Below are 144179 nucleotides of genomic sequence, written 5' to 3'. Positions count from 1 at the left end.
ACACCATGATAAAACAATTTGAACCCACCTCCAATACACCTAGCCTTGCTCCCCTTTCATCTGGTCTCTTGCACACACAATATACCAACCTTCATTCAGTCCATCATATCAGCTAGCTCTCTCCCTATACCAGTCATACTGCCAACATTAAAAGTTCCGACCCTTACTATCACAGTCCTAGCCTTTACCTGCCTTCGGGCATGCCTTCCCCCTCTTCTCCTCCATTGTCAGCAGTAGTCCAATTTCTGCCAGCACCCTGTTGGCCAACAATACTGGTGGTGGTTGTTGTCAACCCGGGCCTCGACCGATCTGGTATGTATATCTGTACTGTTGTCCACATGTATGATTTGGCACAATTTTATGCTGGATGCCCTTCCTGACACAACCCTCCCCATTTATCCGGGCTTGGGACCGGCACAAAGAAATGCACTGGCTTGTGCATCCCCAGTGGCTGGATAATGGAGACCAAAGCCCATCTCTTGCAGATTTTATTTGTTTAAGAGTCTTGCTGCAGATGGACTTGGTGTCCCTTAAAAATAACTATAAGCTTTCCTTCCATGGCACTCTGTTGCACTTAATCCTTATCTGTCTGGTTTAAGAATGCAAACATATCTGCCTTGTTGATGCACACTTCATGCCAGGTGTATGCAGCAAATGATGTGCACTTTCAATGGTAATAGGATGGGAAGGGCTAGGATTAGTCCCTTATTTAAATATTCCACATAACAGCTGACAATTCACCCCTCTCTAGTTCCTCAGGTAACCCAGATTGTAGGGCGTTACATCTCCTATACCGATGTTCCATCTCCTGTATGGATGCTGCATCTCCTCTACCGATGTTTCATCTTCTCTACCATTATCTCATCTCCTTTATCAATGTTACATCGCCTTTACCAAACCTCTGATAGCTCCATTTTGCCCTATAGCTTGATGGTCTCGTTATCTATCTAAAGTAGTAACACCTCGTCTTCTTTATTCCAAGGAGGCTGGGTGACAACTGATCTCGGAGATGCAGTGAATTTTTTGGTGCAGTATTCAGCAGCATTCCAAATCCAATTGCATTCTTGATTTTCATTTCTGATCCACTGTTCCAGTTTGTCCTTGTATGGTGCCACTTTGTGCTTTTTCATTTGCTCAGTTGTAGGACCAATGAGAAAGACAGGCGCTCGTCTAACTCAAAACGAAGCCAGTAGACTAATAGCAGAGTGCACTGGAAGGCCACAGTCATTTTAAAAGCTAGTGCCATGTAAATCGGATGATTAACAAGACAAATAACTGACTGTGGCTTATTATTTCTACTGCATTTTTTATTAGAAGAACTGCAGTTGCTATACAGCCAGCAGACAGTTTGACTGCCATTCCATTTCATTTCTGAGGCAGAAATAACAGAACACAGAGTGCATCTGGGCAATGTGACTAGTTTGGTCACAACATTTACACTCTGTAGTATGGGATATGTGTACCTTACAAAAATTTCCAAATACTTACAAGAATGTTCCCAGTACTCAGTTGAAACATGGTTTAAGTAACAAGCACCTAACTCAATGTTTCTGATTTTCTTGTTCATAGACAGCCACTAGAGATCTAAGTATGTGAGCTCAAAGGCTATTGCAGTTACCCTTTCCTGGTAGAGCTGCTCTTAAGTTTTGAACAAAGAGTTGATGGGGTTTTTGCAGTCTCACTTCTGAAATACTTACTTACCACATTGTCCTGTCTATTTCTGAGTGAAAACTTCAAAATCATGAATAGTAAATGCCATTACAGTAACACTGGTGTGGCAATTTAGTTTTGTGTGTGTGCATGTCTGTCTGCATCTTTTTAAAACACTTAATAGGATTTTCTTTCTTAATTTTATCTTTTAGACCCCAAATGGAGGCAAAGCCGAAGGAGGTGGAGTTTCAATATTTATCAAAGACATACACACCTCCAGGCTGGTCAAACGGTATGATGCACAGGAGACACTCCAAGTGCAGTTAACTGTTGACAAAACACCTATTCAAATCATAGCTAGCTACAGACCCCTAACCATGACTCAAGACGCTCACTCCACCTATCTGGACTTACTTGAATTCATCAAGATTCAACAATCTACCTTGATCCTGGGTGACTTTAACTACCCATCTATAGAGTGGAAGACTTATTCTAGCCCAAACATGAACACCTAGAAATTCCATGACCTTGTCAGTGCCAATGCATTGGATTAGCTTGTCGACACCCCTACGAGAGGTGAAAAAATCCTGGACCTAGTATTAACCAACATGAGTAGCCACTGTAGCACCCTTACAGTGTCAAAGAAGACTAAGAGGAAAAGTAGAAAAAGAGATTAGTAATGGAGAAGTCAAAAAATAGAAATGGATGTTATGGAACAACTGCAAAGAGAAGGATCCAGTGTAGTAAATCAAATACAGAAAGCACCACAACAGTGGAATAGGAAGCAATTGCTCAGGTGCCATATCAAAATATTATGGAGCCTTACACAGGAAACCAGAATAAATGCTCATTTGAATCTGTACAGTAAGGAAAGGAACAGGAAACTGTGGAAACTGATGCAGTCAATGCTGAGGAGTGATAGGCCAGCGAGTTCCCATACGACAGAATAACAGATGACACAGGATGAAAATGAACAGAATGTGCCACAGGAAGATGCTATAGAACTTTCTATAGAATGCCCGCAGGAAATGGAAAACAAGGGATGTGCCCTCAGTATGGAAGAAAAAGTGTTAAGAGAAGAGTTGCTTGATTTAATAGACAAAGACAGATATATCAAGATCAATGCGAGAAATAGACTGCAGAAGGTTAATAAAACCCAAAAGTAAGAAGCTTGATCAAACAAATGAAAACAGTAATTAAGACTGTCCATAGAGATCCATGAGATATACCAGAATTAAACAGAATATATTAATGTGCAGCAAAATTAATAACTGATAGAATTCTACCACAGGAACATAGGGTAGCGAAGGAAAAGAAGGGCTAAAAGTGAATACCATCATGGAAATATCGAATAGAGATAACTATAAAGCAGCTAAGACAAGAAGTGTCATTGTTAGAAGATTATAGAAGAGGGAATAGATCAACAAAAATACTAAGAAAGATAGATGTGATAAAAGCAATGTGCAGTATTAGAAGAGGTCAGGATCTATTATGCACTATTGGAGAAAAACTAAAAATTTCAAAACAGGTGGAAAGACTTAGAAGATACGAAAATAAATATAAGGGAAAAGCACAAAATAAGCAATTTATTGATGGCCCAAAAAGGTTTTGTAGAGCATTAGGAAATAAGGTAAAAGGAACTGAAAGACCGCCAAAAAAAAGGAAGTAGATACATTTTGGAGAAGTATCTATGAAGATCCTGTGGAACATAACAAAGATGCTAAATGGATAGAAGAAGTAAAATAAAGAATAAGAAGTTTAATGGTACAGGATATGAAATGGGAAGAAATAACAGCCAGAGAGATTGAAACAAAGTTGAGAAAAGCTTCTAATTGGAAAACCTCAGGACCCGATGCAGTACCTAACTTTTGGCTTAAAGTATTAACTTCTTTGCACAAGCATTTAGCCATGTGTAAGAACTATTTATATGCACACCCTGAACACACACCACACTGGTTAACAACAGGAAAAACAATACTCTTACTTAAAAGTGAACCTGCAAGCTATCCTAAAAACTATAGACCAATAACTTGTCTTCCAATGATGTATAAACTATACATGGGAACTGATACCAACAGTGTTTATAGTCATTTAGAAGAAAATTCAATTATGGCAGTAGAACAAAAGGGCAATAAAGGAAGGACATATGGAACAAAGGATCATTTGTTTTTACATAAAGTTATAGTGGAGAACTGTAAGAAGGAGAAGAATCTAAGTATGGCATGGATTGACTACAAAAAAGCATTTGATAGTATCCCACATTCATGGATAAAAGAGTACTTAAAACTGTATAAGATACACTCTACACAGATTGACTACATTACAGTGACCATGAAACAGTGGCAGACCACTTTGCAATTAAGCCATGATAAAGGACAGATTATTATCCCAGGGATAAAAATTCAAAGGGGGATATTCCAGGGTGACTCTTTGTCACCATTGTTATTCTGCACTGCCATTAATCCATTAAGCTGTTTACTTAACAGCTTAGGCCATGGGTACAATTTGACTCCTAGAAAACAACAAAGTCTAATGACTTCTCATCTTCTCTTTGTCGATGATTTAAAATTGTATAGCTCAACAGATGAGGAACTGAAAGCACAGCTGCAGGTTATCAAAACTTTTTAGATGATATTGGAATGTCATTTGGTCTTGATAAGTGTGGAAAAGCAACCTTTAAAAAAGGAAAGCTGCAGCACCAGAAAAACATCAATTTGGGACAAGAATGTGATATAAAAGAACTTGAGCAAGAGGGAGTGTATAAATACTTGGTAATTGATGAAGGATCAGCAATAAAATATGAATAAATGTGAATAAAACTTAGTAAGGAGTACTTTAGAAGACTTAAATTAATCCTGAAAACAGCATTGATATCTAGGAACAAGATCCATCCTATAAATCAGTTTGCTCTTCCTGTCCTAACTTATATTTTGGAGTGATTGACTGGCCCCAAAAAGTGTTGGATAGACTGGATATTAAAACATGAAGGATGCTTCATGCTTACCAAATATACCAAGATTGTATATTCCCCATTCCAAAGGAGGGATGGTCCTCCTTGAAATTGATTACATGTACAGATCTGCAATTGTGGGACTCCACACACATTTACTGACCTTACAAGATCCAAATGTAGTGAAAGTTTTGAAACATGAGGAGAATAAATCTAAAATGACATATCTGCTTAATTTAATAGAAGCTTATCGAAGTCAAGCAGGAATGGAAATCAAACCAGAAGTGGATAAAAAGCAGGCAACTACTGAATGTGTTAAAAAACATGAGTAGGTGTTAAAAAACATGAGTAGGTGAAGGACCTGATGAGAAGGCAAGAAATGTGGAAAAAGTATAGAAAGCTTCTGGAAGATCCTGATGTTGATCAAGAACAAAAGCAGGAATGGTTAATGAGAGGCAAATTCAAACCAAGAAATGAAAGGTTAATATTGGCAGCCTAAGATAGTGGCCTACGTACATGTTGGTTTGCAAAGTCCATTTAACATGTGGCAGAAACAAACATATGTAGGTTTTGTAAAACTAAATTGGAAACAGTCACATACCTTCTTGTTGGTTGCGATGCACTAATGGCAGAGGGACTGTATACTGAAAAACATAATAATGTGGCCAGACAGTTACACTGGAGATTGTGCAAACATTATGGTATCAAAGTGGCTGAAAAACACTGGAAACATGAGCCACAAAGAATCATAGAAAATTATGAAGTTTATATCACATTGGATTACCCAATACCAACAGTTCAAAAGATAGATGCTAGAAAACCAGATATAGTGGTCCAAGAAAAGAAGACAAAAGTAGTATTAATGATTGAAGTCACCACACCAAGTGACTACAGTGTCTTGCGTGTACAGAGACACAAAGTTATAAAATACCTGGATCTGCAGGCAGAAATAAGAGCCATGTGGAAGAAAGATACTCAGAAAGTTCCAATAGTAGTAGAGCAACGGGTCTTATAATAAACAATTTACAATCATATTTAGATATGTTACCAATTCATGTAACACCATATGAATTATAGAAGGGGTCATTACTGGGCACATTGTGGGTGCTGCAAAGAGCACATTTGTCTGACATCAAAGAGTGAAACAATACTAATTTCATGAACTTTAATCGTACTTTGACTTAGGAATGGGGCTCATTCCTGTCATTGTATTAGAAACCCAAAAGACTTGGAGAAATTAAAAATGGCAGATGTCATCTCCTTGGTAGGGTCTGACCATAAAGCAATCACCTTCGAAGTCACAATTTCTCCTGCCCCCCCCCCCCCTTGTCAGAGTCAAACAATAAAAGTTTTCCAAAGCTGACTACAATCTTTTGAGAGTAGATATTAGCGCCTTCTCAGCCACTGTCCCTTCAGTAGGAACTAGCACTAATGTCAAAGCCTACACCAAAAAACTATATTAGCACTTACATAGCTGTATGGACTCAGCAATACCTGGCAGGACCAGATAATCTTCCTCAAGGAAGAGTAAACCTGTCTGGTGGACAGCAGCAATAAACAAACTCTATAATAAAAGGAAAAAAATTGCTGTCCAGGACCAAGAAGGAACAGATGGCAAGTTGGAAGCAATCTCTGCTTTGTCTGAACAAGCAAATAAGGACACTGATGAAATTCTCTAAGGCTAACTTTGAGTCCAAATTAGCCACATCCTCTAAGGACAATCACAAGGCCTTCTTCACATACGTCTGCAATCTGAAAGGTAACACTCAAATCTGCTCTGAACTGGTGGTCAGTAACACCACATACACAAACTCTGTAGATATAGCCAACCTGCAGGCATTGAGGTTCAGTGAAAACTTCACCCCCCTGTGCTACCTATCAGTAAACCAGGATGTCCCCAGCACCTGCTCCCCTTCTGTCATCACGAGGGAGCAGGTGTTTATTGCCCTCTCAAAGGAAAAAAGTACAGTGTTCATGGAACCTGACAACATCTGTGGCTGTATCCTACATGAACTCAGGCATGAGCTGTCAGCTCCATTAGGCACCCTATTCAACCAAAGCCTGAGCGTTGGCTTCATCCCACCCGAATGGAGGAAAGCCACTGTGATCCCTCTACACAAAGGTAGAGCATACACTGACCCAGGCAATTATAGGCCCATCAGCCAAACTAGCTTGATCTGCAAGGCCATGGAACACATTATCATGGACCTGATAAAAAAGGACATTGTCAATATCCAAACGCTTGACCCCACACAGGTTTTGTCAAAAGGAGATCATGCCTGTTAAACTTGGTTGACTTCTTCGAAGCAGTCATGGATAATGGAAAGATGGCGCACACCACCTACTTTGACCTAGCCAAAGCCTTCAACACTATTCCCCACTCAGGCATAATAGATATTATACAATGCCTACCCTAAAAACGTGCACGCTGATTGGCTAGCCCAACCAGCGTGCCGTGTAAATCCTCAATATACTAGCGGAAAAGGTCCGTCGCCCGGACTTTTCCGTTAGTAGCTACTAATCTCGCTATGTTAAAGAGTTTAACATAGCGACACAGATAAAAAAGCAGCGGAGATCTCCGTTGCTTTTTAAAGCTCTCGCTATGTTAAACTCCTTTAACATAGCGACACAATAAAGCAACGGAGATCTTGCGATCTCCGTTGCTTTAAACTTGTCTCGCTATGTTAAATGAGTTTAACATAGCGAGACACTTTAAAATAAGCAACGGAGATCTCCGTTGCTTATTTTAAAGCTGTCTCGCTATGTTAAACCCATTTAACATAGCGGGTAATAAACGGAGAACTTGCGTTCTCCGTTGCTTTACCACAGTTCTGATGTACTGCGTAGGCATGCGCGGTACATCAGAACTGTGAGGCACACCAGACAGGTGCGGAAGGGCAGCAAAGAGGCATTATACAGTGCCATTATTTAAGAAAAGTAATCATTTCTTTTCTTAAATAATGGCATTGTATAATAGCAATAACCCACTTCTGGGTGTGGGTAATGCTGGATTTACCCGGTTGTCTTTGTTTGGTCCCTCGGGCTTCACCCTCGGGACCAAACCACGCCAACCGTGGGTAAATCCAGCATTACCCACACCCAGGCGTGGGTTATTGCTATAATCTCTCCCAGCTAAGCATCAACCCGTATGTTACAAGACGGGTAGCTAACTAGCTCACTGATAGAACCCACTCAAGCAAAATCGGGGAAGCCACCTCTAGTAGTATAGTCATAATGAGCGGTGTACCCCAAGGATCAGTCTTGTGTCCTCTACTGTTTGGGATATACTTTTCTGAGGTACAAGCTGAAACCAGTGGTCTGTGGCTGATCAAGTTTGTAGATGACTGTAAGCTGGGTACTGTCTTAAATTCCCCTAGTGATGTGAACATCCTCCAAGAGAGCCTTACCCAAACTAATGACTTATGCCGGAAGCATGGTCTCAAACTGAATGCCAAGAAATGCATCATTATTGCCTTTGGGGAAAATGGAGTCCTCAGTAATTATCACATTAATAACAATATACTAAGCATTCAATCAGTTGTGAGGGACTTGAACACCCAGGTTGATAGAAACCTGACTTTTGACCACCATGTTGTATCCATTGTATGGAAGGGTTTCTACATGGCCCAACTCATAAGTAAGGGTATTTCATTCAGGAACAAGGAGGTCATAACATCCCTATACTCCTTCCTTATCAGACCTGTTATTGAGTAAAATGCCCCCTTTGGCATGTGTCTTGCCAAGCACATGCAGCAGCTAAAGAGACCACAGAGGTTCCTGACCAGGAAAATCCAGGGTCTCAAACACCTGTCCTATACTGATAGGCTAAAAGCCCTGTCCCTCTACTCAGTCTCATATGGACTGCTCAGAGATTACCTGTGTCTGGCATGCAAGGACATCTGAGATCCAGCCTTGATGGAGTTGCTGTATATCCATAAGTCAAACTTCACTCATGCAACCTGCATGCAAGGCCTCAACCTGGTCTGCGACATTAATAGAACTTGTCGGCTGGATAGATTTCTGTCCCAAAGACTCCCTCATCTATGGAATAGACTCCATTTCCATGTAAAGCATAGTACTTCTCTAGTCCTCTTTATAAAGAACCTGGATGACTGGATGGGAAACAGAAAATACACCCCTGGGATCCCACCTGTGTCCCTGCTGGACAGAGAAAACAGGTGCTACCTTCATGGGAACTTGGGCAAAATTCTTGGCTAGACTTATAAGGGCATCCAGGCCAATAGCCTAGTATCAGCCTATGAACCTGTGAACCTATTTAAGACAGGAACAGCAATCTTTGTCAAATAAGATATTTAAAACACAACAAGCTAGTTCAAGGCATTTACCAAAAACACTTAGGAAGCACACATAAATCAGAGAAAGAAAATGTATAGGCTGGTGCCTAAAAAGGGTGTTTACTCATCATACCATCATCCATCCCCAGGAACATGAATTTATGATCTAAGGCATCAAATGGCAACTGATCAAGCACAGCATGTTGATCAGCAGCCAATGAAAAACCAAAATCAAAAAATAAATAAAAACAAATACAATAAAAGAACAAATCAAGCCACCCATTAACCCCCGCACCCTGCCAATTATTTATACTACTACAGTGGGATAAGGGAGGTCTTCCAGTCACCGCAGTACCATGATTTTGCTCAAAACAACTGCAAGCACATATGATCACCTGATTTTTGATAAGCTGTGTTGGCGTTTTTCCGGGTTTGACAAGTTACTATTCAACAACTTGTCGGGAACCTGAATTTACACATATATTACATTTCTGTGCCTTGAGTTTGGACCATCTGCTGTTATGATTTTGAAAGTTGAACGGTTGAGAGGTATGCATGGAGCCCATGACTGTATTACAGAGTCGTGAACATTTTTGTTTAGCATCTTTCTGATATAAGCAGTGTACCAAACAATGTTTAGTTAAGCATCTATATCCACTGTTACATTCTAGTTTTATGCTAGAACATAAACAGGAGTCACTACAGATCTGCACTAAACTTTGCACTGTTAAACTATTTTTTGTGTATATGGCAGCACAGAGTGTATTACAGCTTTTAAAGCTGTTACAAAAGAATGATGTATGCTACAGCTTCCAAAGCTGTAAAACACTTTGTACTCCTACTTTATCTTTTCTCCCTTTTTATTTCTCTTTATCTATTAGCACATCAATGAAGCTATTACAGCCCATCCTACAAATAATTGTTTAGTGTCTATTAATTGCATTTTTTTCAAAACTGTAATGCAATTATTATTCCTATAGTTTTTTCTGTCTCTCTAACTTCTAGCTCACGGAGCAGGTAAAGCTATATGTGATTGAAATGGATGTCAAAATTCATCTGTCAAACTTTGCTTCACTCCTCCATTGAGGTGAATTTGTTGACATCAATTTGTCAGACATATAGTAGCTTGTCTGTGATTAATGATCTTGTCCTAATCCTCTGCCAAAATCATCTAAAACTAGTACAAAGCATGCAGCCTACACGTCAGTTGTAAAGGACACAGGACCTGCTATTAATGCTGATCTTGAATCATACCTGATGTTGTTGTATGAATGCCACTAGCCTGCATTCTTATATGGTGTGACATATTCATACAACAGGATCTGATACCCATGTATCCCCATCATGTAGAAGGAATTCTTTAGTAACCTAAAGGGATTCCAGGTGTCATACCTGTCTGCTTCCTGGAACAGTTCTTGTATCCATGTTTATTATGAAATTATTGCTTGCTTGAAACATTTTCCACATTAGTAGTAGAACTTTTATTCTGATTTGCCTGCTTTTAATGGATCCCATCTTACCTGTACATTCATTGTGCTTTACTACAGCTGCAGATGACTGTATCCCAGGCCACTCAGTGTTCGCTATGTTCGGTGGTCCCACTCACAAGAGGTAGTGCCATGGCCTTTAAAAGATGTTAGATAACGGGCAAAATGTACATCATCACCGCATTAAAGAAAGAATGTTCTTCTGCAGGGTGTTAATGTACAGATATCACCCATCATGTTTAGCTGCCAAGAAGCATGGATTGAAAAAAGCAAATGGCACTTAACTTGTTAAACGCAGCTTTGCTGTTTAGTGAGCATAAAATTAAGAAAAAAGTAAACAGAAAAAAAGAGAGTGTGTGTGTGTGTGTGTGTGTGTGTGTGTGTGTGTGTGTGTGTGTGTGTGTGTCTCTTTGTGTGTGTGTCTGTGTGTGTGAGAGAGCTAAAGACAGAGTCTCCATTTGAGTGTGCCTTTGTGTGTCTGTGTATATGAGAGAAAGTAAGATACAGAGTCATGAGAAAGAAAAGCAAAGGGAGCGAATGCTTAAGAGAGAGAGAGAGAGAGAGAGCAAGGGACTGAGTAAATACCTGACTGCTTCTCTGAATTTATACAATAGGTTGTTATCGAATGGTTATATTAAACAGAAGTTGAATAACCGGGTATAATTCTGAGTTAGTGCAAACTTTATAATACAGTACAGAAAAGTAATAGTACATACCAATAGAACTGTCAGTCTAATCACATCAGGAAAACAAATAGACCCTTGCGTTTATTTTCAGATGGTCAAGTACCTCAACACTAAATGTACTGGAAGCTCAGACAGTGAGATACTCAATATCTATAATAGGGAACCCTCTAGGGTTTAACTTTACAATGTGTGGCTTTTATGTGCAATTACCTACACATACTGAAACTACCATTTAGTTCAGCTCCTACTGAGTGGTATTAACTGTTCAACCATTTGGCAAGCAATATCATTTAACCAGTCAGTGGACCCATATTATGCTACTGCCATGTTTTTTACAGATGCAGAAAATGACTGCTTTATTTCAGCTGCAGAGCTGAGATAAAAAACCCTTCTGTGTTTTAATTCCTGCTTCTGCCTTTTTCTATCAGTGATTGAATCATGTATTTTGCTGATTTGTTTGCTTTTTTTTGGAAAGTTATATGTACTTTGAATTTTATTTTTATTACAGTGTAGGAATTATACTAAGCTAATTATGTTCTTCTGTGTGTTTTTAACCATTTAGAAGTGTTTTATGAACATTGGTGATAGGGTTGCCATCTTTTGAAATGGCCAAAGTGGGACATTTTCAGGACACACATCAGATTTTACAGGCTGACACATACCCACAGTCAGTACAAAGGATAGAACTTTACTTTTCTGCCTAAATAAAAGCTTATTATTGTAGCAGTTTAGTTGCTTATTCTGTTTCTTGTAACATTTGGGTATTTTACATACAGAAATAACTATTTTATGCAATTATTACATGAAATATGGGATATAATTATGTCCTACAATCTCTGGACATTTGCCATTTGTAATATTTTTGGTCAGGACACAACTGCCCAAACAGGGACTGTCCCTCACAAAGTGGGACAGGTGGTAACCCTAATTGGTGAATGTTTAATTTAGTTTCAGTACTAAGGCAGTTTTAGCACAGTTCTTCTCATTGTCTCATGTTGCCAGAATCATGAGTAAATCGAGTCTGTTATTTATGTTGATTAAAAGCTTTTTTTTTTTAATTTAGACAGGAAAACTTACTGTTTTTACAGTTGTTTTCTCTGGGTCGATGTTTACTTGAGATAATCAAGTAGATTTACATCATTTTAACTTTTTTTTTGTTTAAATCACAGTTTTAGCACCATTTTGTGAAAACATTTTTAACAGGACTTTTTTCTTAAGTTTATATTGATTTCCATGTCTAACATTATTTTATGCTGCTTCTAAGTATTTGGGGGTAAAAATAGACTTCATTTGTTAATTTTGGCGTTCTTTGTCCATGTATTTTGTGCTTTGTGCCAGGCCACTGAAATTGCTGTTTGTTTTTTCAGTGCAGTATTCAGTTTACTATCCTTGTGAACACTGGCTTCAGAATGCTATTTAGAGGAATAATAGTGAGTTTTGTCCATTTCGTGCTGGACTGACCATTCAACCAGCATTTGGTATTGATCTGGCTGCTTTCTGTCTCCTGTCTTGATGGACTCAGAGACAGTGCCCCCCACAACACCATCAACTACCCATTTTGCACCTGAAAAACACAAACTTAATAAAAAATGTATACCTCAGCCTATGGCTTTTGACTTCAGCCTTGGGAAGGCTATGATCATTTGGAGAATGAGGCTCCTGGTGTGCAGACTTTTCCTCTATTGATCCCCATGTTGGAGGTTGCTTTTAAGAAATCTTATAATTCTTCTCTGCTCATTGAGGTTCTGCCTAAAAAGTGTTTATGAAATTCAGGGTATGCTCAGCCATGTCTGAGCTTTAAGCTCTCCTGTGAGCAGACCCTGCTCCAGTGTCCCCAGTGACTTATTCTAATAACAGAGCTTTGTCTTCTTCATATCCTGGCCCTTTAGACAAACTAAGTAAATATCTAGAATCTTAAAGAAAGAAGCTGAATTAGTTCAGCAGAGTACCTTTTAAATTGTTTAACTACCAGTTAAGTTTGCGTTGAGATGCATGCATAGTTTAGTCAACTTAGCTAGAAAATTACCTGCTAAAAGTAACATTTCCAGTGTTTCTAAGGTGTTTTAAAGATGTTTTAAACATGCTTTAAAGGGTGCTTTTGAGGGGGCTGATTCTACTGCTAGAAATGCAGCATCACCAGTGATGATAAGGAGGTGTGCTTGGTTGCAAAGCTAGAATTTTTCTGATGAGTTAAAAACTGAGATTTTGAGTGTTTACATAAGTCAGATTGTGTGTTTAGTACAGCACCTAATCAGATACTTAAACACTGGAAAGGGAGAGGAAAACATGCAACGGGTGTGAAAATATCTTGCATTCCCCAATTTTCCTCCATTAAGCAGGAAAAATTTCAGTGGAATTCTAAACAGGAATCCCAGAAGAACAAAAAGAAAGGCAATAAAAGGAACTAGCAGGATAAGAACCCTGTCAGGCTTAACAAGAGGAGCTCTTTTCCCCAAAAAGGGTAGTCTTCATTATAGCTTACAAATATGCTGAGGTGCAGCACTTGTCTTTCATAAGTTCCCCCTCCAGGTTCGATATCTCCAAATTAAGCTCTCATCAAGACAGCCCGGCCATCAGTGGTTTTCAGTAAGTGGGTGCTCAGCATTGTTGTCAGAGGCTACAGATGGCAGTGGAAAGAGCATCTGCCTCCATTCAAAGCCCCCCCTCCCATCTAGTGGATCAGTCGTTGTTATTCTGTCCTATTTTCCAGCAAATACTGCACTCAGGGGTCATAAGATCAGTCCCTCCTTTGGAAAGAATGAGAGGGTTTCACTCCAGAATTTCCTGGTCCCAAAAAAATTGCTGTCATAAAGACCAGTGTTTGTCCTTTTTTTTCTGAATACATTTGTCAGGGTCCCCAGGTTCAATGTGCTGACCCTACAGAGAGTTCTTCCCCTGTTGCCTGAACACTATCATATTCCCATTGCTTAACACTGCAGGAGATTTCTGAGATTTCTTGTGTCTGGTTTGCACTCTGTTTTCTGTATTACCCTTTGAGCTATCTACTACAACTGGAGTGTTTACCAAATGCCTTGCCCTGGTAGACGCCCACAGTTGGTCCCTGGGTATTCACATTTTTCCTTACTTGGATGACTTGCTGATCTGTGCAGAGTCTGTGCCTGGGTGATTGGATTCTCTACAGAAGGTCTTGACCTTACTCTCCCAGGTCGGGTCCAAGTTGGTCCTCCGGAAGTCATGTCTTCAGAAAGACTTGTCTTTCTGGAGTGTTTAATTAACTCACCTAAAGAGAATGCCGTTCTTCCAGAAGACAAGATCCTGTCTTACCAGATGGTGTTTCTGGAATTATCCAAGAGGAATGTCACCTCGACAACAAAAATAATAAAAAGTCTTAGACCGATGGTGCCCGTGATCATTGTGATACTACTGGCCTGGCCTCACATAAGAAAACATTAATGGTATGCCAGAAATTGTTGATCACAGCACTTTCATTCCTTGTAATCCCAGTTGCCAGTACTATCTTTCATTGGACAAGAGTTACACTGTGAGATGAGAACAGTTCAGTATAACTCCAGGAATTTATTTTTCTTCTCCAATGCTAGTACAATCTGTCCAGACAGATAGCTTGGGGAACTGTGTCAAGGGGGATGCAATTGCAAGTCATTTGGGGGCCCAAGGATGCATGGAAGCACAATAATATCATGGAGATGTTGGCATTGATTCATGCCTTGAAAGTCTTCCACCATCTTCAGACTCTGGGTACTCTCCTGTTGGTTACAGGCAATACAACAGTGAGGTAATATCTCAACAAACAAGGGGGTAAAAGGTCACACCATGTGTGTCAGCTAGCAATGAAGGGATAGGAGCTAGTTGTACAGAATTATATAACTCCTCAGGTGTCATGCGTCCCATCAAAGTAGACCATTGTGGCAGACACACTAAGCAGATCCTGGGTAGACCTACACTAGTGACAGCTCAAGTCAGTGGTATTGCAGGATCTTGTCCACCCTTTACATTGATTCACAGTGTACTTCTGAAGGTTCAGACAGAAATGCTAAAGGACATTTTGGTAACCCTCCCACTGACCCAGGGAATCTTGGTTCTCCCTTTTAATGGTATTGGCCAATGGCAATTTCTATAGAATTCTTTACATTCTGAATTTGCTTATATAGTCTCAAGGGTGATTAGTACATCCCAGTTTGGAGAAACTTTACCTGACAGCCTGGATGATTCAATCTTGACTTTGTTCAAGCACTGGTTTCATGAGGATGTGCAGCAGGTGTTATATGAGGCCAGAAAACCTGCTACTAGAAAATCTTATAGTTACAAATGGATGCGGTTTTTGAAGTGCTGCCTAAATGGAAACAGCGAGTCCAGTGAGGTTAATATCCCTCTGTTCTTATAATACTTGTGTGAGCTACTTCCGGAAGGCTTATCATATGCATCCATTAAGGTGCAGTTAGTGGCTATCTCTGCTTGTCTACCTATGGATCCCTCTCTCTTTTCTTGCCTTTTGATAAAAAAAGTTCTTAAAAGGAATTTTGCATATGAAACCCCTTGCAAGTAAAATTCTCCTTTGTGAGATTTCAGCTATGTTCTTGAAAAACTGACCTTACCTCCTTTTGATGAGTGGCTGAAGCTAATCCCAAATTCTTAGCATGAAAAACTGTTTTTCTTATTGCTCTGACATATGCAATGTGAGTTTCTGAGCTGCAAGCACTCGTGGTGGGAGAAACGTACCTAATTTTCCACAATAATACGATTGTGTTATGCACTAATCATTCTTTCATGCCAAAATTGGTCTCAGAGTTCACTCTCAATCAATCTATTAATCTCCCTGTGTTTTTTCCAGAACCTAAGAACAAGAGGGAGATGATACTTCATACCTTGGATGTACATTGGTAGCTCAGGTACTACCTGGACAGAACAAAACCCTTTAGGAAGGCCAAAAGGCTTTTTCTTTCCTTAAAAGGAGTAAAGAAAGGGGAACCTGTTTCTAGGCAAATAATTGAACATTGGTTGCTTTCTGGTATTGTTTCTTTTTGTTACACCCACCCTGACAAGGCAAATTGAGGCACGGTCAAGGTACATTTCACCAGGGCGTTTTCTACTATAGTGTCGTATTGTAAAGGACTAGACTCTAGAAGTATTCTAGAGGCAGCAACTTGGCCCTCTTTCCATACCTCTATGAAATAATATAACTTGAATGCCTTTTCTAAATCCAGAGCAGGCTTCACAGGGACTGTTCTCCAGGGGCTGCTGTACCCCAATCCTTCCTCCTCCCAGGTTGGGTAAACTTTGGGAATCTACTCACTTGCCAGGAAGGCAATGTGTTTGTTGAACATAGTAAAATTGCATAAGTCCTGCTTATCTGTAACAGTAGATGCTAATAGAACACATTGCCTTATTGGCTGTACTCCCCAACCATCCCCTTTTTGTTGGATGTATATGGTTTATTATCAGATTTTTGTTCAGCAGCCATTTTGGTGTGTGAGTGTGTGTGTGTGTGTGTGTGTGTGTGTGTGTGTGTGTGTGTGTGTGTGTGTGTGTGTGTGTGCATGTGTGTGCGTGCATGCGTGCGTGCGTGCGTGCGTGTGCGTGTGTGTGTGTGTGTGTGTGTGTGTGTGTGTGTGTGTGTGTGTGTGTGTGTGTGTGTGTGTCTGTGTGTGTGTCTTTCAGATTGGAACAGTAAGTGTTCACAAAACTTTTGTTTTAATCTATTATTCCTGCCGGACCCTAGAAGATTGAATGGGTCTTATCAATGAGTTTGAGGATCAGTCCTGGACCTGCCACGCGATTGGTCCATCACACCCTCAGACAGACAATGGGAGGAATACTGAGCTTTGACAGATTGCCAGAGGGACAGTAGCAGGGCTGTATTACCCATATGCCAGTAAGGCAGTGCGTTCTATGAACATCTACAGTTACAGATAACTGAGACTCATGCAACTATACTTACTTCTTGAACTCTTTCTATTAAGTTATCAATAATACGTCATGCACATATTTGGATAGCCAATACCTAATCAGTATTTGTAAACTGAAACTAAGTCTGAGCATTTGGCATGCATTCATGTCGGTGCCCACATGCATTTTTTAATAAGGAACAACATAATTAATGAAAGTATATATTTATTTATTTATTTATTTATTACTTACTTATTCCTGTTTGATGACAAGGTAAGTGTATGTGCAAGTGAGGCTTTTTAGCTATAACAGCAGAACGTTAGGGCTTACAGAAGGATGATATCCAAAGTTAATATACATGCAGATAGACACATGCAAAATGAAATGCATCTGATAGAAAGTATATCAATAATAATATTTCCACTGAGTTCAGCGATCATGGATACAATGAAGCTAGAATTTTATAACCTTGCTACTTGTATTGTTATTACATCATTTTGATTATCCCTTAAATGGTAGTTTTGTTCCTTGATGGAGAGGTTTGCTTTTAGATAGTGCAATGTCCTCATGTAATGCCTTCTAAGTAGTAGGGTGCTGAGGAGAAGGCTAGCCCTACTGTGAACAGGCAGACATTAATAATTCATTAGAAGAAGCTAGTAGTGGGCTTGTACATCAGATAGAAGAATATTTTATTATCATTTATTTTCTGTACTTGTATATTATATACAGAATGCAAGAAAATGATGGGAAGGCCATACTCAGGTTAATGGACTAATACTTCCCTGGCTTGGGCTTGGCAAGCAGTTCATAAGTTCATAGGGTTATAGGTCATTACTAAGCAATTGATCAGGTAGATTTTTTTAGGCTCTAAAATGCAGTTCCAACTACTTGTTACTCATTTCCACAAGGGCTTGTGGGGAAGGACTAAGATGTATTTATACATCCCCATCCATTCTTATAGGTTCCTCTGAAAGTGTATGAGGAAAATGCTTTGGTCAATATAAAAGGGAAGTCTTTTACAGAGGACAGGAATTTTGAGTGAAGAATATATCACAATATCAGGTTCAATTTATGTCACTTTGAATGTTAAGTTCTTCAGTACAGTTGTTCATGATGTTGCCAGCTTTGCAAACATTTAAGGAGGTCATGCAGGAAGTGGTCTTTTGAGGCTTTGCTGGTTAGGCAAAGGTCACTGCTGAGAAATATGTATGTGGCAGAGAAAGAATCTACATAGGTAATGGATCTTAAGCCTTTGAATTCCTTTGTGAGGAAATACTGGTATATTTCAAGCTGGATTGCATGTCTGGACAGATATATGACACAGGGATCATTGTATTCAACTGTGGGTCCAACAAGAAAGGAGGAGAGGCATATGATAATATCCCTTGACCAAAAGAAAATACCCTTATTAATCAGATGCACTAAATAGGCCTTGCTAACAATTGTGGCTATGTGGTATTCAAACAAGAATTCATTCTCAACAAATATGCCCATGTCTCTGACAACTGAGTCTGTTCTGATATGGGTATCATTAATGGGGTAGTAGCAAGCATGTTCCAGTTTGCCAAATGATATGATATTACACTTTCTGGCATTTAGTTTGAGACTAGTGTTGCAGCAAAATTTGTTTGTGCATGTTTAGTCATGTTTGCAGGATTTGAGAGGCCCAAGGATAGTTGATGACACCTTCAAGTTTAAACTCACTGGCAAACTTAGTCAGCCAAATCACATTGACATCAAGTAAGTATGAAACAAATGCAATCCCATTACCAAACCCTGGGTAACATTGCTGCAAAGCAGCCTTTGCAATAAGAGCATGCGCCAATCTAGGTTAGATTCTGCATGTGACTTAGTTTGCCATCTAGTGGGTAATGTAAGGGGTTACCTTAACTTGTTAAGTGTATGTAATGTTGTCTGTGTTAGGAAAGGTGTCAAAAGTTGCGTATACTTTTCTACACTCATTCAAAAAGAATAAAACCAAGATAAGCAGAAAGTATCTTCCATTCTCAAAACTGAAACTGATTTGGGTCAAGGGACTTCAGGGTGCCAAGGTCTATATTTATGAGTACTATAATAATGCAATACATTATGTTATAAATACTTTTTTGACACTTTTGTGTCTGTAGTTGGTTGATGGTATCAATGATGGACCTGACTCCCTACTGAACTCTCTTGACTCATATCACAGTGAGTCAAGATGTCAGATAAAAGACTAAAAGACTGGAGAAGAATTGGAGTGAACATTACTCTTCTAATTTTAAACATCTTTTTCATACAAGAAAGGCAAACCTCTAACACCCCCAAATGTATATATGCCAACTCTAAGATTGCCATATCTCAGAGAAAAGGTAATAATCCAAGAAATGGCAATATCAGGCTTAAAATATAAAAGTCTGGATGTTTCACCATTTGGTCTCCACATCTCTGGACTCTACAATGTGGGTCCATCATTTTAAATGGTTACCAGTGGTACCTCCCTTGTGTACTGGAATTATCGCTGCAGTTAACCAAGCCTTAGGCCCAAAGCCAGATTAGAGGATATGGTTAAATAAATTGTACAGTGAGTCAGCAAGACAGTGCTATATACTGACAAGGAAGCAACCCAGCACATTACTGTGCCCCAGGGATATAGTACTTTATACTTCAAAGACAGCTTTTACAACTTCATCAGAGGTAATGTTTGGGGGAAATGACAAATGGTGAAGAGTCTGAGTTTGAACTACATTTGTCTGCTAACAAATCAGCAATATCTTCATGGTCGGAGTAGGAGAAGCCATTATTTTTTTAACTAAGAGCCGTTCTGGTGTTGTTTCTAACCCTGATATAGGCAAGTAAGGCTTTGCAATTGTCTTTAACAGAGGAGGCAATATTGATTTCATAAGTTTCCTTGGAGGATATGAATAGTTTTAAGCTCTTTGTTTAACTTTTTCAGATTTATTCTGAAATGCAAGATTTTCATTTAATTACAAAGGCAGTTTTTTTCTAATGTAATAATTCTATTTCTGCTAGAGTTTCACAAAAGATGCTTATTCCTAAACATGAGGCTGTAATTGCTGGATTAAGACCAATCTCTTAGTGCAGGTACTAAGGTGAGGATAGAACCTTCGTGGATGCAGGAGTGTTTCTGTTTGGATCTTCAAGGAGAATGGGCCTTTTGAAACTCCACAGGACTTCATATACTTGGAGTAAATGTATCTTAAATAAATTTCTGAAGGTGGAAGGATATGTGAGTGCTTTTGTTTGGGATGTAGTAGGGAAAATCACTGCTTAATAGTCAGGTGAAACTAAGGATTGTGTAATTATTGGGTCAGAGCATAAAAGTATTATTATTATTATTATTGTAAAGATCATGTCCAAAGTATGTAACCTTCTTGTAGGTAAGAACAAAATAGAGTCTAGTGAGTTTGCATTAAGGAAATTTAGGAATTGTAGAGAATATTTATTTGTAGTAGTAAAAGTGTTGCATTTAATAGATGGATAGTTAAAATCCCAAATGTAACAGTTTTTATTGAAGAGTAAGGGACTCCAGCATGTTTAGATATATATCATGGGATGTGGAAAACATAAAGGGGTTCAGCAGTTTGCCAGTCAATGCTAAGATGTTGTAGTTATTGTTACTAGGATACAAAGGAGTTTGTGGTCATTATCTAAATGCATGAGTCTGCATACAAAGTATCCAAGGAGATACATGGACAAAGCTCCACTGAATCTAGATGACTGCAATTAGGAGTACAGAGAAAAGCAAGAGAGGTCTGGAATATACTGGAGAAAATTGACAAAGGAAACAATGTATTGAGAGCAAATAATTAGAGAGGGAAAGGTAATAGAATGTGAAGAAGCCAAGAATTTATATGGATTTCAGGCTAGAGATTGCCTTCCCTATCAAGGATTGATATCAGAGCATAGGCAAAGACAACAAAATAAGGGAATTCTAAGCAGAAGACAAGCACTGATAGAGTTTTTAGTAGAACCTAGAATAGAAGCTGCAGTTAAAGCAGGGATCATTAGTAGGACATATAAAATATTGCATGATAAGTATAGGAATCAATCAGAGGAGGATGTGAAGAGAGATTGGATAAGCAGCTCAGCAAGAAACAATGTGAGGATATATTTATGGTTCTCAAATATGCAACAGATCATAACATTTGGGATCTTTGTTTGGAAGTGTTTGCATAGATATTTTTATACCCCAAAAATACTTCAAAGAATTTTTCCTTAGGTAGACTGCAAATGCTAGATGTGTGATGGGGAGAAAGAAATAACGGGACATATTTTCTTTGGATTGTAATGAGTTGGCAGACTTTAAAAATTCCCTGCAGACAACTCTGCCATAAAAACTAGGTGAGTAGATTAGTGTAACTAAGGAAATGATTTACTGATCTGTGATACAGCATCACATTTGCATAGACATAGTAACTTCTTGCTGAGTTTAATTATGGTGGTAGCTAACAAAGCAACTACTAGAAAATGTAAATCAAAGTCTAAACCAAGTGCAGTAGAAGAAGTGAATATAGAAACAGAGGTAAAAGAACTGGAAGCGGGATAGTTAGAAAAGGGTGAGAGCAGATTACATAGAAAAAAGGAGAATCATGGCAACGATACCTGCAGAAAAGTGTTTGGTGGAGGAATGAGGATTAAGGAAAGGCAGGAACTGAATGAGTGATGTAATGTTTGACTGATACTGCATAGATTAGAAGTGATGTAGAATCTTCCAACTGATACTGTAGAGAATAGAAGTGATGTAGAATCTTCCAAATGATACTGTATAGATTAGAAGTGATGCAGAATCTTCCAACTGATACTGTAGAGAACAGAAGTGATGTAGAATCTTCCAAATGACACTGTATAGATTAGAAGTGATGCAGAATCTTCCAACTGATACTGTACAGATTAGACGTGATATAGAATCTTCCAACTGATAAGCATAGATTAAAAGTGATGTAGAATCTTCCATCTGATACTGTATAGATTAGAAGTGATGTAGAATCTTCCAAGTGATACTGTATAGATTAGAAGTGATGTAGAATATTCCAACTGATACTGCATTCATTAGAAGTGATGTAGAAGCTTCCAACTGATACTGTAGAGAATAGAAGTGATGTAGAATCTTCCAAATGATACTGTATAGATTAGAAGTGATGTAGAATCTTCCAACTGATACTGTAGAGAATAGAAGTGATGTAGAATCTTCCAAATGATACTGTATAGATTAGAAGTGATGCAGAATCTTCCAACTGATACTGTACAGATTAGACGTGATATAGAATCTTCCAACTGGTAAGCATAGATTAGAAGTGATGTAGAATCTTCCATCTGATACTGTATAGATTAGAAGTGATGTAGAATCTTCCAACTGATACTGTATAGATTAGAAGTGATGTAGAATATTCCAACTGATATTGCATTCATTAGAAGTGATGTAGAATCTTCCAACTGATACTGTATAGAATAGAAGTGATGTAGAATCTTCCAACTGATACTGTATAGCTTAGAAGTGATGTAGAATATTCCAACTGATGCTGCATAGATTAGAAGTGATGTAGAATCTTCCAACTGATACTGTATAGAATAGAAGTGATGTAAAATCTTCCAACTGATACGATATAGATTAGAAGTGATGCAGAATCTTCCAACTCCAACTGATACTGTATAGATTAGAAGTGATGTAGAATCTTCCAACTGATACTGCATAGATTAGAAGTAATGTAGAATCTTCCAACTGATACTGTATATACTAGAAGGGATGTAGAATCTTACAACTGATACTGCATAGATTAGAAGTGATGCAGAATCTTCCAACTGATACTGTATAGATTAGACGTGATGTAGAATCTTCCAACTCATACTGTATAGATTAGAAGTGATGTAGAATCTTCCAACTCATACTGCGTAGATTAGAAGTGATGTAGAATCTTCCAACTGATACTGCATAGATTAGAAGTGATGTAGAATCTTCCAACTGATACTGCATAGATTAGAAGTGATGTAGAATCTTCCAACTGATACTGCATAGATTAGAAGTGATGTAGAATATTCCAACTGATACTGTGTAGATTAGAAGTGATGTAGAACTTCCAACTGATACTGCATAGGTTAGAAGTGATGTAGAATCTTCCAACTGATACTGCATAGATTAGAAGTAATGTAGAATCTTCCAACTGATACTGCATAGGTCAGAAGTGATGTAGAATCTTTCAACTGATACTGTGTAGATTAGAAGTGATGTAGAATCTTCCAACTGATACTGCATAAATTAGAAGTAATGTAGAATCTTCCAACTGATACTGTATATATTAGAAGGGATGTAGAATCTTCCAACTGATACTGCATAGATTAGAAGTGATGCAGAATCTTCCAACAGATACTGTATAGATTGGAAGTGATGTAGAATCTTCCAACTCATACTGTATAGATTAGAAGTGATGTAGAATCTTCCAACTGATACTGCGTAGATTAGAAGTGATGTAGAATCTTCCAACTGATACTGCATAGATTAGAAGTGATGTAGAATATTCCAACTGATGCTGCATAGATTAGAAGTGATGTAGAATCTTCCAACTGATACTGTATAGAATAGAAGTGATGTAAAATCTTCCAACTGATGCAATATAGATTAGAAGTTATGTAGAATCTTCCAACTCATACTGTATAGATTAGAAGTGATGTAGAATCTTCCAACTGATACTGCGTAGATTAGAAGTGATGTAGAATCTTCCAACTGATACTGCATAGATTAGAAGTGATGTAGAATCTTCCAACTGATACTGCATAGATTAGAAGTGATGTAGAATCTTCCAACTGATACTGCATAGATTAGAAGTGATGTAGAATATTCCAACTGATACTGTGTAGATTAGAAGTGATGTAGAACTTCCAACTGATACTGCATAGGATAGAAGTGATGTAGAATCTTCCAACTGATACTGCATAGATTAGAAGTAATGTAGAATCTTCCAACTGATACTGCATAGGTCAGAAGTGATGTAGAATCTTTCAACTGATACTGTGTAGATTAGAAGTGATGTAGAATCTTCCAACTGATACTGCATAAATTAGAAGTAATGTAGAATCTTCCAACTGATACTGTATATATTAGAAGGGATGTAGAATCTTCCAACTGATACTGCATAGATTAGAAGTGACGCAGAATCTTCCAACTGATACTGTATAGATTAGAAGTGATGTAGAATCTTCCAACTCATACTGTATAGATTAGAAGTGATGTAGAATCTTCCAACTGATACTGCATAGATTAGAAGTAATGTAGAATCTTCCAACTGATACTGCATAGATTAGAAGTGATGTAGAATATTCCAACTGATGCTGCATAGATTAGAAGTGATGTAGAATCTTCCAACTGATACTGTATAGAATAGAAGTGATGTAAAATCTTCCAACTGATGCAATATAGATTAGAAGTGATGTAGAATCTTCCAACTCTAACTGATACTGTATAGATTAGAAGTGATGTAGAATCTTCCAACTGATTCTGCATAGATTAGAAGTAATGTAGAATCTTCCAACTGATACTGTATATATTAGAAGGGATGTCGAATCTTACAACTGATACTGCATAGATTAGAAGTGATGCAGAATCTTCCAACTGATACTGTATAGATTAGAAGTGATGTAGAATATTCCAACTCATACTGTATAGATTAGAAGTGATGTAGAATCTTCCAACTGATACTGCGTAGATTAGAAGTGATGTAGAATCTTCCAACTGATACTGCATAGATTAGAAGTGATGTAGAATATTCCAACTGATGCTGCATAGATTAGAAGTGATGTAGAATCTTCCAACTGATACTGTATAGAATAGAAGTGATGTAAAATCTTCCAACTGATGCAATATAGATTAGAAGTTATGTAGAATCTTCCAACTCATACTGTATAGATTAGAAGTGATGTAGAATCTTCCAACTGATACTGCGTAGATTAGAAGTGATGTAGAATCTTCCAACTGATACTGCATAGATTAGAAGTGATGTAGAATCTTCCAACTGATACTGCATAGATTAGAAGTGATGTAGAATCTTCCAACTGATACTGCATAGATTAGAAGTGATGTAGAATATTCCAACTGATACTGTGTAGATTAGAAGTGATGTAGAACTTCCAACTGATACTGCATAGGTTAGAAGTGATGTAGAATCTTCCAACTGATACTGCATAGATTAGAAGTAATGTAGAATCTTCCAACTGATACTGCATAGGTCAGAAGTGATGTAGAATCTTTCAACTGATACTGTGTAGATTAGAAGTGATGTAGAATCTTCCAACTGATACTGCATAAATTAGAAGTAATGTAGAATCTTCCAACTGATACTGTATATATTAGAAGGGATGTAGAATCTTCCAACTGATACTGCATAGATTAGAAGTGACGCAGAATCTTCCAACTGATACTGTATAGATTAGAAGTGATGTAGAATCTTCCAACTCATACTGTATAGATTAGAAGTGATGTAGAATCTTCCAACTGATACTGCGTAGATTAGAAGTAATGTAGAATCTTCCAACTGATACTGCATAGATTAGAAGTGATGTAGAATATTCCAACTGATGCTGCATAGATTAGAAGTGATGTAGAATCTTCCAACTGATACTGTATAGAATAGAAGTGATGTAAAATCTTCCAACTGATGCAATATAGATTAGAAGTGATGTAGAATCTTCCAACTCTAACTGATACTGTATAGATTAGAAGTGATGTAGAATCTTCCAACTGATTCTGCATAGATTAGAAGTAATGTAGAATCTTCCAACTGATACTGTATATATTAGAAGGGATGTCGAATCTTACAACTGATACTGCATAGATTAGAAGTGATGCAGAATCTTCCAACTGATACTGTATAGATTAGAAGTGATGTAGAATATTCCAACTCATACTGTATAGATTAGAAGTGATGTAGAATCTTCCAACTGATACTGCGTAGATTAGAAGTGATGTAGAATCTTCCAACTGATACTGCATAGATTAGAAGTGATGTAGAATCTTCCAACTGATACTGCATAGATTAGAAGTGATGTAGAATCTTCCAACTGATACTGCATAGATTAGAAGTGATGTAGAATATTCCAACTGATACTGTGTAGATTAGAAGTGATGTAGAACTTCCAACTGATACTGCATAGGTTAGAAGTGATGTAGAATCTTCCAACTGATACTGCATAGATTAGAAGTGATGTAGAATCTTCCAACTGATACTGCAAAGGTCAGAAGTGATGTAGAATCTTTCAACTGATACTGTGTAGATTAGAAGTGATGTAGAATCTTCCAACTGATACTGCATAAATTAGAAGTAATGTAGAATCTTCCAACTGATACTGTATATATTAGAAGGGATGTAGAATCTTCCAACTGATACTGCATAGATTAGAAGTGACACAGAATCTTCCAACTGATACTGTATAGATTAGAAGTGATGTAGAATCTTCCAACTCATACTGTATAGATTAGAAGTGATGTAGAATCTTCCAACTGATACTGCGTAGATTAGAAGTGATGTAGAATCTTCCAACTGATACTGCATAGATTAGAAGTGATGTAGAATCTTCCAACTGATACTGCATAGATTAGAAGTGATGTAGAATCTTCCAACTGATACTGCATAGATTAGAAGTAATGTAGAATATTCCAACTGATACTGTATATATTAGAAGTGATGTAGAATCTTCCAACTGATACTGCATAGGTTAGAAGTGATGTAGAATCTTCCAACTGATACTGCATAGATTAGAAGTGATGTAGAATCTTCCAACTGATACTGCATAGATTAGAAGTGATGTAGAATATTCCAACTGATACTGTATAGATTAGAAGTGATGTAGAATCTTCCAACTGATACTGCATAGGTTAGAAGTGATGTAGAATCTTTCAACTGATACTGCATAGATTAGAAGTAATGTAGAATCTTCCAAATGATATTGCATAGATTAGAAGTGATGTAGAATCTTCCAACTGATACTGCATAGATTAGAAGTGATGAAGAATCTCCCAGCTGATACTGTATAGATTAGAAGTGATGTAGAGTGTTCCAACTGATACTGTATAGATTAGAAGTGATTTAGAATCTTCCAACTGATACTGCATAGGTTAGAAGTGATGCAGAATCTTCCAACTGATACTGTGTAGATTAGAAGTGATGTAGAATCTTCCAAATGATATTGCATAGATTAGAAGTGATGTAGAATCTTCCAACTGATACTGCATAGATTAGAAGTGATGTAGAATCTTCCAACTGATACTGCATAGATTAGAAGCGATGTAGAATCTTCCAGCTGATACTGTATAGATTAGAAGTGATGTAGAATCTTCCAACTGATACTGTATAGATTAGAAGTGATTTAGAATCTTCCAACTGATACTGCATAGATTAGAAGTGATGTAGAATCTTCCAACTTATACTGTATAGAGTAGACGTGATGTAGAATCTTCCAACTGATACTGCATAGATTAGAAGTGATGTAGAATCATCCAACTGATACTGCATAGATTAGAAGTGATGTAGAATCTTCCAACTGATACTGTATAGATTTTGAAGTGATACAGAATCTTCCAACTGATACTGTATAGATTAGAAGTGATGTAGAATCTTCCAACTGATACTGTATAGATTAGAAGGGATGTAGAATCTTCCAACTGATACTGCATAGATTAGAAGTGATGCAGAATCTTCCAACTGATACTGTATAGATTAGAAGTGATGTAGAATCTTCAAACTCATACTTTATAGATTAGAAGTGATGTAGAATTTTCCAACTGATACTGCATAGATTAGAAGTGATGTAGAATCTTCCAACTGATACTGTATAGATTAGAAGTGATGTAGAATCTTCCAACTGATACTGTATAGATTAGAAGTGATGTAGAATATTGCAACTGATACTGTATAGATTAGAAGTGATGTAGAATCTTCCAACTGATACTGCATAGATTAGAAGTGATGTAGAATCTTCCAACTTATACTGTATAGAATAGACGTGATGTAGAATCTTCCAACTGATACTGCATAGATTTGAAGTGATGTAGAATCGTCCAACTGATACTGCATAGATTAGAAGTGATGTAGAATCTTCCAACTGATACTGTATAGATTTTGAAGTGATACAGAATCTTCCAACTGATACTGTATAGATTAGAAGTGATGTAGAATATTCCAACTGATACTGTATAGATTAGAAGGGATGTAGAATCTTCCAACTGATACTGCATAGATTAGAAGTGATGCAGAATCTTCCAACTGATACTGTATATATTAGAAGTGATGTAGAATCTTCAAACTCATACTTTATAGATTAGAAGTGATGTAGAATTTTCCAACTGATACTGCATTGATTAGAAGTGGTGTAGAATCTTCCAACTGATACTGTATAGATTAGAAGTGATGTAGAATCTTCCAACTGATACTGTATAGATTAGAAGTGATGTAGAATATTGCAACTGATACTGTATAGATTAGAAGTGATGTAGAATCTTCCAGCTGATACTGTATAGATTAGAAGGGATGTAGAATCTTCCAACTGATACTGTAAAGATTAGAAGTGATGTAGAGTCTTCCAACTGATACTGTATAGTTTAGAAGTGATTTAGAATCTTCCAACCGATACTGCATAGATTAGAAGTGATGTAGAATCTTCCAACTGATACTGTATAGATTAGAAGTGATGTAGAAGCTTCCAACTGATACTGCATATTTTAGAAGTGATATAGAATCTTCCAACTGATATTGTATAGATTAAAAGTGATGTAGAATCTTCCAGCTGATACTGTATAGATTAGCAGTGATGCAGAATCTTCCAACTGATACTGTAAAGATTAGAAGTGATGTAGAGTCTTCCAACTGATACTGTAAAGATTAGAAGTAATGTAGAGTCTTCCAACTGATACTGTATAGATTAGAAGTGATGTAGAATCTTTCAACTGATACTGCATAGATTAGAAGTGATGCAGAATCTTCCAACTGATACTGTATAGATTAGGCGTGATGTAGAATCTTCCAACTGACACTGTATAGAATAGAAATGATGTAGAATATTCCAACTGATACTGTATAGATTATAAGGGATGCAGAATCTTCCAACTGATACTGTATAAATTAGACGTGATGTAGAATCTTCCAACTGATACTGTATAGATTAGAAGTGATGTAGAATCTTCCAACTAATACTGCATAGATTAGAAGTGATGTAGAATCTTCTAACTGATACTGTATAGATTAGAAGTGATGTAGAATCTTCCAGCTGATACTGCATAGATTAGAAGTGATGTAGAATCTTCCAACTGATACTGTATAGATTAGACATGATGTAGAATTTTGCAACTGAAAATATGACAATGTGGTTTGTTTTCATTTATTAAAATACATGAGTGCCAATATTGCAAGTGACAATTCAATAAATGTGTTAAACAAAGTAACATGAAAACTGCTAATTTTCTGCCAAAAAAGTTCCAGTGACTATAGAGTTTCTTTCATTAGAGGATTTCAATGTGTGATAAGCAGTGAACCCTAATACAGAAGGTATGTTCTGACTGTACTGGGGCTATGCTTCAGTAGTTACACAGATGAATATACTTTTGTTAAGTTAGGAAGATTTCTAGGAAGGGTAGCTTTGTTTAGATTTCTGGAATTGATCAGAGCCACTACTAAACTACCTTGGCTTAATTTGGCTAAGTTAATTTATGGAGCAGGTTTACATTGCCCTTAAATCTTACTAAATGGGTAGATAAAAACTTGGCCATTATACAAAACCTGTGGTGGTGAAAGATACAGGCCATACAAAGTAAAGCAGTAGGTCAATATACCATCTTCATTCAGGGTGACATACACTGGAATCCCATAGAAAGACCTAGAATGGCACCAGTAGCTGAGCCCATTTTGAAGTCAGTCATAATTTGATTACACTGAGCCACTATTCTAGGTGAAAGTAATATGCTGCTTAAAATGAGCTTCACACTAACCTTGGCTGTAAAGTCTGAGTGCTCTATCATGTCCTTTATCATGGAATCCAAAGATGTGGGCCTCAAGTTATTCACACCCACATGAACAACAGCTATGTTGTAGGTATATCTGAAGGAACTTAAATGCCTCAAAAATCTGTCATATCATCGCTGCTGAGAGGCAGCTGACTGCCATTCTAGGTGTGTCAGGCCTGCTGAGTGGACTATCATTGTATCTCAGTAAGAAATCACCAGTGACTAAAACATTTCCTTGTGTTTTGTTCTCATGGCTTGAATGGGCTGGAATGATGACTCTTCTGAATATTGTTTCTGATAAGCTGTATTAGAGGTACAATATGTGAGGTTACATTGTATTTCTAAGGAGTTTGAGAGTCAAACCTTTGCTCTGAGGGCATTTGAAGGTTGGGAAGTGATTTCAAATGTAGATAAACATAAAAGGTCTGATTTTAAGTCACATGCAGGTGCAGTGTGGTTGTGTTTATGACCACTGACAACCTCTTGTGTACTCTTTGTACCTTCAACATGTGGACAGTAGTGAAGGAATATGACAGAATTTAGAAGCAAAGAGTTGTCAGTGAGCATTAAGCAGCTAAAGCACTGCCTTTAGGTACCTACTACTAATACGTTGGCAAGAGAGGGTTAGGTGATCTCGAGTAATATGAGTTCATGGTGTCTGGTGTGTATTACGTGGATAGGAAATTTAACTAATTTAGCTTAACGTAATACCTAGAAGATGGGTTTGAAGACTATGGAATGTAATGGACATGTAATTTGCACTATGATCAGCAAGGACATACTTGGTGCTGTCTAGTTAGATGAGTCACAAGTGAAAATACTGAAGGGATGGTGGAAGGTGCTACTTGGTGCAGCAAACTGGACGTTAACTCAGGTAGGAACTGAGGGTTTCAGTTAGCTGCAGAACTTTGGCGCTAGCAGCGATGAGGCTTTGGTTGAACAACTGTGCAGTACAAAGTCAGGATTATGGGTAATGTGTGGAGAGAATAAAGTAGGAACACTAAAGCTACAATCATTGTTTAGCTCCAACGACGTATATCAATTCAGTGTGCTGTGCCCTGTCATGGTGTGGTGCATGTCTAAGTCAAAATGAGAACAATGGTATGTACAGCAAAGCAATATGAACAAGAAAAAACAAGTAGCTAGTCAAGGAACAACTCATAGCAAAGCTAGTAATGATTAAGTATCCTACAACAGCAGTAATAATTAACTTCACTTACAAGATAACTAGTACAGTGATGTTCTAAAATGGCCAGCAAATACTAGGCTAATTAAACTATCTCAATATTAGCAAATGTAGCATAACAGTTCAGTTTAGAAGTAAGATGGCAATGAAATAAAACTATTGCCCTATTATTAAAAAAACTTACAGTCAGTTTGACTGTTAATACCTCACAGGTTTCAGCAGTGGCTCATTTGTGTAGCTCAGTGAATACCAGCAAAAATAAAAACAACTGAGAAGAAAGCAGAGCAATACACAGAAAGATAAAAGTACAACTTATAGCAAGGACAGTAGTGATTAAACACCCAGAACAACAGCTGTATCACCTTCTCTCACAAGGTAAGTACTTCAACGGTCTTGTAAAAGGCCCACCAAACAGTGGGCCAATTCAGCTTTGACCAAATTAGCAAACAGAGTTAAAACAGTTGCCTTTTGATGTAAAATGGCAATGAAATAAAATAAATACTTTCTTGCACAATGAACCACAGTGATCTTGGATTACTGTCGAGTTCTTCAACCAGCCAGTAGCAGCACTATGCTTCTAAAATGTATACAGTTGTCATCTTAGCAAATAAGTACCCATAGTTTGTGTGAAGTAGTGCCAGCCATGATCATTCCATCTATTCTACCTCACTTTGTATTTAGATCATGTGTTCTCCTGAAATCATCTTATTTTCTTACATATCATTTTGTGTTAGTCCATGCATTCCACAGTAAGATAACCCACTTAGTTATAGCCTTCCCTATACTTACTCACATACTTTAATTTATTCTGTGTTCTTCTCAGCTAAACTCCCCATATTGCTGGACAAAAACAGAAGGTCTGTTTGATTTTTCATTTTATTTTGGCAGCCTCTTAGCATTTGCTATCCTCAGGCAGCACAGATAACAAACTCTAACTCTATATCAATAATCCTGTCTATGAAAAGTGCAAATATTATCTAATCTGCATGCTTTCCTGAATCTAGGACTGTTCACTGAAAACCTGTTTCTACGAAACAGAAACAGGCGAGCACACTTCCGCGGAAGTACTTTTTCACTGAAAATGCACTTTCATGAAAGGGAAATAAAAAACAAACAAAAAAAAAAGACAAAATTAAAAAAAAAAAAAAAAAACCCAGTAATCATGTTTATGTACCACTGTGCCATGATCTCAGCAACAGCCCTTTTGTCATTTTTTTTGTTTTTGTTTTTTATTTCCCTTTCACAAAAGTGCAAAAAAATAGACTCTGAGCAACACACACTTCCTCAACAGTCTAAACAAAACTGCATTCAAATGGCTTACTCTGAGTAAGCCTCCCAGATCTAGGAAGACAAAATCTAACTGACAATCTAACACCTCATCTCCTTAATTCACACATATAATAAAGGATCACCAAAAGTCAAATCAGTTCAAATTTATTACTCCAAACTACTGTACTAATAGAAATGTGTTACTGATAGGTGGCTGACATGTTTACCACTTACATCTGTGGAGAAAGATAAGGGTTTGGTGAGTTATCATTCAGGTGCAAGGATCTCTGACATCATAAAGGCTAGAAAAGCTCTTATACCTGACAAATTTGATTGTGACATGGTGGTGATCCATGTGGGATTGAATTACTTGGGAAACAAAAAATAAGGGACACACAGAGAGACATGTCAGAACTTCTATACATTTGACAAATGCAGACAAGAGACTAGTCAGAGGTTGGATCCTTTCTTTTCCAGGAATAATGTCTAGCTAGAAAGAAATTGTAATTTGTTTCAATAATTGGTTAAACAGTTGGAGTCAGTCCAATTGTATCCAGTATATACCAGAATGGGAGGAGTTGCTAAACATTTCAACTTGCTTCCCAAAGGACACCCTACACCTCTCATTCCAAGGCTTCCCAGTACTGGCTATAGCCTTTGCTGCTCCAATAGTACATTTTTAGGCAGAATTTGCTAATGGACCTTCCAATCTAACAGGTATATCTAACTCAAAACTTGAGCCCATTAAGATGGCTATTCATGATGCCAGAAGTCTCAACAGCAAATAGCACTTTCTTGAGACTCTCCTGCATTTAGTACACATATGTCTATAGGTGATTACTAGGATAATGACCCCCAGGAAAGCCTTTTTAAGCCTATCACTGCTTCCCAAACACATCTTACAAGTTTTGATAGCCTAGGATTATTTTAAGGAGTATGTGTAGCCTTGGGCATGGTGGTCAAGCATTTACAGACTCTCTCTGTCCACTGAAGATATATATCTCTGACCATGAACAAACTATTTTTTTCCATCATCTGTTCCAAGTTATACTCAAATTGGGTTAGGGAAAAACCCTGCTTCACATGGATAGAAAGCCTGTTCCACAGAAGGGGTAGTCTCTGACACACATACCTGTCCCTTCAACATAAGCTGTGGCCAGGACCCAACATTTTGAACAGTTATCCTTATTCCTAGTATTTTACTTTGTCCTGCAGAGGCTGCAGGCTGAGATAACAGAACCCTGCTTCATGGATTTCATGGTCTTTCTTCCCTGGTAAAGTTGAACCATAAAATTATGAATTTAATTGTTAAAATCTCCAAAGCCTCGGAATCAGATATCTCAGAATTAAAGAATTTCAGAAGTACTAACCTCATCCAATTATATGATGAAGTGACACAATTTATGCATAGCAGCATCAGCTCCAACATTTATTTATTTATTTATTTTTCAGTTTGATTACCGGGGAAGTCCACTGAGCCAAGAAGTGCCCATTTTCAGTGGAGGCCCGGGGAGAAAAGCTCCATGAACAGTATAATACAATATAGGTTACAAAATGCAAATAAAGGTTGCAAAGTAAAATACCATACAGTATAGGTTGCAAAATAGAAAATAAAGGTTACAAGGTGAAATACAAGAGTAGGGTTCATACATTCGAGAGTTGCAGAGTGTAATATACATTATGAGACAGTTTAACAACTTGACGACAGAGTGTTTTTTTTTTTTTTGATGAAACAATATTTACATGCTTGGAGTCAATTAAAGTCTGCTAGTTCTGGATCTTTTGAGAAATAAGAATAAGTATGAGAGTATAGTGGAGTGGGGGTAAGGAGAGCTTAGTGGGGAGTCCCTAGAATTTAAGTGGGGCGAAAGCAGGAGCATTTCCATTTGGCAGATAGGTGAAGAAAAAGTTGAGTTTTGAAGGATTCAGTGTTGGGTATAGTCCTAAGTGAAGGAGGCAGAGAGTTCCATTTTTAAAAGTTGAGTTTTGAAGGATTCAGTGTTGGGTATAGTCCTAAGTGAAGGAGGCAGAGAGTTCCATTTTTTACCTAGAGAAAAGGAAAGTAAAAGCTGGCCAGCGGGTCGTTTGGGTTTAAGAATGGAGATTAGGTTTTGGTGTTCAGATCTCAGTGATCTGTTAGGGATGTATGGAGGAAGGATGTCCTTTAAGGCTGGACATTTATCAGGGGAGAATATTAGTTTGTGAGCAGTGGTTAGTTATAGATAGTCTACATGGTTAGGGAGTTCTAACCAGTTCAGAGAGTGAAGGCTGAGGCAGTGGTGAGTTGATGTTTTGGATTTGGTGGCAAATTTAGAGATCTTATTATAGCAAGCTTCGAGCTTAGAGGTGTTGATAACAGACAAATTGGTTAGAAGAGGGTCTCCATATAGAAGGGAAGGTAGGAGGTAGGTGGTTGCCAGGGTATGCCTAGTGGAGATGGAAAGAAAGTGATTGTTCCTATAGAGCATACCTAGCTTTTGGTGGGTTTTCTTTATGTTTTGTTGTATGTGAAGATCAAATTTGAGGTGTTCATCTATGGTAATGCCAAGGAGTTTTGCAGAGGGGACCACTTCAATGGCTTTGTTAGTTTGGCTTAGGACATTGAAAGTGTTTTTGTCCAAAGAGGAAACCTTGGAGGGGAGAAAAATTAGTATTTTGGATTTATTGGAGTTGAGAGAAAGGTGGTTTTGGTGCATCCAGTTCTCTGTAGTGGTAAAGGCTAATTGGGTTTTGGTCAGTAGTTCAGGAAAGTTTGGGGCAGAGCAGACCAAGGTAGAGTCATCAGCGTATTGGATGACTATGGTGTCAGGGATGAAGGTGTGAAGGTTATTTATAAAAATGTTGAAAAGCATGGGTCCAAGGATGGACCCCTGAGGAATACCAGTAGGTGTAGGCAAGAAGGAAGAGAAGGAGTTCTTCCATTTGACTGCTTGAGATCTATCAGATAGGTAACTGGAGAACCAGGAAAGAGTATTTGGGGAGAGATTGAGATTAGCCAGATGATGAAGAAGGTGAGTGTGGGAGATGGTGTCAAAGGCTTTTGAAAGATCTAGCAGTACTGTGGATACAATGAGTCCAGAGTCTCTTGCTTGATTGACAGTTTCTAGGAAGGATAGTAGGGCAGTTATGGTACTATGGCCAGGACGGAAGCCATGCGGGGTGGGTGTTAGGAGGTGATTTTGAATTAGATAAGGTAAAAGATGGTGGTGGACACATTTTTCTAGAATTTTAGATATTGGAGAGAGTAGGGCAATGGGGAGGAAGTTAGAAATAGTGGTATTTTTGCCTTCTTTGTGAAGAGGTAGGATGTAGGCTGAACACCAGAGTTTTAGTACGCATGACTCATTTAAGGATCTATTAATCAGAATACTAATTGGGAAAGCGATACCTTCAGCTGCGTGTTTGAGGAAGGAAGAGGGAATGTTGTCAGGGGCATTAGAGCATGGCTTTAGCTTGGATAGAAGCTTTTTTATAAAAGTGGTGGAAACAGGTTTGAGATGGAAATTGAGGGGATTGTTGTTTGGGTTGTTGGGTGAAGTGAAAAGGGAGTTAGGTGGGTTGTTATTAGGGAATGTTTTGGTTAGCTTAGCTATGGATTCAGTAAAGAAGGTATTGAAGTGGGAGCTTAGTTCACTGTTGGATAGATTAGGGTCAGGGCAAGGGTTGTTTTGAGATCCAGGATGAAGTAGGGAGTTGACTGATTTGCAGAACTGTTTTGGGTTTTTATTGTTATTGGATTATTATAGTAGTTTTTTTGTCCTTGGTAATAAGTTTTTTTACTTGGTTGCAGAGTTGGGTATATAGGAGTAAGGTAAAGGACAATTTATTTTTCTGATAGAGCTTCCAGGATTTCCTTTATGTTTTGTTGTATGTGAAGATCAAATTTGAGGTGTTCATCTATGGTAATGCCAAGGAGGATATGTGACGCATAATTTGTTTAGTTTCTTTGGTCAGCCATGGTGCAGAATTAGTTTTAATTTGCTTATTTCTTAGGGGGGCTAGGAAGTTAAGAATATCTAGGAAGATAGAGTTAAAATGCTCAACAGCATTGTCGAGTGGGAGGGTATTTAAAGGTTGCCAGTTCATTTGTTTAAAGATGTTAGAAAAAATTAAGGGGTTGAAGTTGCTGAGGTTACGAGTTTGAATGTAGAGATGTTGGTGTTGGATGGAGCTACTTGATCGATGGATGAAGGCAGGGAGATGGTCACTGAAGGTGTCAGGGACAGTGCCACAGAGAGTAATGTTGTCTGGATGGGAGACTAGAATCCAATTTAAGATGGACCCTGGGGGGTGATTTTTGTTAGGACGAGTAGTTGAAGAGATTACTTGGGTGAAGTTTAGAAGGTTAATAGAAAGTGAGGGGGATGGTGTGTTAATTTTATTCCAGTCGATATTGACATTGCCTAGAATATAGGTTTCATATTTTATTTGAGTTGAGGCCCAGTATAGAATATCTTCAAGGGTGGAGATATTGTTGCTTGGGGAGATGTATAAGGAAATGAAGCAGATATTTTTATGTTTATTTAATCGGAGAAGGCTTGCTGTGATTTCGGAATTTTTGAAATTTGGGGTAGGGATTTGAAGAGGAATTAGAGAGAGAAAATTGGAGTAAATTAGAGCAGAGCCTCTGCCTTTTTTGTTTAAACGGTCACTTCTGAGGATATGGTAACCAGGAGGTAATATTTCAGAGTCAGTGATATGGGGTTTTAGCCAAGTTTCAGAGATGGCTAGGATGTTGGGTTGATTGTGATTAATCCAGGTTTGTACATGGTGACATTTGTTGTTAAGGCTCTGGGCATTGATAGTGAAGATCTTCAGACTGCTAAGGGGGGGAAGTGGGAGGAGAAGAGAAAGGGTGGGGAGTGTTATTTGTTGTAGGTAAGGAAGAGGGTGGAGGGATGGAGTAGTTTGTGCTGAGGCAAGGGCCAGAGTTAGGATGAATGTCTCCAGATAAGGCTAGGACATTGTAGGTGATAAGTTTTGGTCTGTAAGGTTTGTATAGTAGGTATATGTTAGGGTTTAGCAGAAGTTTCAGAGAGAGAGTTTTAGTTGAGGTATAGAATAGTTTGGGATGAAAAAGATGCAATAGGTTGGGTGGAATAAGGGAGGAGGATATGGAGTGAAAGTGAGAGAGTTGGAGAGGTTGTGGCTGGGGGTTAGGGATAGTTTGAGTAGGAGGGAGGAATGGAGGAGCATTATGGGAGTAAGAAGTAGCAAGATACAGAGGTATTAGTAAGATGAGAAGGGAGCTAGGGAGTTGAATAGTTAAGGGGAGTTGGTAGGGCATGTTACAATAGTGTAGGGTAATGTACAGTGAAGAGAAGAATAATGTGGAATGCTAGTTGAGAAGGGAAGGTCTAGAAGTGAATGGAGAGAGTTAGATATTGTTGGCAAGGATAATGGAAGAATGAGTGTATAGGGGTATAGGAAAATTGTAGTGGGAGGAGTAGTAGTGGGAGGGGAAAGAGAGGTGGAGTGTTCTCTGATTAGGGAATAGGGGGAGGGGTAATTGGAAGAGGACTGTGATTGGATAGTAGGTTTGGTAGGAGGAGTTTGTTAGGTATAAATGTAGATGTGCGGGGGTGGGTGGGAATTGGGGGCAGGGTAGGGGAGCGGAGTAAGCCCGTAGGGCGAACGGAGCAGGTTCAGACAGGTAAGTGACCCAGTCAGCCAAAAACTAACAGTAAGCAGTTGATTACTGAGTTCCTTAGTTGAGACAGGGTAGGTCAAGGGGGGATACGTAATATTGGTCGTGAAGGTAAGTAGTAGCAAAGCAAAGTAAGCAGTGAGTAGCAGGTAATGATAGGGCAGAAAGACAGTTCACAAGCCTAGGACAGAAACATTAAAAAGCTATGGAGATCAGGGAAGAATGGAAGAGTTACGTACTGTCCTAGTTTAGAATGCCATCTAGTGGTCAGTTAGAGTAATAACAACAGAGGCAAGTGAGCAGAGAGATATATCAGGGTTAGGGAAGGCTCTTAAGGAATAGTTTCAGGAGACAGCACAGACGTGATAAAGGATCTAAATGCTAGGGGATAGAGAGGGGAGAGAATGGCTGCTGGGTATCCTGGCTAAGGTAGCATATAGTACGTACATTAAATATTAAGCAAGTGTTTAAATAATACCACTTTTAACACATACTTTCTTGCCTCCTAGTGAACAGGGTTCATTAAGCAGGACGGCAATTCTTTATGCTATAGTAGACTTGAATAGATTTGGTCTGCAGGGAGTCCTTTCACCAGGTAGGTATGTTCAAGGTTTATTGTAGGATAGAAGGTTCAAACTTTCTTGCCTCCTAGTGAACAGGGTTCATTAAGCAGGATGGCAAGTCTTTATGCTATAGTAGACTTGAATGGATTTGGTCTGCAGGGTGTCCTTTCACCAGGTAGGTATGTTCAAGGATTAGTGTAGGATAGAAGGTTCAAACCTGTAGTATCTTTCATTTGGCTTCTAAGAATGTACCAGAATGTCTTACTGGAGCCATGTTTTTGTGGGAAGTAGGCTGTTGTTTCAACTGAGCCAGAAGGAAAACCTACCCAGTATCAGTAATGACTGACATTAGCCTAGCAATAAGTTTTACCAAGGAGCTCTCTGTCCATTTATATATACATACAGCTTGCTAGTCCCATCCAGAACACAATATAAAGGCAAATTAAAAAAAAAGGAAAAAAGAAAAGAAAAAAGCACCTTTGTATTACTCCACAATAAATACATTTTGCAATAAAAGAAAGCAAACTAATTGAATTATACAGCAGATCCAAAAACTCCCATATCAAGGACAGTATCAGACTTATTACTAAAACTTGAAAAATGCTGCTATGTCTACTAAAGCAGACCATGAACTTATTTTAGCATCCAAAGCTATTTTTTCCAGGATTTGTTTTCAGTGATTTTATATTTTGCTTATCTTTTACCTGCTTAAAGTTGCATTCTAGTGGCTTCTGTTGACCTGCTCTTTGTGTCTGCACCATACCCCACTGACACATTAAGCCAAGTTTTTAAAAGAGCTCCAATATTGGCTTTATTTGAGTGCACACTTCTTTAGCTAGCTTGCTAAATCTAGCACAAATGAACTTTCCCCACCCAGCAAGAACTGTACAGGTGTGGAACTGTGAGTGACAAGCTTTTCATCAAAAAGGAAAGATAATTATTTCAATTCTCCTTAAAATTTTAAGTTGGACTTACAGTGATCAGTCTTGTGATACTGTTTAGTACTTTTCTGCTTTTTCTATGTCATAGCCATAAAAGTTATCTATTTGCATTTTTTTTATTTGTTCTGGGACCTTAGTTGTATGGCTTAATTTGCAGTTGTGGAAAGATTGTTTCTACATTATACTGCATTTATATTGCCACAAGCAGATAATATATCTGTTTGCATTTAAACCCTGCTGGGATATAGCCTTGTAGTTTCATTCATGATGGTCACAGAACTGTGTACTACTGCCAGATTTCAGCTTTATCTAGTCTTGTATTACTGCATTTTCCATAAACTATGTAATTGGTAAATTTCTGCATAGTCTGCCGTCTTAAACTGTAGTAGAAGTTCAAAAGTGAGAGAACTGTTTTTTCTGCCCTAGGATTTGTGCTTTGGTTCTTTTATATTTTACTTATCATTAGCCTGTTCAAAGTTGCATTCTAGTGCCTTCTGCTCTCCTATTCCAACTGAGGCATTAAGCTAAAGTTTCTAAAAGAGCTCCAAGACTGGTTTTATTTGATTGTACTGAGTACTGATACTGACTGACCACCCACCATACCTCTCAACAGTCCAGATTTTCACAGAATGTCCAGATTTTTGCGTCATATTTTTAGTCTATTCCTAATAAAATTTGTGTTTTTTTGGAAGATCAATGAGGACTGAAGTCAATAAATAAAGACATATATTTGAGTTTCAGGCTTCATATCCTTCTAAAAATGAATGCTAAAACAAATCATGTTACTCAAACAACTTTCTAAGTTTATATGAGAACATTATTTAAAATCTGTCTCTTTGGACCTCTGTCCCCCCATTATTTTAAGCTTTGTCCAGATTTCTTGTCCTAAGAGGTTGAGAGGTGTGTCACCTAACAAACCACTGTTGCTCTTGGGTAAATCTCCATTACTACATATTCTATCCTACTCATTTTTTCAGAGCTCAGCAAAGTTTGGCATCCTAACCTTTGTTCCAGAAGTGTTTTCTTTGTATCTAGCACCATCCAGACAAAATTAAATACTTTTGATTGCTAAATCACACTTGCTTAAGATTTGAGTGATCACTACTGTTTCCAGCATTTATTTGTGCATTTCACTGTCGTTTTGTGAAAAAAATGTTCTTCCTCTCACTGTTACTGCTGCATGACTGTTTTAAAATTGCCTTTAGCAGGAGATTTCCAGCTAGTTTATTTATTTATTTTACATTTGTTGACCGGGCTAGTCTAACTGGATACATGTCCATTTTCAGTAGAGGCCCGGGGAGAAAAGCTCCTACAAGTTACAAAGACAAGTATGCAATATAACAATAGACAAGTTTACAAAAAAATTGTTAGATACAATAAAAAAAATGACATGAAATAAAAAACTTAGTAACAATTTTCGTAAGGGATACTCATAAAAAAGAAGTAAGACTTTTTTTTTTTTTTATCAGATGAGAGTAGAAGTTCACTATTATCAGGGAAGTATACACTATATTTGCAAGAGCATTAGGAACCAAGATTAGTTATGAAATTTTTGTATATTGGGTATAATCAGTCTGGGTTGGAGCAGGGACAAAGCCAATGATTCTTTAGATATTGTTTAAGATGCTTTTTGAATAGATGTGTGGAGGCAAGTGAAGACAGTTCAATTGGAAGTTGATTCCAGCTTTTTCCTACTGTGTTGGAAAAGAGCGAGTCCCCTGCTTTGTTGTTTGGTTTGACACTAGAAACTAGAGGTTTGCTAGCTGAGCGAAGTGTAGGGAGATTTTTGTAGGGGGTGATTAGATTAGTGAGGATTGGTGTATTATTGGGGTGATGGAGGATTTTTTGGGTTATCACAAGTTGCTGATAGAGTAGCTTATTATGCAGTTCAAGCCATCCCAATTGTTTGAGGTTATGACAGTGGTGAGTTCTATAGGGGGAACAGGTAGCAAATCTAGCTATGTTGTTATAACAGGTGGAAAGTTTATTCATGTTATTTCTAGATAGATTAGTATAAATAGCAGAAGCATAGAAGAGGGTAGAGGAAAGATGGGTCTGTGCAAGAGTAATTCTGGCTGGAGGGGTAAGGAAGGGCTTGATTCTATAGAGAGTGCCTAATTTTTTGTTGGCAGTTTTTATTGTGGAATTAATGTGTTCATCGAAGCTAAGGGAGTTGTCAATTGTAACTCCCAGTAAGCGGGTAGAGGTATCAGGGACTATATTAGTGCCATTGCTAGAGGTTACTGTGAAGTTAGGGTTAGATGACTTAGGAGTAGGAGCAAAGAGTAGTAGCTTTGTTTTTTTGGGGTTCAGAAGGAGGTAGTGTTGCATGAACCATTTTTCAACAGTGTTTAAAACTGATTGGGTTTGGAGTTGGAGAGAGTGAATGGATTTGGCAGAACTAATTAATGTTGAGTCATCTGCGTATTGGATGCAGGTGGCTTGTGGAATATTGGTATGTAGATTGTTAATAAATAATGAGAAGAGAAGAGGACCTAAAATAGAGCCTTGAGGTACACCGATTGTCACTGGGAGGGAAGAAGAAAGGGTATTATTCCAAAGGACAGCCTGCTGTCTGTTTTCAAGATAGGATTTAAACCAAAGAAGTGATTGTGAGTCAAGTGATTGGGCTTTTAGGATTTCCAGGAGTAAGTTGTGATTCACCATATCGAAGGCCTTAGAGAGGTCTAAAAATAGGGCCGAAGAGAAAGTGTTGTTGTTGCGATTTTCATTAATAGAGTTGGTGAAGGATAGTAGAGCAGTAGTAGTGCTGTGGAATGGTCTAAAGCCATGTTGGCAATTGGCAAGCAGATTATTGTGCATAAGGTGGTCAAGTAGCTGTCTATGTATGCATTTCTCCATTATTTTAGCAATGGGTGAGAGTAAGGCTATAGGCCTAAAATTAGATAGCTCATTTGATGAGCCGCCTTTGTGTAGGGGGATAATGTGGGAAACTTTCCATATGGACGGGATTTTGCTTTCAGAGATAGTTCTATTTATAAGGATGGAGATGGGGTAGGCAATGACTTTAGCTGCTATTTGTAGGTATTCCGCTGGAAGGCAATCAGCAGACGGGGTGCAGGGTTTGAGTTTTTGAAGGAATTTAGAAATGAGGGATGTAGGAACAGGTTGTAAATGAAAAGTAGGAGTTGTAGGATTAGGGGTGTTAAGAGGCAATGTGGTGCTTGGTGGTATAGAATTTGCAAGGTTTAGAATGGCTTCAGTAAAATAGTTATTGAAAGCATCTGGAATCTGGTTGGAGTTATTTTGGAATCCAGAAGGTGAAGGAGTTTTAGAGTGTCCTGGTTGAAGTAGTTTGTTAATGCCTGACCAGAATTTTTGAGGTTGTGCTTTTTGGGATTGAAGGAGTTTAGAGTAATAGTCTTTTTTATCTCTGAGAATGTCTTTCTTGGTGGAATTTCTTAATTGTTTGAAATAAAGGTGATCTGATGGACTTTTAGAAGTTTTCCATTTGTTCCAAATTATATTTCGGAGGTGGATCTTTTGTCTAGTTTCCTTTGTTAGCCAGGGGGCAATTTTGGTCTTTAGGCGGGAGGATCTAATTGGGGCATGGGAGTTTAAGATTTGTATGAATTTTGTATTGAAAAAGGTTACTGCCTCATCTAGTTGGAGGTTAAGCATAGGAGACCAATCATATGCTTTGAGTTCATTTTGGAAGGATTGGGGATTGAAGAATTTTTTGGAGCGGCAGGTTATAATATTATGGAAATTAGGACAATGTGTTTTCTGCCTAATAACATAGGTTATCATGTGGTCACTAATATCGTCAGGAAGGATTCCTGGTTTATAGGTAGTAAGATGGCTATTGAGAAGGATCCAGTCTAAGGTGGTAACTTTATTACTTGGTTTATGGATTCTGGTAGGAGTGGTAATTATTTGAGAGAAACCATGTAGATTTATGTGATTGGTAGGATTGTGTAAAGAGCAAGTTATCCAGTCTATATTAAAGTCTCCTAGAATAATGGTTTCTTGAGGCAGGTGTGAGGAGAGGTGATAGAGTATGTTTTCAAGTGTATTTATATTATTTCCTGGAGGAAGATATATACAAATAACATAGATGGATTTGGAGTTGTTAACGTCTAGCTTGGCAGTTAGGATTTCTGCATTGTTAGTAGGTGGAAGGTGCATGTCAAAGGTGCTAACTTGGAGTCCTGTTTTGTACAAAATGGCTACTCCGCCGCCTTTTTTGGTTTTATGGTCGTTTCTTAGGATATTGAATCCTGGAGGAATAATTACCTGGTCAAGGGTAGTGGGTTTTAGCCATGTCTCTGTTATGCAGAGAATGTCAAAGGAATAAACTTGTAAGAGTGCATGAAGGTAGGTAGTTTTGTTGTTAATGCTATGGATGTTAAGGTGTGCTATCAGGAGGGAGTTAGATGGTCTATTTGTAATGGTGTGATTAGGTGTGGAGTTATTTGGGAGACTGTGTATATGAGTATTGGGACCGGGATTAGGATGAATATTGCCGGCTAATAGAGGGCGTTTTTGAGGAAATTGGATACATTTTAGAATTTTGTAGTTAGTGAAAATGGACCGTTTGACGTGGAGGTAGGTTAAGTGGGTAGGTCTATGATACTTAGGAGGTAGGTATGTAGAGGTACAGGTTATATTACTATGTTGTAGAGTATGTCTTAGGGAATTAGGGAGAGTTTGTTGGTTGGGATAGTGTTCAAGGGAGGTTAGTGTGTAAGGTATAGTGAGAGCTACAAGAGTTGCAGTTAAGAGTAGAGTATGAGTAGAAATTAATTTCTGTGTTGGATCCATTAGGTTAAAAGAAAAATGTAAGAATCAGTGGAAAGAGAGATGGAATGTGGAGGTATGTGAGAAGGGGGTGGAGAGTGGAATGGAAGTAAAAGGAAGGAGGAGGGAGAGGAGAGTTTAGTGTGTAGGTATGAAAGAGATGTGGGAGTGGAAGTAAAGAAGAGTGGTGGAATGGGTGAGATAAGGGTTAATAAATAAAGAGTAAAAGGAGGAGGAAGAAAAGGTTTCTATACTGTGTAGTGGTTTAAGGTAGGGTGAGGAAGGAACAGGTGTTGGAAGAAATCCTAAGAATAGTTAAGAAAGGAAGTTGCAGATGAGGGGGGTGTGGTAGAAGTGTGGTAGGGAGTTTAGATAGGGGAAAGAAACAGGAAGGGGAGTGGTAAAGGAGGTATATAGTTAGGACCACTGGGGGTGGGTGGGAATTGGGGGTAGGGTAGGGGAGCGGAGTGAGCCCGAAGGGCGAACGGAGCGGGTTAGAGCAGGTAAGTAACAGATTTCCTGGAGTCAATCAGAGAGGAGGAGGAAAGCCAGAGACAGAAGCAGTAGTCCGGGTAAGTATTGAGTGACTTCTGTAGTTCAATGACAGAAAAAAAAAAGGGGGGATAGGATGAAGGATAAGACGATAGAGTGGTAAGGGAAAGAAAAAGAAAGGCTAAAAGGATAGAGAGGAGATCTTAAAGAGAGTGAGAGAAAAGATTAGTGGATGGGCAAGAGGTACGATGAGACAAAGGGCAAATCAGGTAGGGGAGTAGTATCATTAAAATAGGAGAAACCAGAGGAAAGGAAATAGCAAAAAGGTAGGCAAACAGCACCCTCTAGTGGTCAAGGAGCAGAATGCGGGATAAGTTAGAAGCAAATAGTAGCTAGAGGTGGCTCCGACAGATAAGTCAGGGAGGGGGGAACACACCGCAGGTACAAGGACAGGTAGGGGTCTGGCTGCTGGCTATCTGACTCAGTGCCTAAAACAATCAGTAAAGCTGGGTAGGAGATATCTAGAAGGTTAGTCTAAGTTTACACAAAGGTTACAGAGAGGTTAAGTGTAAATGCATTTTAATGTTTAGGACCAGGGAGGAAACATACTTTCTTATTTGATTAGCTCAAGAAGGATTATGGTCCTAGTGAGCCAGCAGAATTAGATGACCTCACGTTAGGATGGCTTGAAGGCAGATTTTTGACAGGGTCCCTTAAGACCACGCAGGTCCTTTCAGTAGAGAAGAGGGGTCAAGCTAGGCAGAAGAGAAAGATACAATAGTCATTAGGAGTGAGGGCAACAAAACAGTGAAATCAGTCCCTTAATTTCAAGTAAAGAGCAGACAATGCAGACACTAAGGCAACAGTATTGAGTTAGCTCAGAAACATTCATGAGGCATTATCAAGAGACAATGTCATCATCCTTAGGAATAGTTGAAAAGAGACTTTAATTGTTACGTGAAAAACAAAGTACTCCTGAGCAAACAAAACCTGCTTACTTCTATTCGGAAAAATAAAGTACATGCACAATGTCTAGAAACACTAGGCACAGTAGGTTGTACAAAACATTTGTAAAAACAAAAATGATCAGGCCTGCCTTATATTGACAGGAAAATTGATACAGTGACTAGAATAATACACACTGTGAAAAAAGTACAAAAAACAACAAAAAGCAGTTCTGAAAAGTGTAATGCACAACTTCTACATGAAAATAGTCCAAAAACAATTGATACTGTTCATGAAATAACATGGGGAGGTACGGGTAGCCAAATTGTATGAAAGCGCTTAGGAGTATGATTAAACGCTAATGTGGAGGAACAACCTTACGGCAGCTAACAACATGGGAGGATAAGATAGAGAACTAGGCTTGGAGGGAGGTGCGGGAGCCCAATACTGCAAGGGGAGATTCAGAGTAGGACAAAAACGCTCTCGCAGATTTCCAGATGCCTGGATTTACTCATCTGATGACAACAGGTGTTTGCCTTGTCTATCTTACTTAGTTACTTAAGAAGTTTGTGGAAGTTTTGCACTTGTGGATCTGTTCTACTGCATTTTTGCATTGGGATGACTGGATTTACTCATCTGATGACAACAGGTGTTTGCCTGGTCTATCTTAATTGAGAAAAACACAAAATGAGTAATAGAGTAGTTGTTTTACTGGACAAAGGCTTCATTAGTTAGTTTTCCGTTTTATCTATGCTGACATAAATTTGGTGCATTTGTATGGGTTAGCAATGCATTGTACAGTAACAATCTCCTAGAAAGCAAATTGCCCCTATAGAAAGGTCCATAAACTACACCCTGTGAAGCAGTGATATAGAGCCAATACCTTGTGGGGCCGACAAGCTTAGAGCAGCTAGTTGGGCTTCGAGTGGCAATACTTACAGATCTAGTAGAATTCAGTATGTGTAAATGTTAAAGTTAGTACAGTTTAGTATTGTTTAGCATAATTTACTCCAATAAAGCACCCGTATTAGTATGTGCCCACAAAGTACCCTTAATAGCCTTCTAACACCAATACACCACCCCTTAGTAGCTCACCAATCAAAGGTTTGGAATGTATGGATATGCAATTCCCTAATTTCTCTGTAGGCAGCTTAGTGGATATGGCTATCTTCAGACAATGCAACAATTGTCTCCTGGTACTCACAACCACATAATCCTTATAGAAACAGAAACAGTATGCAAAAAGTGTACTTTCAGATTGAGAGTGGAGGCTAAACTCTCACATAGAAATACATGTCAGGTTGTTGAAACCATCCACACAACACCCTCCTCACACAGCAAACAACGCACGCACACACACAAACATATGGTGCAACACTTAAAGGCAATCTTCCTAAACAACAACAATCACCTAGAGCACCAGTTAGCAAAGCTGTGCATCAGAAAGCCGAAAGGCACTCAGAAAAAAACACCACCTAACATCACACATACAGTCACTCTCAGTGGAGCCTCAGACACTAAGCCCCTAAATTGAGCAAACACACTTCCCAGGACTCTTATCATAGGAGATTCTATTGTAAGATATACTGATGCCTCTCTAACCAGGGTGAACAAGGAGACAATAATGGTTAGTTGATTATCTGGAGCCAGGATCCAACAAATCATGCAAGGAATCAAGTCATTGCACCACAGGTACAAGTATGATTCCATAATAGTCCATGTAGATGTAAATGACCTGAGATGTACGTCCCTGAACTATATGAAAAGAGACATTATTGAGTCCTCAGACTATGTGTTTAAGGCTAGTATGAGCTTAGCACTGAGCAGCATATTACCATCACTGTGAATGATGCCACAATATGAGGAAAACTGATTAATTTCAGCAATTGTCTGTCTTTCTGGTGTCATTATAAGGGAATCTGATATTTGTCATCTTGGGAGACATGGTTAAGAGACTATATTGATTTACCAAGGATAGTCTCCACCTGTCTCCTCTATGCTTTTGAATACTAGCTAAAACTTTATCCACCCCACAGTGCCTTTTTATGCACACCACATTGACAAACCTAGTGGCATAGCATAGGTTCATAGGTTCATAGGTAGGTATTAGGCTATCGGCCCTGGGGCCTATACAAGCCCAACTGAAAAGGTACCCTGGCTTTTGCCACCCATGAAAATGATTTTCTTGTTCCACTGTTGAGCAGAGCCATAGAGGTGATCCCCAGGGTGAATTTCCTATTTCCCATCAAATCATCAATATTTTTCTGGAAAAGTGCTAATGAGGAGCTTTGTTTGATATAGATAGGTAGTTTATTCCAGAGTATGAGAAGTCTCTGGGACAGGAATCTATCCCTCCGGCATGTTCTGTTTATTGTGTTGACAAGGTTTAGGTCCCTAGAGCGTGTAGCTCGGAGGGTTTGGGATTTCTTTAAGTGAAGCATGTCCAACAGCTCTGGGTTTGACATAGCTTTGTAAGTTAGGCAGAGATCACCACTGAGTAGGCGATATGCGACGGAGTAAAGCTGGAGTTTTTTGAGATGGTCTGTGTAGGGCATCTGTTTGAGGCCGGTAATCCTCTTTGTGAGGTATTTCTGTGGCCTTTCCAGTTGTTGTAGATGTCGTGTGAGGTACATACCAAAAGGGGCATTGTACTCTATAATGGATCTAATGAGTGATGAGTAGAGGGGAACAATGACCACTTTTTTTCTGGATGAGAAACCTTTTGTGATGAGGTGTGCCACATCGAAGAATTTCCTGACTACTGTGGCGATGTGATTATCAAAGGAGAGACTACTGTCCACCTGTGTCCCAAGGTCTCTTATCACACTTTCGGTGTTAAGTATACTACAGCCTATGTTGTAGTTCATGAGTACAGAGTTTTTACCAAAGGGGATGACAATGCACCTTTTGGCATTGAGCTTGAGGCCATGGTTTTGACGCCAGACATCTGTCTCAGTGAGACCCTTTTGTAGGATGTCCACATTGTTAGGAGTTTTGATTATGGCTCCTAGTATGCAGTCATCTGCAAACTTCATTAGCCAAAGACCTTCTGTGTTAGCCTGTACTTCAGAGAAGTAGATACCAAACAGGAGAGGACCCAGGACTGAACCCTGTGGTACTTCACTTGTCACTGGTCTGAAGTCGGATTTGGAGTCTGCTACTTTCACAGTGTGGGTTCTGTCAGTGAGCCAGTTGGCAACCCATCTTGTGACATAGGGATTTATACCTAGTTTAGTGAGTTTATCTATAATTCCAGAGTGGAGGATGGTGTTGAAAGCCTTGGCAAGATCTATATAGGCTGTGTGAACCACCTTACCCTTGTCTACGGCTTTGGTGACTGCTTCAAAGAAGTTTATCAGGTTTAGGAGACATGTTCTGCCTTTTACAAACCTGTACTGGGTGGGGTCCAGAGTTTGGAGATTACCAATGTCTTTGTTTATAAGTTTCATGATGATATGCTCCATGGCCTTGCAGACCAGGCTCGTCAGGCTAATGGTGTGGTAGGTCCCGGGGTCCATGGTGGCTCTCTCCTTGTGGAGTGGGATAACAGTTGCTGTGCGCCATTCAGCAGGGACAAAGCCTAAGGTGAGGCTATGATTGAACATGGTACTTAGGTGGGGTGCCAGTTCATTCTGTAGTTCATGTAGAACGCAGCCTGGGATGTTGTCTGGTCCCATGGATGCTGTGTTCTTGGCTTTGGAGAGTGTGGTTTGTACCTGTGCAGCCGTGATTACAGGAACTTTGCATTCTTCCAGTTTAGAGATAGGCTCTTTATGGTGTGAGAGGGGGCTAAAGTTAGCACTGAACCTATCTGCCAGGATGTTGGCAATATCAGTTGAGTCTGTATATTTTGTGCCATTGTGCTGTAACTCAGAGGAGATCTGAGTATTGCCATTGAGATTCTTGACATAGTTATAGAATTCTTTGTGGTTGTCTTTAGAATCAGTGGCGATTTTATTTTCGTAACTTGCTTTGGAGGATTTTATCAGCGATCGCAGCTTCTTACTGAGGCTGACCAGGGAGCTTCTCCACTCAGGGGATTTTACTCTCTTTTGCAACAGTTTCTTTCTTCTGTTGTACAGTTTGTTTATGGCAGGGGACCACCAGATTGGCTTCCTTTTTTTGGAGGATAGCGTCTTGGTTCTGTTTGGGATAGCACGATCTATGCACTCATGTAAGTGCTTATAAAGTGCAAAGTTGTAGGATTCAGTAGTCGTGACTGTATTGTCCATCTGCATGGGTATCATGAAGTTCACCACTTCTGTCTTAAGAAGCATGAAGTTGGCTTTGGAGAAATTTTTTACCATGGTTTCCTTAATGGGGGGTGGGGGCAGGATGTGGATATCTAGGGTAATTAGCTTATGGTCGGATTGGACCAATGAGGCGTTGACTTCAGGTGTGGAACACCGGTCACTCATGTTGGTAATGACTAGTTCTAGGATATTGTTGCCCCTGGTGGGGGTGTGGATAAGTTGATCCAGGGCATTGGAGTTTTATGAATCCAGAAAGCGTTGAGCGAAGGAGTTGATACATGAGTAGTTTTCCCAGTTAATGGTGGGGTAGTTGAAATCACCCATTATTAGGGTGTTTGGTTGAACCCTAATATTTTCCAGTACATCAAGAAAAGAGGAGTGGGAATCCTGGGGCACGGTGGGTGATTTGTAGCAAGCTGCAATTTGGATTGCAGTTTTGCCCAGAGTTAGTTGCACTTGGATAACATCGACTGCATTATGCTGAGCAACTAGCCTGGAGGTGTGGATATCCTTAATGAATATGGACACACCTCCACCTTTGGTGTTCCAGGCCAGGTTACATGGCCGAAAAGTGTGGTATGAGTTATAGCCTGGTAGTGCAGGGGTGATCTCTGGAGCCTTGAACCAGGTCTCAGTCACTGCACAGATATCGATATTCTCCATTTTAAGGAGTGCCACAAGTGAGTGCATTTTGAGATTTAGACTTCTAGCATTGAGTAGCATCACCCTCAGTTTTTGCTTCCTGTTATGGTGGTAAATTTGTCATTTGAACCTTGCCTAAAAAAGGCACTATAGGAGTGGCAAGAACCTTAGCCAGTATCCAGAATCCCAGGGGTGACAGGTGCAGGTTCTCTGGCAAAGCATCGGGGTCTGTCGACCATGTCATCCCAGGCAGACAGATACTGGATCCCTTTAGAATGGCACCAGAAGCATAACCAATTGTTGAAGTCAATCATTTTGTCCTTGTACTGCAGCATCATTCTGGGTGATGGCAGAATGCAACTCAGGGCTAGGGTCATACCTGCCTAGTCTACAAGATCGAAGAGCTCTTCCATGTCTCTTTTCATGTAGTTAAGGGAGGTACATCTCAGGTCATTCACACCAACATGAACAATGACAGGGTCATATTTGTACTTGTTGTGGAGTGACCTGAGTGTGTGTGTTATGTGACGGATCCTAGCACCCGACAGGCAGCTGACACTAACCTTCTCCTTGTTTAACCTGGTGAGTGGGACATCAGTGTGCCTGACTATAGAGTCACCTATAACTAGTGTGTTGGGTACATTGTTTTGCCTTATTGGCTGTGGTTGAGTGGCACACTGAGTCTGCAGGCTATGTGTCATTTGGCAAAACAAATAAAATAAAAAAAAATACATTCCCTCTAGGCCATCCTCACATTTGAGAATATAGATATCTGTGCAGTTACCAAGACATGGTTTAAAGTAGCAGACAATACCCAGGCAGTGCAAGGTTTCAGTGCCTTTCAAACATTTGGACAAGTAGCTGCACAGACAAGGGCTAAAGGAGGAGGTGTCTCAATATACATCAGTAACAAGCATACCTCTAGGGTGGTCAAACAGGATGACATGCTGGAGTTTCTGCATATGCAGATCACCATAGACAAAATCCTGTACCATATCTTAACCAACTATAGTTCACTACATGTCTGAAGAAGCTAACAATGCATACTTGGACGTAATGGAGACACTAACCATCCAACCTAACACCATACTCATGGGAGACTTTAATTACCTCTCTATAGACTGGGAATCCAACACTGTCTCAAATCTACAGGCACAGAGATTCCTGGGCTTCATACAAACAGTCTTCACCAAATAGTGACTACACCTACTAGAAGCTCCAACATATTGGACATCTTGCTCACAAATATAGGAGAAAGATGTATCCCCCACTGTTTCAGTCACCCTGGTAAGCTCTGAACATAAAGCTATCTCTTTCAAAATGAAAATCAACTCTAAACTCTCATTAAAATTAATAACGGTTAGGAAGTATATGATGTATGTCAAAATTCAGTGTCCCTCCAAACCCCAAGAACACAGCAGCCTGCACTGAATTGCTCTCAGAAACTCTGTGCAACCATATCAATAGCTATATAAAGGCTCCCGAACCTACCAGAAGTAAGCCAAGAACTAGCCCTAGAAATAAATTGCCTGATTGTATCTCAAATGAAATATGATATACAACAAAAGGGAAAAAAACAATATGGCAAAATCAGGAAGGATAATTCCCATAAAGATAAATCTCTCCCGTCAGACTAGCTAGGCAGCTAAGAGGACTGATTAGGACAAGCTAAGCCATTTTTGAGGTTAAGATAACCTCCCAGGTGAAATATAATCATAAGACCTTTTTCAGTTACATTAGAAACCTCATGAACAGCACGCAGCAATGTTTTGATCTGGTGATTAATGGTACCACATTCACTGAGTCTGGTGATATAGTGAACTTGTTAACAGACAAATTCAGTTCCAACTTTACCCCACTCAACCCAACCATCCTCTTAAAAAATACCCTCAAACATAACTCCTCCAACTATAGTTAGAGAGCATGTACTGGCTGTGCTCACTAAAGCCAAGAACATACCTTCAATGGGCTTTGATAGCATCCCAGGATGCTTTCTGAACAGCCTAAAATATGATTTTTTAGGACCACATGGAGTCATGTAACTTCATTCTTAAAAAGTCTTTGTGCTACAAGAATGGAGGACTGTTGTAGTCATCCCACTTCATAAGGGAGGACTTTTAAAGGTGCCTGGAATCTCAAGACCTATTAGCCTAAATAATCTTACTTGCAAAGCAATGGGGAAAAATTAACATGAAAATTATCAACAAGAACAGAAGAGAACTCCTGACACTGAATCCATCTCAGTTTGACTTTGTAAAAGGAAAGTCATGCTTACTGAATCTGGAGGATTTCTTTTCAAAGGTCACTACGGCAATGGATGAGGGGAAAACAGTGCATACACCTACTAAATCTGGCTAAAGCATTTGATATAATACACACTTGGGCATTTTCCACAAACTTACAGAACTAGGCATAATTTCCTTTATAACACACTGGACAGTTAGCTGGCTGATGGAGAGGATCCAGGAGATTAGGATCACTTAGGCCACCCTCACAAAGAGGCCAGTCACCAATAAAGTCTCACAGGACCTTTGCTAGGCCAACTACTCTGTGGCATCTACTTTTCTGATAGAAGAAATAGGAAGGTGTAGTGCAATAAATGTCAATCAAGAAACAAAAATATCAAAATGTACCAAAATGAGGGTCATCCAGGTTTAAAATCCACAGTTTAATATAATAAATCAGTGTAAATATTGAGCACTTTCATCCCACTGAATGGGGACTTCATCAGAATACAAAACAGTGTCAAACATAATTCATTTAAATACTATTTTTTTATCTACTTCTCTGATGTCAAAGCCAATGTCAAAAGCCTCTGGATAACCAAGTTCAGAAATGATTGCAAAGTGGAAGCAGTCACTGAGTCCCCCAAAGAAAAGAACACTCATCAGCAAGGTCTAACAGAGACAAATGCTTTGTGCCAAAGACATGGTTTACAACTCAATGCAAGGAAATGCATTATAGTACTTTTTGGGATGTTGGCCACTTTGGTAAGTGTGTCATCAATAAAACACCCTTAAAAGTTTATTCAGTAGTCAGGGATCTGGGAAAATAATCTAGTAACCTAGCTTTCAACCAACATATGTCCAAAATAGTAGGAGATCATTCTATGTTGCTCAGCTTATAAGCAATGACATGTCATCTAGGTCCAGAGATGTCATCAAACTACTGTACTCGGGCCTCATTGGACTCCTCATAGAGTATAATAATAATGTTCCTTTCAGAATATACCTGAACAGACATGTGCAACAACTGTAATGTCCACAAAGGTTCTTTACAGGAAGAATACAGGGAGTTAGCATAATGTCCTAGGCCGATTGTCTCAAAGCCCTGTCTCTTAACTTGGTTTCATAAAGATTTCTGAGAGGTGATCTTTCCCTGAAGTACAAGGCATCCCTGGTCACTGTTTTGATTAATCTTTTGCACTCCGCCCCCCCAACAAAACAAACCACATCAGAGCTAGTACATTAAAAGATGTAAATTTTGCTTGCAACATAAATAAAACATGTTGGAGAGACAGGTATGTTTCTCAGAGAATTCCCATTTTCTAAATCAGGTTCCCCATTCATGTGAAAAATAGTTCCTCCCTATCCCTGTTTATGTGCAACCTGAACCAGTAGATGGGTAATTGGAAATTTACCCCAATCTGGCACCAATCTCTGATGGATAGAGTGAGTCAGTAAATCACCCCTATATAAATCAGATTTGTTTGTCACATTTGGGTTGAATGGCTAGGCTTATAAGGGCCCTAATGGCTGTTAGTCTGGTATACACCTAAAAACCTATGAAGTTATTAAAAATGATTATAAATCCTGCTTTGGCTACATTGGAATCCTAAGGAATAACAACAATTTCTCTGACTTTATTCAAAATAGAACCACCCATTTATACCCAGTAGATATTGCTAATATACTAGCAGACAAACTTAGTGCTAATTTTACCACAGACACTTTGACCCAAAGTCCACATATTCCAGGATTCAGTACACTCCATATTATCACAAAGGAACATATACTAAAGGTGCTATCTAAGACCAAACATACTTTTTCCATGGGGGTTGACAACATAATTGCTTGTTTAATAAATATTGTTTAGCATGGACTGGCAGAGCCAATTCTCAAATCACTTAACCTAAGTTTAGTTACAGGTTTTGTCCCTGAAATTTGGAATGTCTCAGAGCTGATGCCTTCATAAAGGAAGCCCTGTCATTGATACTGCAGATTATACTCACATCAGCCTGAGGAATCTCCTGTAAAACCATGCAACATATTATAAGTGACATCATAGACTATTCTATTAAAAATCTCATTAAGCCTGACCCTAGACAGTTAGACTTTGTCAGGGAAAGGTATCTGAAATTAATTTGGTTAACTTTTTTGAGAGGGTTACACATGGCATAGGTGTTTCACACCATACCTTTTACTGGCAATGTAAATAAGCTTAATGCTTTTAAAATAGACTTGAATCTCATAAGATGGATAGCAAACTGAATGAAAGACAGAACCCACTCAGTAAAAGTGGAAGACACCTCATCTGAAAGTATGAAGGTAGCCAGTGGTGTCTAAGGGCTCAGTGTTGGAAACCCTCCCTTTCAACATCTACTTTTCTTATATCTGGACTAGAAAGCAAGAAGTTTAATAACTAAATTTGAAGACAACTACAAACTTAGAGTTGTTGTAAAGTTCCCCTGTGAAATTAACCCTTTAGCAAAAACTGATGCTCTATTTTCATAATTAATAGGCAACCTACCCCCTCTTCATATCACCTATCCTGTACCCCACTTGCATATGAACATGTAGTTATGGACCTTGGGACATGCATTTCTAATTCCCTTTTTCTTGATCACGTGTCAATAGTAGTCAGAAAATCCTTTCACTTAGATCAGCTAATTGCTAAGGCAATAATATCCAGATCTAAACAGGTCATTGTTCCTTATATACTGCATCGATTGAGTATAGCATGCCATTCTCACTACTACATGCCCAATGGCATAAAACTCAACAACATCATACACTTAACAAACCAGGCTCTTCTAGAAACATGTAACCTAACTAAATATTAAAATCGCATTAAATCTTTTGTCTACTTTCAGCCAATCTGAGTTCTTAAAAGAGATCACAACTCTACCAAAATGTAGCCTAGCCTTCAAACTAATATTATAACTGAACCTTTTCTACTCCCTTTGAAGTTAATTCAAGCAAAAAACCTCCTTCCACCTCATTCCTCTACTTGAACATATTCACCTGGATGCACTTACAGACACAGTTGACTAATTTGCACCCTTGTTTTTTATAACGTTATAGGGATTTTTAGCAGTTAATTTTTTATGTCTTATAATCTTTGTCTCATACAAGACACGATGCATACCATATTGAATACTGCCTTTGTCACAGTTATAGTCAAACAAACTACACCATGCAAAAGCGTACAGCTTCAGACAACTTCTTGTTTAACAAAACTAGATAAAACTCTTTAAAAACTGGTTTACACTCAGCTAGCCAAATGCATACATACAAGCATACTAATACCTATCCCTCAACAAACATGAGTTCTGGCTGGCAGGATATCCATAAAACGGGTCTATATTACATCATTGAACTCACAGGAGTTCAAACGATGTAATATTGAAACGGGAAGTTCGAAATCCAAAAAGTACGAACACACAGAACAGCGATTTTTTTCCCAGGGAAAAAAAATCGCTGTTCCGGTACAAAAACAAAAAAAAACAAAACACGTACATTTTAAACTTATACTAATGTGAGGGGCCCCCACACCCCCCTACTTAAATATACCAACTCCGAGATCACACCGCAGTGGAGGAAATAGCAAAGTCGCAAAAACTGCCCACCGATTTTTTTCCCTGGGAAAAAAAATTGGTTTTCCGTGACTTTGCTATTTTCACATTTCGAACTGTGAGTTTGACATTGTAATATAGACCCCATAAAACAATATGGTCATTTACTGATGGAATTCATCAAAACATGGATGATGGTCAGCAAATAGGGGCAATCTTTAACCTAACAAAAGTTTTTGGCCTTGTTGACCACAGCCTTTAACTTTCTCATCTTCTTGATCCCTGCATTAGCCCAGCAGCCTAACTCCACTTCTATACTTCATCTTACAGATTGTTTTCTGAGTTAAAATCAGAACATCCTGTTCAAAGACAGCAAAGACAGACCCCTTAATAGAGGTATACATCAAGGCTCCATTTTTCCTTCTTTACAATTCAATATATTCATCACCAAATTCTCTTATGATCTTCATCAACTTCCAGTCCTGCCATATGCTGATGTCCTATGTCACTCAAACAAGTTCACTATAAACTGTATAACATTGTCCACTACACCACTTCAGCACTTATTTTTGACCTGTCTGGCAAACAAAAAAAAAATGACTAGTGACCCACTCCAAGGTCAAATGTATGATTTTTGCAACAAAACCTAAACTAACAGGGCTCTCTGGAACCCCTCATATACAAATTATGGACATTTATTGACACTGTTTCTTCTTCTTTTTGGTATTTTGGCTTATGGCTAGTTACATCCCTTTCTTCTTTCAGCACACATCAAGGTAAGACAAGAACAAAATAAATCACCTACTACTACAGGCCATAAGAAAATCAAACTATATGTCACACTTTGCCAGAACAGCCACAGGAAAAAGAATACTTCTCTCACAGCTCAAATATGTATTAATGATAAAAAAGAATGAAAGAAACAATTCATGCTATATCAAACAAAATATGTAGATTTTCCTACTGCTTTCACAAACAGGAACACCACTCTTTAACAAACATCCAGGGTCTTCCTGTGAAAAAGAGCACTGAAATGTTGCTTACATCTCATTCTCCTGCACTGTGACTCTTTCTCACTGTTAGCCACCATACTCTGTCCAAACATACCAACATGACAGCTAAGAAACCACAACTACATTTGCTGATCTGTGGTTGCATTTTTGTTTTCCGCCCACCCAGCTGCTGTTGTGTTCTTAAAGTTGGTGGCTTTTGCTGTTGCCCACCCCTACTGGGAGTTTGTTGTGTACTCAGTCCAGAGAGGTAAAACTGGTCAAACAGCTTCTGTGTTATCTGTTTGTCTCAGGGTGTGGCTTTGGAAGCATCTTTTATCTTCCTGGTATAAAAATATAACATTTGAGTGAATCTCTGCTCATCCTACTAGAACTCCATTTGTGTCTGATGGAGAGTGCTTCTTAAGCTGAATTGCAGAGCTACATAAGTATATTTTTGCACTTTATCTAATTATACTGTGTTTTGTGGAGTCTGCATGTCCTCCCCACGGTCGAGTCGGCGTTCGAAAGACATGCGTTGAATGGGCGTGCCTTCGTTGAAATTTGGGTGTCGGGCTGCCAACTCGACACCATAAAAACCAAATGCCAATCATTAGCGGACCGGAGTTCCGCTTTGGCAACCCCTAACCGGGAAAAGCCAAAAGACAAACAACAACAGCAGCAACATCTAATTATACTGTGTTTCTTATCAGCACTGCACTGGTTGTATTTATTTGCTTATCAGTACTGCATTTTTTAAATTTATTTGTATAGCAGTTATGCACTATTTTACTGCACTGTTTTTATTTATTTGTTTGACTAAATTATTTACTTTTGTGTGTCTCCATTTATATATTTGCTGATCTGTGGTTGAATTTTTGTTTTTCCCAACCCAACTGCTGTTATGTTCTTATACTTTTTGGTTTTTGCTGTTGCCCGCCCCTACTGTAAATTTGATAAGGGACACTCCTCTTAGTCCCATCTCATTAGCTCATTCTACCTAATACAGAGATCATTTGGGAAGGTCAAACCCATTAGTTCCTTAACCTTGAATTTTCTTCTGTTCCTCCTCTCTCCCTTTCCACTTTAATAAAAAAAAAAAAAAAAAAAAAAAAAAAAAAACATTTTATTCAGCTTCTTTCACTGCATTTGTGTTTCCTCTTCCTGCTCCATTACTTCATCTTGCTTTTTCTGCTACTTGCTGTGGTTGTTCTCGAAATTGTTCAATTGCATCTTTTCTGTTGCATTTGTTACTGCTTGTTTATAGCCTGTTTAAATTGTAAGTGTTATTCTAAGCCTCTTTGTTTTGGTTTAAGTACTTGGGCTTTAGGCTAACCCCTTAGCTCTCCCTGGCCTTTCCTCTCAGATTCTGAAGAATATGGATGGACAATTTCCTACAGTTTCTCCTGCCAGTCTGGTTGATATGGGCATCCTGAGACAGTGTAACAACTACCTTATGTACACAGACAACTACCTACTACTACCACCTAGGAACACAATTTGCACGAGATGCAATTACATTAGGAACCTAGAGTCCATGCTCTCTCTCTCAAAAGCCAGTATATCTGGCACTGAGAAGGCTGTCAACACAATCACTATAACTGAAACACCACCCACACCTACACAACACATACACACATATGTGGAGGTCCTCAAAAAAAAACATACCCAACAAAGGAGACCACTGAGGTAAAAACCTCTAAGGCAAAAACACATGATCTCCACAGCCCTCAACACCACATACCATGCATAGTTCACACACCTGTGTCTCACAACCACTAAGGCTTATCCATAAACCCAACATATTAGTCATAGAAGACTCCATTGTGAGACCCACAGATGTGCCTCTCACCAGGCTGGATAAGGCGAAAGTCACAGTTAGTTGTCTGTCAGGGGCCAGAATCCACCATATCACACACGCACTCAAGTCTCTCAATAACAGGTACTGTTATGATTCTGTCATAGTCCATGTTGGTGTGAATGACTTGAGATATACCTACCTGGACTATATGAAGAGAGACACTATTGAATGCACTGAATATGTTTCCCAAGCAGGTGTGTCCCTAGCCTTAAGCAGCATTCTACCGTCACCCAGAATGATGCCTCAATACAAACAGAAAATGATTGACTTTAACAATTGGTTTAGTTTCTGGTGTCATTCCAAGGGGATCCAGTACTTAACAGCTTGGGAAGGTACAATCGACAGGCCATGATGCTTTGCCAGAGATAGCCTGCATCTATCTCACTTGGGCTTCAGGTTTCTGGCAAAGGCACGTGCCTCCCCCACAGTGCCTTTTTTAGAAAAAGTGATGAGGTTAAAACTACGAACATAAAAAATTTCAACAAAACCCAAATTAAAGGTCATGCTGCTAAATGCTAGGAGTCTAAACATGAAACTCTACTCATTGCAAGCATTCTTAACCCTGGAAAATGCTGACATCTGTGCAGTCACAGAAACCCGGTTTTATGCTGCGGAGAGCACCCCAGCCATACCTGGTTATTCATCCTACATTCAGACCCCAAACTGTGGGTAGTAAAGCCAAAGGAGGTGGAGTTTCAATATATATTAAAGACATATACACTTCCAAGCTGGTCAAACAGTATGACACACAGGAGACACTCAAGGTGCAGTTAACCATTGACAAGACCTCTATACAAATCATAACTAGCTACCGGCCCCCAAATCTGAACCAAGATGCCCAAACTTCCTGTCTAGACCTCTTTGAATCTATCAAGATTTAACCCTTTACCCTAATCCTGGGTAACATTAACTACCCAAACATAGACTGGAAGAAGTACTCATGCCAGAACACAAATGCCCAGAGATTCCTCAATTTTGTCAATGCAAATGCTTTTGAACAGCTAGTTGATACCCCACAAGAGGTGATAATATGTTGGACTTGGTATTAATCAACATGAGTAATCACTGCAGCATCCCTGCAGTATTATCCTCCCTTGTAAGATCAGACCATAAAGTGGTCAAGTTCGAAGTCACCATCACACCCAACCCCCCTCTAGCTAGGGTCAAACAAAAAAACTTTTCAAAAACTGATTATAGCCTCCTGAGGAATGGTATAAACAACTTCACAGCCCCCTCCCCCTCTCCAGCAACTGGCACCAGTATCCAAAACTATACCAAATAAATAATACAAATATTTACATAGATGCATGGAATCAGGAGTACCTGGCAGGATTAAATCATCCTCCACAAGGAAGAGTAAACCTGTCTGGTGGACATCTGCAATAAATAAATTCTATAACAAAAGAAAAAAATTGCTGTCCAGGACCAAGAAGGAGCAGGTGCCCAACTGGAAGCAATCTTTCCTTAGCTGAAACAAGCAAATAAGAGCACTAGTGAAATCTTCCAAAGCAAACTTCGTGTCAGAATTGACCACATCTGCTGGAGACAATCATAAGGCCTTCTTCACATATGTACATAATCTCAATGATAGTACCCAGATCTGTTCAAAACTGGTGGTCAAGGACACCGCATATACAAATGCCGGAGATATAGCAAACTTGATGGCTGACAGATTCAGTGAAAATTTCACCACTCTGTCCCCCCCATCAGTAAATCAGGACATTCCCATACCTGCCCCCTTCCCCTTATATCTAGGGATCAGGTCATCACTGCTCTCTCAAAGGCAAAAAATACAGCCTCCATAGGATCCAATAACATCCCAGGCTGCATCCTACATGAACTCAGGCAGGAACTTGCAGCACCATTAGGCACACTATTCAACCAAAGCCTGAGTACCAGTTTTGCCCCAGCTGAGTGGAGGGCAGCCACTGTCATCCCTTTACCAAAGGTGGAGCGTCCACTGATCTGGGAAATTATAGACCCACCAGCCTAACTAGCCTGATCTGCAAGGCCATGGAATGGATTATCATGGACCTAATTAACAAGGACATTGGCAACCTCCAAACCCTCGATCCCACACAGTTTGGCTTCATCAAGGGGAGGTCATGTCTGTTAAATTTGGTTGACTTTTTTGAGACAGTCACCTTGACCTGGCCAACACCTTTGATACTGTTCCCAACTCAGGCATAATAGATAAACTCTCTCAACTAGGCATCAAGCAGTATGTTACCAGATGGGTAGCTAACTGTCTCAATGATAGAACCCACCTAGTCAAAATAGGGGAAGCCAACTCAAGCAGTAGACCCGTATCGAGTGGCGTACACCAGGGTTCGGTCTTGGGGCCTCTGTTGTTTGGGATATACTTTTCTGAGGTGCAGGTCAAAATCAGTGGGCTATGGCTGACCATGTCTGCAGATGACTGCAAGTTGGGAGCTGTCATCAATTCCCCTAGTGACATAGACATCCTCTACGAGGGTCTCACCCAAACAAATGCCTGGTGCCAAAAACATGGCCTCAAGCTGAATACAAAAAACTACATCATCATCCCCTTTGGGGAGAGTGATGTCCCCATAAATTATCACATTAATAACAGTGTCCTAAGCACACAGTCAGTCGTGAGGGACTTGGGCACCCAGATTGATAGCAACCTGGCTTTTGACCACCATGTTGCTTCCACTGTATGGAAAGCTTTCTACATGGCCCACCTCATAAGTAAGGTTATCTCATCCAGGGACAAGGAGGACATAACATCCCTGTATTCTTCCCTTATAAGGCCCATTATTGAGTACAGTGCCCCATTCAGCATGTACCTCACCAAGCACATGCAGCAGCTGGAGAGACCATAGAGATTCCTCACCAGGAGAATCCAGGGCCTCAAAAATCTACCATACATAGATAGGCTAAAAACCCTATCCCTCTACATCCCTGTGTTTCATACAGACTCCTCAGAGGTGACCTCTGTCTGGCATACAAGGTGATCTCAGACCCTGCTTGATGGGACTGCTGCATATCCGCAAGTCAAGCTCCACTCAAGTAACCCACACACAGGGCCTCAACCTGGTCTGTGACATCAATGGAACTTGTTGGCGGGACACATTTGTGCCTCAGAGACTCCCCCACCTATGGAATACACTCCATTTCCATGTCAGGCAGAGTACTTCTTTACCCCTTTTTATGTGCAACCTAGATAACTGGATGTGAAATAAAAAATACATCCCTGGGAATCCACCAGTGTCCCTGCTGGACAGGGGCATTGGGTGCTGATTCGTCTATGCATAGGCTAAACTCTTGGTTAGGCTTATAAGGGCATCAGGGCCATTAGCATAGTAATGTCCTATGATCCTATGAATTCTGTTGCAAATCCACAGAGCCAAACATAAAAGTACAATTATTGTCTCTCTAACCTAGGATCCAAAATTTAGGAATCCCTTCCATTTCAGCTCAATTAAAGAAATTCTTACCCAGTGTGTAGATCAGATTTAAAAATATACTGATAGCAAAGCTAAATATAAATGTCTTTGCTCAGGATACATAGCCTAAAATACAATATATTAACCTTCCTTGTGTTATTAGTCAAATTGGTATAGTAGGGATCTGAGTGCATATATTTCAAATATCATAGTGACAAAACTCTGCAATGGGTCTGTAGTCCTTTAGTGTTCTGGCAAAAGAGGCATTAGATAAGGAAATTATGGTTGATTGACTATTTCATTGACTGAATGATTGACTGACTGATTTCAGTTTGATAACTGGGTAAGTGAACTGGTCAAGAGATTACTTTTAGGCATGACTTTGGCAACATGGTGTAAGACACCAACAAAAAAAATATGCATAGCCAAGGAATGCACTGAGTTGTACTTAATACAGCTACAAAGTGGAGACAAAACATTTGCATTTCATTTACAATTATAATTCCAATTTTAAATCTAAGTGATATTATCATTTATAGTATGCACAGTTAATGCAGGCATTTAAAAAGTGTAACTGTAGCAGTGAGCTGCAGACTATTGTTTCAGAAGCAGAGTATTTAGTGTGTTTAAACAGTTCTTTTAGTTTGTAAATCAGTGCATAGTGGTGAAAGAAACACCAAAAGCCATATTGTGTAAAATGTATTTATTTATTTATTTATATTTGTTGACCGGGAGTGTCCGACTGGACATAGGTCCATTTTCAGTGGAGGCCTGGGGAGAAAAGCTCCACAGTTAAAACAAACAGACAGTAGTTACATTGGATTAAATAGAATTAACAATTTACATAGCAATTACTTACAACATATTTACAGATGAAGAACATAGCACATCAGTAGACAAGTAGAATCTATCTGTGAAGTACATAACAGACATTAACAAATGTTACAATAAGATGTTCCTGCTGTATAATAAGTACTAGGCTTATGAGCATCTGAGCTTGCTATAATCAAGGTAGTTAGTGGAGTGGAAAGAAAGGTAGTGGTTGGATGGGGTGGGTGATATTAGAGTGGGAGTTGCAAGGGCATAGCCAGCATGTTTTAGGTGTGCTTTAAGTAAAGTTTTGAAGTGGGTGCATGATGGTATGGAAGTAATTGTGGGTGGGAGGGAGTTCGATAATTTGGCTATGGCGCAAGAGAATAGTGCTTCACCAGCAGAGTTATTGGCTTTAGTGAGCTGCAAGTGATTTTTGTTTGAAAATTTGAAAATTGAAAGAGGTTAGCAGCCATAGTCTTAAAAAATAAAGCTGAGGATAGTTGAGCTAGAAAAGTTTTAAGTACCTCAAGGGAATATACAGAATTGATGTGAATATACTTTATCAGTCGAAGACACTCATGAGAAAAAGAGACCACTATATGGTGATTTAGGGTAAGAGGACCTTGCACCATTTGATTGAAAGGCATACACCTTAACCACTGTACCACTTGGCTTTTCAGATTAAGAGAACAAAGACGATAAAAGGAAATATTTTATATATATATATATATATATATATATATATATATATATATATGTGTGTATATATATATATATATATATATATATTGGGCTACTGTTGGCTGAAGGAGGAGAAGAGGAGGAAGGTATGCCCGAAGGCAGGCAAAGGTTAGGACTGTGATAGTGAGGGTCGGAACTTTGAATGTTGGCAGTATGACTGGTATAAGTAGAGAGCTAGCTGATATGATGAACAGAAGGAAGGTTGGTATATTGTGTGTGCAAGAGACCAGATGGAAGGGGAGCAAGGCTATATGGATCAGTGGCGGGTTCAAATTGTTTTACCATGGTGTGGATGGGAGGTGAAATGGCGTAGGGGTTATCCTGAAAGAACAGTATGCTAAGAGTGTTTTTGAGGTGAAAAGAATGCCGGATAGAGTGATGTTTATGAAGATGGAAATTGATGGTGTAATGATGAATGTTGTTAGTGCATATGCTCCACAAGTTGGGTGTGTGATGGATGAGAAAGAAACATTTTGTGGTGAGTTGGATGAAGTGGTGATGACTGTACCCAAAGGTGAGAGAGTGGTGATTGGAGCAGATTTCAATGGGCATGTTGGTGAAGGGAACAGAGGGGATGAGGAAGTGATGGGTAGGTATGGTGTTAAGCAAAGGAATGCAGAAGGTCAGATGGTAGTAGATTTTGCGAAAAGGATGGACATGGCTGCGGTAAATACATATTTTAACAAGAGGAAGGAGCATAGGGTGAAATACAAGAGTGGAGGAAGATGCACACAGGTGGATTATATCTTATGTAGAAGGGCCAGTCTGCAGGAGATTGGAGACTGCAAAGTGGTGGCAGGGGAAAGTGCAGTTAGGTAGCATAGGATGGTGGATTGTACGATGACATTGGTGATCAAGAAGAGAAGGAGGAGTGTGAGGGTAGCACCAAGGATCAAATGGTGGAAATTGAAAAAGGGTAATTTTGAGGTGGAGTTCAGGGAAGAGTTAAGACAGGCACTGGGTGGGAGTGAAGAGTTACCGAATAGCTGGGTAACTACAGCAGAGCTAGTAAGGGAGATGGCTAGAAAGGTGCTTGATGTGACATCTGGAAAGAGGAAGGAGGACAAGGAGACCTGGTGTTGGAATGAGGAAGTACAGGAGAGTATACAGAGAAAGAGGTTGGTGAAGAAGAAGTGGGATTGTCAGAGAGATGAAGAACGTAGACAGGAGTATAAGGAGATGAGGTGCATGGCAAAGAGAGAGGTGGTAAAGGCTAAGGATAAGGCGTATGACGAGTTGTATGAAAGGTTGGACACTAAGGAGGGAGAAAAGGACCTGGCTTGGCTAGACAGAAGGACAGAGCTAGTAAAAATGAGCAGCAGGTAAGGGTGATAAAGGATAATGAGGAAAATGTACTCACAAGCGAGGAGAGTGTGTTGAGCAGATGGAAAGAGTACTTTGAGGGGTTGATGAATGAAGAGAATGAGAGGGAGAGAAGGCTGGATGATGTGGGGATAGGGAATCATGAAGTGGAGTGGATTAGCAAGGAGGAAGTAAGGATAGCTATGAAAAAGATGAAGAATGGAAAGGATGTTGGTCCAGATGACATACCTGTGGAAGCATGGAGGTGTTTAGGTGAAATGGCAGTGGAGTTTTTAACTAGATTATTTAATGAAATCTTGGAAAATGAAAGGATGCTTGAGAAATGGAGAAAAAGTGTTTTGGTACCGATTTTTAAGAATAAGGGTGATGTGCAGAGCTGTAGTAACTACAGCGGGATTAAATTGATCAGTCACAGCATGAAGTTATGGGAAAGAGTAGTGGAAGCTTGGTTAAGAAGGGAGGTGCTGATTAGTGATCAGCAGTATGGTTTCATGCCAGGAAAGAGCACTACAGATGCAATGTTTGCTCTGAGAGTGTTGATGGAGAAGTACAGAGAAGGTCAGAAGGAGTTGCATTGTGTCTTTGTGGATTTAGAGAAAGCATATGACATGGTGCCTAGAGAGGAGTTGTGGTATTGTATGAGGAAGTTGGGAGTGTCAGAGAAGTATGTAAGAGTGGTACAGGATATGTACAAGGGTAGTGTGACAGCGGTGAGGTCTGCGGTGGGAGTGACGGATGCGTTTAAGGTGGAGGTGGGATTACATCAAGGATCAGCTCTGAGTCCTTTCTTATTTGCAAAGGTGATATACAGGTTGACAGACGAGATCAGACAGGAGTCCCCGTGGACTATGATGTTTGCAGATAACATTGTGATCTGTAGTGAGAGTAGGGAACAGGTGAAGGAGACCCTGGAGAGGTAGAGATATGCTCTAGAAAGAAGAGGAATGAAGGTCAGCAGGACTAGGACAGAATATATTTGTGTGAATGAGAGGGAGGATAGAGGAATGGTGAGGATGCAGGGAGTAGAGGTGGCGGAGGTGGATGAGTTTAAATACTTGGGCTCAACATTTCAGAGTAATGGTGAGTGTGGAAGAAAGGTGAAGAAGAGAGTACAGGCAGGATAGAGTGGGTGGAGAAGAGTGTCAGGAGTAATTTGTGACAGACAAGTACCAGTAAGAGTGAAAGGGAAGGTCTACAAGATGGTAGTGAGACCAGCTATGCTATATGGGTTGGAAACAGTGGCATTGACAAAAAGGCAGGAGTCAGAGCTGGATGTGGCAGAGTTAAAGATGTTAAGATTTGCACTGTGTGTGACAAGGGTGGACAGGATTAGGAATAAGTATATTAGAGGGTCAGCCCAGGTTGGAAGGTTTGGAAACAAAGCCAGAGAGGCAAGATTACATTGGTTTAGATGTGCTGAGGAGGGATGCAGAGCATATTGGGAAAAAGATGCTAAGGATGAAGCTGCAAGGTAACAGGAAAAGAGGAAGGCCTAAGATAAGGTTTATAGATGTGGTAAGAGAGGACATGCAAGTGGTTGGTGTGACAGAGCAAGGTGCAGAGGACAGGAAGAAATGGAAACAGATTATCTGCTGTAGGCGACCCCTAACAAGAGCAGTCGAAAGAAGAAGAAGAATATATATATATATATATATATATATATATATATATATATATATATATATATATATAAACTGCTACCTGATCAGATTAGACAGAGTAGGTATTTCAAACAGTCCTTAACTACTCTCTCAAAAATCTGTACTTCTATTTATATATGCCTACTGCATTAACAACACATTCACACTAAGAATTTATGATGGCATAGAATTACTTAGACCTCCCTCTACACTCTTTGTTGCAGAAAACGTATTCCAGAAACTAACACCAGCTTCCTGGAAAGCAATCCTAAAAAAAAAAATAAACAGACTTGTTTAACTCAAGAGTAAATTACTTAAGACCATCACAAAGAATCTTCTCAATGCAACTGCCTTAATACTCTAGGCTTAAAACTTCCAGCCTCCTTTATTTTCCTATTCCACTCCTAATGTTCTCCTTCTACTCTCTCTTTTTCTTTCCTCCCTTACTTTAAGTCCCTTGATTTACTTCTCCTTGTAGTTCGAAGTAGCCATTATGTGTACTTAGATAAGCCCTGTCCCAGACATCACAGTTTTGCAAAGCATAGTGGTAGTTCTCAGGTTATTAATATTTTATATCTTGGTTTTCTTTGTCTTGTTATGTTATTGAATCTCTTCTTAATCTTAGGACAATAGCAAAAAAAAAAAAAAAAAAAAAATCAGACACGGTGTTATTTTTCCTCTGCTTGAGTAACAGAACAGGTGGTAACTCTGCAGTGTCTTCTTCAAGTATGACCAGGGACAGCCATGCAAGTGACAAGCATTGTTTTACTGCTAAGGTAACAGGGCATTAAAGGCACCGTCCCACAATAAAAAAATTCATAATGAGCAATTTAGAAGTTTCTTCTCCCAGTCATTCTATCTACATTGCTTGCTGCTCCTGCACCCCTCATCTCAGTTTACTTGAATGACTTTTTTATAACTTGATGCTGTTGCGTTCATAGCCCCCTTTGCATATATAATTATTTTCAATTCCCAGTGATTTTATGCTCATTTTGTCTCTGGTTGACATTGTTTATTCAAAGAGTTTTTATTTAATAAAACGCTTGCTTTTTTTCCCATTATGCTGCTTTGCACATTTCTTGCAATAATCATATATTAAGAATTGTTTTAATTCATAAAGTACTAATTCAAGTAACTAAAGCAGGCATCTGTAGTTCCTGAAGCTCTTGAGGTTTGTTTTAGTAGGTAATGTCAGTGGGTAAGATAGGACTGATAGTACTTAGTTACTTCATATGACACAACTCTTCCATACCATTGCAAGCTTGAACTGCCACTGTACAACAACAACAAAAAAACAAAAACAAATGGAGTTAAATAGTACCTTTTTCTACAGCAAAAAATATAGAGTGATAAAGGTGTACAGTGTGATTCTGCCATTCCCTGATTGTAATTTTTACAGTGAAATCACAGTATATTTGTTTCTTTTGTCATTTGGTAATATTTCTGTGATATTTGTTATCCACTGTGATGAAAGGAGATACTGCCATCCCAGCTAGCTGGAATTTTGTGAATAATTATATGTAACTGGGGGATATCAAAATGATTTGTGCAAGATGCGTGCGTTACAACTGTATTAGAGCAGTATGTTATGAATATATCAAACTTGTTTGTACATATATGTGTGTTGAAAGGGTTTATAAAGTACTGAGCTTATAGATGTATCTGCAGTGTGCCTTGCTGGAAGAGAACAGAAATGTATATACACTATTGTAACTGTTTAAATGTATATATTTTAATAGCAGAAACTGGAACACAGGAGGTTAACCTCAGTCTAGTAAATTGCAGAAAAATAGCTGAAATGAAATTACTTTATGGCAAGGAGACACAATCCCCGGGATTCAATAAAGGGATTTCTCTGTGCCATAATAGTGCAGCAGCTTCTTCATGGAATATGGCTGCTGAGCGATTCAGTAAACAAGGCTGGAGGCATACAGGAGCCTGCTAAAACTATTCTGGCACAGGCACCACTAAATAATGGTAATTACCTCATTTTCTGGTGGAAAACCATGCAAATGAGGTAAATTAGTGATTCAGTAAGAAGGCATGCATCTGTGCAGAACAGTGTCCATTGTAAAAATGTATATGGTTATTGACCGTGTTGATTTCTGCAAAAATCAAAATGGGGGCATGACAGCTCAAAGTAAAGCATGTATTATAATCCTTATGCATAACAATGGCCAAAATATGGCCATTGGCATGGAAAATAGTTGCAAAAATATAAAAATTAAAGTTTATTATTTTTGGGCGATTTTGGCCGTTTAAGCATAGCGCAGGCGGGCAAATGAGATTGTACTGAAAATAAAAAAAATGTAAAAAGACAATTTTAAGTGAAATCTGCATTTTGCCATTATACTGGGTAGCATGTAGAATCAAAACAATAACAGGTAACACTAGTTACTAATGGGAAAGGCTCTGGTCTAGTGGTGTAACAAGGGACTAAGGCAGTGGGGTATGCTAATGAGCAAAATTTACTGAATCACAAAATGGGAGACCATTGTCTGGCTGGACTTAACCATGTAGGAGCTATAAGGTAGAAGTGTAAGCAGGAGAAGCAGCTGACATGAAAAGGGGCTGTGTCATGTTGGTGTAAGCACATTGGAGCCCCACGACTTCCATTTGAGCTTAGCTAAGCACAGCTAAGCAACGGGGTGTGTCTGACGCTGTATTTACTTATTCCATGAAATGGGGAGTGTGTTCGCATCCAGGGGAGGGCCATTTCTGCTTAAAAATGTTTACCTTAGCTAAACAGGTTTGCGTGGTGTGCACCGGGTCTTAAAAAAAAAAAAAACAGAAATAGCAGAACTGTTTAAATTTGACCAGTGCGTTTGCATGCCATTGGGCTTAAAAGGGGTGAAAATGGAAAGGTTAAAAAAAAAAAAAAAAATGGAAAATAGCAGAATAAAAGCAATCAAGTGCAAATAAAATAGCTGGCAGGTGGAATGTATCATAGTCAGTCAATCATGCAGGCAGCATCTGCTGCACAACAGTATAAACTATGCAAACACCTTTCAGTCTGTTTTTCTCACAAATTCTGTACCATTGGTGTACACACTCAGGGGAATTTTAACTGACAAAATATTAGTGGTTGCTGTCATTTTTATACATCAGTATGTGCTAGAGGCTGAGGGCAGTGAGGAGGATAATACTGGCAACCACCCCAGACTGAAGAGGAGGAGAAGAGTGTTCAGACCCAGGGTAACCTACCAAAGCTACATGATCTGGAGATAGTTGAGAGCTACAGGGTGGACAGGGACATACTCCAGCAACTCATTGAGCTGTGCCGGCCTCACCTCAGACTCAGAGCTAACAGAAGGGAGCCCATCCAAGTGGATACTAAGGTATGTGTAGCCTTAAGAATACCAGCTACGGTACTGTCCAAAGACCTATGGGTGACATCATGGGGGTCTCACAGACATCTGCATCCAAGGTACTCCACCAGTTCCTGGATGCCATGCTACCACATGATGGTGATCACATTTACTTCCCCAGCACCTGTGAGGAGTGGACCAGCAATATGCACCTCTTCCACCATGTAGCAGACTACCCAGAGGTACTGAGTGCCATAGACTGCACGCACATCCACATCAAAGCACCACCCAGTGAACAGGGTAGGGTCTACATAAACCACAAGGGCTTTCACTCCAAATGCCAGGTCATGTGCAATGACCAGGGTATTATCGTTAATGTGTGAGCTGGCAGCCCTGGAAGCTATCACAACTCCCACATCTGGCATTCCTCACAACTGCACCAGGAATTTGCCAGTGGGGACATCCCATATGGCCATCTGGTGGGGGATGCTGGCTATGCACTGGAGCTGTGGATGATGACTCCCATCATAAATGCACACACACCCACTCAAGAATGCCATAATGAGGCACACAAACAAACCTGGATCATTATAGAGCATGCATTTGGGATGCTCAAGTCATGGTTCCTCTGCCTTGACATATCTGGTGGAGCCCTGCAATACTGTCCAGATACATGTGCACACATGTTCATAGTATGTGCAATGTTACGCAATATGATCCTGTGGAAACAGCTGCAACAGGAACAGCACGGAGAAGGGCCGCACATCCCCCCCAACATTGCCAAGGTCTGCACAGGCACAGAGGGACTTGGAGGAGGAACCCCCTGAGCCAGGTCCTGTAGGGAGACAGTGGCATGTCCATTATGCCTGGCCTAGGCAAAGAGGCAACATATATCACAAACACTGACAGGGACCCAGGGACTGACACCTCTGTCCGACTCACATACACAGTAAAATGGATGCTTCATGCATCACACTACCTGTACCTTAACATGTATAGGCAGTGTACTGAGTGCATCTGACATAGGCAGCCCTCAAGCGCAGTACTCACAACTGCCACAGGCACAAGGTAAGCCAGTCTTCTTAACAATAAATGAATGGAGTAGTATGTTCTGGTAGCATATATATGGTATTGCTGCATGCATGCAAGGGAATGGGGTGTCCTACTGGGATAGCAGCAGACAACTGACAGTTATGTGGGACACCAGGAAATGTATGCCTAATACTGGCTTCCCCACACTATGCAGTAGAAACCAAGGTGACAAATCCCACTACAGTATATGTGGGGGCTAACTAACTAGGGGTTCATAGGTCACAGGCATGGATGTCAGTGTGGAGGTCCTATACTCACCCCTCAGCCTCACCCAGACAGTCAGCTGTAGAAAACCATAAAGAAATGTCTGGCAAAGGCCCAAAAATGGTGACAGAGATTAAATACCCCCTTACCGACTTTCACAATGATAGCGCAGCATGTCTTGCAGTTGCAGTAAGGCTTTGAAGGATAAGAAGTCTGAAACGCAAGTGTATGCCATTACAATCTGACCTGTGGTGTTTAGTGATATGCCTCTAGTCTCCAAGACAGGGCACAATGCTATGATAAATGGAAGAAAAATGTAAAGCAAATAGCACATTATGTGCAAATATGTACAGTTGACAGGTGTGCCCCCCACCCATATTTCCATAGAAATGCAGTTACATGTATGTTTGCAAGGAAATAGCAGCAGAGCACACATTGCCAGGGTTGTCTCAATCAACATGGTAACTTGCTGCATGTCCACAATATGCAGGGGTGAATAAGCTATGTATATGTGTGGCTAATACTGTCAGGATGTGACCAGCACCTACTCCTGGCTGTTGTGTCCTACTGGCCTAGGTACAGTACTGTGGTTTACATGGCCATGTTCCAAGAACTGCAGTGCCAACTATCCTGCACATCAGCTACACCTATGGCAGGAGTTGTACACACTGTCCAGATGTCAGTATCTGTTAATGCAGGAAAGCTAGACAGGTCATGGACAGGGGGCCGCACATATGGACAGTACACAGCTTGGAGTAACCTACAAAGTGTATACCATACCTCTCAACTGTGCAGACCTATTGCAGAATGTCCAGAGGTTTGCATCATATTTGTGGTCTGTAAAACATGAAATAGTGGTTGTCTGGCAATTCACTGGCAAATCACGTAAGACTAAGGTCAGAAAATAATGATAGATTGTAGTGTCAGGCCTCATACCCTATAGAAACATGCATGCTAATGCAAAACCTGTTATTGAATCACCTTTCTAGGTTTGTAAGGCCAGTACTTAAGAATGGTCCCCAGATGTAGGCCTCTGCCTCCCAATTACTCATGGCTTTGTCCAGATGTCTGGCTCTCAGACGTTGAGAGGTATAGTGCCTAGTAGGACAGCAGGTACCTGAAGGTCAGTGTACTGCCAGTTTATAAAAGGTTGCCACCTTTCTACGTCAGCACTGACAACATGTCACTGGCCAACAGCCATACCCCTGAAATGACACAGGTTGTCACAGAAGGAGAACAAGTATGCCCAGGATATCTGTTCTGCTTGTCATAACATTGCATTTGCTTGCAAACTATCTGCAAAACAAGAAAGGGTCATGTCAAAACAGCAATGGTAGTCAGTGGGGAAGCACATGTCATACCCATAAGAGCAAACAAGCAATTACCAAACCGGTCTCCCAACTGTCTATGTTTAGCAGAACATGATAAACACCCGTCCTCATATGTTGGCCTTCATCTGACTGTCATATTTGGGCCAGTTCAGATGTCAGTCTGTGACAGTATGACAGCTAGGCCCACATGTAGCCTCATAATAATATATAGCAACACAAACCCTCTAAGGACCACTGCAAATGGAGTGGTGCAATGATGGACAACCTGCTAAATAGGTACACTCAGAGGTGTGAAGTCCACAACTTTGTGTATGATGTAACTGCAGGTACCCCACTCACATCAGAATTACAAATACATAATAGCAGCCACTATGGCCAAAGCCTGTGACTGGACTATAGAAGGATAAACAGACACACATAAGGGGAAGGGGAACTACTGGCCAGACAAATGGAGAATGTGCACAACAGAACAAATTGTGCAGTAACATAGGTGCCACTGCCATGCAGTGTATGTGGTAAGTAAACATCACCTGCAAATGTACAACACACACACATGTATGTGGAGGTCTACAACTAAACATAAACCCAAACAATGGACAACTCAGAGGCAAAATCACATGAGAACTCCACAAACCTACAAACCACAGACCATGTAGACTCTACACACCAGGGCCTTGCAAACACTAAGGCCATACCCCAAACCCCAAACACCTACCCTACACAGATAGGCTAATAGCACTGTCCCTCTACCCCATGCCATACAGACTCTGCTGAGGTGAACCCTGTCTGACATACAAAGCAATTCAGACCCTGCCTTGATGGGACTGTTGCACATCTGGAACTCAAGGCCCACTCCATCAACCTCTAGGTACAGCATCAACCTGGGCTGTGATATCAGAACGGCGTGTTGGTGTGACAGATACATGTAGCACACACTTCTCCATCTGTGCAATACACTCCCTGTCAACATCAAGCTAAGTGCCTCAATACCCCTAGTGAAGTGCTCCCTGTATAAGTGTATGGGAAACACAAAATACAGCCCGGTGATTCCACCTGTGTCCCTGCTGGACAGATGATCTGTGTGCTGACATATTGTAACATGGGATACACTCATCTGTATGGGTTATGAGGGCTTCAGGGCCAATACCCTGCTAATGTCATAACAACCTATTAACCTATATACAACTGTCTGTCAGTGGTTCACCACATTACTCTGTACTGCTCTGCCACTGACATACCTGGAAGTCACAGTGCTATGTGGAATATTCTACACATATAATGGACATTTCTGCACAGTAGAATGCACTCTGTACCCACACCCATTCCTCCCAACCTCTGACAGCAAGACATCTGGACAAAGTCATAAATAAAAGTGGGACAAAGGCAAAATGATAGGCATGCATTGTAAATATTGCCCTTACATATTGAGAAAGTTGTTAGAATAACAGTTTTTGCATTAGCAGGAATTGTCTGAAGGTTATGAAGTTTGAAACATTAATGTCCGTCATTATTTTGTAATGTCAGTCTTCAGTTATATGGAACTAACTTGTCATAAAAACACAAGTTAATGTAGACTGGACAAAACTTCAAGACAAACACCTGGACAATCTGCCAAAAATGTACAGTTGAGAGTTATGGACTTTTCAGGTAAGAAGAATACCACACAAGCAGGAGATCCCCAGCCAGTATTTCACAAAGTTGCTGGACTGTTTACACAGCTTCATCAGGCAAACGGCTGTAGCCACACCTCTCAACTGGCCATTTTGGGCAAGAATGTATATAGTCAGGCTCATAATATTGGTCTGTGCATCATGCATATTGTATTCCTCTGGAAGTACTGTGATGATCTGAGGATGTCTGTCACTAGGTAATGACACAATACATTCCAGTGTCAGACTTCAGTTATGTCAGAAAGTGTCTGCTAAAAACAATACAGTACCTCTAGGAAAGTCCTGTTTACTTTTGAGAGGTATGGCTGAAGCACACAAACCCCTGGATCAGAGTACAGCTATATCTGGAACGGAGTCCCACTCTCACTGTAGAAAGTCATACTGGGCATGCTCCTACACGTAGAGAATCACAGGCCACGTGGGAACCCACATCGGACTATATAACTGTAATGTGCATATATGTCTTTGCATACAGGCAGCTATGTATACCTAAACAGTCCCTACACACACCCATCAGACAGGATTACCCTCAGCTAGCTGTAGGGGGCCCATATGTGATATATCGGCATCTGTTGCATATGATACACAGACATATATATGGGCAACATATAACAATATGTCAAGCATACACACACATAAAGGTGGGGAAGAGAGAGACAGACAGTGATAGAGCGAGAGAGAGAAAGAGACACACACAGGGGGGCACACAGAGAGTGAGTCATACACAGAGATACCCTGAATGGCATAGAGTGATGTCCTGCTGCGGACAGTGGCATACCGGTCGTAACCAGCCACACATGCCAGCATGAAGGCGATCTCTGTTGTGTAATAGTACTGAGGTGGGGGTTAGAATATCACACCACCTGCCTCTGTGTGTGCATGTGTGTGCATGTGTGTGCATGAGTGTGCATGTGTGTGTGTGTGTGTGTGTGTGTGTGTGTGTGTGTGTGTGTGTGTGTCTGTAGGTGTAAGTAGTAGGAGGCCGTTCCCACTCAGTGCACTTCCCATTGCCCTACTTCACAAGATCTGCTGCTGTCATTCACATTAGAAGTGCCATTGGACACCTGTTAGCTGTAATAGCTCTGCAGCATGTGCAATAACTGAGTAATACTGTAGTACAAAGAACTAGATAGATAGGGGTACTAATCTCAGTTCTGTCAAATGTAAGTGTGTGTGTGTGTGTGTGTGTGTGTGTGTGTGTGTGTGTGTGTGTGTGTGTGTGTGTGTGTGTGTGTGTGTGTTTGTGTGTGTGTGTGTGTGTGTGTGTGTGTGTGTACAAGTGTTTGTGTGTATGTAGGCTGAAGTTTTTTGAGGCCACCCACCCGCAATACTTCCCAGTGCCCTACTTTAGCACTTCTGTTGATGTCATTCACCTTAGAAGTACCTTTGGGCACTTGTCAGCATTATAAGCTTTATAGTGCATGCAATTAACTAAGTAACATTATAGTACAAATAACTAGATAGGTAGGGGTTTTATTCCCAGTTCTGGCAAATGTGCGTGTGCATGTTTGTAGGCTGAAGTATTTTGAGGACTTTCCTACCCAGTGCATATCCCAGTACCCTAAATTAGCAGTCCTGCTGATGTCATTCACCTTAGAAGTACCTTTGGGCACTTGCCAGCCCTATAAACTCTATAGCACATGTGATAATGGCATAACACTATAGAACAAATAAGTAGATAGGTAGGGGTTCTATTCCCGGTTCTGACAAATGATTTGTGTGTGTGTGTGTGTGTGTACAAGTGTGTGTGTTTGTAGGATGAAGTATTTTGAGGATTTTCCCACCCAGTGCCCTACTTTAGCAGTTCTGCTGATGTCATTCACCTTAAAAGTACCTTTGGGCACTTGTCAGCCCTATAAGTTCTGTAGGGCATGCGATAACTGCATAACACTATAGTACAAATCACTAGACAAGCAGGGTTCTATTCTCAGCTCTGGCAAATGTGTGTGCATAAATGTATGTACAAGAGTTTGTAAGTGTGTATGTATGTATGTAGGATGAAATATTTTGAGGACTTTCCCACTCACAACACTTCCCAGTGCCCTACTTTAGCAGTCCTGCTGATGTCATTGGCCCTTAGAAGTATCTTTGGACAGCACTCAGCCCTATGAGCTCTGTGGCATGTGTAATAACTACAGTGGATATAAAAAGTGTGCACACCCCTGTTAAAATGCCAGGTTTTTGTGATATAAAAAAATGAGACCACAGTAAATCATTTCAAAACTTTTTCCACCTTTAATGTGACCTATAACCTGTACAATTTATTGAAAAACAAACAGATCTGTTAGGGGAAAATATGAAAAATAAAAACATGCACAATAAGCTGGTTGCATAAGTGTGCACACCCTTAAAGAAATACTTTGTTGAAGCACTGTTTGCTTTAATTACAGTATTCAGTCTTCGTGGGTACACACCTACCATCAACTAAAGAGACTTTGATTAACCCCAAATAAAGTTCAGCTGTCCTAGTAAGAGTTTCCTGACATTTACTCAGTTGCCTGCTACAGTAAAAGCCATGGTTCACAGAGAGCTTACAAAGCATCCAAGGATCTCATTGTTGAAAGGTATCAGTCAGGAGAAGGGTACAAAAAAATGTCCACAGCATTGGATTTACCATGGAACACAGAGAAGACAGTCATCAAAAAGTGGAGAAAATATGGGACAACAGTGAGGTTGCAAAGAACTGGAGGTCCCTCCAATATTGATGAAAAGGCAAGATGAAAACTGGTTAGGGAGGCTGCAAGAGACCTACAGCAACACTGAAGGAGCTGCAGGAATTTCTGGTAAGTACTGGTTGTGTATTACATGTGACAATGTCCCGTATTCTCCATATGTCTGGCCTATGGGGTAGGGTTGCAAGACGGAAGCCTTTTCTTACACAGAGAAACATCTAGGCCCAGCTGAAATTTGCAAAACAATACATCATGTCTCCCAAAAGCATGTGGGAAAATGTGTTATGGTATGATGAGACCAAGGTTAAACTTTTTGGCCACAATTCCAAAAGGTACTTTTGGTACAAAAACAACACTTCACGTCAGCAAAAGAACACCATCCCCATGGTGAAGAATGCTGATGGCAGTATAATGCTTTGGGGTTGCTTTTCTTCAGCTGGAACTGGGGCTGTAGTCAAGGTGGAGGGAATTATGAAAAGCTCCAAATATTAGTCACTTTTGGCCCAAAACCTTCAGGTGTCTGCTAGAAAGATGAAGATGAAGAGGAATTTCACCTTTCAACATGACAATGACCCCAAGCATACATTCAAATCAATAAAAGAATAGCTTCACCAGAAGAAACTTAAAGTTTTGGAATGGTCCAGCTGGAGCCCAGACCTAAATCCAATAGAAAATCTGTGAGGTGACCTGAAGAGGGCTGTGCACAAGAGATGCCCTCTCAATCTGACAGATTTGGAGTGTTTTTGCAAGGAAGAGTGGGCAAATATTACCAACTCAAGATGTGCCATGCTGATAGACTCCTACCCAAGAAGATTGAATGCTGTAATTAAATCAAAAGGTGCTTCAACAAAGTATTAGTTTAAGGGTGTGCACACTTATGCAACCAGCTTATTGTATGTTTTTTTTATTTTTCATATTTTTCCCCTAACAGATTTGTTTGTTTTTCAATTGAATTGTACAGGTTATAGGTCACATTAAAGGTGGGAAATGTTTTGAATTGATTTATTGGGGTGTCATTTTTTTATCACAATAAGCTGGCATTTTAACAGGGGTGTTTACACTTCTTATATCCACTGTAAGTAAGAGTGTAGTACAGATAACTAGGTAGGCAGTGTGTGTGTGTGTGTGTGTGTGTGTGTGTGTGTGTGTGTGTGTGTGTGTGTGTGTGTGTGTGTATGTTTGTAGGGTAATGTATTTTGATACCCTTCCCAACCTACTGGCTTCATGGATGGTGAGATAACCCAGCAGACATAGCAATTGGTCTTGTCTAATATATTTCCCATTGCCATATTTTACAAGGGCTCTTTATTTGTGACATGTTGAATCATATAAGCTCTGTGTCTGTGTCATGTGTGATAACTGTGTAACACTGTAGTGCACATAGCTAGGTAGGGGTTCTAAACTCAATACTGGCAACTGTGATACTGTGTGTGTGTGTGTGTGTGTGTGTGTGTGTGTGTGTGTGTGTGCGTGCGTGTGTGTGTGTGTGTGTGTGTGTGACTTACATCATTCCTGTGTGTGTGTTTGGGTAAGAATCATATCTTCTGGGGGTATGGGTTATACCATTTTGAGGTGTTTATTGCCCTACATTACAAGGCCTGCTGATGTCATTCACCTTAGATGTAGCTGTATTCTCTTGTCAACCCTCTAAGCTCTGTGGCATGTGCAATAACTGTGTAATACTAAAGTGGAAATAATTAGATAGGTAGTGGTTCTAATCTCAATACTAACAACTACAGTAGTGTGTGTGAAGCATATCCCCTGTGGATTTGTGTTTGTAGGTTATGGCATTTTAAGGCCTGTTGACCCTCTACCCATGACATTACTTTAAAGACAATGTTAATGGCATCTGCCTCACATGCACTATGTAACACTATACAGCCCATACCAGTCACCTGTACAGATGTACATTTGATGTCCACATGTTTACAACCTATATGTGGTCTGTGTCCCCTGACGATGAGCATTCCTGTGATATAATTGCCAGATATGTCACAGTTACTGTACTGACACACATGCCAGCATCAGAAATCATACCTGACTGACACATCATGTTGATACAATGTCTGTCACTCTATCACTTGTGCAGGTTTGCAGGAGCATTAAACAAGGCCAATTGCTATGTCTGCTGGGTTATCTCACCATCCATGAAGCCATTCACAAGATTACCTGTTGTAAGAGGTTGTGTGTTATGTCCCAGGCTTATAATCTATGTGGAGCATGTCAGGTGTACGCAGCACTATAGTACATACAAGTAGATATGTAGGGGTATTAATATGTCTGTTGGCAACTGTGTATGTGTTTCTCTATGCACAGCCCCTGTGGCTGTCTTCAGTGTGTGTATGTGATGGCTATAACATTTTGTGTGCCTCTTCCACCCTGTGAACTCCCCCATTGCCAACATAGTGTCAGCCCATACAGATGTCATTCACCATGCAAGCACAGTTAGACAGTTTTTAACACCAAGCCACTGTGGTGCATGCAATGGTCATATCACTGTGTATTGTACATTAAGAGATGGGTAGGTCATCTACTCTGAGAAGTGTCACCTCCATGTGCATGTGTGTTTCAATGCATGTCCCCATGCAAGTGTGTGTGTGCGTGTGTGCGTGTGTGTGTGTGTGTGTGTGTGTGTGTGTGTGTGTGTGTGTGTGTGTGTGTCAGATGGCTGTAAAATGTTAAGGGTCTCTGAACCCACCATTGGCAATCCTAGCAGCCCCTGCAATTGTCACCTACTTCAATAGTAGTGGCAGACACTGCCACAATACAGTACTGCTGTGCTATTTGTGTTATGTATCTAATGCTATCATTTGTAAGACTGTGCAAGTAGGGGCTATGCTCAGACCTTCATCAGCTGCCCCATGTACAAGACTATGACTCTGTGTGCACTACCAGCATGGGAGGCCAGACATGCATATGAGATAGCAGACACACATGCTGGTGATTGTCAGGTTAGACTAACACAGGCTGATCTGTGTCAGGAATACATACCCCAAACCTGTCATACACAGGACCAGGCAAACGCTCATCAACTGCATGACGGTTGAGTGGATGGGACAGAAATGGCAGGGGTAACAGGTGCTGATAGCTGAATCTGTTGCAGTTAAAGTAATGGCTAAGCTTGTGAGGGACCTAGTGCCAGCACTCAAGTAACCTCCTCTGTGTATGTGAGCCTGCAGTCCTACAGAACATCCAGGTGACATGTATGAAGGCTAGATGGCTATGTCAAGGGTATGTATGCAAGGTCACACTGTCTGCTGCCACAATTGCCCCTCACACACTGTTGCATGTAAACACACCTGGTAAACATGTACATATACAGCTGTACCTTGGCTATAAAAAGGTCACTGTATTTCCACTCCACCTTACTCATCATTGCTACTGTCAGCAGGCCCACAGCATGCAGATTCACAGACACCTGGAACACAACCAGAATACAGCATGTGACACTACAGTCAGTCAGCAGTAATAACAGCAATAGTGCATCATGGCTAGCAATTTACATACACCTCAATGTGTACCCATAACTACTGCCAGCAGATAGCACCTTACACAGCATGAAATTGCTACACTATACTATAGTCTCCCTCTACATCAGACACATATGAGCATATCTGTGCATGGATGGTATGGATAACAGGGTTGTGACACAAGTATCATCACATGCACAGGAAGTTGTGTTGGATTGCTAGAGGCCTATGCTGGGCCATATGGCTGACATTGTGTGTGTGTGTGTGTGTGTGTGTGTGTGTGTGTGTGTGTGTGTGTGTGTGTGTGTGTGTGTGTGTGTCTGGAATGGTGGTGTTCAACTGGGCAGTGCAGAGGAGCTGTTCGTATCTGTTGGTGACCAGCCTGTGATAGGGATGTGTGAGTATTTGTCTGCATACCATCAAGCCATGTGGATGCCCGACACAGGGCTATGTTGGACAGCTGTGGACTGTACAGGGCAGGATGTACAGTTCACCGTCTACCGGCAGGGATGCGGGAACTGATTCTGCCAAGAGTATCACTGGCACCACCAGGCCCAAGGACAGATGCAGTACTACTCCCTGATGGTGACTGCTGTCTGCTGGATCTGTATCCCTGATGAGACTGGCTAGGACAACATGCCTATGGCCTGCTCTGGTGTGGTGTGGCCAGTACCCTCCCTTTAGTACTGCTTTTGGTACTGCCACTATGGGACTGTGAATGTGCACAGCCACGTGGGCTCTTAGCTGATCATGATGCTAACCTACATCCACCTGGCCAATGCCCTACTTCCACCAGTGCTGAAGCACAGACATTGCACAGTCGAGCAGTGACAATGTCTCACCCCACTGTCTCTCCACAACATCGGCAAGATAATGTATGGCAAACAAGAAAAACACCAAACTAGCACTTGTAATCCAAAAAAGCAGGGCAAACAAAACAGCTTCTATACTCCAAAATGATTTTATTCCACATAGTACAGCTAAAAACTGCTTCAGCCAAATGCAGTACATAAAAAAGCAACACAGCAGTTAAAAGTAATCCAAAAAGAGAAGCGCTTTCGTTACACTGACATATAAAAAGGAACTTCATCAGATAAATGAAAAAAATGCCAATAAACTTCTTAACTACTCTGAAACCAATCACAGCAAAAAATCAGAACAGGCCCTTTTTCCATCAAATAGACTGACAAAACCCAAGCATAGTAAAAAAGGGCATAGTAAAAAAAGGCATAGTAAAAGAAACACATCCCCTCCATTTATAAAAAAAAAAATGTAAAAATGTTATACAAAATAGTACCATTCTAAGGCTGAAATTCAACTAAAGAGAAAAAAGATACATTTTATCTGTTTAAAGCTCTTAATTTAAGTAGACATTTTATATTCTCTGCATCATTTATCCCTGGCCAAAACTGGGCATTTAAACGAAGCTGCCAAAGCAATTCTACTTTCTCAAGTAAAAGGGGCCAGGCACCTTCACGTTCTGACATTATTAATGTTTGTAAAACAACAAATTTGAAACATGCGCAGGACTAGCAATAATCTGTCTTGCTAAAGCATTTGCTTCTTTCCCTAGATGAATGTCACTAAGGTGCTCACTCATTCTATTTTTTTTAATTTACTGTCAGATTACCCTACATTGAAACATAAACAATGAGAGCAAATAGCACAATACACTATTTTACTAGTATTAAAATTAGGTCTACCCTTTATGCTCACCTTATATTTATTAACGAATACCTCACTAGTTTCAAGAATATAGTGACAAAATACACATGAACCACATTTATGCATACAACCTGTTTTACAACTAGGCCCAATGTGTTCAAAGGCTGATTTTAAATTTTGTCCTTTTTTATAGACAAAAATGGGGGAACCACCCAAATGGCCCCTTAGGGTATTTTCTCTCCACAAAATTTCCCAATTCTTATAAAGACTATTCCTAATCATATGAATACTTCTCCAACAGCAATCTATATTCAAACCCCTAGGAATTAGGGTTCCATACTTCAAAATAAAAATAGTTTCTTTCTTTAAAAGTGCATTCTTGATCAGATTCTCATTTAATTCACTTATAAAAACCTGTTCTAAAATGGTTGCTGTTAAACTATCACATTTTCCCTCATGACATTCATAAAAATGCTGAGCTAAAGGGCTCTCTATTTTTTTTACCCTAATATCCCTCAGATGTTCCAATAATCTCACCTTAAACATTCTCTTCATTTGACCAATGTAAAACTTATTACAACCACATCTGATGGCATATATCACTCTCTGAGTTCTACAGCTATACTGGCCATTTGTCTATAATCAATATTATTTATATAGGGGAAAAAAAATAATTACATAAGGGCAACCACTACATTTTCCACATGATAACATCCCTCTAGTAGCAATATGGTAGTGCAATTTCTCATCAGGTTTATAAAATCTAGTATGCACTAGCATATCCTTCACGTTTCTATCCCTCTTGTAAGAGAACATTAACTTTTTTTCAATTAAATTCGTCAAATCAAAATAATTTTTTAAGAAGTCCCAAAAGTGTAAAATACATTTTTTAATATTCTCACTACAAATATTATAAGTAGAAACCATAAATATCTTTTCCACATCTTTGTAATTCATAATATCATTCCTACATTTATTTTTACATAATGGCCCTCTATTATACCTATTATTAAATATCTTATTGATATCTAAGTCAATCAACTTAATATCATATTGTCTTTTTTCAAACATATTCCTAGTGCATAATATTTCATTCATAAATATATTATCATCATTACATAACTGAGAAATTCTCAAGAATTCACCATACGGTAAAGCTTCAATAGTATGTTTAGGGTGGCAACTGGTGCCCATCAACAATTCATTCGGCAAGTCAAATTTTCTATGGATACTAGTGATAATATGTTGTCCTGCAATACCCTGTAAATTAATATCTAAGAAAGAGACTGTTGATCCACATTGTATACCATCAAAACATATATTAAACCTATTTATTTGAATATCCTGTATAAAATCATTCACTAAATGCCTACCCCCTTCACATAAAAAAATTAGATCATCAATAAATCTAAAATAAAATTTTACATAATTTTTAACAAACAATAGGTATAAATACATTCTTGTTCAACTAATCCCATAAAAATATTAGCATACATTGGTGCAAAGGGCGCACCCATTGCTGTGCCTTGAATTTGATGAAAGATTTGATTATCAAAATAAAAATAATTATTTTCTAAACAAAACTTCACTAAATCTAAAATATAATGTGTTAACGGATAATCTCCCATCTGTTTATATACTGCCTCAATTCCAAATACATGTTTGATATTGGTATAAAGACTCTTAACTCTAGTGTCAACCAGTACATATTTTCTTCCCATATAACATTTTTTATTTTATGAAGAAAATCAAAATAATCTTGTATATAAGACGGGAGTTTCTGAGCTTCCTTTAACAACACTTGATGCAAAATAACTCCCAAATTATGTAGAAAATATCTACTGGCCGAAACTATTGGTCTACCCGGAGGATTTCTAATATTTTTATGAATCTTGGGTAGGCAATAAAAATAGGCTGGACCAGAATCTTCCACATTTAATTTGTTCTTAACATCAGCTTCAAACCAATATCCCAATCTCAAACCTCTCTGTATTAAACATGTATACTTATTTTTGGCCTGTTTAACAACATCTTCTGAAACTACACAATATACTGTATCATCACTCAATAAGTCTAAGCACATTTTATAATATTGTGTGTAGTGCATAATTAAAATTGTATTTCCTTTATCCGATGGTTTAACAATTAGTTCCTTCTGTTTAGAAAAATTAACTAATTCAGACTATTCCCTTTTAGATAAATTGTAATTAACCTGTGTCAAATCTAAATTATTTATCAACAAATTAACTTCAAATTCAACCATCGCATGAAAACTTTTAATACCTTCATGTGAAAAAGGGGGCATATAGGTACTCTTGGTATTCACTCTAGAAGTATCTATAACACAATAGGCATTTAAATCACTTTCACAGGATACAAAAGATTCACTTGTGTCTAAATCTGAGACATAATCAACAGTAGTATGTGTATCATTAAATGCAGTTTCCACACCAACATTCAAGGAAGATAAACAGTGAAAATGATACCATAAATGTAATTTGCGCACAAATCTGAACAGCTCTATTTTACACTCATATTTCTTAGGTAAAACAGTAGGTACAAATTTTAGTCCATGATTCAATACAGCATAAATGCTATCATCCAGACAAGTTAATTACAACATTAGTTCCAGAACATAATTCAATACCATTTTGCCCTTTTGTTGTCGCGCCATTGGTGTGGAGGCCCTCCCCTATGCTGTTCCTGGTCCGAATAACTTCTCTTCTGTTGCCTCCCATACACCCTTGGTGGACGAAAATGTTCAGAAAAATAAAAATCATCCACCGGTGATGGCAAAGGTGGAAAATCATTGTTCATGATGTTATTTGCATCTTGTCTAACAACTGTACTTGCAGGCATGTTAGCGTTAGTGGTACTAACAGTTCTTTCTTTAAACCAGCCAGCATTATTATGACGATGAGCTTTGGAATGTGAACGCTGATTGGATCCCCTGAAAAAGGCAGTGCCTTTTTCAAAATCATGGAGATCTCTCTGTATTTTATACATTTTCTGTTCAAGAACTCTTTTTTCTTGTAAATTTAACTTATCTCTAATATCATGTAAACAAGACTCAAATTTCACCCTGTCTAAAGCAGACATTAAATTAGAACAAACCGTATTAATGTCTTTTTTTATATTGGACAGTTTAATAGTGTCTCTCTCAATCAAAATATTAAGCCATTCTCTAGAGCAGAGATGTGCCGCTTTTTCCTATCTCTGCTGAAAAACCTTGTCAACTGCACAAGTTCCAATGAATGGCTCAGAAGGAAATTTAACAGCTCTCAACCCTCGCGGTATGATATCAAGGTCTAAATATCTTTGCAGGCTCTTATAATTATAAAAAGTCAGCATTTCCTTATTCATTAGATTACTTAACTTTGAAATTAATGTCTTTACCTCCACCGGGTAATCCACGGAGCGTTTTCTGATATTAGCAAATGGATTGTTGGCATGCTTGTTCCTTGCTTCAGCTAAAAAATGCTCCCATTTGACTTGCCAAATGAATTTTTGATGGGCACCAGTTGCCACCCTAAACATACTATTGAAGCTTTACCGTATGGTGAATTCTTGAGAATTTCTCGGTTATGTAATGATGATAATATATTTATGAATGAAATATTATGCACTAGGAATATGTTTGAAAAAAGACAATATGATATTAAGTTGATTGACTTAGATATCAGTAAGATATTTAATAATAGGTATAATAGAGGGCCATTATGTAAAAATAAATGTAGGAATGATATTATGAATTACAAAGATGTGAAAAAGATATTTATGGTTTCTACTTATAATATTTGTAGTGAGAATATTAAAAAATGTATTTTACACTTTTGGGACTTCTTAAAAAATTATTTTGATTTGAAGAATTTAATTGAAAAAAAGTTGATGTTCTCTCACAAGAGGGGTAGAAATGTGAAGGATATGGTAGTGCATACTAGATTTTATAAACCTGATGAGAAATTGCACTACCATATTGCTACTAGAGGGATGTTATCATGTGCTAAATGTAGTGGTTGCCCTTATGTAATTAATTTTTTCCCCTATATAAATAATATTGATTATAGACCAAATGGCCAGTATAGCTGTAGAACTCAGAGAGTGATATATGCCATCAGATGTGGTTGTAATAAGTTTTACATTGGTCAAACGAAGAGAATGTTTAAGGTGAGATTATTGGAACATCTGAGGGATATTAGGGTAAAAAATTTAGAGAGCCCTTTAGCTCAGCATTTTTATGAATGTCATGAGGGAAAATGTGATAGTTTAACAGCAACCATTTTAGAACAGGTTTTTATAAGTGAATTAAATGAGAATCTGATCAAGAATGCACTTTTAAAGAAAGAAACTATTTTTATTTTGAAGTATGAAACCCTAATTCCTAGGGGTTTGAATACAGATTGCTGTTGGAGAAGTATTATTTAATTTTGCCTGGAATGCATTTTAAACTTGTTTGAAATGCACTTTAATTAATTTTAATGATTTAATTGTTTAATTGTTTGATTAATGTTAGTAGCTGATGCTATATAAACGTTTTTGCCTGTGTTATGTGTTACTCCTTGAAGGCTTACTGTGGCCGAGGCACTAGAGAATAAATACAGAGCCATACTTGTGTACTGGCTTTGTTGTTTCATACTGTGGTGTAGCAACTTGTTTTTTTCTTTTCCTGTTGTTGTTCGTCATATTCCTAATCATATAACTGTCATTGCTAAATGTGGTAAAAAAAAGCACAAGAAAACTGTTTATTATTATTATTATTATTACTTATTGTTTCATCATTATCCTTTATATTAGGAATATTAACATTATTACTATCCATTGATGAACCACAAGAGACTACCTCAGTCATATCAGTAGGGACCATCCTATTAGGCTTATCACCCAAAATGGGTCTAAAATACCCCCTAGCTCTTTTTTCAATAACTTCCCAACTTAGTTCATTAATCCTCAGGTCAGGATATCCTCTATGTAAGAACATATTTTTTATTTTATCAATCTCATTTAAAACTGATGACCAAGTAGTAACCATCCTCGCCACTCTAACAAATTGTACTTTGACAACTGCTCACTTTTGTGTATAAGGATGGTTACTACTAAAGTGTAAGAAGTTACTGGAATATGTCATTTTCCAATAAAGTTTATCTAGAAATCTATTATTAAAGATGCCTTTAATAATAAGAACATCTAGGTAAGCTATTTGGTCTGTATTAACAGTATGGGTAAATTTCAAAAACGGTGAAGTGTTATCGATGTATTCAATAAAGTCAACAGCAGTTGTACTGGTGCCCTTCCATAAAATAAAAATATCATCCAAAAAGTAGGTATATGACACACAGTAGGTGTACCAATCAGATGGAAAAAGAAATCTTCTCTCCCACTCAAGCATTGCTATGTTGGCATATAAACTGCTACATGAGGACCCCATAACTACCCCCTCTTTCTTACGTTCTGGTTCCTTATTAAACAGAATAACATTTGACTTTAACACCATATCTAATAGTTGTACAAAGGTGTTAATCTGTTGCTGACCTATACCCTTAAGCCTAAAGTATTCTCAGCATCTGTCTTCACCATCATGGGGTATGACTGAATACAGATATTTGACATCAGTGGTGATAAACAAGTAATCTGAATCAAAGATTACTGTATACAATCTCCTTAAAAATCCCACAAATCTATGCACAAATGTGACTCATTCCTAACTACATGTTTTAACTTAGTATCCAGGAATTTAGCTAATGGGTGAGTGACAGACCCTCCAGCATCAACTATTGGTCACATGGGGGCTGGTTCAGGTCTTTGTGAATTTTTGGTAATCCAAAAATTGTAGGTATAACCGGGTATAACACAGACAAGTAGTTGTAGTCGTCCACGGAAATAGACCCATCAATAAAGAGAGGTCCTGTATGAAACTTATAATTCTACAATATGTGGTATTAATCTCATTCTGTGAACTACGATCATATGTTCCACTGTCCAAAATATTTTTATCTTACTATTATAATCATTTACATTCATAATAACCAACCCCCCTTCCTTATCAGGTTTCATGAATCGGATACCAACTGATGACAAAAACAGGTCTAAATTCAATTTTTCATATTCAGATACATTGTTTTTACCTAGTTTGTTACCTGACTGAACTGAATGTTCTGATTTAGAGGGGGGGGGGGGGTTCAATGTACTAGAAATTGTCAAACTATTACTTGGACGAGTATCATTGTGAAACATTAAGTTCAGATTTAATTTACAGACATGAAGTTTCAACTCAGGCAATACTTGCACCAAGTTAATACTTTTGCTAGGAATAAAAGACAAACCTTTAGCTATCAGATCATACATATTAGTATCAATGACAACCGAAGAAAAATGATAAATTTTAAAATCACCAAGGTAATTTTGCACAGTATTTAAAACTGGTGCTGCATATGAGAAGTCATTAGTAGGCATGAGTTCAACAGTCATCTCCCCCCTCTCTGGGAACCTTTGTTGTTCCCTCTGAATTGTTTGGACCCCCTCTGATATTGGTGGTGCCCCTCTTGTCTTGATGCATTCCAGTTCATGTTTGATCTCTGCTTGTCAACAGATGTTCTGATCATCTCAGGGGAGGGAAATTGTTGTTGCTAAAAATCATTCTCAAGTTCATTCTCTACATCAGCATCCTCCATGACAGCCAAATCAGGCTGTTCTCCCATCTCAGAGGCAAAATATGTTCTTCTATTTCACACTTGTGAGTGTGGTGGTGGTGGATAAGGAGTGTTACTTCTATATTTCTCTATGTCGCTTGTTAGTTTTTTTAAGTTTCCTGTACTTAACGGTTGTCATCTGTTCATCTATTGAACTCAAAATGCCATAGAGGTTATCACGCATGGCAGGAAGCACTGCATTCATGATCCTGAGCATCTGTCTGGTATTGCAGTCAGTAAGCACTTGTGCCTCCATGAATGACTGTAACATGCATCTGGTGACACAAGATGGGCAGCAGTCCTTCATCGAACACCCCTGTCCATCTGCCTGTGTGTGACCTCGCCTCCTCTCTGGCAATGGCCGGTGTCTGCACTCATCATAGTCAACACACTAGCCTGTTCCATGCCACCATCCTCAACCTGTCCATTATCCATGGCTGCTGGGGACTGGGTATGTGTGGGCATACTGACTGTGTACAGGGACATTGTGGGTGAAAGTGGGATACCAAACAATGGCACAGATTCAGGCACCAACAACCCCATGTGTGCCTCACTATGAGCACCATCAGCATGGGAGTCTGCTAAGACACTGACATCAGGTTGTGAGAGGGAGAAACACCAACTCCTGTGTTCACCTGCGAGGGGAAGACAACATATGTAAATTAATACCCTGCAGTATTAGGGTCTATATTATCATATTGCATGTTCAGAAGAGTGAATGGCAGATAATAAACCCCATTTAAGAGAAAGCTTAAAACATCGAAATTTCAGAACAGTGATTATTTTCCAATGGAAAACAATTGCTGTTCCGAAAAAAAAAACAAAAAAAAACCCAGTAAAACATTACTTAATGTGGGGGGGCATCGCCCCCCACACCCCCTACTTAAATATACCAACTCCGAGATCGCACTACAGTGCTGAAAAGGCAAAGTAGCGAAAGTGGCCAAATGAATTCTTTCTCGGGGAAAGAATTAGCTGAACAGCCGCTTTGCTATTTTGCCTTTTCGCGCTTTACTGTTCGACAAAGACGCATTCAACAACTTGCGTCTGCGACAGTGTAATAGGGAACCCAGTATTATGTTTGCTGATACACGCACACACACACACACACACACACACACACACACACACACACACAGACACACACACACACACACAGACACACACACACACACACACACACACACACACACACACACGCACACACACACACATACACACACATGCACACACACACTCCTGGTACAGTCTGGTACAGTTTTACCAGCTATGGGCCCTTCAGGGCAGACTTTACGGTACTCCTGACTGCCACAATCCATCTTTTTCACAGCTACTGTAAGGCCCACAACAAAGGGTGACAAACCCTACTGTGTGATGGGCCTAGTAGCAGGATGGTAATTGTGACCAAGACCAAGGCTATTGGAGAGAGCTATACAGTGTCACCAAGTGCATATACACATACTGTTAAAGCTGAATTTCTGCTATACAGACCACACACAATGACAAAGTGTAATGATATGTGATGATAACTGATGAAGAAACTATCACTGCAGTACCTACACAGTTCAGACTCACAGGGATTCATTTCAGACAACATTGCAGGACAGTCTGCAATTTATACAGGAAATATGCAAAGTACTAGGTGCATAGTCTTGAAAGATGATACCAGGCTATTGGCCCTGATGCCCTTATAAGCCTTGCCCAGACTTTTGCCCATGTCACTTCAAAGCCAGTACCTGTTTCCCATGTCCAGCTGGGACACTCCTGGGATCCCAAGGGTGTCTCATCTGTTTCCCATGCAGTCATCTGGCTTCTTCTTCAAGAGGGCTATACACATACTCTGCTAGACATGGGGATGGAATGTATTTTACAGACAGTTTATTGTATGGGATACTACACTATCCTGCCAACAAATACTATACATGTCACAGACCAGGTGAGGGCCTTTGTGTGCATGTTGCATGAGTGGGGATTGTCTTACTGATATGCAGACTCACCATCAAGGCTGATTTGGAAATGGCCTTGCATGCCAGACACAGGTCACCTATGATAAGTCTGCATGAGACTGAGTACAGGGACAGGGCTTTCAGCCTATCTATATAGGATAGGAGTTGCAGACCCTGGATTTCCCTGGTCAGGAACCTCTGTAGTCTCTGCAACTGCTGCGTTTGCTTGGCAAAGTAAATGCAAGAGGGGCCATTGTACTTGGTAATGTGTCTGATAAGGGTGTAGTACAGGGATGTTCTGACCTCCTGGTTCCTGGATGACATACCCATAATTGTGTGGTGGGCCATTTAGACAGCCTTCCATACAATGGTGCCCACATGGTGGGAAACTCTCAGGTTGCTACCATCCTTGGTGCACAAGTCACCTCACACCTGATTGCATGCTCAGTACATTATTACTGTCATAATTACTGTGGATGACATCTGCCACAGCATGGAGAATGATGCATCTCCTGGCATTCAGTTTGTGGCAATGCTTCTTCATCAGCCATTAAATGGGTTAGGGCATCTTGGAGGATGCTCACATCAGTAGGGGAATGTAAGGCTGTGGCCAGCTTGCAAGCAGCTGTAAACCTGGTCAGCCATAGACCACTGCTCTTGTCTTGTACCTCAGATATGTATATCTCAAACAGTAGGGGCCCCAACACCGATCCCTGAGGTACACCACTCTGGAAAACTCTACTTCTAAAGGTGGGTTCCACTACTTTGACCAAGTGGGTACTATCATTGAGCCAGTTAGCTACACATCTGGTAACATACAGGTTGATGCCTAGCAGTGTAGGCGTATGTATCCTGGCTACCTGGCGGTTATTGTGAGAGAAATGGGCTAGGTGAAGGTAGGTGTTTTTCACCATCTTCCCCTTGTCCTTGTGTTTCTTGACCACTTCAGAGAAGTCGACCAGGTTCACCAGGCCTGATCTCCCTTTGACAATACCCCACTGTGTGGGCTCAGGCATTTTGAGGTTGCCAATGTCCCTGATCATAATGTCCTTGATATTGCCTTCCATGCCCTTGAAAACCAGGCTAGTTAGGCTGATGTGCATATTATTGGCTGGGTCAGTGGATTGCTCTGCCTTTGTGTATAGGGATGACACTGGCTGTCCTCTATGCAGATGGGATGACACCGGTGGTCAGACTTTGGTTGACTACAGTGTGTAATGGATCTGAGACCTCATGCCTGAGTTCATGAATGCAGCCAGGGATGGTATCAGACCTATGGAGACTTCTGTCTGTTGCCTTCAAAAGGGCATTATGAATCTGCTTCCTGTTGATGAGGGGCAGGGGGGGGCAGGTGCTGTGCATGCATATGTGTACCAATGGGGCGACAAAGGGTGATGTTTACACTTCATCTGTCTGCAGCAGGTTGCCTATATCTATACAATATGTGAATGTGGTGTTATTGACCACCACTACAGAGCAGATTTGTGTGTTGCCTCTGGGATTGCAGACATATGTGTGGAAGCCTAGTGATTGGCCTTGATAGATGTGCCCAATTTGCACTCAAAGATAGCCTTAGGCTAATTCACCTGTGAACTTATTTGCTTGTGCAGACCAAGGTGACATTGCTTCTAGTAAGGCACCTGTTTCTTCTTGGCTCTGTCCAGCGATTATTTCCACCTATTATGGTATTTGTGTATTGCTGCTGTCTACCACAGATGTTTACACAAACTGGAGGGAAATTATGTTGTTCTGTCAGGTATTGCTGAGTCCATACAGCAATGTAGGTGCTCACATAGTATTGTGGTGTGGACTTGGACACTACTGCTAGTTCCAACTGATGGGATGTTGTCTGTAAAGCTACTTCTACCTGCTCTGAGGAGATCTATAGTCACTTGTGTAAAGTTTATCTTGTTTGATAGTGACAAGGGGGGGGGCAGGGGAGATGGTGACCTGAACAGTGATAGCTATGTGGTAAGATTTTACAAAGGAGGATGACACTGTAGGAATGCTACAGTGGCTACTCATGTTGGTTAGGACCAGGTACAGGATATTTCCACCTGTTGTAGAAGTGTTGACTGGCTGATCTACTGCATTGCTATTGACAAAGCCAAGGAATCTCTGTGCATTCATGTTCAGGTGGCATAGGTCATGCACACTATGGTTGAGTAGTTGAAGTCACCCAGGAGCAGGGTAGACGATTGAATCCTGACAGATTCCAGTAAGTCCCATTAGGTGTGGTGGGTGTCCATAGTCATGGTTGGAGGCCTGTAGCTAGCTATGATTTGAGTAGGTGTTTTGTCAACTGTTAACTGCACTCAGGATATCTCCTGTACATCATATGTTTGGCCAGCCTGGAGGTGTGTATGTGTATGATAATGTTTAACACTCCACCTCCTGTGGCTTTTCAGCCCTCCATTTGGGGTCTAAACATATGATGGGATGAGTAACCTGGCAAGGTTAGTGTGCTCTCCACAGCTGTAAAGCAGGTGCCAGTGACTGCACAAATGTCAGCATCCTACAGTACAAGGTACGCTTGCATTGACATGGGTTTCATGCTAAGACACCTAGCTCCTGTTAGAGCAAGACATCTGCAGAAAGGCACACATCACTGGTGGGCAAAGGCTGGGAAATAGTGTCACTTTTTGAATCTAGCTGAAACACAATTAGTTGTCAACAAAGACGGTGTCACATTCACAGGTCTACTCCACAGGATTTGACATCTGACAATCAGATTATGCTATTATGTTATTACTTCTGTCTGTAATGGGATTCCAGTGATGTGCGAGACAATGCACAACTGTATGAGGCATTGACTACAAAATATGAGGCAGACATGTGGTCAGTTTGCAAAACTCTGGACAGTTGTCAGGTATGGGCTTAGTATATAACATACAGATCAACACTCACTTCTGCACCTGTTGTTTACTATGCAAGTACATTATATAGGTCTCTTACATTTGTAAGACAAGCATATGTATCATAGTAGCATTCACAGGTGACATATAAATATTTACAACATCCCAGGTTGCTGACCTAGCAGTGTCACAGTCAGTATTGGACAACAGACACTCCAGTGGTAGTCATACATGAGCTGACCTTTGCTGGTGTGACTCAGAGGCCAGAGATGTGATCCATATCACTGCAGACAGGGCAAGCAGGAATGGCCATAGGTGCCAAACAGCAGCATGTGAGTCCAGCAGGTCTTGTTGCGACCTAGTGTTTAACTTCCTATTCCACATTATTGCATCCCCCCTTCTGTATTCCATTACAAGCTTAAGTGATTGACATGCCAGTTATAGTGGTGAAGAGTTTCCTCAGAATAATGCAAATGGTTAGGTTTGTGTAGTCACAGTCTGTCTTTGTGTAGATGGGTTCAGACCTGTGTTGAATAGGCAGCAGCTTGCCTTCTGCAGGTAATGCTCATGAGCAGGTGATGGCCTGTGCACCATTCAGTGTCTCCCACTTGCTACTTGCATCCAGAGGAGCTGTGTTATCTTTCCTTTAGCCAATACCTTAGCAACACAGTGCTATAATTACGTCCTTCTTGTGGGTCTTGCCCATTTCCCTTGCCTGTGTGGAGGACATTATGGAAGTGTGGGGGCTACAGCTTCACAGGCAGTAGGTGGAAATACCTAGATTAACAGGGTTTGCCTGGACATGCAATTTCTGCATGACGACATCTGACAGTGATATTTCTGTGACATACCTCCCAACTGTCCAGATGTCCACAGACTGCCCAGAGGTTTGCCTGTTATGCTTAGTCTGTTCCTCAGACAAATTCTGTTTTTGAGAAGTCAGTAGGATAATGTAACGATTGTTGTCAGTAAATGCTGACATCCATTAGTGTTTCAGACATCATACCCTTCCAAGATGTTATGTTATAACAAACCTTGTAACACCAGCAACTGTTTCAGTTTGTAACACCTTTATGTGAGATGTGTCCCTCTTTTCAGCCCCCTGTCCCACAAGTATGTCATGTTTTGTCCAGATGTCTTGCAGTAAGATGTTCAGAGGTATGGTATATCATCATTTAGTGAATACACTCCTGATATCATCCCAGTGCCTTAGCAGACTCCTGGAAGTGGTATGTGCAGTGGCCATAAATATGGTTCCATATCCTGGACATTCTGTGAAAAATCTGCACAGTTAAAAGTTATGTATGGCTGGCCATTGTTAACAGACTGCCAAGACTGTGTAGCAGTGTTGTGTGTAAATGTTTGTTGGGCTGAGTAGGGAGAGTAGCAGATGTGAGTGTCATAGTTCCTTTTCTATCTGACTGTGCATGCTGCTACAGTTGCTGGTGGTCTGTCAAGTGTATATGTTTGTAGGGGCAGACTGAGAAATGTCCTGTAACACCTCAGGATTCCCAGTAGACTGTGAGTTGGGCCAGTATATGTCAGTGAAGTGTGTGACTGGCAATCAGGATATTTTTGTTCAGTCGTTCTACTCTAGAGTTTATTTGGGGTACTAGTATGTTGCTGTGACTGTGGTGCAAATGGTTGTGGGTGGACAATTTCTCACCAATGTCTGCATTTCCCTACAATTCCATCCCTGTAGTGCATGATATATTTGGAAATACATGAGTAATTCCTCAGAGCTGATTTGGGGTAGAGTCGTGTTGTTCTTACTGTGGTTCAGAAAGTGCTGAGTGTAATGGTTGTCAGCTCTCAGTGTTGTTTGTCTTCAGTTACATGACTGCAGTCATACCTCTCCACTGTCCAGATATCTAGACACTATCCAGATGCATGGTTCATATGTTTTGTCTGTTCCCCATAACTGTGGCTTTCTGACAAATCATTGGGATGATGTGAGCATTGATATTAGTAAATGATGACAATCGTGTTTCAGAGCTGGAATTTATCAGAAAATGTATGTTAAATCAAACCATACTACTCTAGCAAACCACTACACATATAACAGCCATATTTCAAATATGTCACTATTGTTTACCCTTTATCCCCCTACTTTGTCAGGCTTTTTGCACATGGTTTGCAATAAGAGGTTGGTTATATATGTGTATATATATATATATATATATATATATATATATATATATATATATATATATATATATATATATGGGTCCCCTTGACTTGATCGACATGCCAAAACACCGACGCTCAGAAGACCGAATCCAGAAGACCGACGAGACAGATGATCGACAAGGTGAAATCCCGACAGCCGAAACACCAACATGGGCAATGTGTGAGCGCGACTCGGCAAGTGTACGATAGTGAGGGATTTAGCGTTAGGGAGCGGACAGGTAAGTGTGAGATAGTGAGGGATTTAGGGTTAGGGTGCGGGAAAGGTGAGTGTGTGGTAGTGTCGGACTTAGGGTGCGGGTAAGGTAAGTGTGGGATAGTGACGGACTTTAGGTTTAGTGGTGGGTTAAGTGAGTTAGGGTTAGGGTGCGGGTAGGGTAAGTGTGCAATAGTGACGGACTTTAGGTTTAGTGGCGGGTTAAGTGAGTTAGGGTTAGGGTGTGGGTAGGGTAAGTGTGCGATAGTGACGGACTTTAGGTTTAGTGGTGGGTTAAGTGAGTTAGGGTTAGGGTGCGGGTAGGGTAAGTGTGCGGTAGTGTCGGACCTTAGGATTAGGGTTTGGGTTACGGTTAGTGCATGTATAGTTGTGTGTAATGTGTAGTTTACGTTTTGTGTATCGGTGTTTTTGGTGTCGGTGTTATGGTGTTCGGTTTTGTGAGTTGTTGGTTTTGTGTGTTTTCGGTCTTTTGGTGTCGGTGTTTTAGGTGTCGGCTTTGTGGCGTGTCGGTGTTGTGATAGGGATCTATATATATATATATATATATATATATATATATATATATATATATATATACATATATCTATACACACATATATATGTATATCAGAGTACTACGGATATATATTCTTCCCTTATGTTAAAAGACTGTAGTGTACTCCTGTGGCTTTACTTGACAGAGGCACTAGGAACTAAGGTCAGGTGGCAAGATGCCAGGGTAATCCTATGGGCTAGGCTTGTAAAGGCTCTAGGGTCATTAGCCTAGTACACACCTGTGAACCTATATGTTTGTAATAACATTACAAACTCCTATAGCTCAGATGGTGTAGAGGTATGTTGCAGAGATTGTAGTGCACAGGGTTCTGGTTTCAAGACTTGGTAGTGATGACTTTCTTTCATTCATGTTAAATGGCCATAATGCATGATATATTTGTAAAAGCATTACAAACCTTCACAGCTATATTGTTGTGATTGCAGTGCACAGCATCCCAGATTCAAGACTTGGCTGGACTGATTATTTTGTTGCTGGGCAGAACAAGGACTGATGGAGACAGAGTGATTAAGGCATTTTTAAGCAGTTGTAAGTGGATTTGCTCAGTTTTGCGTGAACTTAAGCGTTGCTAACAAATGGTTAAGTCCTCTTAGCTTCACTTAACACCGCTTACTCCTGCTTACATCCGTGCTAATTTTAATTAAAGAAAGAAAAAAGGGTGATAGGAAAGTGGTGAAATTGGGGCAAGCAGTGGGTAAAACATTAGGAAAAGCAGCTAGGGATGTTCAGGACAGGTGTAGGAAAGGACCATAGCTCTACATTTCTTCTGCAGCAACAGCTGTGAATAATGTATAGAATTTGGAATTTACAGCCTCACACCCCAGAGGGAGGGGTGTTGGTGACAGACAATTGCAGAATAATTTGTGGGTAGATTGAATAGTTTCACTGTAAATGGGGGCAAAATGTAGAGCTATGTACGGGGCAATGATTTTTTTGTGGGGCAGCTACCCTTTTTTTGAGGTGAGAGTGGAGTGTTGGGGAACGGCTGTAGGCATGTTTGGGGAGGTAGGTTGGGTAGGATAGGTAGCATTTGCAGACATATAAGACACACAAGACAGCAGACAGGGGAGGTATATGACACATGAGGGGGTAAATACCTTGAACTGGTGGGTAGTTGGGAATCAGATGCCCATGAGCCCCCAAATGGATACAGTGGAACTGACATCCCCACCCATGGGTAGTCACCACTGCACCTTCACGGCCCTGAAGTTGGCTGCGCTGGGGGCTGAACAATAGGGGCAGCCTGCCCCTTGAGGTGTGCCAGGTGGCCCTCCATCTGGTGCAGCTGCCCTCCCAACTCAGAACAGATGACACTGTGCACCATACCCTGGAACATTTTACAGGTGACAGGATCCTCTCTATGCCTATGCCCGGGGGGATGGGCCCCGTCCCCTGAGGTGGTTCCACACAAAGGTGATGCAGGACCAGCAGAGGAGGATGTTCCAGGTTGGGTCCCAGATGTGCTGGGGCCAGGTGCAATGGACAGATATGGCAGGACAGGTGGATCTGCTGGGAACACTTGTTGTGGTTTTCCCAGATATATTGGTTAGTCATGAACAACATATTTCAAAATTAGTTATAACAGCATGTGTGGGTGTTCCCATTAATCCATACCAACTGATTTGAACCAATTGCATAACAAACACAACACATGCATAAATGGGACAACAGTAAGCATTTTAACAGCATGCAAGTTACATTGACAGCAACAAGTAACCAATAATGGTATCTGAACAAGGTATGTTAATATGCAACCAATGAAATATATGAAAAATAATAGAACACATGACCCAACAATAGGTTTTGAGAACAACATACCCGTAGTATATGAATAACAATTATTGATGCAGATTACTGTTGGGGGGAGATAATAAGTCCATTAGCAACTGTATTGGCTTATACTTTTCACAACAGTACTGCTCAGTACTACACAGGTCTGCCCTCACTTTACTTCTACCTATGGCCCTTAGCTTCTGTGGCACATACATACCTGTTAGATTGTCAACTTGTAATGGTCTGGGACAGACTGGGTGAACTGTGGCTACTTTACTGTAGGGGGCTTGTACATGTCAGGGTTACATACTTGATAAAAAAGGAGTACCCTGCAATGATGCTGTGTGAGTCTGCTACTAGCATAGTTCACCTGGATTCCTATTATTGTCCAAGGTGATTGGCAGCAGTGACCACTAGCCATGACTGAGTGACAACTGAAAGACATGTATCAGGAAGAGGGCATGGTGTATGTACCTATCCTGCTGTCATTTGCAGTGGTGGTGTTGGACAGTGGGACAGTTGTACACAGTGTATTGGTATACCCTTCAAACAGCTACTACAAACATTTCATTACCTGTAAGACCTGTGGAGAAAATATCTGTTACCACTATCTGACTGTTTCTACAAATATGCAAGATTCCTTGTGTGTATATATGCACATATCTCGTACCTCTCCCTGGATTAGAACCATGTCTGGGCATGCTAAAATAAACTACAAGGCTGTTCCTCATCACACTGAGCTACTGTTGAAATTCTGCCTTTTGTTTGACTGTTTTCTGCCTAATACTCTATGGGTTAGACAATCTGACCTTGGAATCCTGAGATTCATGCATGACAGATAGTTAGTGTACTGTGTAGTAATCCTTTGAAATTATGCGATCTGGAAAGCAAAGGTTAACACAAGGCACTGCAGCAGGGGACAGGCTATAATACATTTGACATTACTCTTCAGGGTTCGGATCTTAGTGCATAGCATATGTCATATTTCATATATATCTTGATTTACAGCTCCACAATCTACTGTTTTGCATACTGGCTGATTCTCAAAGCAACCTCTGTTAATTCATGCTGTCAAAGCCATATTTTCTGTGCAGAACATGTACACATTGTATTTCTACAACAACATACCAGAATAAACACAACAGCTGGTGGTTTAGTTTTTTTTTTGTACTTATATGACACAGTGCTCTACTAGATGTGCTGGGGCCAGGTACCACAGCCAGATGTGATGGGACAGGTGGATCTACTCAGATCTGCCTTCCCAAATGTATTATGGTGTTGTAGTTTTCCCAGATATATTGGTTAGTCATGAACAACACATTTTAATATTAGTTATACAGCATGCATTGGCGTTCCCATTAACCCAAACCAACAGATATGAAACAGTTGCATAGCAAACAGAACACATGCATAAATGGGACAACAGTAAGCATTTTAAAAGCATGCAAGTTACATTGACAGCAACAGTTAACCAATAATGGTATTTGAACAAGGTATGTTAATATGCAACCAATGAAATATATGAAAAATAATAGAACACATGTCCCAACAATAGGTTTTGAGAACAACATACCCGCAGTATATGAATAATAATTATTGATGCAGATGACGGGTGGGGTGAGAGAGAAAAAAGTCCATTAACAATTGTATTGGCTTCTATTTTTCACAACAGTACTGCTCAATACTCTACGGGTCTGTCCTCACTTTACATCTACATATGGCCCATAGCTTCTGAGGCACATACATACCTGTTAGACTGTCAACTTATAATGGCATGGGGAAGACTGGGTGAACTGTGTCTACTTTACTGTAGGGGGCTTGTACATGTTATTGTTACATACTTGACAAAGAAGGGGTACCCTGCAATAATGTTTTGTGAGTTTGCTAGTAGCACAGTTCACGTGGATTCCTGTGTCCAAGGTGATTGGCAGCAGTGACCACCAGCAGTGACAGTATGACACTTGAAAGACATGCATTGGGAAAAGGGCATGGTGTATGTACCTATCCTGCTGTCATTTGCAGGGATGGGGTTAGACAATGGGACAGTTGTACACAGTGTATTGTTATACCCTTCAAACAGCTACTACATACATTTCATTACCTGTAAAACCTGTGGAGAAAATATCTACCACTATCTGACTGTTTCTACAAATATTCAAGATTTCTTGTGTGTATATATGCACATATCTCATACCACTCCCTGGATTAGAACTGTGTTTGGGTGTGCTAAAATGAACTACAAGGCTATTCCTCATCACAGTGAGCTACTGGGGAACTGCTGTCTCTTGTTTGACTGTTCTCTGCCTAATAATCTGTGGGACAGACAGTCTGACCTTGTAATGCTGAGATTCATGCATGACAGATAGTGCACTGTGTAGTAATCCTTTGAAATTATGCAATCTGAAAAGCAAAGGTTAACACAAAGCACTGCAGCAGGGGACACACTATAATACATTAGACATTACTATTCAGGGTTCAGATCTTAGTGCATAGCATATGTCATATTTCATATATATCTTGATTTACAGCTCCACAATCTACTGGTTTGCATACTAGCTGATTCTCAGAACAACCTCTGTTAATTCATGCTGTCAAAGCCATATTTTCTGTGCAGAGCCTGTACACATTCTATTTCTACAACAACATACCAGAATAAACAGAACAGTTTGTGGTTTAGGTTTTTGGTGTACTTATATGACACAGTGCTCTCCTACTGCATATGCTTTAGATAACTATTAGTCTGGCAAACATTTCTTTAATCGTTACACACAGAACACATTAAACTATATACTCCTTCTTATTTATTTCACTATATACTGCAAGATACATCTGTACTCACCAGCCTGTCAGCGCAACCTTGTCAGTCTGTTTGCATGGGCCTCAGCATTGCTAGACCTCTGCATTGCAGCTGTGGGGAGAAAATAAACATTATGCATACCTATCTATCACATACACATGCTGGAATTTGGTACAGCTCTATCTGGGATACATACGAACTGCTGGAGCATGGTTGTCGCAAGTGTCCTGGATCCATTGGGCCAAGAGCACCCCCTTCCTCTGCTTTAGGTTGGCATAGTGATGCCATACCTGCTTACCAGTTCAGAGGATGCCAGTGACGCTGGTCAGATTGTGTTCCAGATGGTTCCAGTCCTGTGCTTTATACTGTGAGCCCTGGTAATGGGCTTGCAGCAGTCTGTCATGGTTTGCTACAAGGAGCCCAGCCATGACTCTGGACTCCAAAATGCCCCAGAGCTGCTCCCGAAAGCACGAGCCCTCACCAACACCTGACATAGTTCCTACTGAGAGGAAGCTACAACAGATTCTGACTGTATTGCCACCTGCACCATATAAATAAGGCTATATTCCCACCCTTTGCTGTCATTGGACCATTTTGAAAATACTAAGCTCAGCTAAGAAGTGCACAAATCCTCTAAGCTGGGTTGAATACTGCTTAAAGGGGTAATTGCTGATCATTGGTTAACAGTGCACAAATCTGCTTAGCTGAGCTGACTGCTGCTTAGTATTTACATCTAAGCAATGCTTAAACCAGCTGAGCATAGCTTAGCACTGCTAACCACTGCTCACTTTTCATTTTTAGAAAATATCAGAATAATGACCTAATTAATCATTAATGACATATTAGTAAGTGCATATGATTTACTTTACAGGAGATTCCTCTATGTGCTTTCATTCCATTACCATGGGGTGTGACTATACTGTATGGGACACTTGTGTATACATGGATGATTCCACATGTTATATGCACTCACACATCCATTTTAGACCAGCTACACTACCCTGGTTGACAAATATCAATTACTCCATAATTTAAAATAAATATAATTTCAACACTGCTTTCCCATATAAAAATAAAGTGCCTGTCTTGGTAGTCAAACCATGAATGTCTGCATGCAAAGCTGGGTCTCTAACTACTACGCTATCATGGCGTTAGGATTTTACCAGTATATTTTTATTTATCGCCTATGGGATGTTTAAGCAACGCAGAGCAGAGGGCCATAATGCACATACCCACTCAGCTATGCTTAAACATACCTTAGAATGGAAAACAAAATAATACACTCACTTTATTTACATGTATCTGTACTCCTTGTTAATCACAGTAAGGGAAATTGCAAGGGGACACATAGGGAGAGCTTTTAATTATTGCTCTTACAAACGTAAAAAGTGTGACTGTGGTTTTCTAGGAAATCATTGGGAAATCACTTGGGGTTTAAGTCAGAACATAATGACAGACATTTGGGTTTCAGACTTCATACCCTTCAGGAAATCTGTGCTAATGCAAACCTTTTATTCTATCAACTTTCCAAGTTTGTAAATGCAATATTTAAAAATTGTCCCTATTTTTGGGCCTTTGTCCCCCCATTATTTATGGCTTTGTACAGCTTTCTTGCTCTAGGAGGTTGAGAGATATGTGGGGCAGGCATCTGGGCATTCTGCGGAAAGCTGTACTGTTGAGGGGTATGGCCATATGGTTATTTTGCAATGCAGGGGGGGGTGTGACAGTACCGGTCACATATCCCCTGCATTGCTTCCTATTGGAATTGTTGCTTTCAGTTTCTGCAGACACTGAAAGAATTTGCAAAGTTCCGTATGGCACATTGACAATGCAGGGGTTGTATGACAGTACCTGTTACACACCCCCTGCATTGTTTCCTGTTGAAATTGTTGCTTTCAGTGTCCAATGACACTGAAATCACTTGCAAAGTGCCATACAACATTTTGACAATGCAGGGGGTGTGAGAGAGAACCTGTCACACACCCCTGCATTGATTTCTTGCTCCCCTATCTATTTCAGTGTCCCAAGACAAATTTGATTTCAGTGCCCATGGACACTGATGTGTTTTTTATTGTTTTATGATTTCCAGCATCTATCAAACATCTGAGGAAAAGCCCTTGCCTATGCATTTTCTCTGGTATATGCTAAATACTACCTGATTTGAGCAGTGGGGGGTTGACGTGGGATAGGGTCAGATGACAAGAAATCATGTAATTCTGCAAGCTTTCTCAGCAGCAATATTTGATATTTTAATTTAAGAAGTATCTGAGAGTGAGACACAGCATTCTATATCCTGTCTTGGACATGACAACATCAAGATCCACTCACCACATCTGCCTTGCTCTGTAGTAAGTAAGGTCATAGGTTATAGTAACTCTCTTAGATATAGTCAGGAATATAACAATGCTTAGCTCAGACATTTTTCTTTATTTATTTGAGACTGTCCTGCAATGCAGTTTTAAATATTTCCTGTGAGTTTGAACTCTGATGTCACTATATATATATACATATATATATATATATATATATATATATATATATATATATATATATATATATACACACATATATATATATATATATATATATATATATATATATATATATATATATATATATATATACTATTGTCTTGTTCTTTTATTATTGATTAACTATATTTAAATCTTTCATCCTGGTTGATCTGTGTAGAGATATTTAAGTTCTGAGAGTACTTGCATATTTATTTGGTGACACTGTGTAGGCCACTTGTAATATCCTTGTCCTTTGCCAAACTACCATTTTTATTAATAGTAACATTACACAGTAAGAATGTACACCCTTTAGTAAGGGTCTACCTTATAGTCTGGGCAGAATGGGACATAGCTATTAAAACTGTGCCAGTCTTTCCCAGGTATGTGTTTGTGTGTATAAATCAAACCTCAAAGAGTGTGTGTCAGCATTTTGGGCAGAGATATGAAGCACTGTTTGGACAGAGTGGGTGTTGGAGGTCTTGGCTTGGCCACTCAGGTAATATGTCAACCCTATAGCTGTGCCAGTGCTGAGTCTTTTTGGGGATTGGGAGAAAGAGGGAGAAACTAGCCCTGGACTGACAGTGGTCTCTGTGTGGTCTTAAGGCACATTGCACTTGATGCAGAAAGCTGCATCTGGAAATACTGTGTGTGTACCTTATCACCCTCTCAGTGTATATCCCACACTGGTGCCAGTGGTGAGGACATAGACTCCTTGATTACAGGTCCAGTGGTGGGACATCACATTTATTGGTTGGCAGTGATGGGATATCCATATATTGGGATTCAGTGGTGTGGATATTGAACCTCTTTAGCCTGTAAACACTGGTCACTAAAGAAGGTGTTTATACTCTCAGACAGCCACACAGAGAGCATTCAAAGTTTCAAATAAAAATAGTTTTATTTATTTTTGTTAGCTTAGTTAGTCAGGGAGAGCAGGCAACAATGTCAGCAGAGGAGTATGGCAAGCAGACAATGAGCCAGTTCGCTGAGATATGCCAAGACAAAGGACTGGTGCATGTCATTCTGACTAAAGCAGAACTAATTGCAGTGTCAGTCACAGCTGCATCACAGACCAGCAATGAGGAGGACAACCAGACTGGCCTTGGGGGTGTACAATTCTCAGAAAATTGACAGTTCAAGGTTGCCTCAGAGGACATAAAAATCCATTTGGAGTTAAAGAGCCTTGAACTGGAGGCCAAATGCTGGGAAACAGAATCAGCAGAGAGACTGTGGCATTTGGAGGTCGAGGCAGAATCAGCAGAGAGACTGATATGTCTGGAAGCCAAAGTAAATGAGAGGCAGAGGCAACATGAAAAGGACATGTTGACTTTTCACCAGGGTCATGGAGGTAATGGGGAAGGGAGTAACTGAAACTCAGAAGCAATAAAGGTCAGAAAATTTCTTCCACGATTTACAGAGGGTGATACAGTTGATATTTTTATTCATAAGTTTGAAAGGGTATGTAAGCAGTATAATGTTTACAAAGGGCTCTGGGTACAGTTCCTGCCACCTTACTCCTCGGTAAAGCTGTAACTGCTATTTCTAAATAACTGATTGCTTAAATTATAATGCTGTTAAAATTGTTTATTAGAGTGTTTTAAGTTAACATCTGAAACTTATAAAAACAGTTTTGTGAGCGTAGGTGCAAGGTAGATGAAAGTGTGTGTGAATATATTGCTTGGTTAAGCACTTATTTTCATTGATGGGTGAGTGGGTGTCAAGTCATCACTTTTGAAAAGCTGGCAGACCTTTCTGTGAGGGAACAAGCCCTTAGCACTTTGGCTGAGGACAATGAGAATCGGATACCCATAGGAAAGGGATACCCAGTGCTGCTCATGGGTCTAAGGGGAACCATGTTGGGCAGTCTAAACTATCCCAACAGAGTCCACCAATACCAGCGGAACCACTAGTTTAGGTCCACAGCCAGGATCAAGGGTTAAATGTTTTAAATGTAACCAGTGGGGGCATGTAGCATATAGATGTCCATGGAGATGAGGTGGGGAATAAAAGGTGAGAGAACCAGTAAGTGGGAATGACAGAATGCCAGCAGTAAGTTGTCTGGTGACAACAAGGGTACCAAACTACCACAAGAGCTTATAACCTATCTTAGTAGATGGAAAACAGGCCACTGCTAAGAGAGATACAGACGATGACCTAACCATTGTGAAGCCTGCAATGGTTAAGGAGGAGTACTACATGCTTGGGCAGTCTACTCCAGTCAGAGCTTTATGAGGGACCCTATCCCAAATACCTTTGGCTAGGGTTCACCTTGACTGGAAGAGTAGAAAAGGAAGCACACAAGTAGGTGTGTTTGAGGATATCCCTGCTGACAGGGAATGATTTTGATAATGCAGTACCTTGTGAGTGCATGCAGTAAGGCTTGGAGAAAAGCATGTGGGTCTGGTAGCCTGGTAGGTGACCCAGACAAACTGCACACTTGAAGCCAGGACTGGTGAGGTGGCTACTTCACGGAAGGCGCTACCCTGTAGCAGTGAGACTGAAGGTGAGCCACAGCTGCTTGTGGATACTGATTTTCCCTTATGCAGAGTGACTGCAAAGGCAGAGGTGAGTACTAGTAGTACCCATGCTGGCAGTGAGGCACTGCTGTCACAGAATACCAGACTTCCTGTGGAAGGAAGCTGGGAAGGGTTACAAAGAAAGAGTTGAGACAGGCTCAGCTCTCAGACCCTTAATTACAGGGCTTGAAGGAAATAGCCAGAGAGGCACCATATTCTTAAGGAAAAGGGGAAGCTGTATACTAGAACAAAGGGTTACTGTATATACAGTGGACTCCTGAGGGGGGGGGGGTTAGAGGGTGAGAGAATATAGCATTTGCTAGTGCCCAGAACTACCATCTGCCACTTATAGCCATAGTCCATGACATTACCTTTGTAGGTCATAGAGGCATAAAGCATAAAAGAGACATGTTATGCAGAACTTTTATTGGCCTGGGATTTCCAGGAATGTAACAGGGTACTGCGGGATCTGTGAGCAGTGCCTAAAGGTAGGCAAGGCAGGAGACAAGGTGAAAGCTCCATTTGTGCCTTTGCATGTGATTGAGTAGCCACCTCAGAGGGAAGCTATGGATATTGTGGGGCCTCTGAGTACCCCAAGTTGGACAGGGAAGAAGTATATCCTAGTGGTAGTAGATTATGCTACCAGATACCCTGAGGTGGTGGCTCTGTCCTCCATTGAAGCAGAAGAGGTGGCAAATGCTTTGTTAAGAGATTTTTAGCAGCATAGGTCACCCAAAATAAACACTGACTAACAGAGGTGCCAATTCCATGTCGGACCTGCTGGCTTGTTTTTGAAGCACTGTAGGGTAAATCACCTAAAGACAACCCCTACCACCCCCAGACTAATGGACTGGTGGAGAGGTTAAACTCTACACTAAAGACCATGCTATGGGCATTTGCAGGCCAGTTTAAGAGGGAGTGGGACAAATATCTGCCCCATCTGTTATTTGCTTACAGGTAGGTGCCCCAGGAATCCACAGGTTTTTCACCCTTTGATGGGCTTAAGGTGAGGGGATCTTTTGTGATGAGTGGATGATGAGTGTGAATGCCATGAGGAGTCTGTTATGGCATATGTCCTGAACCTCAGGGCAAGGCTCGGGGAACTCATGGGCTTAGCCCAGGGGAATCTGGCAGTAGTCCAACAGCAGAAAAAGGTTTGGTAAGACAGGAATGCTCAAGCTAAAGAGTATGCTGTGGGACAGCAGGTTATGGTTCTCATTCCTGTCAGACACAACAAGCTGCATGCAGCTTGGGAGGGACCCTTCAAAGTGGTAAGAAAGGTCAGTGATATTAACTACATTGTAAACACTGGTCACTAAAGGTGTTTATACTCTCAGGCAGCCACACAGTGAACATTCAGAGTTTCATATCAAAATAGTTGTATTTATTTTTGTTAGCTTAGTTAATCAGGGAGAGCAGGCAAGGATGTCAGCAGAGTATGGCAAGCTGACAAGGAGCCAATTGGCTGAGATATGCCAAGACAAAGGACTGGTGACTAAAGCAGAAATAATTGCAGTGTTTGTCACAGCTACATCACAGACCAGCAACCAGGAGGATAACCAGACTGGCCTTGGGGATGTACAACGCTCAGAAAAAGAACAGTTCAACGTTGCCGCAGAGGAGTTAAAAATCTATCTGGAGTTAAAGATTCCTAGCTGGAATTTTGTAAATAATTACATGTCAATTGTGAATATCAGTATGATTTATGTAGAAGTGTCATGAAAGGAGATAGTACCAGCACAGTTATCTGAAATTTTGTAAATAATTATATGTCATTGGTGTATATTGAAATGATTTTTGTAAGATGTGTGTGTTACAACTGAATTAGAACAGTACGTTATGTGTTTTATCAAACTTGCCTGTACAAACATTTGTATTGAAAAGGGTTTGTAAAGTATTGAGCATAAAGATGTATCCATAGTGTATCCTGCTGGAAGAGAACAGAAATGTACATACACTATTGTAGCTTTTTAAATGTATACATTTTAACAATGGAAACTGAAACACAGAAGGCTAACCTCAGTCTAGTAAATTTCAGAAAAATAACTGAAATTAAATTACTTTATGGCAGCAAGGAGACACAATGTCTAAAACTAGGGAATTTCCTGTATTGTCTTGGAAGTGTTTTATTGTTTTATGACTTCCAACATCCATCAAATATCTGAGGAAAATCCCTTTTTTGTGTATTTGCACAGGTAGATGCTAAATACTGCCAGATTACAGCAATGAGGATTTTACTTGGGATAGACACAGGTGTCAAGAAATGATGTCATTTTGCAATCTATCCCAGCAGTAATATTTGAGATATTAATTTAAGAAGTCTCTGAGAGTGAGACATATCATTCTGTATTCTGTCTTGGACCTAACAACATCAAGATCCACTCACCATATCTGCCTTGCTCTGTAGTAAGGTCATATGTTATAGTAGCTCAATTAGATACAGTCAGGAATATAGCAAAGCTTAGGTTAGGCATTTTTCTTTAAATATTTGAGACTGTCCTGCAATGCTGTTTTAAATATTTCCTGTGATTTTGAACTCTTATGCCACTGTAAATATATGTTTAGTATTGTCTTGTTCTTTTAATATTTATTTTTAAATATATTTAAACTTTTCATTGTAACTGACCTGTGTAGAGATATTTAAGCTCTGAGAGTACTTGCATATCTGTTTAGTCACACTGTGTAGACCACTCCTAATAGCCTTGCTCTTGTTCAAATTAACATTTGTATTAATACTAACTTTACATAGTAAGATTGGGCATCCTTTGTTAAGGGTCTTAAAGTAGCCAATAAGGAGTTAGCTGGTAGCAGTGATAACTACTTTATAGTCTGGGCAAAAGAGGGCATAGCTAGTAAACCTGTGCCAGCCTTTCCCAGGTGTGTGTGTGTGTGTGTGTGTGTGTGTGTGTGTGTGTGTGTGTGTGTGTAAATCAAACCTCAAAGAGTGTGTGTGTTAGCTACTTGGCAGGGACATGAAGCACTGGTTGGACAGAGAAGGTGCTGGAGGTCTTGGCTTGGCCACTCAACTGAGATCTCAACCCTATAGCTGTGCCAGTGGGGAGTCTGGGGGTCTGGAGAAAGAGGGTGAAATGAGCCCCGGACTGACTGTAGTCTCTGTGTGCTATTAAGGGAAATTTCACTTGATGCAGAAAGCTGCGTCTAGAAATACTGTGTGTGAACCTTGTCACCCTCTCATTGTACATCTCTCACTGGTGCCAGTGGTGAGGATTGAGGCTCATTGATTACTGGTCCAGTGGTGGGGCATCACAGACATGTACATATTTTTTCTTGCTGATGATGTGTCAGAATAAAAATCCAGCTACTACACTAAATTATACCAAAAACAAACCTGCAGTCACCAAGAAAGTTCAAAATGAATTTTAATTGATAAGCATTTTCATCCACTTTGATCATTTGTAAACTTCATTAAATAAAACTTCCTTAATTTGTCTTCCTTAAATAGTTTAGTATTACACTCCCATCTTGTGGTTTAAAATCAAATCACAGTACATTAACTTTGATACACAGTTATACTACAAACATATGAAAAAAATACACATTTAAATTTAAAGCCTTATTTAAATTCCAATAAAAAACAGTATTGCCATAAAAATTATTTTGAAAATATTAAATAATTAAATCAAAGTTAGTAAAATACTAAACAACCTATTGTTTCTAATATTGTGTTCCAAGAACAACACTTAATATGCAGACTTTTGAACAACAAAAGCCAAATGATACATACACTATTGTTAATACCTGGGAGATTCATTGCATCCAACAGTACCTGCCAACATAGTTCACTTTTCTTAACATAAGCATCCCAGTTACCACCTCTATCAAACTGAGGGACCTTTTACAAAATACAAAATAAACATTTCTTGAAGTTCTGACAATTTTCAGAATGCTTGAATAATACATTGTTGGGGTCACTTTTATTAATTGCCTATGCACGTTGGTAAATTCTAGTCTTCAGTGCTTTCACTTTCTTACCAACATAAAAAAGAAAAGAACTGTACTGAGCTAAATAAATGACTGCCCTAGTATTACAATTAATTCTCCCATTTGGGTAAACAGGTTTTGAAAAACTGCCTACAGTAAACCCCCCCCCCCCTTCAACAAAATGCCTACTTTGGGCACATGCCCCACATTTAAACATACCTTTGAATTCCAAATTGTTCTTCAACTTCCCATTTCTATTTTTTTTGACTAAAATGTATAAGTACTTAATTTATTTATTTTATTCTATATGACCTTTGGTTACCGAGAAAAATTGACTGGGTGAGAAACCCATTTTCCGCAGAAGCTTGGGTAGAAAAGCTCCATTACAATACAATAGTACAATACAATACAAATGAATAACAATGTACATATGTTAACAAAATTCAGGAAACTAGCCATAGATGGAATCAAGTGTTACATATACAATTAATTTGCAAAAGAGTTCAAAGACAAATGTATGTTTGACCTTGCTCTATATTTGTCAAGTTTACCTTGTTTGTCATTGTTTGCTGTTTTAACATATACACACATTTACATGGAGGTAGGTATTGTAAGTAAGACAGAAAGAGAGAGAGTATGTATAGATGTTCTGGATATAATGAGCAGCTTACAGAAGAAAAATAGAGTATGTATATGTTCTGGATATAATTAGTAGGTTACAAAAATCAGATGTGAGAAAAAAAGATTGTGAATGATAGCAAATGAGATTCAGATTAAGTATACAATGGAGAAGTTTGAGATTAGGTATTATAGAATAGGATAAGAAATGGTGTGGGGTCAATAAGAGTTAGTGAAGGGAAGATTGTAGTAGTAATAAAATGAGTAAAGGACATTGGTTGTGGGTGTGGAATAGGGCAAGGTTGAGCGAGAAAGTGAGTAGAAGGAGATGTAGGGAAGGAGGTGAAAAAAGGGGGACTGCTAGAGTTGTAATAAAGTGGTTAGTATTTAATTTGGCTGTGTACAGGGACAGTTACTGACTTAGGTAGTAATTGTTTTAGCTTGAATTTACATTTCCTGTGGTTTAGGGTAGATATGATATCTAAAGGAGGTGTGTTCCATATTTTAGTAAGTGAATAGGAGTAAATAGCTTGTTCTTCAGCTTAATTTGGTTTATGTAGAGCTAATAGATGTTTGTCTTTGGAGTGTAAAGCTCATTCGGGTGTATAGATTTGAAGTACAGAAGTTATGAAAGGACATGTTTCTGAATTATAGATTTTTTTGTCGGTCATAGTTAGTTGTCAATAGTTTAGCTATTGGGATAGTCCAAGCCAGTTAAGGGAGGTTAGAGCAGTGGAGTGATGTTTGTAGAATGGCAGACCTGATTCAAATTTAGCAATTTTATTGTAACAGAATTCCAGTTTATTTGTTAGTGCAGCTTGGAGGTTGGTTAGTGTGGGGGCATCATATAGTGAGGAGGGTAGCAGGTATGTGGATGCAATTCTTCTTTTAGTGTTTAAGTCCATAAAATATTGTGCCTATTCCCAGTTTTTGGTGTTTTTTTGATGGTATTATGGATAAGTAGTTCAAAGTTTACTTTATTGTCTATTGTTACCCCTAATAATTTGGCATGAGGAACAAGTTCCATTTCTGTGTTATTAAGGGGATGTATTTTAAAGTCAGTGGAGTGTGATTTCGGTGTGACAAGGAGTAGTTTGATTTAGTAGGAGTTGTGCATTGTTCAGCCAGGTTTCAGTGAATGAGAAAACAGTTTTGGTTATTTGTTTTAGGTGTGTTATATTCTTTTTGGAGGATTTGAAAGTTGAATCATCTGCATATTGGTGAAGGGTGCTTTGGCAGGAAACTGTATGGAAGCTATTTATGAAGATGTTAAAAAGAAGGGGCCCAATGACAGAGCCCTGAGAGACTTCTGTTTTGTTGGGTAGATATTTTGAGAGAGAGCCTTGCCATTTTACACATTGTTGTCTTTGAGATAGGAAGCTTGAGAACTATTGTAGAGAAGTGTGTTTAAGGCCTAGATTAGATAGTTCCTGCAAAAGTTTGGGGTGTGACACATGTCAAATGCATTTTTTTCTCAATTTTTTTTTATTTTTCAAATGCAATTGAATGAATTCCATAGTATTTATAGATAACATCTTAAATAACTAGGTACCCTACTTACATTAGCCTGACTGTATAACAGATCTTAATGTATACAGCTACTTTATAAGTATTCCCAATCCATTATCAGAGTGTCTGATCAATTATTATATAGTGTCAATCACCAATAAGACTTTCTCCAAGGGTTGCTGATAAATGGCTTTGGATAAATTCTTAGTTCTTTAATTTTAATTTCAAATAATGCTGTGGTCTTCAGTAGGCTGTAAAAGTCTCCCAAAGTTGGTATTGTGTTTGTATTCCATCTTCTTGTTATATACTTTCTTGAAATCACAAGTATAGTCCATACTAGATGCATGTTTGACATATTCAAATGAGGACCTTCGTTCACATTTAATAATACAAGAACTTTAGTTAAATAAAACAATTAATTAAATAAAGCTCATAGAAAGTTATTAATACCATTCCAAAATGGCTTAATTTTAACACAATCGAAGAAAATGTGGTTAGAATCTGCATTGTGTACTTGATCACATCTCCAACATATTCCTTTTATGGAAGAACCAATTTTATTGATTCTGTCTTGTGTTAAGAATGCTCTGTGCAAGCATTTCCAATTAAAAACTTTCCAGTATTGTGTAAAGGATGTATATTTTATCAATAATAAGATATTTGTTTTAATATCTTCAGTTAACTGTATTGAGTGTCCTTTTGTAATATATTTCCAATATGAGGTTTTGGGTGTTATTTTATAGTTTATCAATATTTTGTAAAATTTTGAAATACTGTTTCCCATATCAAAGTCATTATATATGATTTCATATACGTATTTCATAAGTTTAGGTATTTCTTTAAATAAAGAATCGTTAATTATTCTGCTTAAATCTTGTGAATATGACAGAATACTCTGTAAAGTTAGCCAGTCCTGTTGTGGAATTTTGTATGTTGTTTTTATTATTTGCATATCTAAAACTTTTAGTTCTTTGACACATTGGAGCCACAAACAAATCCTTTCTGTTTTCAGGAATTAATAATTGCTCTGGATATTTTATGTGGAAAGTTCTTTGTGACTATAAATGGTGTTAAAATATCAAACCTGATTTTAAATCTATATTTGCATTAATAAGTTTCCTAAATGAGTCAATATAATAATTAATCATACGAGTTTTAGTGGGTTTAGTTATGCTATACTGCATACTAATGCATAATGTGTGCCATGGCAAATTGTTTTTATCTGTTATTTGATTTTTTTTTTTGTAAATCAAATTCATTTATTGATATTACAGTTAGTAATTCTTTCCAGTTTGCAGAGTAATTTGGACTTATCCAGTCTGAGATTGTTTTAGATATTGATGCCTGTATATATGTTTCTATATCAGGAAAGTTTAATCCTCCCTGTTTCCATGGTCTGATATGATGCTTTAAAGCTATTCTGTTTCTTTTGGGAAACCAGACAAATTTTATTAGGCATGAATTTATTTCTTTAAGTATATTCCTTTCTGGTAACAGTTGTATTGCCAAGGCTATATATAGGATCTTGGGCAGTAAAACCATTTTTATTAACTGCAGTCTATCTTCAAATGTTAATAATATTTTGTTCCATTTTCCACAGAGATTTTAATTGTATTGACATTATTGTTGTTTTTTTAAGACTAATTCATTATTATCCTTGCATAAGTCAATTCCTAGATATTTTAAAGATATTTTAAGGTAGATTCTTGTTTCCCTATGATATGATCCCCCTTCTTCTTTTTTTAATGACTAACCAATATATCTTTTTTTTGTTTAAAAATAAAAAATTTTATTTTGATTTATTGAAATTGTGTCCTGAAGTCATGTGAAATTTGTCATTTAATATATCTAATTCTTCTAATGTCTTTTTTGTCTTAGATAATGTTAATAATATATGATCAGCAAAGAGCATTACTTTAGAATTTAATTGTTCATAAATATCTATTCCTTTGATTTTTATATTATTACGAATTTAATCTGCCAATATTTCAATAGCCAGAGCAAATAGAATCGGTGACGTCGGACATCATTGTTTAGTGTATTTTGTTATGTATAGATTCAGAGGTAAAAGGACATAACTTGGCATACGCTAAATTATTTGTATATATATATATATATATATATATTATATTCTTTAAGAGATGAACAAAGGATGCAGGAAATTCAAATAGCATTAGGATTTTGAATAAATAGTCCAAATTTAGGGAATCAAAGGCTTTCTCTATATCTAAGCCAATTATGAGTGTTTCTTTATTTTCTTTATTGACATAATCTATAAGAGAAATTATCCTATTAATATTGCCCTGTGTCTGTATGCTATATAAATCCAGTTTGATCATTATTTATTGTTTTGGATAGTGGTATTTTCATTCTGTTAGTTAATATTGTTATAAATATTTTATAGTCATTATTTAATAATTATATAGGTCTATATGAGGTACAGCGGTTTGGGGATTTGTGTTCCTTTTGGATTGGTGTGATTAAGGAATATCTCCAAGAGGGTGGTATTAAAGCTTGTGACTGAATTTCTAATAGAGGTTTATGGAAGAGGGATAGTATCTTTGAAGGAAAAAGTTTAAATATTTCCATAATTATGCCATATATACCTGAGCTTTATTATTCTTACCCTCTTTTATTGTATCTATAATTTCTTTGTAGGATATGGGAGTTTGCATATCTAGTCTTAATTTTTCTGGTACTTTTTATATTAGAATATTTTTCATCGCAATTTAATTGATCGATATCTGTATTTTCTTATTGGAAATGTTTCATATAGGGATTTCTATAGGCATCAAGAATGTCACGTATATCCAAGACATTTTTCATTTTCTTTTCATGGAAGATACTTTTAATGTTATTAGCTTTTAATTGTATTTTGATTCTTGTGGATAAATTATGTAGAAATGTGGGAGAAGTGACCAAGGTATTAATTTTTAGTTTTTCTAAAGCTAAACTAGTTTTATGTGTTAGAATTTTGTTGCATTTATTATTGAATACTTCTACTTTCTTTTTCATCTCCAAATGATTTTGATTTTTTTCAGCTTTTATTGACAAAAGTTTGGATTGTAGATCTAATAATTCAGAATCTCATTCTCTGATTTTTTTTTATACCAAGTTAGGGTTTTACTATATATGTAAGCTTTTAATGAGTCCCATATCATTATTTTATTTATCTCTGTGCTGTAATTAATATCTAAGAAGAACTGTAATTCAGATAATAACCAGGGTTTGGACTCTTTAATTTTAGTTATATATGCTGGAATTCTGGAGTTAAAGATTAATGGTTTGTACACATTTTGAAGTTTTAGTATCAATGAATTGTAGTCTGAAAAGGGGCAGGGAGTGAGTTAGAAATTAATGATTTTAGAGTGTAAGTCATGGGCAGCAAATATTTTATCTATTCTAGTTTATGTATCAAATCTGTAATCTTGATGGGAAAACAACAACAGAGATTTATCTTCTTTAAATTTCAAAGTATCTACAAGATGAAATGATTCTACACACTTGTTTAAAGCTTTTGATACAGCGGATGTATGCAGTGGTCTTTTATTTGTAAGATCCACACTAGCCATGGAATAAAAATCATTCCTAATCTGTTGGATAAACCTAAGTCCATCAGCTTGTCACTCATACCTTGACAATCCAGAACATCTGAGGTCCATAAAGTGAATTATCATATGGAGAATATTTTTAATAGGAATAAGCAATATTTATATTATTTTGAACAGATATAGTACAATTGTAGATTAGACAGAATTCTAATACAATATAAATGTCTACTGATTGTATAAGCAATTAATATTTACATGAAAGATAGATGACAAGAAATTCAGTCATAGTAAAGTAGGATGTATCATATATAAAACCACAGTAAAAGATTATCACACACAGTTATTTAACATATTCATGCTTATTGATGAAGCCTTTCAAAACTTATTACTTAATATAAATAGATGGTAATAATATTTATACCTAATGTTTAAAATACAATGTATTTTACTGGATATATCAGAAGTTATATTTCATTGTTTGCCAGCATTTAAGTAATCATTTTGTTTGTTGTTAATGAACTTAAATCATCAACTTTGTTTTATGTGGACATTGATGAAAGTTAGTGCATTTTAATTATTAGTGCATCCCTCTTCCCCATATTTCCTACACATAAGGATTTTTATATCTGTCATTTCTTATTATAAAATGAGTACAATTATAGGTTAAAAACATCAAATTAATTTATTGTGATTAATGATTTCAAGTAACCTTTCCATATCCATAAATTGCCATTTTATGGCATATACTGAACGTTTTTAGATTTAAAGGGTAACATTCTATTTTGTATAATCAGCAAAAGTTAAACTGAGTGTCTATTGTCAATGTAATACTATTTGTTCAGAATATGATCATTAGATTCTGTGACATTTCAAGTTCAGGCTTCTATTGTTTCTCTTGAACAACTTTGTCAGTTTGATGTCATGTATGAAACATTAGTTACCTTAGTAACCGCTTAAGTATTATATATGGTCAAGATGGGTTACAAAAACTACAATTCAAGTTAAAGCAATTACATGATTTATTATGCATATTTACTTATATAAGAAAATCATCATGCTTCCCCTTGATGTTCAATGTAGTGTATGTCATTTATGACAAGTTAAGACAGTAGTGTTATTATACACAAGCCCATGTTATTAAATCATGTCTTTAATTTTTAAATTCAGCAGACTGCTTCATCTTATATGACAAATATATATTTTATGTTTAGCTTTACTAAAATCATACATTACATAACTATTGTGTGTGTGTTTTTTTTTTTTTTGGCTGTTAGTTATTTGAAAAACTACATGCTGTAATGCTTATTATTATTATTAGCTCTTTCCAAGCATGTTTATACAGTCCATAGACTTTAAATTATGAGACCGTTTTAGTTTCTTATTTGTTATAAGTATATTTCCATCCTTACATACACACATATCAGTACTTCAAGCACAGGCAGCAAAGCCCATCCAGTTTTGCAGAATACCATTCGCTAGTTCATGTGGTGTGTTTCCAGGCTGTTCTTAAAATATCCAAACCAATATTTGTCCTGTTCCATTTTACCAGCCTGTTCCATGCAGTGGCCACTCTACCAGTGAACCACTCAACACACCTTCCATTCCCACAGATATTTCTATGAAGGAAATCTGATGACTCTCTAGCACTTCCCAGCATCCCCAAACACCCTTAGAATCAGCTATCCACATATGCTCAACATGTCAATGTAAACTCACCTCCCAGACCACTGCAAAAGGTACTGCATAAGACTAAGTACTCTTAGTCTTTCACAATAACTCAGACTTCCACTCTTATGAAAGTCCTTAATGTGTTTGGACCAACATACATTTTAAATATAAAATTGTGCTTATTATTTATTTACTTATTTTATCAAGAATCAACTTAATGAGCTAAATGAAGTGTTGGGAGACCATCAATATGTGTACATGTGATTTAAAGCAGCCCTGTTTCATATATATATATATATATATATATATATATATATATATTTTTTTTTTTTTTTTTTAAACTTCATTGCTGAGAATCATCTTGGAGGCTCCACAGAGCTGTTAAGCATTATTGTCACTCTCTCTCCATTACCATAGAAACCTGGAGCATCTGTTTCTGTTAGTGTGTCTGTGTACTCCATACCAGAAGCTCACGATGCACCTGAAGCAAAGCTTCACTTCACTGCAGCTTCAAGCCTAAATTCCTTCCCATTCAGTGAGGCAGCAGCCAGGAAAAGAATGGAAAGCAAACAGATAAAAAAAAGACCTCCCAACAAGCCACCACAGCAAGAGATAACAGATTCTTTCCGCCTTCCCACTGCTCACTCAGCAGATGTATAAACAAACTATTCTCTGCCAAAATATCCCAAATCATAGTTTTATCCAACCCTTTGCCCTGGATCCAGGCTAAAACACCAAATGTCTCTTCCTGATACACAAGCATCAGTAAACCTCAATCACAAGCTGCAACCCACAGCTTCCCAGAGACAAAAACGGCAACATACAACAGCTTCCAGACAGAGTTGCATCCACACACACCATGTCAGGGTTAATCAAACAGCACTCAAAGCTATGATACCTGCCATAATTGATATTAACTATGTTTAGACAGAATAATAATGACATTTGTACTAAGAGCTCACTAATATTATTTAACCAGGCTATACATGACATTTCTAAATCATACTTTAACTGAATAAATCATTAGTCTCCATGACAGCATTTTTTAAATACTCTACGGTTACTGCTATTAGATATGATTTTAATTTGTTACTTTTGAGTCTGAACTCTGATGAATGGTGCCTTGTTGAATTAGTTAATTAATTATTTAAATTATTATAAGTTAAATCAATGAAAAATGAACAAAATAAGTATTCATTGAGTTTAAGTAGGGGAATAGAAACTTCTATGTTTATATTATATGTTGTTTTGTTTGGCTTATCTATAATGTAAATAGTAACCTATCTTGACCTACCTTTGTTTGTGAAGAATTATTGGACTATTTGAACATTCTGAATAAATCATTACTGTTTCTCAGTTGTTTAAGAAACCCTCCTTTTTTATATAAAAACAGATGACAAGTGATGTACGATATCAGTTGATACTCTGAGAGATGTAGTTGTAAGACTTATTTTTTGGGACAGCTATCTTGGAATCAGTTTTTTTGTTTCTTCTGTCTAGCATCAGTCCAAGGATTTGTTTCTTTTATTCTTTTAAGAGTAGGGGCCATCCATTCAATTTCTTCTGGGATAGACACTATGCTGTTGTTTTTGATGGATATAGTAGCTTCTTCTAAGTCATTAAAGGTTCTTATCTCATAGGCAAAAAGTATTTTATCTTGGCTGGAAAGGCCAGCTGTGCTTTAATGTTGTTTTGTTTCAACAGTTTTATTACTGGCCAGACTTTTTTCCTTTGTTCTAGTATTCTGGAAGAATAGTCATTGTCAAACCTTATCAGGCTTTGATTGTATTTTAAGGGTGATTTTCTCCAAGCAGATTTGAATATTAGTTCCTTGTCCAGAAATGAAAGAAATGTTATAACTATGGATCTAGGGGGAGTATTTGTTGAGTAAGAAGTAGGTTTTCTCAGTGCTGTATGCACCCTTTCAATTCCAAATGAAAGCCCCTCTTTTAAGTCTAAAAATTCAGAAATCCAGGTTGTTAAGAATGAAATAATGTCTTCTCCTTCAGTGTTTTCAGACAGACCAAAGATCTTTATGTTGTTTCTCCTTTCCCTGTTTTCTAAGTCATCAATTTTGTTAAGCAGCCATGTATTCTGTTTAAACAGAAATTCTTTTTGGAATTCTTCCTCTTTGAGTATCCCTTCAATGTCATTTAGAGAAGTCTCTATATTTGTTATTTTTGCATGGTGTTGCTGTAGTAGTGCCTTAAGAGTATCAGTCTATTTTTGAGAATTTAATTTTAGTTTTTTTTAAGTCATTTTTAAAGCCATCCATCTTCAAAGATAGTTCCTGTGAGGTAGATGTCATCAATTGTAGTTCTTTTTTTTCAAAGCAGCATCTGGATGAGAATTCCTTGAGTTGTTCATATTCAGTGACTCAATATACCTCCAAGTTACTTGACAGGAACATTTTTGTATATCTCCACCAAAATTGTTATTTATGTAGTTTAGTAGTTTATCTATAGATTTCTGACATTTTAAACTTGAAAATAATAACATTTTCCTATATTATTATATGAGTTTATGGTGCTCTCAAAATTCACTGCTCTCAGTTGGCCATCTAGGCTTTGCCCCCAGTGTCAAATGATTTTTGATAGCTTGAGAAATATTGCTGGCATTAGATGGCCTAAATCTCTAGTTCTGTTGATTGTATCTATAAAGGATTATTAGGGCAGTTGTTATTACTGTGTGCTGATCTGAAGCCATGTTGAGAGAATGTGAGCAGTCTGTTATGAATGAGGTCGTCAAGGAGTTGCTTATGTACATGTTTCCAAGATTTTCAAGAAAAGAGACAGGATGGAGATGGGACGATAGTTGGACAGTTCATCTGATTTCATCAAAACAATATTAACACAATCTGCCAGCACACAACCTTCAGTGAAAAACTTCAATAAAGACTTCAGTAAAAAATCTGCAATATCACATTTGAAGCTTTTATTCACCAACTTGCATACCAGCTTCGGCTATCCAGCCTTCATCAATGCATTAAATCAAATAACAAATCAGACAATTTAAATATCCAGTGCTTCAACATGAATAGATTTACAAACCCTCAGTTTATTTATAAATAGTCTGATATACTGGGGCTTTGTAAATCTATTCATAATATTGATAGAGCACAATTATTAAGATATAACCCAAAAAAAGTCTAAAGGTTTGCTTAGAGTTACTATTAATTCTGGTAGCAAAACCATTTTTTATGGACTTGGTTCAGAAACATTGGAGCACTTTGTTATTGGATGATGGATTGAGGGATTTGCTGCCTGCTAAATGTTTATTTTCATTTAGACAAGGGAGAACATTGGGGGTGGTTTAATCATTATAAGTAGGGTGATTGGGTTAACCAAGTCTCAGATCAGCTCAGTTTAGGAGGGCAAGTCATTAGAGGATACCAACTATGCGGGAATTGTAGTTTTTGCAAGTATGTGTGCAAAGCTGAACAATTCTCTTCATTTAATACCTCTAAGGTTTTCCATATTAAAGTCTTTGGGAATTGTCATGCAGACTGGGTGGTATATTTGGCCACCTGCAGCTGTTAGGCTTTTATGTGGGGTAGACATAATGCCCATTTAAACTGAGTCCAGAGCACCTTGGTGATATTTCGTGTGGAAAAAATGTCAAATGCTTTATAGAAACATACTATGAAGCATAATACAGCTAGGTTTCAGTTTATAATTATTGATAAAATTACACTGAATAGGAATAATAAGTGATAAAAACTAAAAGGGCTGGATCATTAGGTTGGGGGGGATATTTTCTCCATGACCTAATGAATTTTTGGAGTTAGCCAATCATGTTGCAGCTTTGAATATTTAAATTGTTCGATTTGTTGTTTGATTTAATGCACTGATGAAGGCTGGCTAGCCAAAACTGCTAGGTAAGTTAGGGAATAAACGCTTTAATTTGATATTATGGATTTTTTACCAAAGTCTTTATTGAAGTTTTTCACTGAAGGTTGTGTGTTGGCAGATTGTGTTAATATTGTTTTGATGAAAAATATTCAGCCATGCACCTTGTTTTACTTGCATGGATTTTGTTTTTGCTTCAGTGCATTTGACTTGCCTCCTTTATGTAAGGGGTGACAATTGATTTTTCCATATTGCTTGGACATAAGATTTTAAGATGGATCTGTTTATGAGAATACTAAGAGGGTAAGCTATAGCATCAGCTGCAAGTTTTAAGTATTCAGATAGGAGGTTGTCAACAGAATGAGAGCTGGGTGTTATGTTTTGTAATAAGTGCTATATGTAGTCTGTGGATACTGGTTGCAATATAAGGGATGCTGGTTTTGGAGGCAGAGTTGGAGTAATTTTAGAAGAGGTTATAATGAAAGTGGATTGTTTGGAGTTGGTATTATGGAGTGGTGATGTCAGGTTGGAATTTGCAGAGAAGGGATTGTTAGGTTTATTTGCTAAGTTGTCTATACTTTCTATACGGTGTGTACTAAGCATTTATGCTATTTGTGGTGGGCATTTGTCTGTGACCAGAGCAGGAGTTTGTTTTGAACCTGGGGTAAGCAATGATGAAATTGTGGAGCACAATTTTTTAGGACTCTTTTTGTGTTCAGATAATTGCTGAGTAAAATAATGTTTCTTGTCTGCGGTTAGAAGTTTCTTTGCTTGGGTATGTAGTTGCCTATAGTTTTGTATAGTCAGTTCATTTTTATTTTTCTGGGATTCTTTCCAGGCTTTGTCTTTTTTTGTAGAAATTGTTTTGTGGTTTTTGTAAACCAGGGTACATACTTGCCTTTGGTTTGTTTTGTGCAAAGTGGGGCTAGACTACTGAGGGTATCTAAGAATAGTTTGTTTAAGTAGTTAACTGCATTGTCTAGTTGTAGTGTCTTTAGCATTGTCCAATGTAAGGTTTTTAGTATACTAACAAAGAGAGTTTGTCTGAAGTTGGATAAGTTGCAGGAAGTTTTGTAGTTATGGGTTTTAGGTAGATGTGTAATAGTCCTATAAGTGTATGCAAGTAAATGGGAAAGAGCCAGAGATATCTGTGACTAGAATCCAATCTAGAATGGTGTTTTTGTTACTACTTTTATGAATTCTAGTAGGGGTCGTGAGAAGTTATGGGAAGGCTGAAAGATTAAGACTATTTGAGAGAAAATTAGAGATTAGCTTCTGCCAGTTGATATTTACATCACCCATAATGATAGTTTCGTTACATATATTTTGAGACATCCAGGACAGAATATATATTATTTGTATTGTATTAAATGAACATAAATCTATTGTTTTTGTAAATATCTTATAAGTGATTGACTCAGCTCATACATTTAAAGATATATAAAATCTTGTCCTTCTGTATATTGAATGTTAAACTGTTGTTCTTATATGCTGCACTAATACATTGTATATTATCTTTCTGTCAGGAGCTTTTCTCCTCGGGCCTCCATTGAAAACAGGCTACCTTGGCCCAATGGACTTTCCCGGTTAACAAACTGAAATAAATAAATAAATACATATTGTAGTTGAGTTATAACCAGGGGGAATGTATATGGCTGTGATGCAGTTATTTATTTTTATTTAGTTTTAAGAAGACAATGAAGATTTCAGCAGTATTAAATGTTGGGATGGGCTTACTGTATCATATAATAGTATATGAGGATGGATAAATTAGAGCTACACCTCCTGCTTTCTTATGGGTTCTTTTTGATCTTATTATACAATATTCTGATGGAAGTAGTTCTGTGTCTTGAATATTTGGCTTTAACTAAGTTTTAGTGATAGCAAGTATGTTGGGGTTGCATTGTGTTAACCATGTATGGAGCTCTGTTATTTTATTACACAAGCTGTGTATGTTTAGTGTAGCTAGAAATAGTGAGTTGAAAGCAGGTTTATTATCAGTGTGTGTGGTAGAGAGGGGTCCTGTATTTGGGTAAATGCCCTGCATTGGGAGAGGCTCTGGAGTTTGAAGACATAATAGATTGTTAGTATAGGTATTACTTTTCCTTTCATTTTTATGACAAAGTTCCAGTTCCATTTACTGTTGCTTGAATAATGTAGAATTTTGTACTTTGTAAGGTGTAGAATATTTGAGTTCAGTAGACTGGTTGATATATCAGAGTAGCTATTTGTATGCTTCAGAAAGCTAGTATTAAATGTTATGGAGCTTTTGAGGGTTATGATGTTCTGGCTGTTTAGTGAGCTGCTTTGCATTAGAATATAAAGAAGTCCTTTAAAGCAAATTAGGCTGATGGTGCAGGAATAAGGGTTTGTCATTTTAGGAAAAAAGTTGTGGGAGTGAGAGAGCAGGGGAGAAATGATAGGCTTGCATAGAGAGGGAGTGGTTGTTCTAAATGTGGATGGTAGTGAGATTGCAGATATCAGTGCAATTGGTTGATTTTTTTGGGTGGGGTATAAATTTAACTTGTGTATGAGTGTGATTAGGTTGAGAGGTGGAGAGAGTAGAGTTAGTGTTACTGTAAATGTAATTGAAGTGGGGGTGAATGGGAATGGGGGTAAGGTAGGAGAGTGGAGTGAGCCCAAGTATAGTGAGTTGGACCGTGATTATTGGGGCTGCAAATGAAACAATCAGTAAGCACTTTCTTTGAAATGTTAGTCTTTTAGCCAAATTAGTTCACTAGAAGAGAAATGGCACTAGGAGTGTAGCGGTCTAAGAATTGCTAAGAAATTAAGTTTACTAGGGCTGGTTGTTCAGGAGAACAGGTACTACACTGTTATATAGTTTACAGAAACTGTGAGTAACAGAGAAGGGCAAGAGAGTCCATAGAATGGGATCTGATGATACACTGTAAACAATTACATGGAACAGGCAGATTAAAGGTTATATAGCATTGCATTTGGAAAAGAAAACTAGGACATATATAAATAAATACTTTTCATGGAGCTTATGCAGGTTTCTTCAGTAGCAGAGCCATGAGCAGTATATGCATAGTCAACTCAGAAGATTAGTTTTTGATGTTTGGTGTAATAAAAGGGACCCTAACAATGTATTATTCAAGCATTCTGAAAATTATCAGAACTTCAAGAAATTTTTATTCTTAATTTCGGAAAAAGTCCCTCAGTTTGATAGATGTGGTAACTGAGATACTTATGGTCAGAAACATGAACTATATTGGCAGGTACTGTTGGATGCTATGAATCCCCTGGGTATTAATGATAGGGTATTTATTAATATCCTTTTGTTGTTTAAAAGGATGTATGTTTAGTGTTTTTCTTTGAACACAACATTAGGAAAACTGGGGCTATTTAGTATTTTGGATCTTCTTCGTACATTATATTTATTTCAAAATGAATAATCATTTAATAAACACACCATGGATTTGGTTAAAGCTGCAATACTTTTTGTCCCTGCACTCTAACATGGGACTTCATCAGAACAGAAACAACACCACTCTATTTTCTTTACCTTATATAAGGTCACTTAATTAATTAGTCAATTAATTATGCAAATGTTTTAAAAAGCAAATTCTTGTTAAATAATTGTTCATGTAATAAAAAACAAAATGTTAATTTTAAAAAAAATACTTCTGACCTACAAAGCACTTCAGATATATAAAAAGCACCTTTTTAAATCATACTGTCAATTTTGAACATGTATTGAAAGTCATGTAAATATATATGCATATAAACTAAACAAGCTATTTAACCAAGTAAACATGAATTAACATTGTGAAAGTGTTTAAATAATAATGGAACAAAAATATTCATGTATTAATATATGGTGTCCTGAAACTATTATGACACTTATAATTTTGCAGCTCTTTGTTTCAACACTGACATTAAGGACAGACAATCATTTATACCAGGATAACTTGTAGCATCTAATTTCAGTTGCCATAAAAGTTTCTTATACTCTAGTTTATCCTCCCAGGCACCTTCCCCCTTAGGATGAAGTAACCTTTTCTAAAATCATTTAATAAAACTGTTTGAAGTATGGACACTTTAAGGTGTGCCTATATAAAGCATTGTTAATGTGTCATTTTGAAATATCATAACAATGTTCATAGATACACTTTTTTAATACCCTCTCCATCTTACCTATATAGAAAGCTGAACAATCTGCACACAAATAGACTATACCTTTTGTGCTACAATTTCCCCTTCCCAAAGGATACTTTTATGCATTTCTTAGCGTTCAGTTTTAGTCCATGGCTTTAACACCAGTTGCTTGTCTGTTTCAGCCCCTCTTGGAGAACAATTGTGCCAGTGCAAGATTCAATGACAGCTCCTAATTTGCAATCATCTGCAAATTTAGTCAGCCAGAGACCACTGACATTGACCTTGACTTCTGAGAAGTAAATGCCAAAAAGGAGCAGTCCAAGGACTGATCCCTGAGGGACTCCACTTATGACTGGCCTCTCTGCCCCATTTCTAACTTCCTAGGTCCTGTCTGTGAGCCAGTTGGCTATCCACTGGGTGACATATGGGTTTGTACCTAACCTCTTGAGTTTGTCAACAATGCTCAACTGGAGTATTGTATCAAATGCCTTGGCTAGGTCAAGGTTGCCAGTGTGAATGATTTTGCCCTCATCCATTGCTTTGGTGACCTTCTCAAAGAAGTCCACCAGGTTGAGTAGGCATGATCTGCCATTTATGAAACCAAACTAGGTTGTGTCCAGTGTCTGGAGGTTTACTATATCTCTGTTGATCACCTCCATAACAATTCTTTCCATGGCTTTACATATAAGACTAGTGAGACTTGTGGTTTTGTATTTTCCTGGAACTGTAGATCGCCCACCTTTGTGCAGAGGGATAACTGTTGTCTTTCTCCATTCATGAGGCATGAAGCCTGTTTTGAGGCTACAGTTAAATAGTAATTCCAGAGGCCCTGATAGGTCATGTTTCATGCTATTTAGAAGGCATCCAGGGATATTATCTGGGCCCATTGATGCAGTGTTCCTGGTCTTAGAGAGAACATTAAGGACCTGTTCCCTAGTAATAGTAGGGGGAGTTATATTTGATGGTATTTCCTGAGGGAAGGTTGAGGGGGAGAGGGGAGTAAAGTTGGAGCTGAATTTATCAGCCAGAAGGTTTGCTATATCTTCTGGCTCAGTATAGGTGGCTCCATTTACAATGAGCTCTGCACACAATTCTGTATTGCCTTTGAGGTTGTGGACATAGCTAAAGAATGCTTTGTGGCTGTCCTTGGCCTGAGAGGCTGAACTTACCTCTCATTTGGCCTTGTGAGAGTTTATTTATTCTCTGAGTTATTTGTTTAGTTTAATTAGAGTGCTTTTATACCTCTGGGTGCTGCACCTCCTAAATTTTGCCATGGTTTTCTTTTTCCTGTTATACATCCAACTGATTTTGTGATTCCACTAGGGGTTCCTCCATTATTTTCAGTCCCTTTTAGCACAGATAACTGCTTTGCAACATAAAGATGATGTCATGCCCTCAAATATGCTCTTTCTCACATTTATGGTAATACTTTGCCTATGGCTTACACAGGTTAATATACAGTTCTGTAGATTGTGGACTTACAAAGGCAGTTGTTTAAATCCAGCAACGAATACCATAATAATGTGAGTGTAGTGAAATGACACAGTGCCATATGCAATATTGCATACATTTCTTTCTATTTTTTTTTTAGTTCTAACAAAGGCCTTACAACACATTGAAGATTTACTACCACCAAACACTAATATATGCGAGAGATGCAATTATACAGCCAGACAGGAGACAAAGCTCTCTCAACCCCAGACTGAAACTGACTGTCAAGAGGAGACGGGTAATACTTGAAACACACCACCAGACTCACATAGACCTAACAAACCAACACAGGCAAATAACACACATAAATACACGAAAACATACTCGGAGGCTCTAAATAAAAATGTGCAAAAGCAACAGAGACCTCCAAATCAGACATCCAAGCAACCTCCACAACCCATCACCTACCATGAAACACATACTTCACATAGCCAGTGTGCCACACAATCACAGCCCTTAAGGCAAAATAACATACCCAACACACTAGTGATAGGCGACTCTATAGTCAGGCACACTGATGTCCCACTAACTAGGCTGGACAAGAAGAAGGTTACACTTAGCTGCCTGTCAGGTGCCAGGATCCGCCACATAACACAAGCACTCAGGTCACTCCAGAACAAGTACAAATATGACTCTACATGTTAGTGTGAATGACCTGAGACATACCTCCCTGGACTACATGAAAAGAGACATGGAAGAGCTCACTGATCATGTAGCCCAGGCAGGTATCAGCAAGAAGCTACGATCCCTCATTAAATCATCCAAGGTTAGTTTCGAAAGAAAAATTGCCAAAGACTCCAAAGCTAACCACAAAGCGTTCTTTAGATATGTCAAGAACCTAAGTGGAAACTCTCAGATCTTCTCTGAGTTGGTGCAGAATGGCACAAAATACATTGAATCGACATTTTGACAGACAGGTTCAGTGCAAACTTCACACCCCTCTCACCCCCTAAAAGGCCCATAACCATACCAGAAGAATGTAAGGCCCCAGCAATCACCGACACATAAGTTAAAACAGCCCTATCCAAAGCCAAAAACACAGCCTCAATAGGACCGGACAGTGTCCCAGGCTGTGTCTTACAAGAGCTCCAAAATGAACTAACCCCTCACCTAAACACACTGTTCAGACTCAGCCTCTCTACAGGATATGTACCCACAGAGTGGTGCACAGCAACAGTTATCCTACTCCACAAAGGTGGCGCCACAATGGGACCCGGGAACTATCGCCCTATAAGCCTGATCTGCAATGCTATGGAGCACATCATCATGGAACTCATTAACAAAGACATTGGGAACCTCCAAACTTTGGACCCCACCTAGCTTGGCTTTGTTAAGGGCAGATCATGCCTCCTAAACCTGGTGGACTTCTTTAAGGTAAGGAGGTCCACACAGCCTACCTAGACCTCGCAAAGGATTTTGACACCATTCCCCATTCTGGTATTATAGACAAACTCACCAACCTGAACATTAACCCCTATGTCACGAGATGGATTGCAAATTGGCTCATGGACAGAACCCACATGGTGAGAGTTGCAGACTCTAGGTCTGACTCTAAACCAGTTACAAGTGGCGTCCCCTAGGGCTCAGTCCTTGGACCCCTCCTGTTTGGTATATACTTCACAGTGGTATGGGCAAGCACAGAAGGACTTTGGCTGACCAAGTTTGCAGACGACTGCAAACTAGGAGCCATAATTGATTCTCCAGCTGATACAGACACCCTCCAGAAGGGTCTCACTGAGATGGATACCTGGTGTCAAAATAATGGCCTAAAGCTGAATGCCAAATAGTGCATAGTCATCCCCTTTGGAAAAAACAAAGTACCCACCAACTACCACATAGGTGGTAGTCCCCTAAATACAGAAAAAGTAATAAGGGATCTGGGGACCCAAGTAGATAGCAATCTCTCCTTTGATAATCATATTGCCAAGATGGTTAGAAAATCCTTCTACGTGGCCCATCTAATCTCAAAAGGGTTTGCATCCAGAACAAAGGAGGTTATTTTGCCTCTCTACTCATCACTTATTAGACCCATTATAGAATACAACACCCCATTTGGGATGTACCTTACGAGACACCTGCAACAGCTGGAAAGACCACAAAAGTACCTCACCAAGAGGATTACTGGCCTCAAACAGATGACCTATGCAGCCCGACTAAAGAAACTCCAGCTGTACTCGGTTGCATACCGCTTACTCAGAGGTGATCTCTGCTTGGCATACAAGGCCATGTCCAACCCAGAATTGATGGATATGCTCCACCTAAAAAAAACAAATCCCCGAGAGCCACATGCTCTAGGGATATAACCTTACCACAACAATAAAAAGGACATGCTGGAGGGATAGATTCCTGACCCAGAGACTCCCCATGCTTTAGAACAAGATTCCAATATGCATAAGGCAGAGCCCCTCACTAGCACTCTTCAAGAGAAACCTTGATGGGTGGATGGGAAACAGAAAATTTACCCCGGGGATCACTGCAGTGGCTCTGCTGGACAGAGGTGCAGGGAATTAATGGCTCTGCTGGTCAGAGGCACAGGGAACTAATCCAAGGGGGTGGTGAAAGCCAAAACACACTGGCTAGACTTATAAAGGCCCTTGGGCAGATAGTCTATTACTTACCTATGAACCTATGAACCTACTGCCAGTAAAATTGGTGTCCTGTTGCTTGTGGTGAAAGTTCTCCTTTGGTGCACACAGTTAATACTGAATTCTATAGCATGTCTAGTTACATAGGCATTGCTTCAAGACTAGGAATGTAATTGAGCAAAACAATACTGACAGTCAAAAGCAGCTTACCCAACAAATAGTGTTATGTCTTAATCACACTTGTTTGAAAGTAATATTGCTAAATTCTTTTGATCCTTCTGAATAGTTTGTCTTGGATACATGACTATCAAAAGAATATCTGTCTTTTATTATCTCCAATGACAAGCACAGGTCATACTCAGCCATGTAGAGGGTGGAGCATGATAGGCAGGTGTTTAAATTTAAAAAGTAAAGTATGTCTGTTAGACAACTGTGACAGATAGAAGGAGCTTAGCACAGTAACAGGGTCACAGTTTTTTAGGTCTCAGAATCCATGTTAGGGAAGCCATACCTTTTCAAAAGGATACTGATGTAATTCCTTTAGGTGTATTCTTCATGAGATAACAAATATGCTTATTTCAGATGCATCAATGGTTGATACACCTTTCTCTCTCTCTCTCTCTCTCTCTCTCTCTCTCTCTCTCTCAAGGTCTGATCTCATTCATGTGTTTGAGTCTGTTAAGATATAATTGCTGAGCATGTCAGAGAGCATTTACAGCCAGTATTTAGTTCCCTTCAAATACTAATCCATATTGCATGACTTAATACAAACATTTATGTGTACCTTTTATTATTTTGATCATAATATAGTCCTTTAAAGGGAGTAATGGCTTATTAATCAGTTCTTGATGTATGATATGCTGCAGAATTGTCACAAAGTGTGAGTGGACCCCAATCTTCTCAACTGTACAGATTTTCACAGAATGCCCAGATTTTTGTCTCAAATGTTGGGTCCTTTCCCATGAAATGTATGACTTTTTCACAAATCTCTAGGGATTAAAGCCACTAAATAATGTCACATATTTGAGCTTCAGATTTCATAGGTTCATAGGCTCATAGGTAGGTACTAGCCTATCTGCCCGAAGGCATTTACAAGCCTAGCCAGAGTGTGCCGGCTTTCAATGCCCCATTCATTAATTAACTGATCCTCTGTCAAGCAGAGCCAATGAAGTGATCCCAGGGGTGTATTTTCAGTTACCCATCCACTCATCAAGGTTTCTCTTGAAGAGTGTTTGTGAGGGGCTCTGCCTGATGTAATTTGGAACTTTGTTCCAAAGCATGGGGAGTCTCTGTGACAGGAATCTATCCCTCCAGAATGTTCTATTTATTGTTGTGGCTAGGTTTAGCTCACTAGACCGCGTGGCTCGCATTGACTTGGATTTCTTTAGGTGGAGCATGTCCATCAATTCTGAGTTGGACATGGCTTTGTAAGTCAGGCACAGATCACCTCTGAGTAAGCAATATGCCACTGAGTACAGCTGGAGTTTTTTCAGTCGGGCTGCATAGGACATATGTTTGAGGCCAGTAATCCTCTTGGTGAGGTACTTTTGTGGTCTTTCCAGCTATTGGAAGTGCAGTGGCGGCTGGTGACTTCAAATCATAGGGAGACAGCTAAATGGGTGGGGTCAATAGGAATGGGTGTGGCCAACTAGAAAGGGGAGGAACTATGCTCTAAACCACAAAAACTGTAACTTCAATTAAATACTCTGCCCTAGGTGCCAAACCATCATTATGAGAGTCCAATCAAGACAAAATGAAGTGTAGAAGAAAAAACATATTTAAATCCATTGGCTGCATGACAGCTTACTTAATATCTAGATGGAAACAAAAAGGCTGTGAGGCATGAAAAAATAAATTACTTTTTAAATGCATTACTGGAATGCTAGTCAAAATCTAGTATAAGAAAAACAAGCAGCACTCAACTCAAACCACTTCTCCTTGTACTCCAGTTCTAATAATAATTTATATTCAGCTTTATTAAAGTACAAAGTAACATGCTGAAAGTAGCAATCTCTGTGATACCCCCACTTGTAAAAATGTTTCTTATCCAAAAAAGACCTCCTGCCTGACAACAACTATCTACCTGTTTCATGGGGAAAACATGATCAAAGTAAAAAATGAAAAGCAAATAGGAAACAAGCTCAACATGCATTGCTTAAATGATTACAGCACAGAATATGGACCACACATGATAGATTGGCATTCTGTTTAGTTTGCAGGTAAAGCCTGTAATGAGCTCTTAAAATAATGTAATCAAGTCCTTTATTACAAATACTGTCATATACATTTCAATACCCAAGGCTTATATGTTATCAAGTTATGTAAGTATTCTCTGCATGGCAACAACAGAAAGGCTTTCAATGTTGGCAATTCTTTAACAGTATGCTTATTAAAACATACTTGCATCTTACAATCTCAGACAAGCTTACCAGATGGTCATTAAAGCACTGCTACTTAAATACAGAGCAACAGGCACTTTCTGAATAATAATAAGTATAAATCAACAGTATAAAAATATGACAGAAACCAGAACATTCTGCAAAATCAAGGACAGATGAAAAGCCATTGTAGTACTTGTGTCTACCTTGGATGGGGGGATAGTCTGCACATTTACACTGCATAACTGCTCCTTGCCTTGCTTGGACACATCCAGAGTCACTACATGGGGAGTGGGTGCAACAAGTATGTCACAATTTGAAATGTCTCTGGCTGACTGCGATGGCCCTGACACATTTGTCATACCTTTCAACCTCAGAGCAAGAAATCTGGACAAAGCCATACATAGAAGTGGGACAAAGGCCCAAAAATAAGGACAATTTTTAAATATTGCTCTTATAAACATATAAAGATAATAGAATAGTAGGTCTTGCATTAGTATGAATTTTCTGAAGGGTATGAAATCTGAAACTGAAATGTCTGTCATTATTTTCTAACTTCAGTCTTTAATGATTTGCCACTAATTTGCCAAAAAAAACACAATTTTATGAAAAATGGACCACGTGATTCAAAAATATAAAATAGCCACACAATACAGCTGGGAACCTGTCAAAGAAGGGAAACTTTTTTATATTAGTACTGCTAACTTGAGCAGCTGACAAAATAAAAGAATCTACATGCATTTCTGAAATAAAAGTAATCTATAACTGATTATTACAGTTATTTATTAATTGTAAACCTTCCATGTTTTCTTCCAAAATTGCCATTTTGCGGAGGGATTATTAGGGGAAGAGCAACATTTTGAGCCAAAATCGGGGACAGTTGAGAGGTTTTGATATGTCTAATTCTATAAAGCAATTTATTTGCATGTACCTCTCAACCTGTTAATGCAGGAAATCTGGACAAGGCCAAATATATGGTGGGAACATATAAACAGTACTAAAAATTGCTCTTGTATAAACTGAGACAGTTGATTGAATAACAGGTCTTGCTTTAGTATGCATTTTTCTGAAGGTTATGAAGTCTGAAACTCACTGTCTGTCATTATTTAGTGACGTCATTCCTAAATGAAAACCACAAATTTTATGAGGAACAAACCAAAAATAAGAAGCAAAAATCTATTCATTCTGCAAAAATCTGGACAGTTGAGAGGTATAGTTCAGCTGGGGCTGTCTTTGAGTTTGCTGCCCTCCCCCCTCACAAAATCATGGTCGAATGGAGCCCCCCCCCCCCCACAGCCATTCCAATGAACCATTACTTGACTATTTCACCCCATTTACCATAAACACTAATGTGCATACTGCTTTACTTCTGCGATGATTTGGACTTCATTTAAAAGTTTTATTTTGCATTTTACAACGCAAACACTAATAGATATCATATCTGCTAAACAAAGCAATGCAGTCTCACAATGAGAACAGACTTAGCATTAAAACTTCTCTGCCCTTGAAAACTCACAATCACTGAAACAGCATTGAAACCCACATTCAAAGAAAATACATTTTGCCAATGGCAGATTAACTTTGGGTTTGGGCTGTTTTCAAATCACAGGCCCCTTGCACACAAATCATACACATGCTCTTTCATACACCTTCCTGATTCCTTGTACAATACAGTACAGTTTTAGAGGGTGTTTAAAATGTATTGTTTTGAACTTTTTCCAGTAATCAATGAAACAAAATGCATGCACCAGTAATGACAAAACTGCCCAATTCAGAACATTTCCATCATGAAAGTCTACTCAAACTTCTACAGTCCAGCAGTATCAGTACATATGCACATTCTTTGAAGAAGTAAAAGTCATCTAAATAATTCCACATTAAAGAGATCTGTAACTAATGAAGAGGTTGCTGCTAGCAAACAACTTTGTATTTCATTGTTTCATCTACAAATAAAGTGCCCGTTACCCTTGAGGAATAAATTGCCTATCTTCCACTAAAAAAAAATGATAAGCTAGCAATATCGCAATAGAGAATGGATGGCAAACTGATAGTATCATAGTTACTAGGTATCTTCGTATCCACCCCTTTTGCAACACAGTACAGTGTCAGCAATGTATCTATGTACTGTGGGAGTAGAACCCACGGCCTTCTGCATCAAAAGCAAGTATACTACCTGTTGTGCTATTAACAATGCAAGCAGACTCAGCATAAGCAGCACTAAACTTTTGCTCCCCTGCAGCTCTCAGCTCCTTGTAAAATCTACTGACTCAGTTGTATCTCTGAACTTTGTGGCACAAAGAAATCTGGAAAAAGCCAAAGTTTATTGTGGGGGGACAAAAGCCCAAAAACCAGGGACACATTTTAAACATTGTTTGTATAATATTGGAAAGTTGCTAGAATAAAATGCTGTGTTACCACCATTCATTTTACTGCCAAGCCTTAAACCCAGGAAAACAGTCAGAGAAAAATACCACTATGCCAAATCAGCTGTTTTGTGAAAGAGGAAGATGGAAACTTAAATGGCTACCATTTAGTGAATTCAGTTCTCATCATAGCACAGCTGTCAACCTCTTAGCACAAAACACCTGAACAAAGCCAATAATGGGTGAATACAGCCCCCAAACATTCAGTGAATTCAGCCATAGCTCTCAACCTCTTTGCAAAAAACACCCGGACAAAGCCAGTAATGGGGGGATATAGCCCCCAAACATATTCAGTGAATTCAGTTCTTACCATAGCTCTCAACCTTAGCACAAAACCTGGATGAAGTCAATAATGGGGGAATACAGTCCCAAAAATAGGGACACATTTCAAATATACATCTTACACACTTAGAACATTGCTAGAATAAAAGCTTGTGTGTTACCATGCACTTTCTGAAGAATATGAAGTCTGATATTCAAATGCATGTCATTTTTAACATTTGTTAACCAGGAAAGTCTCACTTGGAACAAAAGCTATTTTTTAGCAGAGGACCAGGGAGAAACACTCCAGACAGACACATATCTTTGTAAGATGGGAGAACACTAGAGGAAACAAAAACAGGGAGGGCATACAGACTCCACACAAAAGGTAAGGCACCCCAGCCAAGAATCAAACCAGAGAACATGTAGCTGTCAGGAAACAATGCTACCACTGCACCAATGCACTACTGGCTTTGGAAGGACACAAAAATACAGACACCATAGATTTTATGAGGAACAGAACAAGTATGAGGGAAAAATCTGCAACATTTTTACAAATGGTGGTGGGTAGTGAATTCAGGCTCTTGCCACCTGGGCCCAAGGTACAGGGTTCAAACCTTATTCTCTACCCACCACCATGTAGCACCTGGGGCATTACACACACACACATACACTACCTGGTCGCTTCATTAGTTGCAGCACTAAATCCTTCCATAGCTTTGTTTGTTGGAGCACTAGAAAGCCCTGCAAAATGTCCTTCCCCAATGAGACTCCCAGCCTGCCGATGTTGCAGTCCAAGTCTGATCCCTTTCCAGTGACAGTCTATGCAGTTACAACTGCATAGACTTCTGGGATCTCTGCACTTGAATGCTTCTTAATCTGGACTGCTGCTGAGACAGTCTGTGCATGCTCCAGACTGGTTCTGCAACAGACTGGATATCGGAAATGCTGCTAGCGCGCATGTGCGAAGGTCCACTACTTGTGATTGTTTTTTTTTATTTTCTTTCTTTGTATTTTATTTTATTTTATTTTACTTTCTTTCTTTTTTTACAACTGGGGGGCTGCAGTCCGGCAGTCAAATAGCATGGGCTGCCCCTGTGGAAGTGCCTTGTGAGGTACATCCCAAATGGGGCATTGTACTCTATGATGGGTCTAATGAGTGATGAGTAGAGAGGCACTATAACCTCTTTATTTCTAGATGTGAACCATTTAGTAATTAGATGGGCCACATAGAAGGATTTCCTAACTACTTTGGCAATATGATTGTCAAAGGAGAGATTACTATCTACCTGGGTCCCCAGATCTCTTATTACCTCTTCTGTATTAAGGGGGCTGCCACCTATGTGGTAATTTGTGAGTGTTTTGTTTTTCCCCAAATGGGATGACTATGTATTTTTTGGCATTTAGCTTGAGGCTATGACTTTGACACCAGGTGTCTGTCTCAGTAAGGCCTTTTTGAAGGATGTCCGTGTCAGCCGGAGAGTCAATTATGGCTCCCAGTTTGCATTCATTGGTGAACTTGGTTAGCCATAGTCCTCCTGTGTTTGCCTGTACTTCTGAGAAGTATATGCCGAACAGTAGGGATCCCAGGACCGAGCCTTGTGGGACACCACTTGTGACTGGTTTAGAGTCAGACCTGGAGCCCACTATTCTTACAGTGTGAGTTCTGTCTGTAAGCCAGTTGGCAACCCATTTCATGACATAGGGGTTTATGTTCAGGCTGGTGAGTTTTTCTGTAATACCTGAGTGGGGAATGGTGTTAATAGCCTTGCCGAGGTCAAGGTAGGCTGTGTGAACCACATTTCCCTCATCTATGGCCTTGGTGACTGTCTCGAAGAAGTTAACCAGGTTTAGTAGGCATGATCTGCCCTTAACAAAGCCGAACTGGGTCAGGTCAAGTGTTTGGAGGTTCCCAATGTCTTTGTTAATGAGCAGACCAAGCTAGTCAGGCTTTTGGGGCGATAGTTACCAGGGTCAGTTATGGCCCCTCCTTTGTGGAGAGGAATAACCGTTGCTGTGCGCCATTCTATCAGCACATAGCCTGTGGAGAGGCTGAGGTTGAACAACATGTTTAAGTGGGGGTTTAGTTTGTTCTGTAGTTCGTGCAAGACTAAGCCTGGGACACCATCTGGTCCCATTGATGCTGTGTTTTTGGCTTTTGAAAGGGCTGTTTTCACCTGTGTGTCTGTGATTTTTGGGGACTACACTTTTCCGGTATTGTTGTGGGCCCTTTTGGAGGTGAGAGGGGGGTGAAGTTTGCACTGAATCTATCTGCCAGGATGTTGACAATATCAGTAGGTTCAGTATATTTTGTGCTATTTTGCACTAGTTCAGTGCATATCTGCGAGTTGCCACTTAGATTCTTAACATAGCTAAAGAAGGCTCTGTGGTTATCTTTTAAATCCTTGGCTATTTTTCTTTCGAAGTTAGCCTTGGATGATTTCATGAGGGACCTTAGTTTCTTACTAATACTGATCAGGGATGTCTTTCCTTCTTGGGATTTGCTTTTTTTCCGAACTAGTTTCCTCCTTCTATTGTATAGCCTGTTTATTGCAGGGGTCCACTAAACTGGTTTCCTTCTCTTAGAGGAGTGAGTCTTGGTTTTGCTAGGGATGGCATGATCCATGCATCCTTGTAGGTGCTCATAGAGTGCATTTGTAAAGGTTTCTGCATCTTGGGAAGCGTTATCCTTTAGCGTGGGGGCTATGAAGCATTCCACCCCTGTCTTAACCAAGGTGAAGTTTGCTTTAGAAAAGATTTTTACTGTGGTTTCCTTAGTTTCGGGTGGTGGTGGGGTGTGGACATCCAGAGTGATTAGTTTATGGTCTGATCTAACCAGTGACGGGTTGACATCTAGTGTGGAACACATGTCACCCATGTTGGCGATGACCAGGTCCAATATGTTTTCACCTCTGGTAGGGGAGTTTACCAGCTGATCCAGGGCATTTGAGTTGATGAATTTCAGGAAGAGCTGGGCCTGGGAATTTGTACTTGAGTAGTTTTCCCAGTGAATAGTAGGGTAATTGAAATCACCCAATATCAGGGTGTTCGGTAGGATCTTCATGTTTTCCAGTGTCTCCAGAAAGGTGAAGTGATGGTCCTGTGTCATGGAGGTTGATCTGTAGCAGTTCGCAATTTGCATTGCAGATTTGCTCGATGTTAGTTGTACATGGATTATCTCAGAGGTATCATGCTGTGCCACTAACCTGGAGGTGTAGGTATGCTTGATGAATATGGACACACCCCTTCCTTTTGTGTTTCGGTCCATGTTCTGTGGCTGAAACGTGTACTATGAGTTATAGCTCATTAGTGCTGTGGTGCTCTCTGGAGCCTTGAACCAGGTTTAAGTTACTGCACAGATGTCGACGTTCTCCATGCTGAGGAGTGCTTCGAGCGTGTGCATTTTGAGATTTAAACTCCTGGCATTGAGTAGCATAACCCTCATTTTTTTGTTAATTGTGCTGTTTATGGAGGTGGGTTTGACTTTTGAGCCTTGCCTAAAAAAGGCACTATGGGGGTAGCAAGAGCCTTGGCCAGTATTCGAAAGCCTAGGGGTGACAGGTGCAAGCCGTCTCTTGAAAAGCAACACGGTTTGTCGAACATGTTGTCCCAGGCTGACAGACACTGGATCCACTTTGAGTGACACCAGAAGCTTAGCCAGTTGTTGAAATTGATCATTTTTTCTTTATACTGTGGTATCATTCTTGGTGAGGACAGGATGCTACTCAGGGTCAGGGTCATACCAGCCTGAGCTGCATGATCAGATAGCTCTTTCATGTCTCTTTTCATGTAGTCCAGGGAGGTACGTCTCAGGTCATTCACACCAACATGAACAATGATAGAGTCATATTTGTACTTGTTCTGGAGTGACCTGAGTGCTTGTGTTATGTGGTGGATTCTGACTCCCGACAGGCAGCTAACAGTAACCTTCTGCTTGTCCAGCCTAGTGAGTGGGACATCAGTGTGCCTGACTATAGAGTCACTTATTACTGGTGTGTTAGGTATGTTATTTCGGCTTAAGGGCTGTGATTGTGCAGCACACTGATTTTGTGTTTTTATGTGTTGTCTGGTTTGTGACGGGAAGTGCAAGTTGTTTGGGTGTCTGCTTTGGAGGTCTCTAAAGCTTTTGCAGGTTTTTATTTAGAGCCTCCGAGTATGATTTTGTGTATTTATGTGTATTTTTTTGCCAGTGCTATTTTAGTAGGTCTGTGTGCGGCTGGAGGTGTGTTGCAAGTGTTAACCTACTCCTCTTGAATGTCTGTTCCAGTCTTGGGTGGAGACAGCTTAGCTTCTAGTTTGGCTGTATAATTGCATCTCTCGCATATGTTAGTGTTTTGTGGTAGGAGGAGAGGGCTGTCTGTGTGCATGAGGCAGTTGTAACATTGCCTCAGGATACCCAGATTCACCATCTGGACTGGAGAGTGCACCTGAAGTTGCCTTTTGGTCATGCCTGAATAGTAGGGTGAGCTGCTTAGTCGCTTGTTTGGTGAGGGGTGAATAAAGAGCCTTGCCCTGCTGGGCAGTCAGTGTCAGGGTATATTAGTGCTTGCTATTAGGTCTGAGCAAGTGGTGGGCTGTAAGATGCTTTTTGAGTGCTTAGGTTGAGAGTTAGACTAGTTTCAAGGGAAAAACTGAAGAGGAGACTTAGTGGAGCCGGGAATAATTTGACCATAGTTAATTGGCACTGCCCTGTGCGCAAAACAATGCAAACGCGGTTTTTATAGTAGGGAAATGAAAGAGATAGAAATTAGCCTAAAATGGCCAATAAACTACTAACTTCTGGGCTGGAACCACTCCTCCAGGGACAGATAGGTTACTCAAAGCTCCCTTCTCTCACAGGTGAACAGAGAAACTTCCTTCTATCCAAGTAAGGTATGGGCAACTCAGAAACTAGTATCACAGCCCTGAATTCAGCACTAGCCTGAAAACTGGACTATACTAGCTTAGAAAGGCGGGAAACAAGGAATTTGTTTTGTTTTTTTTTTTTGAAAAGATAAGGCAAAAACAGTAAAAAATACACTTAAAACAGCTTTAAACGACTACAAACTATCAGAAAAGGCTATCGCACTTTAGTGTGCAGCCTACAACAGTTAAAAAATGATTTAAACAAAAAGCAACTTTTTAAAAGTGCAGGCAGTCAAATAAGTAAAATATGTGAAAAAACAAGCTTTTAAATCACAATAAACACTGGAAAATTTGCATTTAGGTGGAAAACAGTTAAGTACAGCAAGAAAGTACAGAAAACTGATACTTAATCACTCCAAAGTCTCTCTTCTAAGCTAGAAGTCTTGTATCAGTTTAAGGCTTTCTAGTGCTACACAGTAGGTTAGTTACAGAAAAGATGGGAAACAAGCTCAGATGTGGTCTTTTAAACCAGAAAGTTAAAAGAGACGGACATACTGTCCAACTGGTCAATATCCTTCAACAAATGCATACTAACACATAATATCTTCTGCTATCAACTTTCTATGTTTATAAGAGCAATACTTAAATACTGCCTGTATTTTTGGGCCTTTATCCCCTCAATAATATTTAGTTTTGTCCATATCTCTTGTGCTAAAAGATTGACAGTTATGGCAGACCTGTGTTATGTTACATTCTTATGGTTTTGGTGATGTGCAGTTGATGGTATTGTAGACGTTGGTGTACTTTTATATGACCATGTCCAGTATGGTGCCATAGCAGATGTGGACAATTTAACATAAAGTACATTAAAGTAATCTATGTTATGAGATATTTCTTGTAATTTGTTCTTCTTTGTCAAAAAGTAATGGAAATAACCTCTGGAAGGCTGTGAGTTATTGGCCTATGCACATATAATATAATCTGTTAGAGATCAGTGTACACTTGATTTATGTAAAGTTTCAACAGTTAACTTATTAAACAACATTAATGTTTCACCCAGTTGTGATTTATGTTACTCTACTGTCACTGTCATACAGGTGTTACTAATGTGTGTAACATGGATTATTTCAGGGCTAAAGGTGTTGAAAAATATGATGCTATACTGCATTCACATGTGTACTTTGAGGTAGATTTGTATTTCAACCTGCATGGTGTGGCAATGAAAGCAGAAAGGGAGCATGTTATATGATTTAGTAAACTCACACAAATGCAGCATATTCAATTAATTATAACATGACAGCTGAGACATTTCTCCAGTAGCTGGTGTCATTATACAATATTGCTAGCATGTAATTTTGCTGGACCTGTGTCTTGTATGGGCTATCCATTTGTATTTTTTGTATCACATATACATACATACTATGCATAGTGGTATACTGATCTTCCACCACATTCAACCATGTTGTCAAGGACTAAGAATGCATGAGTTGCTCAATAAAAAGCCATGATTCTAGGTTGGGCCATTTACTGTATATACCTCAATTATTAAGACAAGCAGACTAGGTCTGCTGTACAGACAAAATCGCTCTCTAACCACTTCTACCAGACGTACTCTAGCCTCCTCCTACCTGCTTCCCTCTCTTATGTATGGTGCCCCTCTACTTACTCATCTCCAGCTTAGCCTAAAAAACAAACTGGAAGCTTGCTATAACAAAGTCTGTAAATTTACAGGGTCTGAATACTCTACCCACCACTGCCATTCCCTCCACTCCCTTAACTGGCTTGAGCTTCCTAATTTCCTGAAATTCATACAACTCACCACTGCTCACAAACTCATATTCTAACCCTCCATCTGCCCTTCTCTTTCATTTATCTTAACCCCTTACCTCCCCAGTCATACTCTTAGCTCTGAAAACCAAAACCTCCTAAAAATCTATAAACCCCTTCACCCGCCTGGCCAATTACTTCTGTCACACTACTTAGCTCCCTCCGCTGTACTCACAACCACTCTAATTTCAAATCTTTTCTCCATTCTTACCTTACCTCAAACTGGGACTGTTCCTGCTCTCTTCACACTTAAATTACGCTGTCGTCTTTTTAAACCTCCCTTCAATCTCATATCATCTACTATCACCTCTGATCACTAACATTATTGTTAGAACAAACACTAAACTTGTATAAACACTTGCACTTTTAATTATATTATCTGTATTACTTTTGACATTACTTTATTTTAACATTTGTGTTTTATAAATGTATACTTCCTGATTTTGTATTTGTATTTTAAATTGAATATTTGTGCTTTTGTATACTGGATATTCCATACATGTGCTGAGGAGGGATGCTGGGTATATTGGGAAAAGGATGCTAAGGATGAAGCTGCCAGGTAAGAGGAAAAGAGGAAGGCCTAAGATAAGGTTTATGGATGTGGTGAGACAGGACATGCAGGTGGTTGGTGTGACAGAGCAAGATGCAGAGGACAGGAAGAAATGGAAACAGATGATCCGCTGTGGTGACCCTTAATGGGAACAGCCGAAAGAAAAAGAAGACTTATGTTATATTCTGTTAACTGCTTTTGGAGCTTTTCTCCCCTGGCCTTCAGTGAAAATGGGCTCTGCTTGGCCCAGTAGACTTCCCCGGTCATCAAACTGGAAATAAATAAATAAATAAATAAATAAATAATTATCTGGCTTTGGTCTGAATTATTGTGGACAACTTTGCAACATACTAAGCCTAGCCAATAGTAATTTCACTTCTTGCACTTTTTTTTCTTATACTTCCTCTTCTAGCCCTAATTTTATTTCTCTAGGCAGCTTTCTCTTGATCCCACTCAGTAATACCCCACATGCCCTTGGAGTTTGCATTATGGTCGAACATCTTCCTAACTATACCATGTGCCTATTTGATGTAATCTCTCCTCATATGTTGATCCAGGTTCCATCTTCATCCAGATGTCATCTGGTTTCCTAGCTCTCAGCTCAACTTAACAATAACACAATCTGAAAAGTGATTTTCTATACATTATTCATCTGTGATTTCCTCAGCTGTTTTCCCATCCATGAATAATCTGTCCAGCCAACTATCTTGCTTTGTTTTATACATTAAGAACATAAACCCTGCCACTCCTGATCTCAATTCTTGCCACACATCCTAAAGTCTCTCCTGTCTAATCCCCTCAGCTTGGGCTTTATATCTATACCTGTGAAATTCAACTGCTCCAAAGGTCCTGTCCATTTTGGGGTATATCACCAAGTTGAGGTTACCCCTCTAACTATTCTGTCTCATTTTTTCTTTATTACCTGCAAATTTTTAATCATGTCAAGAAAAACATTTGATCTGTCTGCATCAGTCCCATAAAAATAACTCAAGACCAAGCCTATGTGTCCCCTTAGGCCTCTGCTAGCTAGCTATCTTCCTTTGTCATCTTTGCCTACCTTCACTGTATTCCATTCTTCAGCAGACCTGCTTAAAATCCACACTTGATTTCTTCTACCTCCTTTTGCCCAACTTGAAATTAACTATAGTTTTTTTTTAACTTTTCTAACACTTGAGGTTTTACTTAATCTGTTATAGAAAAAGTAAATGTAGCTCTTCCCTCATCATCTTCATTAACACTGTCTTCCCATTTATTGGATTTGTAATCCTCACAGCATTCCATGCTACTACTCAAATTTTCCATTTTTTACCTTCTTTTCTCCTATTTAACTAAAGTACATTCACCTGCTTCTGCAGCAGAGTTGATCCCCAAGTACCTTTGAGTTCGGTAAGTTCTGACCAAGACCCCCACCACCAGGTTAATACGGTGGCAATTGCTACCACCAAGATTAATTGATAACAAGCTCAAAGCTCTCCCCACATGTTGATTCAGGAACTTACTTCTTGAATTTAACTAAAAATGTATATACACGTCTTTATGTTATTGTCCGCATACCAGCTGGCATAAGTTGAATTGTTCTCCCCCTTTCCTCCTGAGATTAGTCTATGTGAAATAATACAGTGGTCCATATATCCCATCCATGCTAACACTCATTCACTCATAGTAAAAGTCCAGCAGTTTACTACATCTGATAGGGGTGAAGAAAATATTGATTTAGTTTAGTAAAACAGTTTACATAAAAGTGCATGTACCATAATGTTTCACCATCATATAACATAAGTATCATTAAATACAGATTTTGCATCTCATAACATTTATAGTTCTCATGATACCCCTGGCAAGACTCCACATGACAAAGATACAGTGGAATCTAAAATCACTTTGATCCCAACATCAGTGTCCTATAACTTTTCATATCCCAGTA

This window comes from Protopterus annectens, chromosome 8.part0 (assembly GCF_019279795.1).
Source record: "Protopterus annectens isolate FY-2018-M chromosome 8.part0, PAN1.0, whole genome shotgun sequence".
NCBI classification, from domain to species: Eukaryota; Metazoa; Chordata; order Ceratodontiformes; family Protopteridae; genus Protopterus; species Protopterus annectens.
This window is presented reverse-complemented; position numbering follows the sequence as displayed.